Source organism: Cardiocondyla obscurior, linkage group LG22 (genome assembly GCF_019399895.1).
Source record: "Cardiocondyla obscurior isolate alpha-2009 linkage group LG22, Cobs3.1, whole genome shotgun sequence".
NCBI lineage: Eukaryota > Metazoa > Arthropoda > Insecta > Hymenoptera > Formicidae > Cardiocondyla > Cardiocondyla obscurior.
In genome coordinates this window covers 2,805,050-2,942,380 of record NC_091885.1, presented here as the reverse complement: position 1 = coordinate 2,942,380, position 137,331 = coordinate 2,805,050, and the positions used below count along the sequence as shown (strand labels likewise).

The window sequence follows — 137,331 nt, the reverse complement described above, 5'->3', positions numbered from 1 at the left end:
AGATTGCGGAACGTTCTCTCGAACGGTATAGTTACCGAAGAGTCCGTTGATTTACGTTCAATAGTATTCGGTCCTGGTCTCACTGTAAACGGGCGCAGATAAAAATTTCGCGAGATTTAGCACGAGCAATTCATTAAAGTATAGCAAAAAAAATTAAAGTACAGAGACGTTTAAAATGTAATTAAAGTTAATATAATTAAGTAGCTGGTTTTTTTTTTTTTTTTTTTTTTTTTTTCTTTACGACACTTACATAATACAGTAAACTTGTCCATTTCGATCATGAGTTCTTTCTGATCCCTGAACACGTAGGGCAGCCCACGCTCGTCTTGTCTGGGCCCGATGAATATGCGAACGGTACCTCGGCGCGGTGCGTTATTACGGTTATTAGCGACGATTCTATACGAGAAGTCGGAGTGATTCAGATGAGTGAATCTCGCGAGAACTGCCCCGCGTGGCGTGAAATCCAAACCGCGAGATAGATCGACGTCGCTCTTGGTCCAGAAGGTCGAAAGCTGATTCGGAGCTTGATTCGGAGTCTGCACTCCTATGTCCGTGATTACTACGCCGGGGAAATCCAACTTGAATTTAAAGAAAAGAGGCAATTAAATACCATTATTCTCTTTAACCCTTTCAGTTAAATTCCATGGTAAATTTTCATGTAAAATTTCTTTAAATAAATTTTAACCGGAGTTTAATTAAGAGATGCATTAAAAACAGAGGTAATTTAAAGCTACAAAAAAAGAAAGAAAGAAAAATTAAGAGCGCACCGAAATTATTATCTCCAGCTAATTCTCGAATTTCAGAAAAGTTTTTTCCTGTCATTTAAATACTCGAGTGGAAATTTATCTAGTTAATCTGATTTTGCAGCTAGGGGTTAGATCGCGCAGATTAAATATATTTCTTAACTAGTGATTATCTTCAAAAAGTAAAGTTGTCATTTACAAAAAAAAACAAAATCAGTCTGGTATCGGTCACTGATCTTGTCACTGTTCAGCGCGGACCATGTATCTAAATAGATATCTTTTTTTTGGCCTCGTACTTGTTTACTGTTTTGGTCTGACCTTACGCAACGCTCGCTCGACTGTCGAATTCGCCGGGCGAACTGGTCCTTGCTGTCCGCTGCCCGCGCGTCCTCCACCTTGCGAACTATGATTCTTGGAACGCGAAGGCTGCCGGCCAGATATAAACACACGCACGTACTCACACTACCGCGGCGGTCCGTAGGTCCGACGAACTCGGCCGTCGAACGCTGCGTAAGATCGGCACACAACAGTAGACTAGTACGCGACGAAAAACGTATAGATATCTAGCTTTTCTAGCTCGTTATTAACTAGTAATAATGTGTTACATTTCTGGCTCAGTGCTGGACAGTTTTGCTGGACAGCCACGAGACGATTCACAAATTGGCTAGCTAATTATTAGGTAACGGTGGGAATCAATTTCCACTCGGGTAGTCGTTTAATTATCAAGCTATTTTAATCTATTGTTGAAATTTACAAAATTATGTTAGCCAGATTTGAGATTAAAATCCGTTAATTATATTACGCCAATTAAATACATAGGAAGTGTCGAAATTCAAAGACTTTCTCCAAGAGATTGCCGTAGAAAGCCTCGAAAATATCCCGCGTATTATTTGCGGATACAGAGGAGAATTAAAGCCTCATTTGTCGAGTTTTAGCGTTTAACGAGATTGCTCGGTATGCAGGGAAAAAGATTGATAAATCCGGACATGTCCAGCGGTCCCGTTGGGTTAAACGATTTAACGGGCGTTTTTATCGTCGAGTGGCTTCGCGCATTTCTGAGCCACATGGTACGTGTACTTAGCGGCATTATATACTAGAGTGAACCGATGATATATCGCAGAAGCGAGACAGCTGTGTATACACCCACCTGCTGTAGGCTGTACTCGGGAAGTGTATTCTTGTGCTCCAGGAACACATCGTCGGTGAAAGCATGGAATCTGTAGAATATGGGATCTCTCATGGCGGTAGCCGGTTCCCCCATGATACTAAAAGTTTCCTGCGAAGGCAGAAGAAAATGCTTCCAATTTTTATTTCAATGTAGGCATGACTATTCGCGTCAATTTTTCTAACGTGAAAAATAAGGGGTTGTTTAAAAAGCGTATATTTCATTTTTTTCTTTTTTTTACACCGAAGAAGTTTTATGTTAAAAATATTATTTAAAAAAAAAAAAAAAAAAATTCGAGAGAATGGCAGATTTAACGCGCACAATTTCAGAAAGAAATTTTATTCAATATCGAAAAACTGTTAACGTTATAAAATCACGTGCCGATAAAAAAATTCTCCCAGCTCTCGTTCCATCGGCTCTCGCAATTATAATAGCAATTGAACGATTCGTTACCAAGTAGCGATGATCGGGATCGTGGCAATAAGAGATGGCGACGTGGCCGAGATTGTGAAGGTCCCCGTATACATTTTGGTTGGGCGAGAGTATGCTGGCCTCCAGGATGTTACCGAGCACGTCTATACCACCGAACTCGGTCAAAGGCACCCTTTCGCCGCGGGGGTTGATGTAAGCGCCGGTGTGAATAGCCTCGTAAACGCGATCGCGCCATCGCTCTAGATCCTGAAGGTCGAAGTTTAGCTGATCAACGGGACGATTAATATCTTTAAGAACGGCGCCGGCAGGGCGAGATGGCCAAGTGCGGCTGGCCACCAGCGAATCCAACTTAGGAAAGTATCCCTCCGGAATTGGCTCGCGCCAATTGTGAAAACGCTTCACTCGACCCAATCGGTTGCACAAACGTTCGCAGTTGTATCTGGAAAAAGAGAAATCAGGCGGAATCCGAATAATAACACGGGGACCGCGGAAATTCCCATCGACAGCGCCGCGGGCGATTCGATACCCGGAAAGATCGGCGTTCCGATATAAATCGCCGACGAAGACTTTTATACATTAGAAAATTGAGAAAGGTATTAAAACAAGTAGACAATCACGGGCGGGCAGCTTTTGAACAATAATAATAGTTTTGTTACCCGGAGTAAGAATGGAGCGCGGAGTTCACAATTATATAGCGAATTACAAAATTTTAAAGGTATCTCTTTGGAGCTTGAAAATAATTCCGCGTAATACCCTTTAATTCGCATCGCTTCTATTTTCCCGGTGTATTTTCATAAGTGTTTCAACAGGCATTTAAATTTACGTTTATTTCCAAAATTCATCGCGCAATAATTTTACCTCGCGTTATTTTACGCGTAAATGCATATTGCTTGTTAGCAAACATTGTTGGAATACTACGCAGAATTGAGACGAGTTCCTGGCGCGATAATAACGATCGAGATCAGAATGTGATCGCTTATAACACCCTCCCGCGTGATCCCGTGGCGCGGCAGAATAGGATATCCAATCTTATCGACTTACGAGCCCTCGCTTGCCTTCGCCTACCTGGCTTGGATCTGATGATGCATATAGTAGAATAGTTCGCCACGCCGATCCTTGTTAACAATCCTGATGTCGGTCTCAAATGGATAGACTAGATGCCAGTGCCAGTGATGAAGATTGACCCCGATATCTTCCCTCCAATAAGCCACGCGATGCTCCTCGTCAAGATCTGACGCAGTATAATCCCGCGGAATTTCGATGGGCACCTACGTATTACAAAGCGAGCGGGACAGTGCGGGGACAGAGACCCCTCGAGTTTGAAATTAATATATAATAAAATTTCCCTTTGTTAAATCGGCCGATCTCAAATTTATCGCGTTATAACGATTCGCGCTACGACTCTTTAGTTGAGAGAAGATTAATAGGAACGTGGAAAATTGTTGGAACGCTACGCGAATTTAACAGCGCGATCTAAAATATGATAAATTTTAGAAAATCACGGGACAAGCAAGCGACGCGCCGAACGCGTCTCTATGCACGTCCGCGGGATTGTATATCCGGGAGCTGATGATTAAAAAGCGCGATCGTTTTCGTTTTGCCGTCTCGCCCGTGACGCTCTTTAAAAGCTCGAAGCTGAAAATTGTCGCGGAGGCCAAAAGGCTCTTGACCACCGCGTTTACGTAATATACATCACCGTCATTCGGCTTGAGCTCAAAGAATGAGCTAGCTAATTAAGCTGCATAATTGAGTAACCAGCTTGTTGATAATTAATGCATCAGAGAACAAGTACCCTCGAGCCAGCCGGTACAACGTTCGCTTCCTCCCTCGCCCTGGCAAATATCCCGCTGTCGATGTACTTATCCGGGAAAATTTCCGACAGTGGTGGTATCGGTAGGTTCTTGGTGTCGGGACGATGCAGGATCGCCACCGAGAGCGCGTAAACGAACATCTCGGGATTGACGCGATCGCGACAGTAAACCGACACCGAAAGAAAGTCCTCGTACGTTCGCATACCTGTAACAGGCATTCGTAATTATATCAACCGATCGGCAGAGCACTTGCTTAAATCATATTCACGTAGCGGAGCGCCGCGTGATTTTAATATGCAATGAGTAGCGTTTATAATTAATTAAAAAAACATTTTAATTAGAATTGTATTATTAAAGGATTTAATGCTGAATATATATATTTATTTTTTAATTTGAGTCGCAAACAAAAGCACAATATTATAGAGCTCCGCGAATAAAATATATGAATAAAATATAATGTTGTGAAGGAAATTGAAAACAAACCCAAGAAAATGTCGATAAGTCGCGCGGCTAATTTGCGATGCTTCGGAATGAAAAGAGAGAAGGGTTCTCGTCGTCCAAGTTGAAGAGGGACACTCAAATCAGGCAGACTGATCTGTTTCACTTGAACTTTCGACTTAGTACCTTCGGCGAAACGATTCACAATAGAAGGAGCCATTTGTTGCCGTGATTCGGGCTGTAAATTTGTCGAAAAAGTTAGATGCACAAATTCGTATACGATAAAATTAGCATTAAGTAACAAAGAGAAACTCCTTTCTTGTACAAACTTTTCTTTCCATTCTCTCTTTATTCATAGACTCTCGCGCAACGTAAGGAAATAAATTTAATATCGTGGACTGCTTTTAAGAAAACTTACATTCGAGAAATATAGGAACAAAAGAAATGAAACTTGAGAAACTTTTTGTTTTACGCTGTAAAAAATTTTTTTTTTTCAATATTATGGCTGCCTTATAATAAATACATGCTAGACTGTCGCGCGTCACGATTCGAGGCTTAATTTTAATAGATAAAATCGAAAGATTTCAAGTTCGATGAACTTGCAGAGAGTAGCAGCGGACTGATGTCGCGCAATTCAATATTGATACTCAATAAGACCGTCAAGGATTGAGCTTACCAAGTAGTTAGGTGGTATATCGAAAGCGACTTTGTTCTCTCCCTTGGGCACGTACACCGGCTCCGCCGGTCGATCGAACAGGTACAGAATATCCGATTTCTTACTCCCCATGTTGACGGTCAACAAGTACTCGCACTAACTCGACAAGATCGACGATCCGCGCGATCGTACGGTTCGCCGTTGATACGAAAAAAGAAAACTGGAGTAAGGGCGCGGACGGTTGCTCTTCAGACAACGGTGCGTGGCAGGTCTTTATGTATCCAGGCGTCCTAATGCCGGTATTTATAGGAGAATCACGGAGGATACAGCGGTCCGTCGACGATAAACGGTCATCGTCGTCGAATAACCGCAGGATATCCGTTCGTGAAATACGGGACAGTTTATGTGTCCGAACGGAAAGCGACGAAACCATCGCGCGTAAACCGAGTCCGGTGTGTATATAGGTTTTCCTGTTTTTCGAGGTAATCGACAGAGATTAACGGACAGCCATCTCGCAAAATCCGCAAATAAGCCGGTATTATTTTGTCGACAGTATTCCCGATTTATGATACATAAACACACCTGCACTTATTATTATATTAAAAATTTATAATATTTTATCAAGAATTGTTTGTTGCGCCATATTGAAAAATGAAATATTTATTTAAACGCGTTCTAGGCCTGATACGCGCAGCATAGGGTTTCGAGCACGGCATCAATCGCAAACAGGCTAATTATTTACGTATTGATATGAAACATTATTACGTATGTATTATATAATGAGATAATCTGCGACACACGCGATTATGATGTTTATTGGCGTTCAGCCATTCGATGTAACGTAATTTAATCCGTTTAAATAATCAATGAGTTCCTAGCGTTAATTAAATCATTCCAATCGAACTCCTGTGAAGTTGACACCTCGTTATTAACGATCAAAAGATTGCGGTTTTTTTTTTTATTTATCTTTACGTTAATTCTTTTAACGTGGAATGTTAATTTTCATTAAAAAATAAATATATCCCCACGGTGGCGACAAGATTAATTATAAAAGCTAAAAGATTAAAAATAAAATCCTTTTTTTTTTTTTTGTAAAACATTTGCTATTAAAACCGTAAAATTAATAGGAAGGAAGAGGTATTTTGTATTTAATTAAATTACACCATAATCTAGATATGTGCAAGTGCTCTTTATTGACTGTGCTTTTACATTTTGTTCATTTCACTCGGAGAGGCTTTATTCTCTCGTCACGCCGATATGTTTCTCGTGAAGGGAAATGATTCCACGCACTTAGAGCCGCAAGTACTATAAAAATTAATATCGGGATTGATACGGAAATCGTTTGTGTATCATACGATATGTGTAACAGCTCGGGTAACGTGTAACACTTAATGACGTTAGAAATTATTCTCGAGACGTACAGGTATAGATAACGAATATTATGGCGAAGCTGCGAAATGCTGGAATCTAGACTGTGAAAAATATCGTTTCTTTCATCTCGTCGGATCGGTGCCGGACGAGTTTACAATAAGTGACAGCTTAAAGATATATCTCGTGCACATTTAATGCACCGAATATTTATAAGAAGCAGAAGAAACTATTAAAGAACGTTACGTACGAGGCGAAGTATCTCTGACCTTATAAATCCTCTGTCTTATGGAAGATATTTACGATAGTCACGTTATTAATAAAATACAATTATTTATGATTATAATAATGATAAAATTCTTTTTATCCGCTCGCTACGAATATATTTATGTATATTACTTTACGTCTATATCCGACAAACGTGTAGAATATATTAAATCGGATGGGAACTTAAGGGAGAAAAACAAGATAGAGGTAAAGTAATAAATTAATGCAACATGTATATTAGCAACGTCCATTTCTGCGGTCCCTTATCTACCGAGCGTCGCCACTCGGCAATTTATTAAACTCACAATCTGTGGATAAATCATAATTCCAACGTCGCCAATATCGATTATCTTGCGATTCCCTTCCAAAGGGAATAAGATATTCACTCTGCTCCCGACGGACGTTTCGCAAGCTCGCGCTAATGATAAAATCGATATGATAATTATCGGGATAATCTAGGCAATGGGTTCGTACGATTGCTACCCCCAGCCGGAGTAGGGAAAACAAAAGTAAAAAAGCGAAAGAAGTTAAAGTAGATTTTATACCACGTACTGCAACTTTAGCCGTCTCAGAAAATTTGACGCGGCACTGTAGCTAAACTGAATCAAGAGTAGCAATTAGGTAATTAAACAACGGAACAGATAATTAAATGTAAACTATTACGAATCTCTATTAAGTATCGGTATTAAACTAAATACGCAAGATATATCGTAACGCGTGAAATCTATATTCTATCTGAAAAAAAAAAAAAAAAATTGGTGTTACGCGTGGATTAGCGCTATTAGCGTTAATTAGAAAAAGTGAGCTTCTATGTTTACCATCTACCTGTAGCTTCGAAGCTTAATTTGCAAAGAGGTGCAAGGCTCAATTATAATTTTTAATCGATATTGAAATTGACCTCGATATTTCTGCTACGGAAAAATCAGATTTTCTAAAAAAAAAAAAAAAAAAAAGAAAAAAAAGAACATTAAAGAATTCGATCCTGAAGTATTTTCAACGTCTTACGATACATCTTGCATAATGATAGAGACAGGGGCGAGAGGAGGGAGGGAAAAGAACATCTTTTTCTAACGCCGACGACCCTCGTGGGGGCTGTGAGAGAGCTTCCAGAGAACGTTCACCGGTCCGCGACGTCGGTAGCCCGCCTTCTTCTTCTGCTTCTCTTCCGTCGTCTGCCTCTTCTTCGTCTTCTCGCGATTTTATCCGTATTGCTGGCGGCATTGCTGCCCGTGCCCCTGCGGCGTCGACCTCGGAAGAGTTGCGAAGTGTACGGTGACATTTGGCTCGATTGAACGCATCGCGGATCGTGACAGTCCACCAGCCGCGAGTCGCCGATCCATTTCCCGTGGCAGGCCGAATCGGTCGATCGGCTGCGCCGATTGCCGCTACCGGCAATATCGGTCGATAGCTTCCACCTGCTGATCCCCACGTATTTGTCCAGGCTCTCGTTACCGGGACGCTCCACGCAAATCCGCGAACCTGCGGTGATTTTAATCGCTCACCGTTTTTGCTTTCGGTCGACAGCATGTAAGTTTAATTATACCGCCGGATATGATTGCTTTCCCTCTTTCTCTAAACTCTAACGTGCGTTTTAAATTTAATCCCCCAGCTATAAAACTCGTTTTTTTTTTCTTTTTTTTCTTTTTTTTTTTAATGCCTGAGAAAATTCTAACGAAAATTAATGAAATATCAAATAAGCGTTATCTTGTTTTCTGCCGGAAATCAACGGGGAAGGGAGGTAAACAGATTAAATAAAGAGTCGCGAGGTGTGGAGAACCGGCTAAATTTAACAGCGGTCGCGGAGATAATAAGTAAGCCATCGTCAAAATAACTTGCCTTCGTCCGCAGATTTCCGCGCTTCGTGGCTTATCTGCGTTAGATACGTCCCCGGTAGGAAACAACCGTTATCTCGACTACCGCATCCACTTCATCCGGTCGATTCCTCCGCGATAACAGCCGCCGTGGAGCGGAGCCGCGGGAGCTACGCTCTAATTTACATGACGTTACGTCGCGCAGCCGTGGTACACGTTAATTGAGACTGGATCGAGTCGCTTCGTTTCCACGCTGCCGGTGCGATTCATCATTATGCGAATTTCGTATTCAGAATTTCAGGAGTTTAGATTCCGTTAAAACCGCCGTCTTATTATATCAACGCGAGAGATCCCTCGGTCCCCTTTGACGAAGGCCCGAGCGCAAAACCAAGAAGTGCATCGAGCGACGACTCTAACCGCGGTTACAAGACCGGCAGAACTTTTATCCGACTTTTTCGCTTGCTCAAGTTACGCCGGTTGTAATACTATCCCGCGCCCGTAAGCAGAGCGTAATTGCGTCATGCGTTTCAGTAAACGAAGTTATATCTTGATTGCGCGTGCGAAAGCTTGAATGGCGATTCTCTTGAAGGACACGGCCGCTTACTTTTCAGCAACGTATACGTTCATCAGCGTATAAACGAGCCTTTCGTGTTTCGCGCGATGTAAATGAGGATATCAGAAAGTTAAAATTAATATTGCAAGTTCGAAAGTTGCGCGGGCTAAGGAATTTCGCTTTTATCATAATGTCAGGCGGCTAAGAGAGAAGGCTCTCGCTCGCGCGCGCGCGGGGCGATAATTTTTCGCTCGAAGCGTAATCCCGAGTTTTACATACCGCCACGGAGACGCGAACCGTTTTTCGCAAGAAGACTAGTCTATTGTCTCTTCGAAGCATTATGGTTACAAAAAACTTGAACGCGCGGGGCAAGGACTTAACCGCGAAAAAGAATGGCTGGTATGCGGAGCATCCGCCGTTGTTTTTCCTCCTTCTCGTTGCAATATATATACTCTGTTTTTATTATAAGCTGCGCGGTGTTCCACGAAGGATCTGATATTCATTCTTAACGTGAAGACGTTCCCTCAAAGTTACGGATTTATTCCGACGTTCTAGGATACGAATTATTTACCATTTTTAATTTTGTAATATCAAGTACGTCTTAATTCAGAATTTAAAATAGAGACGCGATATAAAGGAAGTAAATGATCGATTGTTAATAAAAATCTGTATAATAGAAAAAAAAAATTGAAAATGTACGTCGAGTGATAAAATTCTGCAATTTTGACGAGAAGAGAAGTTAATTTTAATCATCGTAATAAATTTATAGATTATTGGGGAAAAAGGGGAAAAAGGAACTTGGAAGGATAAAAAAAGGGGAACCGAAAATATACGTCGAATGGTAAATTTTTCAATCTCGATTTAAAAAATCTAATTATAACCGGTATAAATTTGGAGCCAGGAAAAAGAGGGAAGGTCACGGTAGCTAAAAACGTGAAATATATTCTATTCGGATCTTCAGCCTAGATAAGAAAAATAGCTACTTGTTAAATAATACTCGAATCCCCGATTAAGATTAGGATCGGCTGTTGTTACATGTATGTCTAAGAGCTTCCCATTTACTGTCTTTGTACGTACCTTCCGAAAGTAAATCCGAAATCTTGCCGCAGCCCCGCGAGACCCGCACGATGGTGAAAGCAACGCAGCTGCCTCTGGAACGTGTAATATTGGTTTTTATATTAAATATCGCGAAAGCCTGCAACAAAACGTGCACGTTTCGCGGTATGTTTACTCGTTAGCCGCCGCGAATACACGTTACTGTATGACGGAGCCCAAAGGGTTCGGTTGCTCGCTGGCGGCAGTGCGGCTTGCTTTAGCTCTGCTCGACGTAACGTCACATGGGAGTCTCCGATATCGTGACGCGATGTTTGACTACGTGTTTTGTAACAAGTCGGAGCACGTGTCGAATTAGATCCCTGACACATCGGCGATTCTGTCCTGGTTGCGGCGTCCCGGGATTAAAAATATGTCCCCGGAGTGGTATCCCTCACTTGGGCGGCGGGAAAGCTTTTAATGAAATTGAATCGTGACGCTTGATCGCGCGAAGGGGTAGCGAACTTCGAAAATTAAGGACGTCAACTCGTCAGTTACGCGCGAACGCCTCGCGCCATTAATAACGCATACGAAATATGATTGAAGATTATTAATTGTGCCATTCGGTGCAATACGTCAGCGGCGGGGACAAGAGATAAATGCATTACATTAAACGCGTTATCGGGCATCGTGCTTCGCAGCAAATGACTCGGCAATTTATTTCATTTACTCAATTTGTCGAATACTTATCTAATAGTCATTTAATCGAATTGAAAGATTAAAAAACGGATTCCCCTCTATCAACGGAGGATTGAGTTTCGAAACATTCATTACGCGAGACAATTTTACGCTTTAATTTTCCTCCGGGTCCGCTCTTGTTTTATCTACTTTCGTGCCGCGCCAATCGAGAAAAACGGGAAAAGACGCTGTTCCGCAACGCGAATTGGGAACATGTGCGGCAAATCGCATTTCGCACCAAGACTAAGCGCGCGGGCTTGACCTACCTTTTATCGACGATCCTATCCTTGATCCTAACATCCGTACTGTTGCCGTCACCCGGAAAAAGCGCAAGAAGCGTCACACCTGCGGCAAATGAAAGGAAATCGTCTAAGATCGAGCAAGGTAGACAGGCGTCAAGAATTTCGCGTGACGGTACACTCGAAGATAATCCGGCTCCTTTTGCTCTTCAGAACGGAAAATGCTTGGGAAATGTTGCGCCATTATGTTTTCAAAGAAATCGCGTAGCGCAACGTAAAACAGACGTAAAAATAACATTTCTTTTTTTATCTCAGTTTTCGCCAAGATCGATTAATCATACACCTCGTCAATTAATCATACGATAATTACTGCGAGAAATAATTGTTAAACAAAAAAAAAAGATTTTTTTTTAATAACTCAACGCACTTATTCGATTAATTACAAGTCTAACGAGTCTAATTGATTAATTCTACGTTTGAAAATAATCCGCTCGAAATAAAATGCGACTTATATCTCGGTCCGGGGGAGATCAATCGGACGCTCACTTTTAGTGTGCGGCTGCGAGCGAATCCCGGCGTGGCATGTCTGGTAGCTGCGGCACGTTCTGACCTGATCCAAACGCGGACAGTGCTTTCCGCCGTTCTTTTCCGAGATCTCGATCACCCGGCTGCGCCTTTGAGTACCACTTCCGCATCCGTTATCACACAGGGTCCAAGGGCTCCATTCGCTCACCGCGCAGTCGACCACTATAAGGAGGGAATGAACGTGACGTTAAGATCTGGCCATCTGGTCGTTTCTCGCAGACGGTAAAATTGTCCCGAAAGTGCCGCGGTAGTAAAATGTAATCGACAAATCGACGGGACATTTCGATCTTCCATCACCCTTCGTCTCTTAGTTTCTATTCTCCATCGAATACCGATAATGCGACGAGAATATTACATGATATAATTTAAAAATGGTAACGTTAGACAATGTAATATTAACGTCGGAGACAGTCGTGTGCGCGGAAAAGGATCGAATGCGTTATTTTTCCAATATTTTACGCTGCCCGTAAAAGGCAGCTCGCAGAAACATGAGCGATTTACGAGCGTCCCTTCGAAACGCATTTCGCCTTGTTATTTCGCTATATCGCCGCGAAGACGAAAGGACATTTTGAGATGAGTAAAAATGCGATAAACGTGTCGGCAATCACCGATGCTTCTCTCCATTAAGGAGCGCGTAGAGCCCGAAGAGTGGAAATTCCTTTAACGTGTCGCCGTTCCATTTTGCCCGAGACGTATCGAGAACAAATGTGTCGCAACATTAAAAAAGAAAAATATAACGATCGACCATCGACGGCATTAATTAAAACGGGGATTTTTCTTTTTTTTTTTTTTTTAGCGAATAAAGCGTCTATCAGTAATTATATTACACGCTTGAAATTTTAATTTTAAGCGAAAGTCGAGGAACGATGAAGCGAAAGATATCTTGTTTTCTGTCGGACGATACAATTTGCTTCCACGTTCTTAAGATGTTGCCTCGCCATAATAGAACATCATTACGCAAGTTGGGAAAGCAATTAGAGAAAAGTATTTACATAAACGACACTTTGCGCTTTTATCTTTAAAACAGGGCGGAGGAGGGCTGCTTTGAAAAGACCTGACTGCGGAGTGAAATATATATATCGTAAATAGAACACGTAATGGGAAATATGGAAATGGCGCGCGTCGCGCGAATTAATAAAATTAAATTAAATACTTGATATACATTTTATATTCACATTTCATCGCAAATGGCATATAATTAAATGACGTTACCTTATTAATGTAATTATTGTAATCGCAACATTTGTACTTCTCGCACGCGCACATATTGATATATTAATGTAATTATTAGCATTTTCAATTTTCGCGGTGCGGCGAGCTCACTCCTCGCTTATGCAATCAGCGATAATTTAAAGATTTATTATACGATACCAAGCGGACAGTCGCGATTGCAAAGTTGGGGGGATATTTTGCGGGGGTAAGGGGGCGGGAACCCGGCCGCAGCCGCAGCCGCGAGGTTTCGAGCTGCATTTTGCATTAGGGTGCCGACGCAAGCGGTATAGATAACTTGTTTATTGTTTCTTTTATAGTTACATAGCATTTATAGTTTGCGGCCGCCGTCGAGCACGATCGCCGACCGGGACTCGGTCGTCGATCGATTGTATGCTTCGAACTGAATTATTTCGCGTGCCCGCCGGTCCGGTGGATGCGAATGGTCGAATGACATACGACGCTGGAGATTCACCCGGCGGTGTGGGAGGAAATAATGCACTGTCACCGGTCTATAACGATCAATATAAGATGTCGCGTGTAGGTACGGCTTGTCGGCCCTCTCGCCTAACAATAAACGAGGGATATTTCATTCCCCGGCTTCCTTCCCACGTTCTCTGGAAGATAAATTCGCGAAGTTACTGCCGAAGTATCATTAACCATGGTAAAACGCGTAAGGTGATCATTTTTCGTTACCCAAGGCCCCTCCGTCTATTACGTCGAAATATGTTTCGCGCTGCTTTCGCAGAACTAGCGCGGTGCCATCTTTTCCTGACGCGTTAAAAACGATAAGGAAAACTGCCGGCGTGAAGCTCACGTCGCGAACAGATCCGCGAACGTCCCGGATTATTCTTCTCTCGCGCGTGTAATCTTCACGTTTCATCGGGCGCGAATGGCGGAAGCGGAAGTCGACTGTAAATACGTCTCTCGGGATTCGTCACGATCCTGTTACAAAATATGTAAATTCACGTCGCGTTTCAAGCCTACGGCGAGAATGGGATTATCCTGCTTCTAGGCGGACAGACTTGGCGTCACACGGGAGACGGTTTCAGCCGCAACCACTCGCGTTACATCTTCAAGTCGGCGGGAGCGACGCTCCTCCTCGTCCGACAAGCGTGAATAATCGCGTCCCGGCGTAGCTCTTCAGCTTCGGCGAGTGCCAGGATCCATCGCAATTTCGCAAATCGCAGAAATTAGGACATTAAAGATGAACATTCCGACGAAATAAAAATGCAGTCAGACGCGGCAAATTTATTACCGTCTTCCGACGAGAGTTCCTCGCCTTGTATACCGTACGAGAAATATTTTGCCCTTTATAATTCACTTGTGGCAAACAACGGGCTCATAGACGTGGATTTTATTTGACATTGTTACCGTTGTTTAGCGAAACAATTTAATCGTATGACCGTCGATTATCTGCTAATTAAACCGGTAAAACAGGGCCATGTTAAACGAACGGAAATGTGAATTGAATAACATTAATCCCTTTGCTATTAACGGGCGCATCGTTCGGCGAGCCATAAAATTTCGAACAACTGTGCAGTAACGTAAAATAACACGACCATCCATTATGCACATACAGGCTATAAAAACTCAACGTAAAATATAAATCACCTCGTTGTTAACGGTGCTCTTTTTTTTTCTCTCTCTTAAAAATACAGCGGTTAAATAGTATAGTATAATTAAATATGCACAAAAAAAGGGGGGGCGAAAAGATTATTTTTCTTCAAGTATTTCAATATTATTTTAACTTTTAGTACATAAAAATTGGAGAATCCGCGCAGTTAAAAAAAAAAAAAAAAACGCCGGCGATTTTGGGTGTGAAAAGCTCGGTGATGTCATTATCTTCGCATTATGCCGTAAATCTGCGGAATATGAATAAGGAGATTCGGTCTAGAAATTGCGAGGCACATTTACGAAGATATTCTTTACTTTTCCGCTTTGGCGGAGCTGATCTCTCGGTCAGCGTTATATCGTCTTTACTTAGGCAATATAGCGGCAATAATTCTTCGGTTCCTTGCGGCAGGACGATTCCCTACAGACCATTTCTTCAAAACGCGAAATACACGTACACGCACCGAGAAAACCGTGTACGGTGGATATATATCTTTTTAATTACTTAAAAATTTTTTTATATTTGACTGCCATCTGATATTGAAAATTAATGTTTAAAACATTTAGAATAACTTTACGTAGCAAATAATTTCTGCAGCATAATTTAACTGTCTAAAAATATACATATATATATTATAAATACTGTGCTAGATTAATCAACGTTTAATGATACATTGAATACAACGTAATTATTTGAAGCGTTTTGATCATGGAACGCACGTGAACCTCCGTTAAATACATTGTATTAATGTTTCAGATTGATAATTGTTTTGATATTTTGTTTTGATTGATAATTGTTCGGTATTTGATTAAATTCTCGCGAAACACATGCAGCATTGTGTTGATGCTCGTAGAACGCAGCATCAGCATCTTTTTGAGCGGTCATGTGTGGTTGCTTTGATCGAAAATTGGAAGTGGATATTGATTTTGAAGGCATCGTAGAGAAAAGCGAATCGCATATCGCACGATGTTGATACGATATAAACAAAAAAAAAACAAAAAAAAATAGTAATGGCCTGGGCGCAAATAATAATTCTTCAATAAAATCCCGTCAGCAAAATTCTTCTCTCGCGATGCGATTTCTTGGGTCGAAAATTTTGAGATAATAAATCACTTAATAACCCAAGCAAACTCACAGCGTTTGCCCGCGTACTAAGATGCTGAAGTAAGTACGTTATTTATAGAATACGTCCTTAATCCAGTAATCCTACAAAATCTGAGACATGTTGAGTGTGTATGTGTTTAAGCGCATGCTTAGCGCGAATAAGTAGAGACTGTCCATCGCTTGCTAATTAATCAATGCTCTGTGCGATTTTCTTTTAAGATAGAATGGATTACGTTTTTCAACGTTCTTAAGTTTGATTAATGGATATATATCGGCTTCTTTTACTTTACACTTTAGTTTCATTAGATTTCACCTATAAATGATTATTTTCGCAATAATTAGTTCGCAACCGTGAAGACCTATTCGATTTTAAGTAAAAATTAATTACAAATGCACCTCTCTTATATTAGAAACAGCAATATCTATTATAAAGTTTGTTCGTTTGCATTTGAACGTTATTTAAAAAATTTATAGCACTCGCGATTTATTCTACTTTTTCGCGGTGGGGGAATAAAAGTGGCAATTTTTATTTCAAATGAATATAGGAAATTTAATCAAATCAAAAAATGAATTTCTCTGATCTATTACTCGCAACAACAGCAACAACAAAAAATTAGTTATTTAAAAATCGGTTAAAGGAGAAAGATATAAATGTCGGCTGGAGTAAAAATGGTCTCCTAGCGAATTATTATCCAATTTTATTCCCAATTTTTTTTTTTTTTTTAATAATCCTCCGTCATCGCGTAGAAGACTCTCCTTGAGCAAAATTAAAAATGCCGAGTACGTACCGCCGCAGGTTTCTTTGAAGTCGTCGCAACAATCGGCGAGCTTGAGACACGCGTGGTCGCAGTAGCACGGCTTGTCGCGCGGGCTCTCGATGATCGCGTTCGGTGATTCCTTCTGAATCACGCAGCCCGAGTCTCTGCCCTGGCAACAGAGCTTCGCGGAGCTGCAGCTGCCGGCGGCGGTCCCGTCAACGGTCAGGGAAATGAGCGTGGCGACGACGATCAGCCTGGCCAGCCTGGTCGCGTCCTGCCGCCACATCCTCCTCGCGATTCCGTGACCCTGACGACCCTGCTCTCACCGCCACCGGCCACCACGACGACCTTGGACCGTCGGCACCCCTCCGGGTAGTTAACGAAAAATGTCAGGGCACGTGCCGCGACGGTGATTCACGGCTCGTTAGCTTTACAGCGGCTCGTCACGCGCGCGATCGCTGGTCGGCATATCGATCAACCGGCCTTTGCGTTTCGGTGGAGTATATATCGGCACCTAATCTTTCCGAGAAAGTGACCGTTGAATTTCGACGGGACTCATGCTCGAAGTAGTTCGTTTATTCCAACGTTCCCGGTCGACATTCACCGGCCATTAAATCGCGCCGTTCTCTGCGAGAGCGCACTTTGATTATTCACATAGTCGGGAGAAAGTTTTTCTTAATTTTTCTCTCCTTTTATTTTTCTCTCCTTTCTACACAGTCTTGACAGAAATTGCAAGATAACCGCCGTCTCTCAATTGGGAAGTCTTAGAATTTCTTTTACGTACGTTTGCGCAGTTAATTAAAACGTTTTAATTAATAATAACGAACGTCACTGCGGACATTTTTATTCTCGCGAACGTTTAAGAGGCAAAAAAAAAGGAAGGGAAGGAAATTTACGAGCGCCACTTCGAGATGTATGCATTTGATAATTTCTTTCGCGTACCCGCAACCACGAGCGACTCCCTTTTTTTTTTTTCGCGCTCGACCCTTCGACGGAGGGTGTCGCAGTTCAACTGAGCTGAGTTTCAACCCCGCGAGAAGAGCGTAAACGAGGCGCGCGCTACGTTGCGCCTTCGCCGAGCCGTCGTCCTTGCTTTTCGTACTCTCGGCGCACCTCCCACGGGAAACGCAGCAGCCGGCACCTGGCTCGAGCGCATGCCCCGTCTGTTCTCACGGGACGTCACGATTTAGTACCTGCAGCTTTTAATGGAATTTAAAGGGCAACAATTCGTACCCCGTCCACCACGATAACGTGCACGGCGCACATCCCCCGGAACCGTTTCTCGTACATCTTACTTTCGCGTTCAATAGAAAACGACTTGTTCTCAGCAAAGGTGATAGATTTCACTGAAGAAACTCCCTATCTTTAGCATTCAAAAACATTCGAGTTCGCTAATTAGTTGCGACCTTTGACCGATTTAATAAAAGCATCTTAACGCGCACGAGCGATAATACATGAATGCATCTACTTTAGAGATATATATATATTTCTCTTATATAAATTATTTACAGAACTTTTATTTTACGCGAATAAATATTGCCCAAGTGTTGTAAAAAAAATTAAAAAATGTAAAAGAGTAGGAAAAATTATTTTAATACTAATAATAATGAAATAATAAAATAATAAAAATTCTGTGGTAAAAAATACAGATAAAGAGTAATAAAATAATAAAAATTCCGCGGTAAAGAATAAAAAAAAATTTTTACTAAAAACCAACGAACAACGGTGTGTCTCTTACATAAATCAAAAAGGACTTGATAATCCCCGTGTAATATTTTTTTTAAATAAAATAATTAAAAAAAAAATTTTTTTTTTTTTATTCTGGGTTAGATTATTCTGAAAATAGAATTATTTCTGTTTGAATTGTTTAATCACCGGGATAGCGCGAACGCAGTCCCGACTATCAAAAATTGTACGCCCGAGATATCCACATTAGGGATATTCGCAAGGGTCAGCTCAACCGAGGTGCAATGGGAGAGCCTCGCCCTGGAGGAACCGCCTTCATGATCACGGTAGCCTCTGCGCCAGGTAAGTATGCTTTGAGAACGAACGGTCTCCTATTTATATCCATCGACGTGTAATTTTAAACGCGAGCAAAAGTACCATGCCTGCGAAGTCTGGCGACGAGCTCACGAACTGTAGATACGCAGTCCACGCACGATACACACTCACACATGCATAGATAACGCATACACGTACATACAACAGCTACTGCGCGTGCTTGGCACGTACCGTTTCGATACGGCTCACCGTTGTTCGTTGAGAGAAATTAACTTCGTACTTTTAAAAAACATAAAAATTTTTTAATTAAATAATTTTGTGTTAATTAAATATTAAAAAAAAAATATATATTAATTAAATAATGAATTAAATTAATTTAAATATAAAATAAAATAAGAAATAAAATTAAATACATTTTTGACGCATCTTATTTTTATATTTATTTTTTTTTAGAATAATAATAGAAATATAAAATAATATAATAATATATATATACGTAGGATACACGATAAAAAAGTAAAAGAGTCAGAGGAGTGAATTATTACTGCTTATTATTAATGGCAAGTCATTGATTAAAATTACGCGAATCTCGTTGGTAGATGCATTTATGTAATGAAGGTCTGAAGAGGTGACATCCAAAATGACTAATATATATGCGAAAGCGGAGAGTAACGAGTAGACTAAGGTTAAAAAGCCACTCACGCCTTAGAATGCAGTCTGTATTAAGCAATGAAAGTTGGGTACAGATATTGCGAAAGTTTGCCGCGTGTTCTATAATTGCACGCCATTGCCGAGAGCATAATCTCCTCATCTCTTACTCCCTTCCCTCCACTTTCTTCGGCTTGTTTCTTGTTTCTCATTATCCGACCTTAGGCACGTGCTCGGTCCTTGGCTCTTCACGATGGGAAAAGTCCTGTTTGAGTTTTGTATGAATGCATAAAAACTTGCTGATGGTAATTTAATCGCGTATCACGATGCTAATGACTGTCGGTGCTAAAAAAAAAAAAAATATCCCTCAACGCGTTTCACACTATTTTCGTATCCACCATTACAATAAAATTCTTCGTCGACTAGGGCATAAAAGAAAAAAAAAAGAACAAGCGCTTCGTCGATTTTAAGTTTTGAGGCAAAACGGAAATGATTTCCCGTACGGTTCATCGTAGCAATATTCCGCTGGGAAGAGTCTTCAAGGGAGAGCCTTCTTGAAGCTTTTCGACAATAGAGTTTTCACGCTGGTCCTCAACAACTAACGAACGGGAAAGGCTCTTTTCTATTTTTTTCCCGTCTTTTTTTTTTCGGGAGGGCAGAGAGAGGTCCCAAGTGAGAGCGGAACGACCAAACGAATTGGATTCCCTCGGGGTCTGATATCGGAATGGCCGGGAACGTTGATTAATCGCGAGTGCAAACAACGTGTAACGCTGCTCGATATCGCGCGGTACCGGGGAAGAGATGGAACGCGCCTTTGGAAGACGACAATTAATTTTCCCCAATTCCGTCGGCCCGATGCTCGCCAGCTGTGCCGACATTAATAAGAGAAGGCACACGTGTATAGAGAAGATGTACCGTGAAAGCCGACGTACATCAAGGCTTCTTTCCGTTCCCTCGCCTTAATTTTGGTCGGTAGCGAGATGCCCTATTTAAGAAATCAAATTGCATCTTTAATTTAAAATGATACACGTCATTACGAACCGTATAAATTCTTCCGCGCATAATTTTTTTCCTTTTATTAAAAATGAATATTATTACTCGGTGCAGCTTGTGGTCTGATTTTTAATAACCGAATAAACTAAAACCGGCAGGCGACGCGGACAGTATTGGTATAAGCGTCATGTTAATTTTAATGCAACGATTATCAAATTTCCCCGGAAATTTTTCGTCTTTTTTTTTTATTTTATTTTTTCCCTCTCAAATTCTCGAGAGACAGTCGCGATTTTATTTTAAACACAATTTTACGCTGCGGGGAATTAAATCAGTTTTACGGTCAGCGATAGCAAAATCCTGTCGGGTTTCGCGGGCAAATTGACACGTGTGCCGGGATTACGGGCGCACTTTCGAAAGTCGGGCGCGAGGGTACACGCGAAACTCGATTCGTAGAGCAAAATAGGCGCTATGATAGCGCTAATATATACAAGTAACGAGAAAATTCAATTTACTCGCTGTCGGAGCTATCGGTCGACGAGGCAGAGTTTTCCGCGCGGACGTTAGCATCACCGGGCGAAACGGATAGGGACTCGCGCGGATGTCAACTCAACTCGCATCTCTCGTACAATTTCCCGACGAAATAATCGGATCCTCTCGTTTTCTCGCCCTGCTTGTTCTTGAAACGCACGCCTCTAAACTCCATTTTCCGACGCAAACTGCATTAAGCGCGTCTACACGTTATTGTATTGCGGAAACGCAACTCGGAGCGGATAATACTTGCCGCGTCTGATAAGTCGAAGACAACTATTTGTTTGATAAAACACAGCGATAGTTCGTATCACCGACGATTTTTTATCGCGAAGTCTCAAGGTGAATAGAGATAATTTTAATTTTTCTTTTAATTATTAAGTATTGGTGATTCATCAAAATTAATTGGAGAACATTGTCACGACCAATCGTCGATGGTTCAAACAATTCGAATATTAATTTTAATTTTAATAATCCTGAAATATTATTTTTTAATACAACACATTACGTGTTGAAAGGATATTTTTTTTGAGAAAATAATAAACGTTCAGCATTTACTCTCACGGCGCGATATGTGCCAGGTGAGAAAAGTTAATTAACATCGCGGTAAAGCGGCGGCGACGAAGTCGTGATAAGACCGCACGAATTTCGCGGGCGCGAGTAAATCCAGGTGACGTCACCGTTCGCACATATGGCATTATGGCCGTCGGCAATTGTTGACGACAGCCAACGATAGCCATTTCTCGGATCTGTCACACACACGCTGCCCGTTGGTCTAATTTCGTGGACGTTGCCAGTGAAATAGTTGCGTGTAATTTGCACATATAACAGTTTAGCAATGGGTTGCTGCGGATCCTGTTGCAAGGAAGCGTCGTCGTACGAGGATCTCACTCCCGATCGGGTACGTGTATAGGTTATGAGCGCATAATATAAATAAAGTTGTAAATCCTTGTGACACGCCTGACGATTAATATATTTTAATTGATATATTTTTCCTTCCATCGGATTCCGTCTGTCGTGTCTCGAAATTAATTTTCCTACTTAAATCATTTCTTCGTTACCGCGCAAATGTTATTGACACGGTGCTTCCTTGCCAACTCAGGAGACCGTACGCAAAAGACAGGCGGAAGCGGCTGAGAAAAGAATAGCTGAACAACAGCAGCGAGGTATAAAAGATATCGAATCGGTTAAGAGGCAACAGCAACGAGCGATGGAACTCGAAAAGCGAGAACAGGAAGCTGCAGTCAGCAACACTCAGCCTACTCTACGAGTAAAATTAAAGTTTTAATATTTAGTTAGTTATTTTAATGAGAATAGTTAAATTTTATATATTTATTTTAGTGGCAGGTACAATAAGGAATAAAGGAAGAGGAGAGAGAGAGAGGGAAAGAAAGGAGTAGGTAGCAACTCTCAAGCTGGAATTGAGCTTTATATTTTCTCGTTTAGAAGGTATTAAGTATAATATTTAATTAACGCTAACATTTGGCTGACCAAAATGCGAAAGACCTAACATCTCCAATGATGCTGTTATAGTCACATAAGTGCAATGTTGTTTTGTATAGTTTACATAGCATTAGAAAAAATAAACTTTAATATTTTAAATTTAATAAGCAACATCAGCTGAAATCAAGTGATTAATATGAAAATTTACTTTCAGCTGGCTGTACATTTTTTATCATATATTTTATATTATATATGTATATATACAGAATTGTGTGCACGCTCTTAAAAAAATGGGACACACTTCTAAATGTTGAAAATTTGCTTCTGCTTCAATTTACTGAATGACTGATTCTCTATTTTTTTACTAATTATAAATTATAAATGTGTTAATTTTAAATAGATTTTTAAAAGTTACCACTATATATACACGTAAATTTTAGGTAAAAAGTATACAGAAACAAAAATATTCTTTATGCATTGTTAATTTTTTTTAAATATATATTAACTTTTGTGATTGCAAATTTCAAATTTAGGATCTATATATGTGCCTACACTTAAAAAAATATATATATATCGAGAAATAAGACTAAAAGCATATTATTCATTGTAATATCTTATGCAAATTTGTATCTATTGAAATACAAATTTCATGTCTATACTGTTCAATAATCGTGTGATAAAAAAGCAATTGAATTAAATTCTGATAATATATTTATATCTATATATATATAGTATTGTATGTATAATATATTTGAGTAATACAAAATATACACTTATATTATTAGTATTATTATATTATTACATTTTATGTTATACATTGTATTATAAAATAGTAATATATGTAAATGTACAAACGTAGTATATCAGAAATTAAAAATGAACAAAAAGATGTTTGAATATATCTCATTAATATTTTTATATATTTCTTGTATTAAATTTTGCAAGTATTAAAACTCTATAATATACATAAATTAAGACTTAACATACATATAAATATATCTCTTTATATATATTTCTCTCTCTTTTTTTTTTTTTTTTTTTTTAATCTTGTACATTTTTGTCAAAAGTCACTCTTTGATTAATAAATTGTCGTAAATATAATCGTACAAAAAAAAAATTGAGATAAACATATGGAATGCTATTTAAATCTTGTACAAACGAGAATAATTATAAAAGATAATCAGCTTGCACATATATTCCTCGAATTAATTAATGAAAATTTTTATTAATTTCCAATGAATGAAACGCTGATGAAATTCACGTGTCGTTGAAGTTCAATTCTACTTCGAGAAAAAAGTTGAAAGATTTCATGAATTTATAAATGCACGTTAAATAGGTATACAACTGCAGTATTTCTTGAGGTCTCATATTTTTCCTATTCGATGAACCGACCAAGAACGAAACAACTTTTTCGACGACTTATTCTTTAGCTCTCTTCCGTGAGCGATTTGTACTTCCAGTGACGCGCCGTTATTCAATGCCAACCACGTGTGAATTTCGTCGGTGGCTGCAGATACGCCTGCGTATATAAAATAAATTATACAATATAATATCAAACAAATGAAAACTGTATCTCGTACTTAAAAATACTTAAAAAAAAAAAATCATACCTAGCAATTCGTGTAAAGTAATACGTCGACTGGCCAGCAGTTCTTTGCTGGCACTCCTGATTTCGAATATTAGCAACGCTTGTCTCGGTACTCCGTCGCCGTCTATATGGAAATCTATGCTGAACTGAGGATTAGGCATAGCTGGCAGGAGTCGCGATTTCGCGATGGTCTTACCGCTGTTAGGCGAGAGAATCTTATCCGGGCTAACGCACCTAAATTTTTTTTTTAATTTAATCATTTATGAACCACAAAACGTCGTCGATCAAAACTTACGTTTGAAGCTTTACTCGGCAGTACAATTGGGCGATGTGCGCTACGTGGAGACCTTGCGCTTGAAGAACCTTTCCTTCCACTCCAGAATACTTTTCTCTAGTGCCATTAACAATTTTTAAATCTGAAAATAAGACAATTCCGTTTTACGTCATGCCTCGGCATTTAATTCTAATACTCCAATCGTAATTTAATATATCGCGTATGACGTCGACGTTCAACTAACCATTTGGCCTCAATCTTAATCGCGGACTTGGCTGTCGTATTCTGCCCAGCATGTCTGGCTGCGACACCGCGTGAGCTAGACCGGATTCCGACAAGAGTTCCGTGGCGTCGGCCTCTCCGCCGCCTCTGGGCTCTAGGCTCAACGTGATACCCTTGTTATCGTTCTTATCTTCTATAGTCACTTCCGAACGGAATCTACGAAGTTTTAAACCCCTCTTCACCTACAATTACACGAAATACCTCAAGCTGATGTTTTTCGATCGTGGATAATTCACCGCGTTTACCTTCTGCTTCATCATGCGGAAGCTGTTGTATTGCGGTAACTTCTTGCCGAAGCTTTGTTCAGGGCTGGGAGTCAAGCTGTGATGGGAAGATCGCCTCTCCGCGATCACTTTCGCGGCGTCGGCCTCGTCGATAGAATTACCCGCGACTGATTCCGTGATTACTTTCGGAATCCAGAAACTTGACGTCCCGTTCACCTCGTTAGACTCTTTGCTGGTGATACTGATTTTGTCTGTTATATATAAAAAATACATGAAAAATTCTATGGCGATCCATATCGAGCACCACGCTGATTTATTATATTATATTATAATCTATAAAAATATTAAATAAATAATATATAAATTATTACCGGACTGATTAGACGTAGTTGGCTTTAAGAGGGTGACAGTGCGCGGCGGAGGTGGCGGTGGCACAACGGGATCTAAGTGTAGACGTATCTTAGATTTTTCCATCGAAGGTCTTCGTACGATACTCGACAATGAGTCAGGCTCGGTGTTTAGACGAAAAGAATTGTCGCTGACATTGCTGGTTGCGTACGTGCTTTGCGTCTAACAGAGATAATTTCAAACGAATACGTAGAGTAAGAATATATGAGAAAAATTAGAATGAAACTGCTGTTTCACGAATCTCACCTCGCATTCCTCCGACAGGATTTTAATTTTCAGCTCTATAGATCCCGTTTTGGTTTCCTTGAGCGAAAACCAATGGGACTGGTCGCTGTTCGACAGCTTTCTGATATCGTCGAGAGTCAGTGATACTTTTCCAAGGTAGTCCTTCATGCCGAAAGTATCATGATCCCATAATAACTAAAAAATTAAATTAAAAACAAAAATTTAAAAAAAATTAAAAAAAAAAACGTTACCTCTTTATTTCGAGATATGAAATTTTTTTTTAACAAGGTAAATGCGCGTAATTACGATATCTAAAGCTTCTCCAGTCTTCGGCAGGCCCATGATGGAACTCTCGTCCCAGCAAGGATTCAGCGTCTTCTTCTTTATACTGCTCTTGTATTTCGTCTCGTTGTTCAGTTTCAATTCGCAGAAAGGATCGCTGAAACCGTTCAGATCTTTTGCGACGAGATCCTTCGCGCGTAATAACGTCACCTCCATCAAGCCGCTTCCGGTAGACAGAAGACTGGATATGTCGGAGGCGGCGGGATCGGTATCCTTGTGCGTTAATAACAGCTTCTGCAAATATTTTAAGATTTGAGTGGGCAATCACACAGAATTTTTTTTTCTTTTTTTTTTTCCGATAAACATAGGGCTTTGTAACAGACCGCCTGTTGCATCCATGGCAAACTGTTTCGTTTGATTTTCGGTTCGTCGTCCAATGTAGATGGAACCAAACTACTTCTGCGACTATTTACCACTTGTTGCACACTTTTGATAGGATAAAACAGTACAGAGATCGTCATGTTAGAAGCGATATTAGAACCGCTGAGTGTGAGTTCCTTTCTGACGATCCACGTTGTGTCCTTGAAAAAAATAAAAAAAATTACTTTTTTGAGTATTTAATTTTTTTTACAGCATTGTAAAGAAATTAATTGATAAATCGAAAAATTTTTAATAGAAAATGTATTTCTTATTCTGCCTGATTTTCGTATCGAATTGTTCGGTTACGTCAGGAAACATTTGATTACCTGAGACAGAGATAGCATAGCTAATCCTAACATATCTGTATCCATCGATTTTACTATGTTCCACGAATAAATGACGAAGCTCAGCGACACTTGCGTGTAATCCTGTACCAAAAATTGTGCTCTGCAATCCCAAACCGGAGACGTGGTCGAGCGAACGTAGTGCGTTGTTTTTACCTAAAAATTCATAAAATATTAATCGATTTTATTCATATAATTAAAGCGAAGCAAATGTATTTGAAATAACATTACGAATTTTTTTTCTTACCTTTTTTCGATTATTAAACAGCATACAATAAGGATTACACTGAGCAGTGTCGCCGTGAAGATTCTCCGCGGAATGAATGTAAACCACCAATACCCCTGAAAATTACGATGTATTACAACGGGAATATATCTTTTATCTTCCGCACAAAAAAAATCTATTACAAAATCACGCAAGAAAAATTACAAGAGAATCATAGCTAGAGGCTTTCTACAATCTTCAGAAGAACAGACGATAAAGTTTGGCGTGCTATAACTGTACTGTCTGACGAGTCTTGAAATTAAAATCGTCAAGTACACGTTTTTACAATTAAACGTGACGTAAAATTAAATAACGTTGCACACAATCATGCTCTAATTTCACCACACGAAATTTCAATTAGAATTTTTACCTGCTTTGTGCGCTTTGTGGCAAGAGTCTCGCGGCACTGAAAATATTTCATACGATAATACTGATCGCGGCAAAAACGAAAAAAAAAGTTTGAACAATCTCAGAGCTACATTCGTCTCTGACTTAATATTAAAATTAATTAATTAAAAGTTGTCTTCTCTTATGCATATGTCTACGTTAGTATATTACGGCATTAATGTTTTCGTTAATGTACCTGCAAGATGCATATTATCGGCCGTAAATTCTGGCTGTGGCAAATCCGGGTCCAAGTGCGGTAAAGTGGTGTACTCTAATCGCGCATTGATGCTCGGAATGTTAGCGCTATTGCGGGTGGGTTTCTTCTGTTGTAACACGGTCTCAACGCTGTCGAATAGAAAACGAAATTAAAACTTAACGAGCAAGTAGCAGGCATTAAAAATCGAACGCGGTTAATCGCGTCCGAATAAATACTTTACAAAGTTTACTTAATAGTTGAACGTATAGTTAGAAATTTTACGCGAGGCAAAGTAAATGGCTTTATCGTAACGTGTATTAAATTGCTTACATTTGCGAGTTCTCCCAGTCGTAGACCCCTAATGCCAATTCAAATTGCGCCAGAGTGATCGTGCTAACGAGGCGTTTCGCTTTCAGCTTGATAGTAATTCTTTCGTTGTCTAACGGCCCGACTAAAAAAGACACGTCCTCGGTCCACGTTGAATTCAGGTTCGAGGTGATTCGTCTCTGATCGCCCACCGTCACTACGAGCCATCTCACCTCATCAGCGACGTTTGCTATTAAACGGAGAAACGGCAGTTATACTTTCTAACGAGTCTGTAATAATCCGTAATAAACGTTCATTATAAGATATAACAATTGCGTGTTTGATGGGAATTTTTGCAATAAGTAAAACCACACAATTTAACTACGCTGAATCACGCTAAAAGAAAATTTAACGGTCGATAGCGGTTTCTTTTCTTTTCTTTTTTTTTTTTTTCTTTTTTTTCTCTCTTTTTCTTTCTCCCCCCGAATCTTAGTTTAAGAGCACGGTCGCTCGTAGTTTTCACTCGAGGAACTTACCAGAACATCCATTCTGGCACAAAACAACGGTGAGCACTCCTTGCGGCATCGATATGGTCACGGAATCCAATCCAGGACCTGGTCTTTCTCGCGCCCTTAGATTAAGCTCCAAGTATCCCGGGTCGACCAGCCAGCTGGCCAGAGCGTCCGTAACCACCGCGTGAATCCAGGTCTTGATTAGCGGCATCTCCATCATTTGAACCGCTCGTAGTATTCTCACGCTGAACCAAACGTCTGGCTTTTCCAGAAAACTCAGGCTGAGTCCGGTCGCGTGAGGAAACGGCGCCGACGAGTTCAATGTTAAATTGACAATAATTGTACCGGACAGCGATAGTTTCTCCACCGCCAGGTCGATATCCATTCCCATACTATCGTTTAAAATCAAGATTTAAAGAGATTAAAAAAAAAGGCTAGTTCGGAATAAAAAAAAAAAAACAAAATCAGGAAAAAAATTATAAATGAATAATTTACAAGAAAGTAGAAAACATTAAAATATATTACGCAAAATTAATTTTTTTTTAATTAAATTTTAATCAATAAGCAAATTTAAATTAACGACATATGACATCGTGGAGGTAAATTTGAAAAAATGATATTCGCGTAAAGTGATGCCAATAGAATTTTAACTTTATTTAAAAAAAAAATTCTCGAAAGCTTCTTAATATTTAATATTTTCACGATGAATCTTTCGCTCCTTACCCTTTACCAAACAGCCGCGTGGTGATGAGCATGCGGAATTGCTCGCAATCCAACCGCAGGTCCGCTTCGATGGATAATTTAGTCTGACCGAAATAATCATTAGGAATATCGTCATCGCTGCAGCAATTGAGTGTTCTGACGCGCGTGATGCACGGCGTCTGCTCGCCGAGAGTGAGTTCGCGTAATTCTAACGGACCTGAAAAACAAGTATTCCTTAGAGTCACAATGGAGCTGCTAAATGACAAAGTATTTTAGAACCCTTCGGGTGGGTAATCGAGGGGGTCGATGATTAATTTCTTCAGCGAGGTTCTTTTTATACTTTTCTTCTTCTCTTCCCTCTCTTTCACTCGCAAGTTGCGAAACGTGTATTTATGAAGAGTGTCCTTACCTAATATACCAGGCTTGGCTTCATTAAGAAGAGGTTCCAATCGTTCCTTCGCCAAGGAAAATATACTGGCAGCGCTAAATCTCCACCTAGAAAGTAAATAACGTTTGACACTACCGGCGAAAGCTTTAAAACATTAATCTTCGCGTTCGGCACGCCAAAGATTTTAATTAAAAGTGTCTTATTGATTTTATTAAATTTATTACAACGCAGACGGTTTTTTTTTAATCAGCACGGAGATTTTTTTTTTTCTTTTTTTCTTTCTTTTATTAAATCTCCTTAATTCGAGAAGCAACGCGATGAAATGCCATTAATTAAATATTCGGTTTAATTAAACGAATGGCCAGATCTGATGCGCGATACGTCTTTCGAGCGCGAAAGACTTGTAGTGACGTTTTCGGCGGCGTAGCGGGCGAGGTATTTCCAGAGTTTATCGTTAACAACATCCCATTTTCGCTATCGATAAACGAGTTGATACGTATAATACTCGACAGCCCACACGGCTTTCGTGAATAGATTAAAGAACAGACAAGTAGATTAACAAGTACCTACGCGCGTGTCACTTTTTTTTCTTTTTTCGAACCTTTGGATAACATCTTACTTGCCATCTCATTTCAATCCAGTATTTCTAGGTTTTCCATTGTGAATTCCCTCGTTAAAGCTCTCTTGCATGATGTATCAAGTTTCTAAAATTACTCCCTGTTTTCTTATCAGCGAATTCTTTATTATTCGACTGCTTGATAACGTACGTCGCGTAATAAAAAAAAAAAAAGAGAGAAATTAAATTTAGCTTTTTTATTAATTAAATTAATTCTTAATTATTAAATTAATTAATCTTAATATAATTAATATAATTATTAAATTAAATAATCTTAATAATTAAATTAATTAAATTAATTCCAAAGTCATTGTACATATATTTCCTGCGCTCGCATATGATCAAACAAGCTCCGTGCGATCGTACCGTCGTTTTCTTTATCCGCGCGATGTGCGCAGCGCGTCGCGCTGAATTCATCGCTTTTTCCCCGCATGTAGATGTTCCGCCGGCCGGCGAGAAACCCGCAGCCGGGGCTGTTCAGGAATGCTCGAACAGGTCTATCAACTATCCAAATAAGTAGTACTCTTTCCACGCCTATAATATTACCGTTCGCCGTTTTCAAGCGCCAACAAACGAGAAAAGGATGGCGCGCGAAGAAAATCGCTTAGACGCGCACATGAGACCGTCGATGCATTCCTCTTTTTATATATAGATTCTTTTCAAATTCAATCGTGAATTTTTTTTTCATCGATTAGGAATCGATTCCAGAATTTCTAAAAAATTTTCCAGCGCTTTTATTTCCCAGCAAAGGGAAAAAGTCCATTTTTTTTAACAAGTCTCAGTTTGATTTTTAACAAAATTATATCTTGATTCTCGCGAACTCGTACGTATCGCGATTACTTGACCGACGCGATCTTGGGATCCTCTGATTTATTTAAATCACACGATCGGGTTCTACAGCGTCGGCAATTCCGTTTCGTTCGACGTGCGCCGGCGACGGTGACGGGCAAGGATTTTATCCGCAGCACGCGTACGGCAGAAACGTGAAAGGCCACATCTACACCACGTGCGTCAGGAATGTGGTATGTTTACAAATGCGTATATAGTACTCCGTTCCCGAACGAGAGGAGTTCGTTCACCCGCCCGATGCGAGGACAATCGCGCCGGTATACGTGTACCCACCGGCGTTACAATAGCGTTATTACCGCGAATCACAGGAATACGGAAGAGCGAGTCTCAGAGGAGGTCACGAGATATACAGTAATGAAAATAATATTGCTGTTACGTAAACCTGGTGCCATCGCCCTGCCTACACGCAGAGGCTCATCCTTCCGTCGGTATATTTCGAGTAATATTTAATACGATTACGTGAATCTTACGCGAGCCAATATCCGCGAAGAAAGACTTGCGCTCGTTAACAGGAGAATCAACTGTCGACGTAATACCGCGTTGCTTTATTAATAATCGTAATCTGCCTCTTGTAGGCGAGTCGCGATGAAAGGCCGCGATAAATGGAAATAGATTTTTCTTTAATCAATGAAAGAGATCTCTTGGAAATCTTGGGCTAAATTAATATAACCGACGCGTGCGTTGGCGTGTACCAGGTGGCACGCACACGGCGCATTCTCCTTTCTCCCGTGATCGGCTTCATCGATAACCGCTGAAAACGGTACTTGCCACTTGTTGAGGAGCAGACTCAGCCACTCGGCGGTCTCGTCTTTGTACAGGGCTCGTCTTCTGCGTAACCTCGCCAGCTCGTGCTGCAATTCCGTTTGTAGGAGCCGGGATGCTCTCGCTTTAACGAGGGTCGTTGCCAGTGCTAGGACCAGAATCAGCCATGCCAGGGACAGACCCGCCGCTCCTATTATCCAGGTGATCCCGAGTGCCACTCCGAGATACAGAGCGGTGCGGATTGCCTCTGCATCTCTCTGCGAAGGAGATATATTTTATCCAGTGCGTTTTATGCGCATGCATTTGCATGTATTTTAATATTAAATAAATACGAAACGGCTCGCGCGTTTTACACCTTTGCCGTTTGCGTGCGATTCTATTCGGTGGTAATGAAATCGCGTAACTATTGCGCCGACTATTGCATCGGCATCGATACTCCTCCGCACGGTCAATATCGACTAATTATATTTATCTGCGACTACGAGGTAATTAATTAATTCTTGACAGATTACGTGAGACGAAAAATATTTGATTGAAGCTTCGATCAAAGCGCTACGAAGGATATCCTTCACTCCCACTCGCTATCGCCGATATCTCGTGCTCGGTTGATTAAAAAATAATAATAATAATTAAAATTAAAAGGCTGAGATAAAATCGTCAAGCTTAAAAATATCAGCCTCGTCACGAGAGAAGGATTGTACTTCGAAAATAAATATCAGCTCGAATGAACCACTCAATCTTTCATCGTAATGAAATCTCACCGGCGTGCCTTCAAATATTAACGGGGCGCTTTTCTTGTTCAAGTGCCTCAGTTATTTTTACTTTATTACAGTTGCGCGGCGGATCCACGCGGCTTTAAAAATTGTTTAGAAATATACGCATGTAGCTCTTCTCAATTTTATCACGATGTACGCACGTGAAACTGAATAGTAGGCGTACCTGGTGCATTATGCGCAACCTTGCCTTGCCCGGCGTAAAGAAGCATAAAAGGAATATTAGCAATACAAAACAACCCCGGAATGACAGTCCCGCTCGTACGTCTACTCGGAGCGTATCATTAACAGCAATTTACCCCGCGAAGGAACGCCAAGACCGTGCGTATCGCAATCTCGGAATATTCTCGGAAAATCTTTTCGTCCGCGGACCCTTGCGAAGTGAAAGCGACGTCACGCGACACGTCGCCCGAGAAGTCATACCCTCGTACCTTGCTAGGATGTAGGACATGATCCCCACGTGCTTACACGCGACGTCGCGTGCTACGTCGAAGAAGACTCCCTGACGTCACCAATGAGCGTCATTAACCTCGGCGATTAAATAATAAATCTCGAATGCAAAAAAGTTTTACGATTTTCTAGCTCTTTCATAAATCTCCCTTCGAATAACATTGGCGAGGGAAAGTGCAAATAGCTGCTGAATATTCGAATAGGCGGACAAAAGATACACGAACGTGCCTAATAATAAAAAAAAAAATAATAAAAAAGATATTCTTATTAAAAATCAATTAATCCAAATAATAAAGTTTCCCGAATGTGCTTAAATAATTCTTGGCTGGTACGTTGAGCGATTGAAGCATTGTGAAACTTCTAGCTCGTGCAAATTGATTTTAAAGGAAGATTCAAAGGGGCGAGACTTCTCCCGCGCAACTTATAGCGCGAGATATAAAGCGCGCGTCGATCTTAAAATTAAATAGAGCGACATTAATGCGAGAGATGAGGTCTCGACGCACCTCCCGTTCTCGTCTCGAGGTCGCTCACGTTCTTGCTCGCAGACACGGGCCCTTGCGCAATAGTAATTCGACCTGTTCCATCAAGAACGTAACGTCTCATTAATTGGAAAGTTGTTCAACGCTAAGAGAAGCGTAGCGAGAACATAATATACACACTGGTCTCTCTGAACAAGCTTTAATAGAGCCGTGCGCTTCGTCGAGTGTTACATTTTCCGTATTTACAGAAATTACGGTAAAGCAAATATTATTTATGGGCGTTAATGGTTCAGTCAATGGCTCTTGCGTCATACCGTGTAGTATTTATGGAGAATGCCAATTTTAATTGGAGCCACTGTCGCGAAAAGAAAGGAAAAAAAAAAAAAGAAAAACGATTTCGAAACGCGATACGCATCGATTTCCTAGGAATTGTCAGAAGAAAAATACATTTTCTAAGAATTACTTTGGCGGCAATTAGATAATACAGCGAGATAATGGGTATGCGATATCCGGTGAAGATAAATTCAACAGATGTTGCGTTGAAATTTTGTAAAATGAAACTCGTCAGGATATTTACACTTGGAGGTTTTTCAAACGGCCGTTTCCTTTCCAATACAGCACGTGTGCGAAATTGATCTCGAAGGACTCTGCCTTTTAAGTAGAGTGTTAATTATTCTTGGCGGTGTAGAGCTAGAGAAGAGCGCGAGATAAAGATCGCTCGAGAAATCCCACGAGTTCCGTGCTGGAAAGCATTATTTCAGTGACTTCCCACGCAGATAATAATTTCAGTTCTGCATTCATAAATTTTAGACACCGAATAACAAGTTAGCATTCGTATACGGAGTGATTTGGTTTTAATTATTCATTTCTTGCGTTTAATGCGGAATCAATTTTTTTTTTTAATAACTTAATATCATAAGTGAAGTATTGAATTCTCGTCAATTCTTTCAAACTGCAAATTTTATGCCGCAATATTATTTTTGATTTTTAGACTGTACTTAAGTAAATGAAATTGTTTTGATTATTCCCTTAAATCAATTTTACTTTCTTGGAATTTTATTTCAAGATACGTGAACTTTTTGAATGATAAATGAACTCTTACATTCGGTAAAGATCTTATTAAATTAAAACCAATAATCTTAATGTACTCTGTATATACCGCACAATATTTATTATGCACCGTGCAAAGAATATTTAAACAGTTAGACCGTAAAAAAAATTTTTTTTTTCTTTTTTTAAATTTAAATTAATTGATACGAAATCCACAATCAATATCATAAAACTCAAAAACTGCTGCTTAATTTGATAGCCAGGCATATATATAAAATTCTATTATTACAACTTTAACATAAATTTCTCTTATTAATTCAATATTTTATTCATCAAAAGTACAAGACTTCATCGTTACGGTTAATTCTGCCTGTGAAATTTCACTCACGCTGCAGACGTTACCATCAAATTATAAATTACCTAGAATGCCCCACTAAATTAAAAATCCAAATTAGGCAGATCAGTGAATTCGATTCTAAATATACAAATCGGGATCAAAGCTGAATGCATATCTGAGTGTCGTTCGTTTTAAACGTTCCCACGTAACCAGTCAAGGGCTTTAAATGGGTCGACTTGGAGGCTTAAAACCGCAGAGGCGAACGTAAAAAAAATCGTTGAGTTCAACAACAATAGCCACAACGCGGCCAGCAACGTCAGTGAACGTTCAACGATGCGCACGAGGCATGCATCGCGAACGCCCGTCGCCGGGTCGTCACGGCTCTTCTCTTCTTCGTGGAGCATTGTGCCCGGTCGCTTTTACGGAATTGACGATTCAGCTCGCGTGGGCTCCTTTGAAAAGTACACACCGCGTACGGGAGGGGACACTAAGCATCGAAGCTATATGCACATGCACGCGCTCTCCGGAGGTGTTCCACGCGGGAAATAGATATTTGAGCTCTCGCACTTCGCACGATTGCCGCTTCGTAGTACGATAGAAACGCGTGCCCCAATTTTCATCGGCGAGCTCTATTATCGGATTTCAATATTTCACGTGGCATTTCATCCCTGCGCTCCACCGTACGTCGATCCAGCTCGATCCTTTAACGGTCAGTCTTCATTATGCAAAGCCGATCCTTCTCCGATTGCGCGCATGTCTCTCTTTTCCAATTAAAAGAAAAAAAAACAAAGTTATACGCAGCGTAACTTCCAATTAAACGATTCGAAGAACCGTGGAAGAATTAAATCTTCTTCTCGAATACCTCGTTTACACGCTAACGAATCGAAGCGACGAGTTTCTGGCAGAGGTTAATTGCGACGCGCGTACCAGAAAAAAAAAATAAATAAAAAGTGTTCACGAAAAGTTGGCCTATATCTCGATCGCTGCGTGTACAGTAAATATAATGGCTCGGCATATAGGAGTGCGGGACACGGGTTCTCCGGTTGTCGCGCTATCAAGAATTTATTATTCGGCACGAGCGAGCAAAAGGCCGATGATAAGCGTGAATCGTACCTGTGCCTTCTGCGTGACGGCGAGGGCGAATTCTTCGTCGGGCGCGGGATCGTCGGGTGTCATGTTGGTGCCCCCCGCAGCACCACCGCCGCCAATGTTACTGCCAAGGGGTCTTATCGGACCCCCCGTCGAATACGGCCAATTACCAGCAAGATTCCCGCCTCCGATGGACTCGCGCTTTCCTGGGGAAGAGAAAATCCACGTAACGTTATATAGAGACATACTATATGACGTGCAACATCTAACGGGGAGAATTCAAGCGCAGCTTCAAAAGATATTCAGCCGAGATAAAGCGTGAATTAAACGAGCTCATTTAGCGCGACGTACATGGTAGAATGCGGTCTTCATCTTCAATATCCACTATTTAACTATCCGGCGATTTCCGTATAAACGTGTAAAGGGACATTGATTAATTAAACGCGAGGATCTCGATTTTCCTCCGCTGGATTTTCCTTTGCTGGATTCGCTTCAAAGATAATTTATCTTTCGAAAGATTGAAATATGAAGGCTGCACTTGACGCGGTCTCGTCAAATTGTCGAGTATATAAATTCTCTCCCGCTTATTCTCGCTTAAATTCTCGTACGTGACTAATTATAATTTAAATAACTATCCACGTAGTACAAAAGGAAAAAAAAAATTGGAACGAGCCACCTTTATAACACTTGATCCACTTTTACTTATTTACTTTGCCCGTTTTATTTCCCTTCTTTTTCTGGATTTCGGGTATCGCCTGAGAATTAAACGAGTGCTATATTTGACCGAGGGAAAACGTGAATCTGTAGGTAGCAAATAAATGAATTTGCAATTCCGCGCGGCGCATATCAATCAGCACGCCGGTAAAAGAGCGAGGACAAATGTCACTGCGAGAATTATTGCTGCGGTGGAATGCATACGCGCCGATACATTTGCGTGACATATTCCACGGATATCTGCCAGCCATTTGTTAAGTTAACTGTCTTGGTTAATGATCGTTTCTTTCTTGACCCTCTGAATCGCGGGCGACTCCATAAGTATACCTTATGCTTTCGGAATGCATGGTAAAATTACGAACATATCCTTGAAATGAGTATATGCCGGATAGGAAAGTTCTGCTTAATACTTTTAAGTACAAAAAAAAAAAAAAAAAAATACAGCGTGCTCGCCGTTCAGCAGTTGGTTAAAAAAATATTGAACGTAGCTCGAAAATACGACTTTAATTAGACGATAATTAAAAGGACGTAGAAAATAACGTTGCGCAAATGTCAACGTTTGCGGGCTCTTGTTGATTTCAATCTGAATCTTGTCGTAAAACGAAATTTTATTCCGTGATTAGATCTCGCTTAGAGAGAAAAAAAAAGTAAAAAAGGAAAAAGATTTGACGTTTGTGAATATTTAAAAGCGACTCTTATCCAATCGATCTTATTCTAATCGACAATGCGACGCCAAAACTGACCGAGGCGGTATTAGAAGTATATGGATATGCAGCGACTGATTCCACAGCGAATCGGCCGCGAAGATAAGAGCGATAATTCAAGATGCGGCCTTGACATTATGGAGGCGGCATGTGGGGTGGAATTAGCGTGGCAACCTTTCACGCGGTTGACGTCGCGTACGTTTATGCCAGGAGTAATTACTTCCGCAGATTGAATTTGGCGAATCACGCTTCGTATTTCGAATGCGGCAGTGTAACATACGCCACGTGCGATCGTTGGCGTGCCCGCCTTTGGGGAAGCGACTACGGTAGGAAGAAAGGGGTTGCAACGCACGCTGGTTGACGAATAAAAATCGATAAACTAAACATATAAGTCCCGCGTGCCGCGTGTAAAACTTATATATTTAGAAATCGAAGAGTCGCACGGGCAGGAAAGAGAAAAAAAAAAAAAAAGGATAAAAAAAATGAAGGAAAAAAAAAAAGAAGAAGAAGAAAAGAGAATAACCTCGAGTTACGAGTTTCTTACGCGTTATAATCGGTGACCTAACCGATCCGCTGCATTCAGGCCGTGACGCCTGGGTTTCGATGGCACGGAAATCAGGTGCGCGCCGGTAACACGCGGCCTCTCCGGGGTCTTCGACGAAAAGCAATTTCGATGCTCCCGATGATCGCCGTACCGTACAAAATTGGTCACGAAGTATCCTACATCGCGTGAGCCACGCGCCGGCGGTATATGAAGGCATATTTTCCGTGGCTATCGATCAAATAAGTTATTAGATCATGCGCCCGCCCACTTCGCTTTAATATTCCATCGCTGCGTTCCACGTAGTCTCGCGTGTGGCTACACGTGAGGAACGCAACTATCCCGCTGACTTACAGGGCGACGCGTCGTTCACGTTCGCCACGGGGTTAACCATGATCGTGGGCGCTGTTCACCAACGCGCGGATCGTTAATAAAAGAAGCGGCCGTCGAAAGTTAAGCCGCAAGAATGGAAGCTGGCGCAGCTTCTTCCTGCAACGTAAAAACGTTCCCCGTAAGCGATAACGCGCCGCCACCGCGTACGACCCAGTACCATTATAGCGCATCTCGAGGTGTCCCACGATTCAGAAGTTGATCCCTTCGTGTTTACGAGAAGCGGAGGGTTAACGAGGCGTGAACGTGTGAGTTCATGCATGGGTGTTCTCTGTCCTTCCGCGCGTTTAGCAAACGTTTACCGACACGTTTACCTATCCGCTAAGGTGAAATTCGGAGCCGCTCATCTCCGGCACCGTGCCGGAGAAATTAGGGGAAACTTCTTATTAACGACCTCGGCCGCGACTCGTCTTTTCGCGCGTGAGATTCCCCGCGTGAAATTTTCCCCACGTGTTTTTCTCTCCCGAGGCTGATTAAAGCTAATTAACGTCACGTGGTGCCAGAGCGGGCGCGCTCATCCGCGAGGAGACGTACCTTTTTTAAAGGAGGCTCCTCGCTTCGTGTGTCGACCCATGAAGCTGGAAAGTAGCTGCATACTTTTTTTTTTTTTTTTTTCCTTCTCCAACACTTTCCACGCCCCTTAGACCGCGGTAATCCCGATAAAGGTATCGATCTCGTTCACCGGGTCCCGGAAATGCGCGCCGCTAATAGACGCGGTATCGCTACTTCGGAGACTCCAGTCTTTTTCCATATCATCGTCTCCCAAACATCGCGGGCTGTCACGAATGCTCGCGTTCAGCGGCTTTCCCGTTGCACGCCGACGAGCATCTCGTTCCACCGGTTTGCATACGCAAAAAACTCAGGCGAGGAAAATCTTCGCGTTCGCGATTAACGCACGAGCATCCTTCTTGAGATCGACTCGTGAAGAAAGATTCGCACGCAACGTTTTCTTATTTCTTTTTCCCCGTGCGAACATATTTTTGCGAACACTAAAGTACTTTTTTTTCTCTCGTTTATTTTATTTATTTTTCCCCTTCCCCTATAAACCGCAAAATCTTTTTTTTTTTTAATTAACGAAATAAACGCTTTCTTCCTCGCAAAACGCAAATCGTGTTAATATCGCTTTTTCTTTTTGAATTAACTACCGGCTTTTTAAATTATAAAACTCTCGAGGTGCGAAAATCCTCCCGAACAATTTACAAACCTCGTTCGATTGAAAATCGGGAAGTCACTCAACTATCAAAACTACGTCGTTGAAAAAAAAAAAAGAAAAATCCGTTCGCTATTTAAATAGCGGATCTAAAACGTGTGTCTACCCTCGGAACGAATATCGAACGCGCTCGATTAGTTTCATAATTCATCGTTGATTGATTCGTCAATTAATAGCCCAACAATATTACGGCAATTAATTCTCAGCTTCGTAAAAGTAAAGTCTCGTTAATCGAGCGTTATTATGATTAGCCGCGCTAATAAGCGGCCGTGCGATCTCGTGTCACGTTGCTCGAATATGTCGTTGTAATAACTTGTCGAAAGACGCGGCGAAGTTTTGCGAGGGCGCATTCTGCGGAGTCTCGCCCGCGACGACCACGAGTACTCGACGCGCGCGGAAGCACTGAGGAAACTTTGGTCTTTCCTCCCGGTAAATCGCCGCCGAACGACGGTTTCTCTCTCGCAGAGACTGCGAAAGTCCTCGCGCCTGCGCCACCCTCACGACCGCCATCGCGGAGCACCCTGAAATTTCATCCCCCGTGCATTTAAACACGGCGACCGCCGGTCGCGGATCGTAGTCTCTTCGCTTGACTCGAGAATTACATTTGCGATTTCTTTCTCGTCTTCTTTGTATCGATTGCGTGAAATATTCATTCGCTTTCGAATGGAATGTCATATTAATATGTCGAACAGTCGCATGTCGGATTACATTTGCATCGAAATTAAAGTGATAGGTACCAGATAAGAAAATAGAAACGAGCGTCGCTGAATGACATCTCGTCGCGCGCGGGATGAGTCCTTTCCCTCTAAACAGAGAATTATAAAATCGATCGGTGGAGATCGAGTTCATGGTCCAATCAACGGAAATACGCTTCTCAATTAATCGGGAAGCTGAGCGCGTGCATCGCGCCCCTGGTGCCGCGGCACGGTGCAACCTCCTCTCGTGCGATTAATAGCGACGGCGAGTAATTTGAGTAATGGGCCAGCGATTACGGCAACATTAAAGATCACGGCGGTTAACATCCGCGTACGACCGTTATCGTACCGTTAACTTGGCATACAGAATCGCGCCGCTTTGCAGCTGTAAGCGAGCGCGTATTGTGCGTGTCACTCTCTTAATCCCGTCGATAAATTCCTCTCGAGGTGCCGCGAGGAGGTGGAGAGAAGGCGAGATATGACCGATCGCCTTTACGGGGCCTCGGATAAAGCGTCTCTGATAAATCGATCGGCGATCCATCGACCGGGTAATAAGATCTATTCCCGGGGACGGCGAGGCGAAATGAATGCGATTATTTCTACGATCGCGCCGGATTATCTTCGATAACGCCGAGCCGGGGCCCTCTTAATCGGCGTTCACTTCGCGAGTTCGCGGAGAAACGAAAGCGGCCGGCGACCGCTGGGAAAGGTGCAGTGACTTCGGAATGCAAGCCCGGCATCGACCGGGTTAGGTTCGGAATCACGTGCGTGAAAACGCGAGCGCGCGATCTCGGTTGCGCGTTACGCTTCCGTCGCTAAGGAAATTGTTCCGTCGCTGTTAAATCGATGCAGCCCGCCGCGCTCGGACGACGATTATTTGCGATCACGTCGCGGGACAATTTCGCCGGGTACGGGAGGCGCGATGCACCGTTGGCTTAACGGCACCGTGAGTGCCCCGGCCGCCGCGAAATTTTCAATCCCCGCGAAAGGCGAGATACGCTGATCCTCCTCGGTTTTCGATCGTTTCTTCTTCTTCCGCGCGGTACAAAGTATATCTCGCGGGCACGCAAGAAAGTTCATCGGACGTAAGAAACTGTCGATAGAAAATTGACGGCGAAGGCAAAGTAAACTCAAAGCCCGCGTTCCCTCGGTTTCTTTCTTTTCCTTTTTTCCTTCTCTTTCTTTTTAATAGAAAGGAATGCGGGGGATCAGGTATGCTCCTCCACATTTAAATTGTTTCCTTAATTGCGCGCACGAAGTACGCCGCGTTCCCTTGGCCGGGTTTCTCGCTTTTACTCGAGCGATGCAAAAGGTAAATGGATGTGGAACGGCCACAGGCGGTAGCTTCGCTCGTCGTCGTTGTCGCCGCCGTCCCGCGTCATCGTCATCGTCTCGCTTCCTTTTCCCTCGGTTTTATTTGTTCCTTGGGACAACATCTGTCTTATGCCTTGGCGTGCACCGCCACGTTACGCCGCTACAAGCCGTACATATTGCCGGCGACGCGACGCCGACGAGTCCGGAGTTTATGGTGCAAGGTGCATCGCGAGAGAAAAAGATACTTAGATAGAGAGAAAGGGAGGGAACGAGAAAGAGAGAGAGAAAGAGAGAACGAAACAGAAATCAAGAGAGGAAGGAAAAGAAAAAGAGAGATGCAGAACTTCGGAGAATCATCTGGAGAAAAAGGACTTGGATGAAGACGAGCGGGGAATGCCGGGTGTCCGACGAGGCCGCGCCGTCTTATTATCCGAAGTACAAAGGCACTTCAGATTTCAATTTACGGGAATCGCAGAAACCGAAAGGGCCACATACTCGCCTCGCGCTTGGATATTATGCAACTCACGGACGATCAAGATAAACGCCGCGAATAGCGGCGATCTTAGATACGTACGCGCGCGAATCTAAGAATGCGAGATTCCTCCGACATACCACATCCCTCGGACTTGTAAATAACCCTTCTCGAAAAAATCATCGCTTGACGGGACCGCCTTCGGGTCTTTTTTCAAAACGCGACGCATTAATCTGAAACCTGCGTTGTCGTAATATTTAAGGCTTTAATAATCGCGTACATTAAAGCGAGGAGAAACGTATGAGATAATATGTGAAGGAGGTTCGTAAAAAGAGAAAAGGAAAAAATAAAAAGAAGGAGTCTTAATTAATTCTCAATCTTTTAACGGCTTCCTCGTAATTATCGCGCGGTTAATTCCTAAATTAACTACCTGCGGACAGCTAAGATCCGTCTGAAGACGATATATTCCGGAGGTTTTAGAAAAGCCGCCGGGAACCCGTTCTCGTTTTGCCGAAAGGAGCAAAGAGGGTCTCCCCGGCTGTTTCCATGTCACGCTTTACGTATTTACATATTTACATAGAAGCGTCTGGTCCCGCGCGTGGTATTCTTGCACCGAAACCAGAACTGTCTGCCGTAAGAAACACGCCGCGCGGTATGCGTGGGACTCTCGTAATTATCTCGGATATTACTCGAGGAGAAAATGAAAAGAATCGACAACGGAGACACTCAATTAAATTCTATCTAATTGCGAGCACGGCTAACTTTCACGCTGCGACTCCCGAGTTTCTGCGTGAGGAGAGAGAGAGAGAGTGAAAGACGACTTCCACGGTACGAAGTGTTCCCACGAACTCTAAAGTTACAGTAAATGTCACAAGGTCGAATCCCGAAGAGCTGGTAACGGAGATTTTCAGTGTGTTTAAGAATTATCGGCTCGCCGGAGGTAATTGGAGCCGGATCAGTTGAGAATTATCGACTCGGTCACTTCTTTCTTTCGCTACTTCGAAGGGGGGGGAAAAAAAAAATTGATGTACTTTGTGTTCGCCGTGTCTTAAAAGTCTCTATTACGCGAAGAAGTTCAAGATCAATGTTAACCAGACGCAGTAAGTATCAGAGCGAGAAGCGAAGCGCGATTCACGCGGCGTGACGCCACGGCCGCGACCTGTTGAAGAAAGGAAGAAGATATCGCGAGGTAGAGATGGGACCCGTGATCCTTTCCATCTTGTTACGACGAAGCGGCTTGACGTCGTGACGCTCCAAAAATCAAGCCGCGTAACAATCGACGGAAATTTGCATTTCCTCCGAGTATCGGGGCACGCAGTTACTCGAATAACGATAACTTCCGAGATAACGAAACCTGAATGCTTTCAGCATGCTAATGCGGATGGCATATCTTAGATTGTAATTCCGAATTTTTATGGAACATTATAATATTTTGAATACAAATTGGATTGTTTAATTTTTTTTTTTTTTTTCTTTTTTTGTCAATGCTACGCGCGGTTGTAAAATGTTCTCAGGTGGCAAGCTGATATTTCGCTTCGGCTTTGAGAAGTTAGTTATACGGCAATTGTATCTAACTATAGCGTTGGCGTGCATTCAAGAGAAGCGTCCGCGATAATTACATGAACACGTGTAATCCTTTTCTGAAAATGTTTTGTCTTCAAGTTTCGTTTAATTTGCGATTATATATTTCGATATGAGAGAGATTAATATTAAAAACTATATTTCAATTAATTTAAATCGAAATTTAATTTTCAAAATTAATAAAAAAAAATTAATTAATAAATAATAAATAAAAAAGGAAGACGCATAGACGAAGTTAATTCGCGCGTGTAAAATATTATCGAGTTACGTATTAAGCCTTTCGTTCCGTGGGACAAAACGAGTCTTTGAAAACCGGCGTGGGTCCAGCGGAGTCCGAGATAGCAGGCGCGTTCAACTAGACGGAGGCAAACTTAAGGTTCCATCGCGGCGGAAGGGTTTTGCCTCTCGGCGCGAGATAATCCCATCGCGTCTCGACGAAGAAACGGAACGGAAGAGGTACTCGGACCCTCTTCCAGCACCTGGTACGTAACGCATACCTGGTCGCAGTGGCGTCGCTTCTCGGCGGCGGTGGCGATGTTACTTCCCGGGGTCGCGTCGCGCATCGTCCGGGTCGTATGCCGCCGCCGGCGGGCACGCACTCTTCTTTCTGCTCGCAGAGGGCACGCGACGCCCTGCGGTTGCTCGGTCCGCGCGCACGATAGAGGCGATTGAGAGAGAAACGTTCCCTGGAGACGGTCCCTGACGGCCGTCCTCGGCCGCGAACGCGGCAACACTGACCTGCCACCACCGCGAGAGGGAGGAGAGAGGACCGCGACCGGATAACAGAACCTCTCTCCTCCAGGTTCCTCCGGCTGTATTGCTCCCTACTCTCCGCTCGCGCTTCTCTTCCTCTTCGCCGTTTTTCGCTTCTCTCCTTTCTCTCCTACCTCGTTCCTCCGGGCGGCTCCGGTGAGCGAGATCGAGAGGCCAGACCTCGTCGGCTCTCGTCTCTCAGAAGAGACCTTAGTCTTAGAAGAGAAATGCGGGAGTCTAGAAAGAGGGACGCGTGTATTTCTCATTTTTAGGGGAGAAGGGGGGGTCTCTTCGCGTTCCCCGCGAACGGGAAGGAACTACTCGTCGGCCCCCCTCGACTTCTAATTAATAATGGATTCTCGGGTTTCTTCACTATTAATCCCGTGAAAGGTGGACTTTCTCGCCTCGAGTACTTGCGGGAAGGCCGGAAATCCGGAAGTAAATTAGAAAGAGGGATATCTTTAGGTGATTTCGCCGGGGGGAGAGACGTGACATCGACAGAAAGAGGGCACCTCTCTCTTATGCTTGATATATCACTCTTACTCTTAAAAAAAATTTTTTCTTTTTTTTTTCTTGTTTTTTTTTCTTTTTTTTTTCCTTCTTTTATTTATTCATGAAGAGAAGCGGAAAGTAGATCCCGAAGGAGGGAGAAAATTGAGCAGCATCGACAGAAGGAGGACATGATTCTTTTTGCTTTTAATCGCAGCATTTAAATTTCTTCCTCACTTCGAGCCCATAAAGAGTATCAGAAGTGAAGGCTCCTCGAGTCGCGTCTCACGGAAAGACGGGATACCGACAGAAAGAGGGCACGTTCCTTCTTACTTTTAATTGTACCCTCTGAAAGTTTCTTCTTCATTTTAAGTCCATAAACAGGAGCCGAAGAGAGAAACTTCGTCGGCACGAGATCGCCAATTTAGGGAAAGACCGAAGTCGCCGAAAGATCACGCGCTTCCTTTTCCGAATGATCGATTTCTTAAAAAATTTCACTCCTTCGATTCAGAATTCTTTATTAATTCTTTATCCGGAATCGAAGGGAAAGAAAAGAGTGTCCACAAAAAAAAAATAAAGTAGTTTATTGATCGTTGTTCGGCTCGTTTTTAATATACGCGTGTATGTACCGCGCCGGCCGGTTTGCCGATGACTGATTTTTTCCCCGTTCTTTCATTCCCTGCCTCTGCCGCCTAGGATTACGCACTACGCTAGCCGCTGTCACCGCAGAAAACGTCATATCTGCATGCCCTTCGGTGTACCGTTTTGAAAGCCGTGTTGACGGAAACGTGCTCGATCTAACGTAGGAACGTAAGTGACTAGAAAACAGATGACCGATGAGGAAGTGTCCGATGAGACACCTCGCTCGTTGCCGGTAAAGCCTGAGAAGAGAGCAATGCCTGCGTGCGGATCATTGACTCGCGATAAAACCTCTTTTCTGCCTTTTTCGCAGTGACGTGTCACGATACACATACACACACACACATACATAGGAACAGATCTTTATAAAACCCGACAAGTCTTACAATTAGCTTCAGCATCAGCTCCGAGTTAATTAGCTTAGTTTAGCTGTCTAGATACTGTTATACGCGTGTAATAAACCTGAAATACTTTTTAACTTTACGGTTTTAATAAAGCACATATAAGATAAAAAAAAAAAAAAAAAAATCTGCTCATAACGGGCATCCTTAATCATTAAACTGACTGCGCTAATTTCGAGCGTCTTTCTTCATTCTCTCGTCAGAAAGAGAGATAAACCTTGAACTAGTTTAACTACGTACAAACTTGATGAGTTGAATTTCAAATCGATTTGCTGTGCGAGCTTCCACAAAATCGTTCATTAAGTCATATTAAATTATATACAACTCCGGAACGTATATTACGTCGACGATACGTACGCGTATCCAGCGTCGCTTATAAATATTCTACGTTCACCTAAAACTTAAATTCACCTGAACGCCGAAAATTCGCGTTGTTCCCGGTACACGTGAATACTTTTTAATAACACGCTCGCCACGGGATATCCCACGTGATTTCCGCGCCGGGCAATTTGTATAATTGCCGCCGCGTAGTGATCGCGTTAAAATCAAAAGCGTAACACGCGCGATGATCAAAGGCGATAGTACAACTGCTCCACGTGCGCCGGTTTATTTTCACGTTACCTGACGCTGTCTAACGAATCGCTAAATATCTGCTGGCAATGCTCGACCCGTACCCTACATGCGTGAGCTCGCTAGGTGATCTGGACCGGACGTTTCTCGCGCGATTAGCTCGCGCGTTAGCGTCGTGCATCGCTTGCAACCAGGATCGATCAATAACGCGCCGTGTGTTCCAAGTCCCGAAGCCGGAGTTATACTTGTTATGCGGCGCCATGTAAATGCCGGTGCCCCCACGTCCCGTGCATATTTCATTGTATATCGCGCATTTATTGCGCAACTGGAAACAGTAGCCTTACGGAAAGCCGCGCGGCGAGAAACCGACTGTAATCTATATGGAAATACAACTCCTCTCGCGGATGCGTTTCGCTAAGCGGGCGCGTTAAATCGGCGGATGCAGTTTGCTCATTCCTGACACACAATACTCGACCCTCTCCTCACTTCCCTCCCCCGCTTTGAGCACGTAATTAATTATTCCGCGAGGATCGCTTTATTCGATAAACCGCGTTCACCAGAAGAACGCTCGCGCGCCAGATCGCTAAACATCCCTCTCCCTCCCCCCTTCGGCGCGCAAGTCAATGATTCCTCGCCCACGGTATTGTCTCGCCCCCTCGCTTTGTATGACGTCTGACCTATTAATTTTTTCACCACACTTTTATTTTTATAACACTCGTAAAACGATATTTAATTGATCCCTCCGCAGCGTCCCGAGAATGAAACCGCGACGACGAAGTGACACGACGTAAGATTATTGACGAGCATCCCTCCCTCGTTCTCCGCGAGATTTAACATTCTTCTCTCAATATTTTTTATTTATTAATTTTTTTTCCCCCTCTTTTTTTTTTTCTTCTCTTCCGATTCAGTTGTAACTGTCGATTGAAGCAAAAACTTGTTTGTTTCACTTCGCACGCGATTTCGCGCGCAAGTGCCGCCCGTTCGTTCGGCGCCTTCCCGAAGAAGGAACCTACTGATCGCGTCCCACGCGTGAATTCTCACTCTTCGGCTGCTCGCGGGCTCCGGCAGGTTAAAGGATTATCAGAAGTAACTCACTCGATCGAATTTCACTCTTACCTGATGCACTGCGTGTCGGAGGGGGTTTCACATCGCGTTCCCGCGCAGCTGTTGGCTGGGAAACGCCAAACCCTTTATATCGGCGACGCCGTTTTATCGCGGCGGTTTTCTCCAGCCCGTGCGGGACATAGCGCTACCGTGCCACCGGGAACAACGCATTGTTACGTCCGTCAGCTGCTGCTTTGCTCCACTCCGCTTCGAGCCGGCACGCTCACCGGGGGAGCAAGAGGGGCGCGAAGCCGGCTTTATCCGGAGTGGAGAAGGGTACGAGGGAAACGATGAAGGCAAACCGTCTCGGCGAGAAGGACAAACCCGAGGGAAAGCCGCGATCGAGAAAGAGAAAGAATAGGGAGGGGTCGGTCGATGACGCATATACGAAGCTGGACCCTATCTCTCGCCCAATTAGCCGATTTCGAACGACGCGCGGGATAATTAATCGTTAGAACGCGAATGCCGTTTATTTTTATTTTTTTTATTTTTTTTTCACGTAACAACCGGGAAGAGAATTTAAAAGAAAAAGAAATAACGCCATCTCGTTCGGATTGGGTTTCGCCGCGGCGGGTCCATCGGGAGATAAGATAACGGACATGTGACGAATCGGCTAGAACTTTCGTCGGTAGAAAGTAAGGGTTTCAAGCGTACGAGTTAGATACCTTCTCGCAATTTCTGCATGCTTGTTTTGACGTCTCGCCGGCGCCCTGCTCCTGATGGTAGCCAGCGGCTTAATTAACACAGCTCAAATTGCGCGATACGCAACGTACAAACGACGCGGCACTCATAGCGCGATGTCACGCAGCGCGTGCGTATCCATGCAGCGTCCTAGTTCTCGATCTCGGCGTGGATTAGCCGATTAACGATAGAATACTGTACGTCTAATAATGAGAGAAGGAATTAAAAAGAAAAATCGTAGCAAAAACTCGTATTAACAGTATATCAACTTTTTTTTCTTTTTTTTTTTGCTGAAGAGAAGTATTATTACGATGTTTCTCGATCGACGAAGACGCAAGGATGTGTATGTGAGAGAAGGCGAACCTGTCGATGAGCACTTTTGCCCGGAAAGAAAAGAAAATCTTTCCGTTACGTCAAAATTAAAATTTAATAATATAAATAAATAATTCGAAAGAATATTAAAATTATAATATTGTAATATATGGGATTGCCGACGTCGACGTTATTGACAAAGGCGTAGTTATCGATAGGTTTCACTGCCTAGTTGTTAGCTGATGTAACGTAGAGATGGCCTCAGCTCTCTACGAGTTTGGGTACATGCGTAATGTCTGCGGACGTCAGGCATCGATCCATTTGTTTACCGAGGTCGTCTGCTAGCTTCTAACGTTCTCTGACGTTTTTCGCGAACGTTTGCGAATTATGCTGTGAAAAACGCATAGGTTTATGTGACTAGGCTAGGAAGCCAGGAGAGAAACGGATCCGCAATGCCGGGGACCGAAGTTAGTATAACTCCGCACAAGCTTTGACATTTCTGATATCAAGTCGACAAGTAACCGGAATAAAACTTCCATGACTCAGCCTATTTATTATTGATTATTTAATATGTACACGCAGTAATATTTTATGTGACATATTAATAACTGAGATTTATACAGCAGGCTAATGTCTAAATACGCTTTGTTTTTTTTTGTTTTTTTTTGTTTTTTTACAGCTAATTTTTACTTCTGTTTTCATTGAAAATTTTTAGCACCGCTGCAATAAGTGTTTGTTCTCAAAAGGTTCACATTTAGAATTAAGTAATGCTCTGTGAATCTAAAAATTTATCATATTCATATAATTTAGGACAGCACAACAGAGCTGGGAGAGATAGAAAATGTCAGGGTGGTGGTGCGAGTTCGGCCACTGAGCACCAAAGAAGTTGATGCTCACTGCAAGAACATAATTGAAGTGGATGCTTTGAACGCTGATATTACTATAGAGAATTCAAATGCTGCTCATGGAGAGCCCCCAAAAGTCTTCTCCTTTGACGCGGTATTCGATACCGATTCAACTCAAGTGGATATCTATAATGAAACTGCTAGGCCTATAGTGGACAAGGTTTTGCAAGGCTACAATGGAACAATCTTTGCATATGGGCAAACTGGCACTGGCAAAACTTATACCATGTCTGGTGCTAAAACCTCCCCACAAGCCAGAGGAATTATTCCAAACACTTTTGCTCATATCTTCGGTCATATTGCCAAGGCCGATGAAAATCAAAAGTATTGCATTATATACATACTCGATCAAAAACAAAATAATTAATTTAGTTACATTTTTTTTTTTTTTTTAATAGGAGCTATTCCTTGGACATTAATATATTAATGATTATTGTTAATAGATTCCTCGTTCGTGCAACATATCTAGAAATTTATAATGAGGAGGTTCGAGATTTGCTCGGTAAGGACCAGAATACACGATTAGAAGTAAAGGAAAGGCCGGACATCGGAGTATTCGTGAAGGATCTAAGTGGATATGTAGTGAACAATGCCGACGATTTGGATCGCATTATGTCTCTCGGCAATAAAAATCGTAAGTGATTAGTACGTTAGACATGTAATAATTTTAATAATTTATATATACAAACGACGAACAGTAATTCTGAACTCTCGTAGGTGTTGTCGGAGCTACTGCCATGAATGTGTCTAGTTCCCGATCTCACGCGATATTTACAATTACGGTCGAATCTAGTCAAATAGGTGAAGACGGAGAGCAGCATGTGAAAATGGGAAAGCTTCATTTAGTGGATTTAGCCGTATGTGCCATTTATATAACTTGTAAAATATATTTTTCATATATTCAAAATTTTTGCGGTACTCCTGAGTTTTTTCATCTGCATGCTGTTCTGTTTTCCTTGACTTTTAGGGATCAGAAAGGCAGAGTAAGACGAAGGCGACAGGACAACGGCTTCGCGAAGCCACTAAAATTAATTTATCACTATCCACTTTGGGAAATGTAATATCCGCGCTGGTAGATGGACAAAGCTCTCACGTGCCTTACAGAAATTCCAAACTGACTAGATTGCTTCAGGATTCGTTAGGTGGAAACTCAAAAACGTTAATGGTAAATGATACAGTATAAATATTACTTTACTTATTCTAGATTAAAATATTTACTTTTACAAATAATTAAATTATTTTATTTTTATGTACAATTATGACAAATATCATTAATCGCGGTTGCATTGCAGTGTGCAAACATTAGTCCAGCAGACTTAAATTACGACGAGACTATAAGCACTTTACGTTACGCAAACCGTGCGAAAAATATCAAAAATCGTGCGAGAATTAATGAGGATCCGAAAGATGCTTTGCTCCGCCAGTTCCAAGTCGAGATCGAACAATTACGTAAACAGTTAGAGGAAAATGGTGCGGAGCTGTCAGAATCTGAAGATGAATCAGAAGATTCGGAAGAATCAAGGGAAACCAAGCGAGATAAAAAAGCTCGACGTAGGAGAAGTTTAATGTTGTCGGTGGAAGAACTGGAAGATAGAGACACGGATTCAACAGAGAAAATTGATAAGGCCGAAAGAGACGATAAGAGTCCAGTGGATATAGACGTCATTGAACTGAAAAAAACTCAGTAAGTTTTTATTAAAGTCTAATTAATTATAAATATATCTACGTATATGTTAAACAAAATAATTTATATTATTTTGTTTAACAATTTTGTTTAACTACAAAGTGCATCGCTCTATATTTTACCGCGGAGTTTCTCGGCTCCGACAGTGATGCGAACTCCGAGCAACATCGGTGTGCCGACGTGTATGCGTTGTCCCCCACTTCGGCTCCGAGCAACATCGATGTTGCTCGGAGCTAAAATTCTCATCACTGGGCTCCAAAGTCTCCGAAAACGCTCGAGATGCATTAGGAGGCTAGAAGGAGTAAGTTGGTAGCACGGCCGTAGCGCCGTTTCCGCCAATTCTGAAGTCACACCTTTTTTATAATGGTTGCCGTTCGCGCCAACACTTTGACCACGCCTTTTTTGTAATGGGTGCCGTTCCCGCCAAGTCCGTGGCCATGCCTCTTTTATAATGGTTGACACAGAATTGGCGGGAACGGCACTCCGATCGTGTCACGAACTTACACTCCTTAACCTCTTAATACGCCTCGAGCATTTTTGGAAACTGCGCCGAGAAACCGCAGGATTGACAGATTTCTCAACTTGTTTATTTTTAAGTTTTTAATAAAATTATTAAAAAATTTATGAACAATTTTAAGATTAAATGTTCTAATTTCAGGACTGAAAAGGAGGCTCTGCGAGAAAAAATGCAGAATTTACAGAATAAAATATTAGTAGGTGGTGAAAATTTATTAGAAAAAGCAGAGGCTCAAGAACAATTGTTAGCTGCCGCAGCGGTTGAACTTGAACAGCGAAAGAGTCGAGAAGAACAGTTAAAAAAAGCCATTAAGGCGAAAGAGGCGGAACGCATTGACATCGAAGAAAAGTATTCCTCTCTTCAGGAAGAAGCGGCTGGGAAAACGAAAAAGTTAGCGCGCGTATACACAATGTTGATGTCTGTTAAAGCAGAACTATCCGATCTTCAGCAAGAACATCAAAGAGAGATGGAGGGTCTTCTAGAGGGTGTACGAGGAATTGGCAGAGAATTGCAGCTACAAAGTCTCATTATACATCAATATATTCCTGTTCAATACCAGGTATATGTGAAAAGAAAGATAAAAATTTAAATTAAAGTTTATAGATTACTTAAAATAATGAACGACAATTGAAAAATCTAAAAAGTATTAGTAATATTAATTAAAATTTTACATATTTTTTTTAATTATGTGTTGAAATACATTTTTGTATTATTTTACAGTTAATGATCGAAAGATACGTACACTGGAACGAAGATATAGGTGAATGGCAGTTAAAGTGTGTGGCATATACTGGGAATAATATGCGCAAAGCACAGACCGCATCGCCGACAGGAAATAATAAAGACGTGAGATTATTCACCATTTTGTTTTATTAATATGAAAAGTGAGAGTACAATTTTATATATCTAAAATACATGTGTAAAATTATCTTTTTACAGATAATACCGCCAGATATGTCGAACATATATCTCTCTTATAACATTGGGATAGACAATACATTTGTGCAACCAAAGAAAGTGCGAAGTCGTTCTGGTGTTCCCAGACCAACTACCGCGCATCGACGTACACCGCATTAAATGCAAAGATCTTCAATCATAGAATTAACACAGGTTTATCTTTTCTCACATTTTTTTAGATCTATTTTTTCAGAGATGCACACGTCCACATTTGCTCACGATTGCAAACATACAGGATATCTGCAATATACTCTTATCGGTGACTTGATGTGATTAAGTAAGTAATACATTCATTCCCGGTTTCGCGATATCTTGTATTACTTTTAAAATCTTGAGATGTATTTAAACGCTTTCTTTTTTTTTTTTTTTTTTTTTTTAATTATTTTAAAACAAATCATAGAAGATATTTTATTCAAAAGTATTTAATTTTTTATTTATAATATATATAACGTAGTTAAAGTATCGCAACACATTTATAGTGTATTGAAATATTATTGTAAGTACATTTTCGTGTTAACAATATGCAAGAGAGATCATTTTAATAACGTAGAAAAATACGAGTCCATAAAAAAAAATTGAAAAATAATGCTGTACCTGTTGAACGAGGAAAACTTGAAAATTTCAAAAAAAAAAATTACATCTATACAGTATAGGTAACAAATCATGAAGTCACATTTAAAAAATATTTATAGGTTTAATTTAATATTCAATATTCTTTCCAAAGGAATTTTATTCTACAGTTAGAAATTTGTGTATTTTTAACAGTCTTTTTCGCTTATACTCCCTACATGATTCCTTCGGACAAACTTGGCATATAAAATTACATAAAATGATAAAAGAATAAACTAGAAATAATACAGTGCATATATTTAAAATTAATGTCGAATATTAATGTCAAATAATCGCGATAACGTTAGCTTTTATTTATAATTTATATTTATAGAAAAGTAGCCATTTTTATGTGCTATAGTGATATTAGATTTGTGACAAAAGATTTTAGGTAATGCAAACGTCCTGAAAATTCGAATACTCTTACAACGTATTTCGAGGATCTTCGCGTTATCTAAAAATGTTTTATACTCTTATAGATCTTTTAGACTGGCCCATTTAGATATGTGCATTTATTATTTACTGTGATACCAAAATGGCTTTTACTTGGTATGTTTTTGATTGAGTTTTCGCCAACACTTTATTTAACGTTATAAGTAGAAGGCGACTCACGCCAGTGCAGAGTATTTATTGTTAACGCGGCGTATGTGTTCTGTTTTTGTACTTTTAATTTGAGAAATAAACAAAATAAATTTCAGTTAGATAATTAATTTTCGATAATTACTGCAGGCTTTTTTCATCTCGCGCGAAATTGTAAAGTTTTCTATTTTAATGAATATTCATTGATCCATTTCTTAATCGAATATCGATGGAATTTACGCGTTACTATAACACTGTATGGATCTTTATCGTTAGTCTTTCTTAAATCAAGATGATGTGCCGCTTCTGGCATCACAATCGAAATTACTGAGTCGGATAAATTACGCAGGACACCTCCACTCGTCCATGGATCGAGGAGTCCATTACTGCAACGTAAAGAATATTATTAAAAATAAAGTTAAGATCAGACTGATATAAAAATATGAGCTACGCAAAGATTTAAATATTTAATTCATAAATATTGTTTTTCTATACCTGAAAATAATGTTACTTGCGCCGGGAAATTTTTTACAACCATATTGCTCGCAAATCGAATAAGGCTGCGACGACACGGAATATTTTTTAAAACAGGTATTATTGTAGCTCGTAATGTCCCATTTCGCCGGCTCGAACATATCGTTGATACCGTTGGAGCACATTGGCATCACCATTTCCGTGCACGCCTGATAATCCCACCCTTGAATGTCCAACAATCCCGGTTCTGCATTCGTTGTGGAAATACAGTTCGTTTTACCAGTATAATTTGTGTACACACTAACAGCTTGATAAAGTGCCGATAACAGCGGTTTTCCCGTCAATGATGCATCTGTCAGATGTCGACAGAAAACCTAAGTGATAATAAGTATTCAAATAATTTACAATGTTCAGCAAAAAAAGAAAAAAATTATTTTATACATTAGAAGTGAACGAAAGTTTTCAATTGTAAAATGCTTACGTTAACTGGCTTGCCGGGTAGCGGTGCTAAGAAATTAGCCTCGTACGGATAGTTAACCATGGCCAGATTAACGTAGACATCTTGCAAAAAATCTTTTAGCGTCTTAACATGCTCCGCGGTTTTTAACGGTTCGCACAATTTCCAATTGTCTGACAGCCACTTTTTACCCTGATCTAAAACATAGAAATGACAAAGATCAGAAAATTGGTCGACAGACTGTTGAAAAGAATTGTTTCGTTACCATTTGAAGTTACGTTAGTTATCGTACTCCACGTCCTCTTAATAAGTTCCGGACACGTTGGATTAGCGGCACGATAATCCGAAGTTGTTATTCGGGTAAATGTGTCGCATTCTACACAGCTCATAAACTGCAGAAGCGGTGCAGATGATGCAATTGCGCTGCAACACATAAAAAATATTACATGTAGTGCGAGTCGCTATTTAGACGAACTTGCGTTATTATTTCAAAATAAGATAATTTTCTATTTTATATTAAGTATTTTTAGCATTTCTTTCTGAATTGAATTTATACATACAACAGATATATATCGTATAAACTAAATATGTGTCAAGATATATCGTTATTGGACTTAACTAACAAACAAGATATCATTATCATTTAGCGATAAAACGTACCCCTGAACTATGTGAGGATACTTCATGCGTATCCAAGCGCTGAGCATACCACCGTACGAACCACCGAAAGCAATAACTGGGCTATTGTTATATTGTGGTCGCGATTTCAAATGTTGAATAAGTTCCACGTAATCGGCTAGAGCTTGGTGGGACGTTAGGTAGCCTAGATGCCGCGGGTCCGCGAATGATTGGTTTCCATAAGGCAGCGATTCGCCGTAGTAACGATGCTCGGCGAATATCACCAACGCGTGGAATTGCGGCGCGATTTCCCATACGAAGCCCTGCAAAATATATTTAGCTTATTAAAAAGTGTCGTTAAACGCACATTTTTGGCATCGGTATTTTCCAACTAATTAAGTAAATAATACAATATCAAGTATCGCGCTCGTAAATCGCGAACCGTTCTTACCGTGTTCTCTGCGAAAGCTTCGATGTTCCCTTCGTTTCCAGTGTAGAAAAATATAGGAGCATCCTTCGTCTTTTGCCACGTATCGTTTACGAGGTATCTCAATTTGAAAGTGTCCTGTATGGCGAAGCTAAAATGATCCACCTTGAAAGAAATTACGAAATTACTGACAATGATTGAACAGGCAATGATTGAACAATTTATCCACATATGTTCCAGGCCGCTTTGTTTTTAATCATCTAGGCCGGTACCACGAGGTCGTAACTATTCTACGATTAATTAGTTTTATATAATAAATCAAATTAATAATTTTATAAAATACCTTGCAACGATATTAATTTAAAATCAAAGCATTAAACACCCGTGAATCGAAAAATTTCGTATATGTCTTCATATACAATTAATTAGTATTTCATAATTGATAGAAATTAGCGATAACCTTCGATTGGCTATTTCATAAGAAGTAAAAGTACATCCTCGCGATGAATGAACGTGAACAAATTTTTATGGCCAGTTAGAGCCAAACAATGACTGCGATAATTAACAGTCAACGCGGTCAATTCTAATCTAATATACGTGCGGCAACTCACGCGCACGTCGAATGTTTTGATCTCGTATTTATATTGACCGCTTTGCGACGATGTTAGCTGGACCGTCGACCGGCACAACAAGGCCGCGGTGCACAGCAACAGCTGCATCCGCAGGTACATGATGGCAGCCACGTGAAAATCCGTAATCTCACTGGCGTACTGAGCGCACGTCCTCTCTCTCCGCGTTGTTAGATCACACTCGCGTTTTACATGCTCTGTAGAATCTCTCTGTTTCGACTTCGCTGTTCCTGCGCAGCTCGAAATCAGTACATAAGGGGTGTCGTGGAACAAACGGATCAAGTCCTTAATGCAATATTCTGCTTGCTTATTTTTGCTCGTTGAACCATATATATATTTCATATAACGGATTTCACATTGAAACAGAAAAATGAGATTATTATATATAACACATGTTATGTATAAAATCTGTTGTACATATACAAATATATGTATATATACATATATATATATATAAATATACAAGGTGAATCTTAATAGGAGAGCCAGCCTTGTAAGCAGACTATTAAAATTGAAATTAATTAACTGGTCTGTTATGACAAAGTACTGAAACATTGGAAGGCGTATATATTAAGATTCATTTTGTATATAAAATTGTATAAAATAATGATAGACCTTATATATTTATCTATAAAAATATACACGTAAATAATATTTAATTATTATTTTATTATTAATTATTATTAATGGTTATTTATATAAATTAAGTTTTAACGTTAACGCCGTGAACTTTTTACATATAAAATTAAGATTGTTGAAATGAATGCAATACATTTCGACAGCGACATAAATTCTTTATTACAAAAAATAAATTAATTCACTCTACATACAAAAATACAATAACTAATTAATATTAATAATACTTCTCTATAACCAGTGACGCTGGTGAACTAATGTTTACCTATTTAATAAACGTACGACACGCAATGTATCGAATGTTGGAATAATCTTATCAAGATCGTCATATAAGAGAGATATACACAAAAATTTGATTTATATTATACTCCGCGATTCTTAAAAGCCGATACGTAATTGGCCATTCATTGAGATTGCACACAATTGCGTAATAAAATATGTAAATTGACAAATAGAGAGAAAGAAAGAGAAAAGTGTAAGATAAATCATCGGTTAATAGAGAGATAATTCATCGAGTTTCAGCGCTTTGTTCGTTCCAAGACGACAAAACGTTTCGTCAAAGTTTTATTTTAAAAAAAGTACGAACGTACGTTTCAGATCTAATTGTTACTTTGTTAATCATTTAAGACTTAAGATCTTCATGATTCAGTCCTGCTGCCTAAAATAATTTTTTTTTTTTTTTAATTTTTATGCATACAATCTGGATTTCGTTTAATTACAAAACATGTCATATGTAAAATAAATTTAATTATACTTTGTACAATCTCGATAATACTCCAGCTTCTTTTAACGCGCTCTTTTTAGTGTGCGTAAAATAAAAACAGAAGCCTGATTCTCGAGAATAAACACTGACAGAGCAGTGAAATAATTTTCAACTCGCTAAGCGAGAAAGAAAGGGGAAAAGATAAAAAAGACAGGGTGTGGAAGGGAAGAAAGATAAGAAAAAAGAGAGAGAAAGAGATAGAGCGAGAGAAAGAGAGAAATAGAAGAGAAAGAGGAAAGGCGAAAATTAAACATGTTTCTTATTCTATATTTTGATTTTCTCTCTTTATCGCGCTTACTTTCGTAAGTGGCAAAAAGAGAGAAAGATCCACCAGAGAGATCCAGTCTTGCATATTATGTCATAATAATGCTCAGCAGAAACCTGTGACTAAAGCTTTCTCTTTTGTTCGCGAGCTTGTGTACTATTTCGTCTTGCAGATTTGTAAAACTGATACAATAGAACATCTCTATTCCGTTCCCTCTTACTGCGAATGTTTTTCTATTCTAAAATAACCCTGCTTTTCCTGCATATATTTTTTCGTGTTAGATCCAGATAATTTTTTTTCAGAATAGAGATTCTATTGTACGATACTGATTAATATAAAATGGTTTCTTCCTACCGACTAATAATATGCATATTATTATATTACGATTAATTATTATAGATAATTGTACTTCAAATGTTCATAGCTTTAGAGCTACTTTAGAACTAGAGTCCGCCGCTTTGTCGGGACTCCAGATTGGCAAGCAAACGCGGTAATAATTTTACCGGTATTGTATGATTTACTTACATATATTGGTCCCTAACATAAAAACTTTGCTAATAAACTGTTGTACAATAATGTGCTTTAAATTAAAGACAAAAAAAAGGTATCTAGCCTCTGTAACTACCATTTTATCTTAACCGGAGGAAAGCTATATTGCATATATTTAAAGAATACTTATTACGTACTTCAACATTTATCTTTGTACTTCAGTCGCATTTGTTCCGTTTTTTCTGTATGCTGATGGTTAGGTTTCTTAGTTTTCGTATCGTACTGCTCGTCGTGCACCAGTAAATTTTGTTGTATTTCTTCGATGGCCTTTTTGTATTCTTCCTCAAGACGTTTACGTTCCCGTAATACAAATTTTTTATTTTTTGCCGCATAATTCTGAAAATTAAACATATCACACAATCACATCGAAAAATAATTAATAAACGTTGATTCTCGTATACGCACCTTGTAATTGTCTGCAGTCTCTTTCGCTTTTCGATACTTGCTTTTCACATGCCTCTGATTATCTATCAGGGTTTCGATTTTGCTGTTCAATTTTCTTTCAACAGATTTCAGCTTTTGTATCTCCTCATCTTTCTCCTTCTCCTTAGCTTTACTCTCTGTTAATTCAGCAAGCCATTTAGCTATTATTTCTGCCATGAACTCTCTATCTTCTTCGACTTCGTTCTCTTTTATTTTTAAATCCTCATTCAATTTCTCGATGTGCAATCTTCGCTTTTGCAACTCTTTATTGTAAATCTGTAGTTTAGCTCCTATAATCTTATTGATTTCCATTTTCTCAACCACTATCTGCTTCCGTAAAGTTTCCAACTCTTTGTCTTTCTCACTGCACTGTTTTTGCAGTTCTAATATAATAACTTTATGCTTTCCTTCTAATTCTTCTAATTCTTTTCTATTCTTTTCCCCGATTCCTCTTAGCTCCTTCGCTACTCTCTGCTCCATTGCTTCTCGCACTTCTTTTGCCATAACCTCCTTCATTTTTTGGAAGTCTGTATTATCGCCTCTACTGTGAAGAGATAGATTTAATTCTGCTGACACTTTATTCTGACTTTTAACATATTGTTCGAATTGTTTAGCTTGATTTTGCAATTTTAATACCAATTGGTCTCTTTCGTCTTTTATTTTCTCGAAATCCTTTAATACTCTGCTCAGTTTTTCATCTTTACTTCGCACATCATGCTCGACCTGTTGTATCTTCTCCTCCGTTGGTTCATTCGGGCATCCTTCTTTCGTGTTATTTAGTCTGGATAATTGTGCGACTAAATCTTTATAACGAGAAAGTTCTTTTTGTAATTCACTCTTTGCATTTTCACCATTTTTCCGTAACTTTTCTTCGAAACTACTAACTTTCTTTCTCATGTCGAAGAGTTCTGTTTCTAGTTCAGAGATCTTTTCTTTACAAATGTTTCTTTCATTGAGCAGACTGTCATACTGACTTTTCAATGCTTCATTCTCCGTTTGAAACCGAGCAATTTTTAATTTTACATCATCTGAATCTTCCAGCTTAGCATTTCGTTTCAAGTTTAATAATTCCGAATCTAATTTAGAAACTTTTGTGAGAAGATCCTTTTTCTCGGCGACAGTTTTCTCGTATTTTTTCTTCCACGATTCCTGCGTGATTTCCATTTGGGCTATTTTCAATTTTGCGTCGTCCACTTCGGTTTGATAATCAGACAATTTTTTCTGTTCTTGCATAGCGACTTGAAGCTTTTCTTCCAAACGTTTACAATCTTCTTCCAGCTATAATAGAACGAAATAATTTTATCTACAGTGCACCAAATTTTTTTTTTAAATAAATTAATTATAATAAAATCTTTGACATAATTCTTCATATAATTTTGTAGTTATATAAAATTTATAAAAATGCATACCTGATTAATTTTTTCTAGATGTTCAGAACAATGATCCGGTAAAAGAAAACTAATTTCTTGATTCGGGTGAGCGTTTCTCAGTTCGTGCAACGCTTCTTCTTTTGCTTGAAATAGAATATTAATAATCAAATTAAAACAAACATTGTGACATTTATTCAGTTTTTCTGTACACGGTACTTTGCCTCTAGTCTTATATTATTAAATTCTTACCTTTCTCTATTTCTAAATGTATTTTTTTCACTTGATCTTCCTTTTTTCTTCTTTCATTTACTAAATCTTTTTCCAATTCAATTATTTTGCTTTTAAAGTCTTCACATTCTTTAGTTAATTTATTACACAATTTAACCTGTATTTGTAATTCATTTTCCAATTTTTCAATGTCTTTCTGATGTGATTCCATTGTAGCATATTTATTTTTAAGTGTTTTAATTTCATTTTTATGCTCGTTTATTAATTGTTCTTTTGTTCCGCATACATCTATGTATAATTCTTTTACACGATCTAATTCTTTTTGCGTTTGCTCTAATTGTACACTATAAATAAAAATTTTATTTATACATTTGCGCTAATTCATCAATCATACTTATAACAAAAAATTTTATTAAATTATAGATAGAATAATTTAAAAAAGCTACCATAAAAGTACTTATACTTACGATAGTTGTACTATTTCCATTTGCGCTTCTTGTTTCACTCTTTCTACGGCTTTAGCGTGTATCTCCAGGTACTCTTTATTGTACTCATCGATAGTTTCTTTTTCTTGCTGTTCCAAATGTATTAAAAGATCAGTAGTCTTCTGATCTTTTTTAAGTTTTTCTTGATTAACCGCTAGAGCTTCTTCTAATTTCTGCTCCAAATTTACTTTTTCATCACGTAATAACTCGTATTGCTTCTTTATATCATTCAAACGATCTGAGAGTTTCTGTATTTTAGCATTTGCTTTTACAGCCTCATCTGTTAATACAGATCTTAATTCTTGCTCCAATTCGTTAGTTCGTTTAGCATATTGTGCTGCTTCTTGGCGGTACGTGTCAGTTAATGTCAAAGCTTTGTTTAACTCTTTTTCTTTCTGTGATAAAGTATTCTCCAAACGATTTATTTCTTTCCTCTTTACAGCTTGACCAGCTAGACATCTAAACAAAAGTAATATTGTGTAGAAAAGATAACACAATATTTAATAAGTATATTTAAATTAATTTAAAAGGTATTTACCTATGTAATTCATCTCTCAATTTGTTCGTGATATCATCAACGGGTTTCAATTTTGATTTATTATAAAGCTCGCCTAATTTCATTTGCTTTATCGAATCAGATTCTTCCTCCATAGTAGTAGCCAATAACGAATCATATTGTGCTACATCGTTTTTAGCTAGCTCCAGTTTATTCTACAAATAATTAATGCAATAAGTATCTCGTAAAAAAAAATATTTTTTTATAATTAACGTAAGCTTTTTCTTAGAGAAATTGGCATAAATCCTTTTTTTTTTTTTTAATTACCTGCAAATCTTGTGCATTTTTATGCAGTTCTTCTTTTTCTTCGATCAACATTTTTACTTGCGCTTGCAATTGCATCACTTGCTGAGCGTTATTAGTGGACATAAGATTGCGACATTGAGTTTGACTGTCTTGTAATGCTTGTGCCAATCGATTCATGGTGTCACCCTTCTCTACCATGAGAGCTTCGTGTGCTCTTCGTGCATCATCTAATTTATGTTCAAGAGCAACGCATGATGTCTCCTATTAATATAAATAATATAAATTATAATTAAACTTATAAATATTATACTTATATAAATGCAAAGCAGTTTTTTAATAAAAATAATAGTTTCTTATACTCAAAAATATATTTTAAATATTTGAGTAGTATTCAAAAATAAATGTTAAGTCTGTGCACATAACAATGTTAAAACATAAGTTATAAAATAAAACATTATTAAAATACAGATTTCTTATAATCTCGTGCATTTTACAAAAGTAACAAACAAAGACTTGCCCAAACATTATTGTTGTCGGTGTCCTTATTGAACAGCTAATTATAGAAGCAAATGTAATTATAGGGAAAATACATATTATGTACATATATAATTTAAACAAAAAATTTAATAATACCTTGAGATTTAATTTGTCTGTAAGAACATCTATTTGCGTCTGCATATTTTTCATCTCTACCGCATGTTTTTCTTGCGCTTGTTTCAAAAACTTTTCATGTATCTTGTCATTCGTTTGCAACACTTGTGCTCTTTCCAGTACAGCAATTTTTTGTTGCAAATCCATGACAGAGCCTCTTGCAATATTTAGTTCTTCCGTTACCTATAAAAATAATTGTGTTAACATCGATGAACTTATTATAAAAAAAAAAAAAAAATTAAAATGCAAATGCATCTTACATTTTGATTTGTCTTTTCTAAAACTGCATTTCTCTCTTTCAGAGATTTTATTTGATTTTGTAGATCAGCTATTTCGGCCTTGGCATCAACTAAATAATTTTTTGTTTATTAAATTTTTATGTCGATTATTTGATAATATAATTAACAATATTAATTTACGTCATTATTTATTTGAAAGTTCTGAATATGTTAACGTGTATATTTTCTCACCTAATGCCTCTTGCGCCTCATTCTTCGATATGTTAGTCGCATTGACGTCCGCTTGTAACAGCATCAATTGTCTACTCATTTGACTCTTCTCATTTTCTTTTTCCAACTGTAATTGTTCCAGCTCTTCCCTCAATCGACTAATTTCCTTCATTCTAACCATATAAAGAACTTCCAATTGCTCCTTGCTATTATATTCCGCAGCTTTGTATGCTGTATCGTCTATTGGCCTGCCATTAGGACTAGTCTTACAGCAATGATTCATGTGATCCGAGGTAGCGTTATCGCCTCCGCCAAACTCATGAATTTGCTTACTTTGTACATTATTTTCATACGTGTCGTTAATACCGTTCTTGGAGTATTTCTTGGGTATGTGAGTATTGTAATAATGATTGGATGGCGTTTCATAATTATAAAGATAACCCTCGCCGAATGGAGGGTGCTCTTCAGTCGGCTGCGAATGCATTTCACGGGAAAATCCAGATGGTTTCGCTAATTCATACGACGTCTCTAATATAGCGCTATCACTATCATTGGATCTGTTGTTACCCAAATATGGCGTCTCCGTTTGTCTGTATAAATCGAATTCGACTTGCGTGTTTCTACCATCGACCTCAGAATCAGATCTATGATTCGTTATCACATTGCAATCGTAATTATTCAGATTGTCCCCGCGATCGTAATTCTTCAAATTCTCCTCTCGATTGTAAACGTCAAATCCTTTTTGCAAATGTGCTACCTGATCTTTGAGCATAATCGAATCCAAACTAGAATTAACCATCGTGTCGGTATGATCAATATCATTTCTAGTATTGTCATTTTGGTAATGACTACTAACGACAGAACTGGCATCATCATTTTCCAAATCATCAAATTCCTTGTCCAAGCGATCCTGGATCTGTAAAAATAACAAAGAGTTATTTTTTTTATTACAATTATAATTTTATTTTTTACAATTACAATTACATTACAATTTTATTCTTTTTCTCTTTCTATAAAATTTTTCCGAGATTACTGTAATTGTGTATATAATTTATATAATATTATTCCATGTCAAGTAGGATTTTTCCAACAAGTAAACTAAATAAATCATCAAAGGTAAACCCATTTATGTAACAAAAAAACAGTGAAAGAAGGAAAGAAAAACAATTCTGATTGATATTTGTCACATGTCAACATGTCATAATACAGCAGTTTGACAAGCAAATCACATGCTTGTCATTATAAACTTTTATCCGCTCTTTCCCATCTGTTACAGTAATAAGATTGCTCAACAGATGAAGAACTTCTACATACTAAGTCCCATATAATTATCCTAGCGTAGAAGAGAAGACAGCGGTATTTAAAAAGAAAAGAAAAAAAAAAAGTTCTTGCGACGGAATGCTACGTCGGTGGGCCTTGTTTATCCATATCCACCTCATTTTTTTTTTTTTTTTCGTTTTTCTTTTGCGAAGCGCGATATGAAACTTTTCGCTCCACAGCGAAATATTCTACGCAGGCGGGGGCACAACTTCCGCGCGAGCGATATTTTTCCCGCCGAGGGGTTTCGCCTTCGTTTCAATCGTTCCCGAAAGTGCGAGCGTTACCTCTTCGTCGAGTCGTCTCTTGTCCTCTTGCTCCTCGTCCTCCTCGAGTCCCTGCGCGGTCACATGAATGCTCTCGCAGCCCTGGAACAGGCTCAGCCCCGGGCCCGCCTCCATGCCCCGGGCTAGCTGCTCTCTCGCCCGTGGCTCGAGCTCACGACGGACTTACGGACGCGTCTATTGTGCCCAGCATACTTTTGTTTATAACGCCATAACCTAGACGCAACAAGTGGGTCACGGTGCGATGCACACAGTATATATTACGCCGCAGCGGCGGCGGCGGGCCCCGCAATCGCGTCGCGACGACGGGGGTCACTGGCGGGTACGCGTCGCGACGCGCACATCCCTCGCGGAAATCCACGGGCGGCTGCGACCGACGCTGTCGACGCTGCGTAACGACGCCGAGCTTGCGGGCTGCTATTATCTGACACACGCCGTCGTATTTACCGCGCACAGGCATACGCGGGAGAACTCCGGAGCGCGCGCGCTTGTAAACAATCCGCGGAGTGCCTCTGGCCGTGCAACATACACCGTAATACGTACGGGAGACCCCGTACGCGGAAATGGGCTCCCGCGACCGTTCGCTCGTCCCCGATTGGTCACCGTCGACGGTTATCACCAGCTATCACTAGAGCGCGACCGCCCATTTAGCGCCTCCGCTAGGCGCGTTTAGCGCTAGGAGCGCTCGACGAAGTTCCCGGCTTGTGAAGTGGCTAAGGACCCTAAAAAAAAATTTTTTGGAGTTTTAGGAAAAACTCCAAAAACTGTCTTCGGTATTCATTTTTTTTATCTAATAATTTCGGCTATGATTCAAGTCACGCCAAATTATTCAAAGCCAGCGCAGCTTCGCTACATGAAAACGTAGCAGGCGTTAGCTTTAGTTTTTTAACGCTGGCTTTGCGTTGCGGTAGAGTGGGGGTACAACGCCAGCTTTGCTTAGATCCGTGAAATCGCACCTTAAGGCGACGTAGGGGGGTTTCGCGCACAAATTGGCACCAATTGGCATAAGCTCGACGAGCCGCGTTCGCTTCTTCTGCCGTATACCGACTTTTAAACGGCAATCCTTACAGCACTCGTAAATAAAAAATTCATTCATGGCACGTCGGACAGGCCGCAAGTTTCCAGCGTGCTGACCACTGACAGTGAACATCGGAATGCGGGCCAATCGACGAATTACTCGAAACGCACGGAAGATGGCACGGTCCCCATTGTTGATCGAGAGGAGCAAAATGGTCATAATGATCAGCGATTAGTGATACCAAGTGATACGGAGTACGAGAAGTGAGATTAACGTTGTGTGCGACGAGCATGAGTGTCGGATGCGCGGTTTGTTCCCCGTAGTCAGGCAGGAAACGATGTCACAGGTGCGTTCGACTACCGCCGTGGCCTCGACGTGCGCCAAGCGGTACTCGTAATGCGCGCTTCTCGCCACGGTCGCTACGTACACTCGAATCATGTGAGCACGGCTCGTCACCCAGTGGTGCTGTCGCTGACCGTCGCCGCTGGTACCGCTCGCGCGTCGCGCGTTTTTCGCTCGCAGAAGACTCCTACGTATTCCCGCACACGCCGAGGACAAGGGGACGTCGCCGTCGTCGTGCCCAGTGACCCCGGCAGGCATAGTGTTACCTCGCGACGCTCGGTGCTCGCCGTATGGTCGCGCACCCGCCGACAGGACAGCGTGGCCGTCGCCGTTGCGCCGCCGAGTATGCGGCGGTTGTTTCCCGCCGTCCCGTCGTCGGACCCGGACGTGCATGGCCCGCGTCCATTGCCACCGATCTTAGTTAAGCGTCACGCGTGTCACAAGCGCGACGCGCCGAGGAACGCCTCGAGTACCCCCGCGTGCACTCGCACCCGGCAGCAGCCCGCACTCTTCCATTGTGCCTCATCCCGGATCTCGTGTAAAATGTGAGTCAAGATGTTATTTTTATTTTCATGTTTTTATTTCTCTCGTCCTCCGGCCGTTTGTTGCGATCGATTTTTTTTTTTTCTTTTTTTTCTTTTTTTTCTCTTTTATCGCACAACACCCGTGTATCACGCTTGATATCGGTTGATCGTGGGAGTGCTGTGCGATCCCTTTGTGCAAATCGACATTGATAAGAGTCGAGAGAAGGAGTTGTCATAGTTTTTACGACGTGAATTTACATAGTCTTTTTTTTATTTACTTTTTTTTTACATTTGTTATGTCACTTGTTTTGTATTAGTTTTTTTTTCTTTTTTTTTCCTCTTTATTTTGAGTGACAGCGTGTGTTGCTTAAACGACATTTTTGTCTTATTGCATTAAAGTAAGGAACACGATTTGGAACCGTTAAAACTGTTGATTTTTGATATTGGTAATTATATATTTAGTTTATACATAATATAGTCAAACTCTGCCTCTATACCAATGTAGCTTTATTTTTGTTTTCTTTTCTTTTCAGAAAGAATAGAGGGAACCTTCGCTATGCTGCTAATCTTGATGTTTGAGTGAATTTCTTGTGTGGCTGTATATTTACTTGAAATATGTTTTCCAATATGCAAATTAGGATCAAGTAAATATAATAATTATAGAGCAGTTTTAGTAAAAGTTATGTTATGAAAGAGAATATTTTAGAGTACATTGTGAACATTGCTAAGCAGAAGAATTTGTTGATAATATACCAAGCAAGGCACTGTAGTGCCAAGCTTGGGTAATGGATCCCGTTGGTCCATGGTACACATCGTATAATCGTTTAACTACAGGCAGCTCTACTGCTGGAACACTTCAAACAACGCCGACGACAAGTAGTGAATTTGTATCTCATCATTTAGCAACAGCTGCCACACAAGCTGTGCCATCAACAACAACGTCCCAGTTACTTCTACAAGCGGCCCATACAACAGCAACTCTGGCAGGTCAACCGTCCCCCTTTAACCCAGGAGGGTTTTTATCTCCACCCTCCGTGGGCTACGAAGTTTTTTCACCTCTGTTTCATCCAAATACTAAGCAAGCACATTATGTTACTCAACATAGACAAGTACTTGCACAGGCACAAGCGGCGTCAGTGACGAAACAAAATATGACAGAATCCGATATTTCCACGCTGAGAGAAAATTATAGTTCAGCTCATCATCAAGCTACATTTTTCGAGCAGGGAGCGTCGACATCACCCACGACGTCGACATTAGCCTGGACATCTCAAAACAATACGCAGCTTCCTAGCCCGTTCGGTATTTTACCGCACGAGAGCATTGTATCGTCGTCTCCAGGTCCACCGTCTACTAAATCCGGTGGTACCGGCTACGAAAATACGTTTAATACTCATTTTAGTACAACGCAGTCCATAAATAATATTAATGCATCGCAAATAACTACTCCATCTGTGTGCAATGCAGATTTCAAAGCATCTGCTTGCCCAGCCGACACAAAAAAGTCAATCAGCGTGAGATCTCAATCGCCTACTGTTAACGTAAAGTCTACTATTCCAACGTCGCAAGTCAGTAGTAGTCAAACATTTTTTCATCAAGTTCCAACTTTTAGTTCCGATACTTTAACCGATAGTTACCCAGGCACTGGTAATGGAGGTCAGTCTGCTACTGAAAATGAAAAGGTGCAATCTTCGTTGCATCATCAGCAATCGTGCATCGTATCGACACCAAGCAATTCTTCCGGCAAAGAGTACAGAATATCGCAACCGTCCTCGAGATCGACCACGATTTTTTTGAATGCACCGATGCGATCAGGATCCGCGCAGATAATTCAGGATAAACAAGGAACGCGCAATGGCAATTTTACATCGCCGTCTAACAAAACTGCGTCTGTTACCTCAATTCAACAAAATATTCAGACGAAAGCGCAGTCGAAGATTTATCCAGATTTGGCAAGCCATGGAATTGAACATAGACGAAACGAGCAACAGGCACAAGATAATAATCAGTCGTCTCCGATCAGTTTCTCCATCATGGAAAATCGTAACTTGAATTATACTGCAAACAATACCACTAATTGCAATAACACCAACGGCAAGCTTACAAGCAATCAGAGAACATCGTCTAACAGCAACTTGCAGTCGCATCCTCAGCAGCAGCAAACATTTCACGTTTTGAATCAACAGCAGCCGCAACAGCAGCAGCAGAATCCGTCGTATAGACATTATTTAACGGGATCAACAAGCGATACGGAATATCATCATCCGGGCAGATCCAAGTCCGCAACCTCGACAGATTCTGCTTACTCGTCTAATACCTCGACGCAAAACGGACCCGACTGCAGTGTCGTTGTTCCACGACGTCCAAGTCCTCTGCAGACTCATTCGCAGGCTAGTCCCTTAGGCCATGTACCAAGTCCAGCATATCCTATGTATAACAGTCCGATGGCAACCATGTCGTCACCATCACCGTTGCAACAACACGAGGCCAATGGTAATCAGTGCAGTACTAACGGTGGTGCGCCATATAAAAGCGGAGTCACTCAACAAGTTGCTCCACCATCGCCTTTAGATGTCACCGTTCCTAGACCGGCATCTCAAGGACAAGTAGTTTATTCGTCAGTAATTACACGAGCGCTGGGTACTACGGAAATTAACAAGACAGCTTATAACGAAGAGAGTAAAACGTACGATAGGCAGCAACAGCAAGAATTCTCGCAAACGCAGAAGCATCAGGTCTCTTGGGAAAATGACCGTCAAGCGGCAAGCGGTAATAGAAAATTTTCTATCTATACTGGTACGAATACGACGGCTAGTGACATAAATGCACAGAGCTTGCCGGTACAACAGCAAGTACAAAGACTTATGAACGTATCGGTGGATAGGCAACAACCGTATTTCGAGTCTAATCAAGTGGCTTTGCAAGATTTAAGTAGCTGTAGAGGCGATCCGATGAGCATTGTAAAGAATTTACAAACGTTGCAGCAAGGCCCTTGCTTGCAACAGCATACTGTCGCCGCTTCGGTTGGCACGGCAGAACAACAAAAGCAAGTTGAAGAACGGCGAAAAGCGGATAGCGTCAATAAAAAACGGAAAACTTTGGAAAAGAGTGGACACGGCGCGCCGTTGTCTAACGAACTTGCGAGCAGTACAACGATGACGGAATACCTCGGTAGAATACCTCCGCCTGCGCATCATAACGCAGCGAATCAACAGCAGCAAAATGGCTATTTCGAATTTGAACGGTGGAATTTACCGCCGCCGACCGCCAAGATATTTCCCACCGCATCCAGCGCTTTCGGTTCTCAATCGTCGCTACATCATTCGAATAACTTTGTAGGCACTCCGGCTCATCAGCACCAATCGTTAATGGTGTCGCATCATCACGCACCGCCACCCATTCCATATTTCCCGGCATTTCATATTCCCGCAGGACATCATCCGCATCACTCGCACGAATTTCAATCGTCGATTGAGATAACACCAATAGGATTCAGTGAGAATACCGCGAACCAAAACACCAATTATAATCAAGAGATCAGAGACGATCAGCCTAAAGTAATCGTTCCTAATATTGAAGAAGAATTAGGCTTCCTGCAACAGGATCAGCAACTGATGCAAAATATGACTCAGATAAATAAAGATTTTAAACGGCCCAACAAAGATCCTAATACAGGATTTATGACAAGTTATTTAAAGTTTTTGCAAGGCGAAAGAGATCCTTCTCCGCCGCCTGCCATACGTGGTGGCAGAAAGGCCACATGGAATAGGTCAAAACCATATATACCTCTCGAGCCTAATAAACCTGTGGAAGCTTCACTTAATAATGAAAGTGTTAAATCACAAGAAAAACCGATGTTAATAAAGGAGAAATCGGTTAAAGAAACACCTGCTATAGATTATGCTAATGATCCAAGATATTTTCCGTTGCCGAAGGAAAGAAAAAAATTAAATTTTGATTCGAGCGACGATGGATCTAGTGACGATGATTTTCCATTTCCTCCGAAAAAAACGGAAAAGAAACAAAATGTAAATAACGTAAGTAATGTTGAAGTTGTTACTATTAAGCCAGAAGGAAAAGGTAGGAAAGGCCGTCCTATTAAGCCCGGTGGACCTACGGATAGGAAGAGAAAAGCTGCTGCGGCAGCCGCAGCTGCAGAGACCGAAAAAAAGTCTTCGAAGAAAATTGAAGAAGGTAATTTAAATATATTTACTGTAAATTTTATTTAATTTTTTAATTTTTTTATTATTATTACAAAATCTTTTTTTTTTTAAGTTAATAAATTATTTCTTAAAAAAAAAATTATGTTTTGCACAGTGGATCCCTTACGTCTTCCTCCCAGACGTGAAACTTCAAGAAGAAAGGCAAAAGAGAAAACGTCAGTGAAACAATTTTTAGATCGACAACAGGGTATAGATTATTTCGACAACGATGAAGAACAAGTAGATTCCGATTCTGATCCAGCATGGACACCTGCTGTAAAATTAGTTGGAGACGAAGAAGAGAAAAGAAAGAAACGCTCAAGGCCCGTCATTACGAAAAAAATTAGAAAGATGTTAGAAGAGGATGGTTATTCATCTGGAGAACCTGTAGTTTCAAAAAAATTAACGAGGAAAAAACATGAAACACCTTTAAAAAATTCCAGTTCCAGCAAACTTTCTTGCAAAATTGATGAAAAATTAGTAGCAGCGGCCAGCGACGAAGATATTGATATATCGCCATTTAAGGTATACAACGTATTCCATAAAAATCTTTAAACATATATCGGTCATGTCTTATGAATAATATAAAAAATAATTTATTACATTTTACATGCAGCATTCGATAAGCAATTCGGATGACGTGGTAATTTTTAATATTTTAATTTTAAAATTTGCTACACAAGAAGCTTATAATAACATCATTGCGTAATTAAAACATTATAATATTGAATTCAACAGAAAATAATATTTTTCTTTGTTACAGTCTGGAGAATTTGTCGTAATCAAAACGGACTTGGATGAAGAAGAAGATCCTCCTCTTTGGAGGATAGATGGAAAAACATTACTTCAAAAATATCAGCCGTTTAAATCTAATGGAAAAACTTTATACAGAAACATACCTACGGTAAAATTTATTTAAACGCTTTAGAATACACGAAGTGCATAAAATCTAATTTTGTAATTTTTATTTTTTTGCAGTATTCTGCATGGGTTTCACAAAATCGTCACATCTATCAACAAGTGCCGGTGAAATTCTGGCAGCATGGTAAAACGGAAACTATTGTGGAATTTTTGAGGGACGAGATGGTCCTTGATGACAGGTGAGCATTTATATAAAAATTCGTCGAACAATTTCGACAGATTTTTGTACACGTTTTTACAACATTTATTTTTATTTAACTATAGTGAGAATATCGATAAATCTATGAAAGAAACCGAAAAATATCAAGATAATTTTGAAGTATATATACAAACATTAATTTCACAAGCTTTGGATTCCAACTTTTTAACTGAAATATTTCAAGAACAAGGTAATGTAAAACTGATTATGTAATTATTACTATTTATTATTATTGTCTTTAAAATTACATTATGATAAAATAATTATATACGTTTTTTTTATTATTGCTTAGATGATTATTTTTTATCAAATGTTAAGACTGTCGATGAAATAACGGAAGAAAGAAAACGTCGCCTTTTATTTACGACTAAGTGGAAACCAAGTGTTGTGACGGCAATATCGACATGGCCATGTGTTAACGTTCTTAAAGATCTGCCACCATCGGAGTATAAGGGAAAATTGTGTGCTGGCTGTCAGCAAACAAAAATTTATGCAAGAGTTTTGCTTTATGGACAACCATATAATGGTACTACATTGGAAGGCTCATCGCCCGATTTAAGAATACCTCACGAAAAAGTATGATATATGAATAAAACTTAATATGATTTAGATTTAATTTTTACTAAACTTTACTTATTTTCTTTTTTTCGTAGGATTTTTTATTTTGCCGTGTTTGTCAAAAGAAAGTGGCCTTGTACAATAAAGTCGCTCATCAAAAGTATCTTATGTTTTTGGAATGTGCGAGAAGAGTAGCAGATAAAAAGATGGCTGATCCACATAAGGACACCACAATAATATTAAATGAATTATTAGCAGATGAAACATGGTTGAATCAAGTAAGTTCATTTATTTTGTGATAATTATTAATTAATTGGAACTTTTTTTATTATACTAGAGATTGCAGAGCGCATGTTTCGCGTGCGTTATTATATTCGGACATATTAATTCCGAAATAAAATGATGTACGTAAATAATAATTAATAATTTTCGGACTATTCTCTTTTTTTAGCTTTTCAAAGAAGTGAGAAGTATTTGGGCTGAAATCGATAGTATGGAGCAGCAAGCTAAAACTAAAGCAAAAGTAAAATTAAAAACAGCACTATCGTCATCAGCGAAGCAGCATCAACGAGCAGAGACAACAATAGCAAGTGCTCCTGTCGTACTTATGTCTAAAAGGACTGCTGATAACGTTTCCGATTCACAGGTGCCTATACAGAATACCGAAAATAATCATCAAACAATGTCTAATGACACGCAGGTGAACAGTGAACCATCTTAGTAAGATTATGTTAATTGCTTACATTTAATACGAAATCAATTAATGGGGGAATTTGAATTAAAAGACGGAAAACAAAATTTTTTAAGAATTTTTTTCTGATAAATTTACCATAATATTACGCCCACAGTGAACGGCCTTTAATTTTTTTTTTTTATATATTAACGCATGTTTAAAAAAAAAAAATTTAATATCTTTTAATGGAGGTTCCTCCTTTAAGTTCGGTGATATATTTAATAACGCAATTGGTGTAACATTTGTTACACTAATATCAATACCAATCAAATGGACGTTTGTCCTAGTAATAATGAAAAACCTTGTACAGATATGTACTGATATTGAACAATGTAATCGAGAGACTTCGGTTGTAAAAAAAAAAATATGCATGCGTGTTAGATAAATATGAAGGAATTTACAAAACACGTATGTAAGTATGCCAAGCATGTGTAACATATTCATATTGGGTACAGAAATTTAACTCTATCAAAAATTTTGCCATTATAGCATAATAATAGCATAATAATAATTATAGGAACTGATATCTATGTAAATATAGACAAGTAATTTAATCTTTATATCATGATCTTATATATAAGTTATACATATGATGAGATCTGAAACATGTTAAAATACTACAATTATATAATGCATCAAACATCACAATTTTCTGTAGTATATTGGCATTATGTTTTATTAAATCGAAATTACAATCTATCAATGGCGCTATGTTATTGTTCTAGTTATCTTACGTATAAAAATTATATAATTGAATCAAAATGTACACATTTCTTTTTATACTGTATATTTTACAGTAGTCATACATTTATAATACATTCGTCAAAATAATCGTGAAAAATTTTTGTTACTTTGTGACTTATCACGAAATCTTTTCTTTTTAGTTTGGTTATACATTGTTATGCAAATTATTTTATTTTATTATTATTATGTTTTGTAATCGAAATATAAAGGTATTATATTGTAAGAAAACTAGTAAAAAAATGATAGAATAAAAAATTATATTGAAATTTATCATAAAAATGGTACTTGTATTTGTAAATTTTTTTACTAGTTATATGTAATAAAAAGAAATCAATGAATTATTATTAAAAATACTTTTTATTCACTCTTTGTTAACGTTAAATCTTTTTCTTTTCTCAGTATACTACTACTGCTGATGGATATTATGCTGGCTGGTTGGTTATTGCGGTAACTCGTGGCAAGCATCTTGACGCCCGTGTGAATGAGGCGTTAGGATGTTTAGAGTAGTACAGTGCGACAAATTTTTCGAGAGCGTTGATTGGCTGTAGGCTAGAAAATTTTTGAAGACTCAAGAATCTTACTATTTTGCAGCCAATCAGCAGGCTCGAAAAATCAGTCGTATGACACGTAATTTCAACTAAAGAATGTAGTGCAAACTCTCCAAGCAGAACTAGTGTAGTTAGTTCAGATGAAAGGAATAGATCTACATGCTTTCGTACATCTATTTATCAGTCTCGCACAGTCTTGTCTAGTGTCAAGTGGATGGTAATCTTGTGTGTACATCTTATCAGAGTTTTTTTGCGAGTAAAAGAAGCGAAGAAAAACGAGTTCCACAAGTACCGCACGGCTAGCAAAGACGATCGAGTGTTGTGTCGGCGATATGAGACTATGACGTTTACAAAATTCACCCGAGCGAAATACATCGCTGTCATGTATTACGATGACGTATAGATGTCAAAATCATACGGAGTACTTATTTTTTTTCAGCTGTTATCATGGGATCCAGATTAAGGTAAGCTTACTTCTCTTTTTCGCACGGAATCGTAGTGCTTTTTTACGCGTGACACGACAAAGAATATAATTTTATTTTTGTGTCACAGTCAAATGGTTTCTATTATAAAATGTGGCCACTTTATTTAGCAGAATGTATTCTACATTTTTCTTTATTTTTTTTTTTGTTGTTTTAATAATTTAATCTTACAAACATTGCTCTCTAATTATGGTCTCATCAAGTATATTATTTTTAAAATTATGTTCTAATACTTTTAAGCTTGACATATTGACATGAATAATTTAATATTTTCAGGGAAAATGTCAAGCAACTTTTCGAATGTTTCTGTGAAGTAGCTGCACCAGTGGGAGAGAAACCAGCTTGGATACTTCAGAAATATCCAAATTCCTTTTCAGATGAAGAGATACTTAAATCTGTTCCTAAATTTGCATATCCATGTGAATTTGAAAAGTATGTTAACATTGTTCACTGTTGTGACTAAACTTTTATTTTGCTCTTGTCTGTGTGTCTTCTATTTATTACATCTTTTTATTACATCTGTTTCAGTTTATTGGTACAGCACTTTTCATTTGTGCTTACTAGTATAGATTCAAAATGGACTTTTGGATTCTGCCGCCATGATCCCAAGACAGAAACAGCTTTAGTAATCCTGAGTGCTCTTCCATGGCATGAAACATTTTATAAGTTAGTCAAATTATATTTGTCAAACGTTTTTGTAAAGTTCATCAAAATATTAAAACATATTTTTTTCATAGATTATTAAATCACATTGCATCTTTGACAAGCAATGCTAATGGAGATGACCTATGGAAGTTTCTTGAAAATGTACATACATGTGGAGTTCCAGTACCTGGAAATTCTATATCTATCCCTCTACCAAACACCACAGTGGTAAATTAATTATAAAAATTTATTGCAATATTATAATTGGCCAAACTGTTAAGTATATTTAGAATATTAAATTACTTTTATTACATATATTTTTTTTCCAGAATTTTATTTGTCAAAGCCCAAAACAATTTCAATTGCCTAGTATTCCCGAAAATGTAAGTAATATTAATAGTGTGTGTGTATGCATGTGTGAAAAAAAGAACAATATTATATAAATAATTGTTTTACTGTTTCAGAGAAATTTGACTGAATATTATAGCGCCATAGATTCGCATAATATGATGATGATATTCGCATCTATGTTATATGAACGTCGTATTATTTTCATTTCGAAACGTCTATCAAGATTGAGTGCATGCGTGCAAGCATGCAATGCTTTAATTTATCCAATGATTTGGCAACATATATACATTCCCGTTTTGCCGTTATCATTAATAGATTATTTATTAGCGCCTATGCCATTTCTGATTGGAGTGCCTACCCTAACGCTTCAGGTATTCAGAAATTTTGCTCTTAAAAAATTACGTAAAGTAATACATGTATCGTCTATATGCATATTAGTTATATACATATGTAATACTTATATAATATTTTTTGCAGAAAGTACCCAAGAGTGATTTAGGAGAAGTTGTTATTTTAGATGCTGATAATAATACAATTGAATCACCGTTTCAAGATCTAGAGTCTTTACCTCAAGATGTAGTACGTAACGCAAAACCGCTATAGCGCAATAAGATAGTATACTTGAGATTAATATATGTTTTAAGTAATAAAAATAAAAAGATTCTGTGTTACAGGTAATAAATTTGAAGAAAGCGTTACGCAACAGGCCAGCTCTTCTCGGAGATGGTGTATCAAGGGCATTTCTGCGTGCGTTAGTACAGTTAACCGCGGGTTATAGAGAAGCATTAACTTTACAGCAGGGTGAACGCATTACGTTTAATCAGAATGCGTTTGTCGAAAGTAGGCCATCTTCTATGCAACCCTTTTTACGAAAAATGTTGGAATTGCAAATTTTCCAACAAGTAAGATCGCATAATAGATATAGCAAAATTATAACTGTTCGATACGATATGATAATTATTTTGAATATTTCCAGTTTATAGAAGAAAGGTTGAACATGCTTAATTCGGGACTTGGTTTTTCGGATGAGTTCGAAATGGAAGCTTGTAGTTATTCGGCTAAATCAAGTAGTAAATTTATGCAGCAGTACAGGGAATGGACTTATACTATGCGAAAAGAGAGCTCTGCATTTTTTCGAAGTGTTAAAGATAAGGCACGTTACATTAACATTTTAATTAAATTCAATGTCGATCGATTTATTTTTAATATTGAATATTTGCTTTTAATATAAGATAACGTTTAAATAACATTTTGTTTCGATTGCAGGCCAATCCAGCAGTAAAGTATGCTGTTAAATCGGTAAGTTTAAAGCATATTCTTTATCTAATAATAGTAGTAGCGAAAGAAATATATTATAAAAAAAAATTTATGTTTACAGGTAAAAGATAAAGGCAAAGATATGAAAACAGCTTATAAAGGATTAAAGTGGAAAGGTGTGTCTTCGTTATACTAGTAATTATTATTATATTATATTAAATATCCGTTTATAAATATTTATTTGGAAGACAGGACGGTCTAATAGAAGTGAAACTAGTATGAGGTTTCACCAGCCACGATCAGCTCCCAGCTCGCCTACTTTAGATAAAAAGTCTATTGACTTTACATCTCCCCCAAAATCTCCAAATGGTGTGGCAGCGACAAGTAATTATCGAAAGGATTTGCGTTTGCGAAATAGTAATTTCACTGACACAAGGTATATATAATTATATATTGATCACCTCTTTATATCAGTTTGTAACACTTAAAATGCGTTATCTTGTATAATATAATACGTACTTAATGCATGTTTTTATATTACAGTAGAAAGCAATACTCACCATTAAGTCCTAGCTCTCCTGAAGAAACGGACCCTCCATTGGAGCGTATAAATATAGATCTCATGCACGAACTTCGAGATGTGATATTTCCAAATACACCGCCTGTGGATAGGACGGTAAGTTTTTTTTTTTTTTTTACACTTTACACACTTTTATACATTTTTATCGTGATCGTTATATTCTACTTCACTTCATAGTCAATGTAAAATATTTTTATTGTATGTAACATTGTGTCATAAATTGTATCGAATAAAATATTAAATTTGTGCTTATATATGTTCAATTTGTAGGAAAATGCATGTCCGTACTTAAATCATTCTCATTTGTTCAGTCTTTCATTGATATTGTTTTATTAAATGTTGCATTTCATTGATACGTATTATTTCCATATCGTAAAATATAGAATGACACATATACTTCACGTATAAGTATTTAAAAAATGCACAAGGACAAAAACAATAGTTTAAAAAAATTTTTTTAATGTACGTACAAACAACATTTGAAAATTATTATTCTTGTTCTTGTGTTAAGAACAAATAATTCTATCTTGAATAATATAAAATAGTTCGAAGTAAATATATTTATGTCATTATGTGCATGCGTTACATATTGAGAGTCGGTAGATAGTTTTTGATATTTAATTTTTCGATTAATAAAATTTCGTTAATTGTATGAGTTAATTTTTTATAAAAAAAAGTAAAAATTTGTCATGCATCACTTTCAGTTGAAACCAGTACGCAGCTTAGACAGCTTGAGATCTGCATGGAATGGGCACTTACGGCACGGCTCTCCTAGTATTGCCATTACAAATCCACGCAAAGTTTCCACGACAAAAGAAATCTTATTTTCCTCCTGTTCGACTCATCCTTTTCCTTTAAACAATTCGGTTGCTCAAGCAAAACTGTTTACTTCTAATTCAATGACCACAAAGTCAAACAGTGCCGCGGAGATTAAAACATCATTTTCACCTGTGTCACACATTCAGGATGTGCAATCAAATCAATTTTTACCTGATGTGCATGTACACAATGATTTTTTTACAAAACTTCCTGTCAATTCATCATCTTGCACTCATGAAATAAAAAATGCGAATACCGAAGAGAGAATTTCTTCGGAAGATAGAAGATTCAATCTTCCACAGGACATTTTTACGTCCGCCGAAGCAGTTTCAAATACGTGGAACGGCGAACCTTTTGATAGACCTATCCAAACGTCAAATTTTCTTCATGAAGTAAACGAAGACGATCCTTTTGATACGAGTAGAGTATTCACGCCTACTTATTTACAACAAGCTGCGCCACTCTTTAAACCTACGATATCCTCGACGCCCGTTCAGTTTCATCCATTATCACATCCATTCGATACTACATCTTGCCCTGCACAGGCTAAGGTAAACATCATCGTTCGCTGCTTTTTACAATTATAAAACATTTTAATCATTTTTCGTAATTGTTGGGTCTATAGTAAAGTGCGTCAAAATATAGCTATTTACTTTATTTCAGATTTATCGAGATTTATCGCTATCATTAATATACAATACAGTAAAAATGTCAAAAATTAATTTTAAAAATTAACTATTTTTTATAGCGCTAATTATTATCGTTAATTATTATACAAATTAAATACTTTTTCTAAATTTTTTTACAGACTAAATATTTTTTAGCTAAACTTCTCAGACACATATCGTATACATGCATGCACACACACACCATTTGTCGAAAGATAATATTTTAAAACTGCAAACTGAAGTTTGCGTTATTATCTCACAAATGCTTTCTTGTTGATAAAAACTAAATAATATGGTTCTTTTTTTTAATTTTTTACAGGATTCTCCTGACGTTCCAGATTTGATACGGCTAGATTCAACAAATAGCAACGACGATTTTGATCCACTTCTATCTAAATCTTCCGAATTATCAAGCACAAAACAAATGAGTCAATCTTTACATTTACCTGAAATGGGTCTCAGCAACCCTTTATACTCTTATTTTCAACAGCCGTCACACAAAAGCAATGATAAATCGAAAAACTCCGATAACATAGGTGATATGGATTTATTACAGGCGTATGGTATAGATTTTAATAAATTTAGCTTATCCGATGATAACTCGTCCACGGTGAATACCACCGCGTATAATCGAAGTGACAACAGTATTAACGATACAATGGATGCATTTAGTTTAACGCTGAATGCACCTGCCATTAAATCACAAAATAATTGGATGAAATTTGAGTAAAGATTAGTACTATAAATAATGAAATATATAACATATGTATATATGTGTGTATCTACATACGCACACGCACACACATTACATATATATATAAATACTGTAGAATTCCCGTATTCGCAAATTTTAATTCCCAAGACCTATTCCTGTTTACAATTTTCTTTAATTCCTTTTCATTAATTTTCTCACATTGCTTACAATTACATAATTATGCAATAATATACATTAAAAGAGCAAACCATTCAGAATAAAAAAGAATAACCAAAAAAATTTAATTTCTAAGGAAGTTTTCTATTAATTTAATAAATAAGTTACTTACTATTAAATAATTGAATAAATAAGTAACCTTATTGTAATTTCAGTGTCTATAGAGTTTTTTTTTTATGGATTAACTATCTATATTGTTTGTAGGACCATCATTGCATCAATTATTCGTTGCAATTCGCCCTCATTATTAATTAATTTTTCCTTGTTACTTTTTTGAACGTCATGAGGCACCTTCACATCGTAATCAGGTACAGCTATATCCTGTTTTAATTTCTGTATAATTTCGATCAATTGTCCCTCCTTTTTTTGTAACTTTTCTAACTCTTTTTTTGGATCAATCAAACCCTATAAAATACATTTATGTATATAACATATATAATATATATTTATAAAGCAATAATTAAATATAAATGTATTAATTACCTTTAGCAATAGATGTACTTGAATTTTATCGGTTACAGTGATAATAGCACAGCCTAGCGGTGGTTTTTCCGTGCTAAGAGTAGAATATGCAAGAGTTTCTATAAGTAATTTATATCGGACGATCTTCTCTTTTAAAGCTGGATCGCTACACACGATATGTGCTTCAGTTTTTGTTTTATTTGGCAAATTATAAGTTGCGCGAGCAGATCGAATATTCTTAATTACTTTTTGCACAAAGTCAATGTCCTTTTCGATTTCTCGATTTCTCCAATGACACTGAAAAATATGTCGAATGTATCATGTACGACATTAATACTTTAATTGTGCAGTATTATTATTGTAGTTATAAATATATATAATTACCTCAGCAGCGTCTGGATAGGGGCTTACACATATACTTGGATATATTAATTTTTTACGAGGTAAACGTTGATAAAGCTCTTCTGTTATAAACGGCATAAACGGACTCAATAAACGTAATCCGACGTCCAACGTTATAAATAATACTTTTTGAGCCACTAATTTTGCCGCATTATTTTCGCTTTGGAATATCGGCTTGAGGTATTCCTGGACGCGCAAATAATTGTATAAAAAATTTTTTCTTCCTCTTATATCGTAATATAATATGAAAAAATCAATTTACTTACCAGATAAATATCACACAAGTCATATAGCCATAAATTGTAACAGGTAGAAGTAGCTAGTGTAAAGTCATACTGTTTTATTGCTTCGTCGCAAGTCGCAGCGGCGTAACTAACACGCGATAACATCCACAAATCTACATTTGTCTCATTCCCAGTCAGCTGTAACAAGCAAGTTAGGGTTATTTTTAATAGCCGAAATTTGTTAATAGTAAATCAAGTTTGCACCCTTTTAAATTATTTATTATAAAAACGACTGAGAGAATAATAATCAGGTTTACCTCAAATACATCATCATTATTACGTTGATGTTTGTTAACATATGCAAGTTTCGGTATAATTGTATTTTGTTCTACACGAAACACGGCCTTTTCTTCATCCGTAAATGTGGCAACATGATTATACCAACGTTTAATGTGGATATATCTTGTAAGATCAATGTTTAATTTTGTTAATGATCGGTGAACTGACGAGTCGAGTTGCGAAGGCGTATAACCATCGAGATACGGATAATCCGCCAAGTAATTGTTTAGCGCTTCCTGTACGCACGATTCATTCAAAGTCTGCTGATACCATTCATTATCTCCAACCATATCAATGCAATTTACGTTATTGTATTTCTAATATAAAAAAAAGTTCACAATTATATATTTAATTTAAAATAACCGAAACGTAAATAACTTCCATAGAATGTTAAAACTTACCACATCGTTTGAATTGTTACAATTAAATTGAGATCCAAGATAAGTGAGGGCAAATTTTGTAGCGTTCCATATCTTGTTACAAAAGAATCGGTATCCCTGTACGCGAAGAATATCGAGATTTATATCTCGCCCTTGAGTGGTGTAGGCACAAAGCGCGAATCGCAGAGCATCTGTCCCGCATTCGGGAATGCCTTGTGGATAATCACGCTTTTGACCATCTCGAGCTCGTTCAAGTTCTTTTGGATCGAGGTTCGAATCTAATAACTGTTTCTGAAGATCCTAAAAAAGCAAAACAGTTTTTTTAATTAAAAATTATTGCGAATTACGTCACAAATAGCATTCTTTCTACATACTTCTAAAGATATTCCCTTAATCACATCCATAGGATCTATTACATTTCCTAAGGATTTACTCATTTTTCTTCCGTGTGCGTCTCTCACCATTGCATGTAGATATACTTCTCTATAAAAAACGTAGATTTTAACTTTTGTTCTTTTTATACAAAAAATACAGATACTGATTGCATTGATAAACATACTTGAAAGGTAATTGTCCTAACAATTTTTGTCCCATAAATACCATTCTAGCAACCCAAAAAAAAAGTATATCATGCCCAGTTTCTAGCAGTGTACCCGGATAGAATGCCTTAAGCTCAGGAGTCTAAAAAATACATTTTAATATAGAAATTATATTCTATACTTTATATTTTTTTAATTTAATTGTTTTTTTTTTTCTTTTTTATATAAATCACCGAATTATACGTACCTCGTCTGGCCAACCAAAAACAGAAAATGGAAAAAGGGCGGATGAGAACCAAGTATCTAATACATCAGGATCTTGCTCTGCAATAATGTCGTTTACGTTAACGCCCAATTTTTTTGCCGCTTTCTTTTTAGCCTCGATTTCAGAATGCGCACTCACCCAATATTCATCTATCTATGTGAAACAATTATTTAATTTATTATGTGTAAATTAATTTGTTTAAAAATTATTTAACACAAAGAAAATTAAAATTTATAAAATTACTTCGTAAAAATCACCTTTTTAGTGTTCAAGGAAGAATTAATAAATTTAATTGCATAGGCAGGAATACGATGGCCCCACCAAAGTTGACGCGAAATGCACCAATCTCGGATACCGTCCATCCAGCTGTACCATGTTTTTTTAAATTGTTCTGGAATTATTTTTAGAGCATCTGTAGTTACTGCTTCTCTAGCTTGAGCAGCCATTTCGTCACATTTGACATACCTAAATATTAAAAAAAAAAATTATATTAATTTTTTAATTTGATGCAATGCACAATGTACGCTGAAAGGCAGATATAGCGACGGCAGCTAGCGAACGTGACTTTAGCATCGTGTGCGTCGAGTTTCACATGTAGTACCGCATGTATATACCGCGCCGGCCGGATTGCCGATGACTGATTTCACCGTTCTCTTCTCTCATCTGCTGCCTCTGCCGTCTAAGATTACGTACGCTAGCCGCTGTCGCCGCAGAAAATGCTATATCTGCCGTTCGGTGTACAGTGCAGCAAAATATATATTTACCATTGCGGCTTTACGAGAGGTTCAACAACATCTTTCGATCGACTACATATAGGTATTACCATTGGATTATCTTTTATATCAATTAATAAATTTCTTTTTGTCATCTCTTTAATGATAGCCACTCTGGCTTCAAATCTTTTCATTCCCTGTAGTCAAAGGGTATTTAATTCAGTATTATTCGGTAATTAATTTAGTATAAAATTAAATTTTTGAAAAGTTATTTATAACATATCAATATGTAAAAAAAAGATACAATACCGTAAACTTTCCACAGTTTCCAATAACATTTCCGTCATCATCAAAAATATTAATGAATGGTAGATTGTGCCTTTTTCCAACCTCATAATCATTTGGATCATGAGCTGGCGTAATCTTTACAGCACCTGAGACATAGTTCGAATTATCCTTGGCCTACTTTCACTATAGTAGTACTTTCACAATTACTTTCAGTACAGTAGTTTGCGGAAAGATAAATCTTCCTCGAATTTTTAGTGTTCAAAATATGATAGATATCGAGATAATAGGCAATATAAGTAAAGAGCGCTATAAAAGTAAAAATTTTATACACTATCGCGTAAACTCCTAAAATCCATTATCTCAATTTTCATCATAGTTTAAACAAATTTTTGCAGAGTAAATTATTTACATACCAGTGCCAAATTCCATATCGACAAATTCATCAGCTACAATGGGTATATGCCTATCGCAAAACGGATGTTGCACATATTTTCCGATATATCGGACGTATCTACTATCTTTAGGATGTACGGCAACAGCAGTATCTCCTAACATAGTTTCAATGCGAGTCGTTGCCACAATTATTTTATCTTCTGAATCAAGAAGCTGATAAGCAAAAGATACCAAAACACCAAATTCCACTTTCTTTTCGTAACCAGGTATAGAAAGCAGAGTCCGTCCATTTAATTCCACCTTATCGACCTTTTTAAAATAAACACATTTTTAATAAAAAGAATTTTTATATTGCATTTTTTACGATGTATATTTTTATACTTTTTTAAAGAAATATTTCTATAATACTCACTTCGATATCTGATATCGCACTTTTTAAAGCGCATGACCAATTAACTAAACGATTGCTGCGATAAATAATGCCTTCATCATGCAAACGCACAAATGCCTCTGTTACAGCTTTACATAGCTTAGGATCCATTGTAAAACAAGCACGGCTCCAATCAAAGGAACCGCCTATTTTCCTCAATTGGGAATAAATTCTATCGCCTTTTCTAAAAAAATATTTTAAATAATTTATATATAAATTGTGAAATTTATTTAATATATTTTTCACAATTTTATTTTACTCACTCATATTTCCATTGCCATATTTTCTTGATAAATTCTTCCCTACCAATATCATGACGAGATTTTTTTTCCTCCTTCCACAATTTTTTTTCTACAACCACCTGAGTGGCAATACCTGCATGATCACAGCCTGGATTCCAAAGTGTAGTACGGCCTTTCATACGATTCCTAAAATTAATTACAATTGAATAATTAATATTAAAAAAAAAATAAAAAATAATATTTTTAATATATAATATTAATTTATACCATCTAGTAATAGCATCTTCTACAGCATTAGTCAAAGCATGTCCAAGATGTAAAAATCCTGTTACATTAGGTGGTGGTATCACCATTACAAATTTCCCTTTTGGATTTTCCTCTAATATATCTTTCCTCTAAAATTTTAATGTATAAATAAATATTTTTATTTCAGTAATATCATACATGTCTTAATATTTTCAGTTTTTAGTTTACTCACTCCATATTCTGGTTTAAAAAATCCTTCCTTTTCCCACCAAGCATACCATGCAGCTTCTACATATTGTGGACTGTATGTATCTGGCATTGGACATGTGACATTTTTCTTATCTCCAGCTGGTGTATCAATGGTATACAAGGTTGTTGGAGGCTCTTTCTTCTTTTCATTTTTCTACATTATATTAGATTAATAAATAAATGTATAATCGTAAATTTATTTTAAATACAGGCCCATATGGATAATAAAGACACTAATATTCTCTGAATCTCTTTTAATTTTTGCAGCAGAGCAATTTGAGACAAACGTCAACTCACCTCTGGTTTCTCTTTTGTATTCGCCGGCTTGTCGCTGCCCTTTTTATCCTGCTTCTGTTTAAACTTCTCCAACTTAGCCAGCTTCTTGGCCTCCTTTTGCAGCTGCTTGGCTGTTTTCTGCGTGCCGTTTTCCACGATCACGGTCTCGTCATCCTTCGCGTTAACCATTTTCTCCGGTTGCTCCTTTTCCTTTTCTTTCAGAGCAAAATTCGCACGACACACCTCACGTTCGATGATCAACAACGAACCGGCTTATGAAACAAATTTGACGATTGCAAAGCTAACCGCACTGTGCTCATGCTGCTGCGCCGCGCCATTCAACGCATGATGTAATGGCTTCTGCATAAAGTCCTTGCATGGGACGTGGAATGAAATTCGTGGAAACCGCTAGCTCGTCCCCAACCAGTCACGTCATCTCGTTTGAACATCAGTTTCCGCCGATATTTAAATGAAACGACGTGATTGGTAGGCGCGAGTCAAGCCACATGTGAAGCGTCCCTAAATACCAACGAGCATCGTTTCTTTCAGCTGCTTACTTTTCTCTATCTAACCTAATTCAAAAGCCGCGAAATGAAACGTGAAACAACGTGAAACCGGTGAAACGAATGTTGCATTGCACGTTGGAGGTTTACGTGTTTAGTAAGGTGATGCTGTTCCATCGCATTCGGGAGGAATAAGACACGTATTTCTTTGAAAATATCGGTTATTGCAACAGTATCGATACGAATTAAAAAAAATGGATCGCTCACACATAGCGAGTCCGTTGGGAAGGACGGTAGCCTCGCCTAGGAAACGAATGTCTATAATTCAGTCGTTGAAGAAAAGTAACTCGTAAGTTCTTTGACACGTAACGTTATTATAATTGCACGAAAAAAAAATTTTTTTACGTTAGAAAACGATACTATGCGAATTGATTTTAGAGTTGTATTATTTTTTATTAATTTTATTTCGATTTTAGCACGAGCGTGTCTGGACGGACAAATCAATCCGCGCAACTAATATGCAGGACACAAAGCCATACAGTGGAATGCTTTGGTTCTCCATTGCCAGTCTTAGTTACTGAAGCATTGACATTTATAGATCGAAATACAGTTGTCAGTGTTAATATATCTGTAGATGGATGGGCCTGGCTTGTTTATGGCCGTAAATTACTTGTTTGGCAATGTAAAACTAATATTCATGATCCAAAGCAAAGGAGAACGTTCAAAACTCAATGTCGGGAATTGTTATTGCCTCAGAGTGATCTGGCTCATAAAGCAGATTGCATAGCAGTTTGGGTGCCACCTGGTCAGCAGGTATAAAAAAAATTTTAATTGCTATTTATTATAAGCCATAGATTTAGTTATAATAAATATGTGTAAATGTTAATTAACAAAGTAGATATTGCAATATATTAATTGATTATTTTGGTTCTTAAATTTTTTTTTTTTTAATTAAGTCATTTACAGAATATATATATATAAATAAATTTTGCATTATATAGGTTCCTAGCTGTATGGCAGTCTCACCAGAAGGGGTAGTACGTTTTTGGGCTAGTGTAGCACATGAAGGATCTTCTGTGGAAACTAGTGCTGAACTTGCAGGACAGGAAGTAGATTGTCTTATACATGTGCCAAATCACGGATGCGTTTTGGCTACAACCACGTGTACAGTGGCACTGTTACAGCCACAATTTAATAATGGAAAAAACAACATAACATGTCAGGTGCTCCGAACGAGTCAGGGATGGCTTGGCGGAATAGGACGCAGAATGACGTCCCTCATTTTCGGAGCGATACCTCAATCACCCGTTACGGAAACGAAACTCGTAAAAGTTACGTGCACACCACTGGACGAGAGAGGCTCGAGAGTTCTCATTCTCGCCGGATCTTCCTTACAGTATTGGTTTTTTTCTCACACCGAACAGGAGAAAATGGAATTCGACCAAGATATTACTCACATTGTTCAGCAAGCGTTCCAAAGAAAAGTTTGGGAGGCAAGTCTTCAAAGCATAAATACGTGGTTTGTCGATATGCAGACTTGTGAAGAAGGAATAGTTCTTTTAATGGCAGCCCACTGTACCGATGTATCTATACAAATTCACTTAGCACTTGGATTGTTACCCTTGGTCGGCACGACATTGTCGAGCTCCTTCAAATGGTTTATACCGGTAAAAACTGATCCAATATTTTATCATAACGATATAGAATTGAGCCTAGTTTCTTATCGCTTTATATTATGCGGTTGGGAGGCAGTTATATACAATCGGCACAATGTTCTTGTGGTCAATACCGCGTCCGAGATCGAACAAGATAAAATCGATCTAGTAAGAGGTAGCGAGGATGGTATACTCGGCGGTGCTATATGCTCGTCGACTCCCGTATTATTTACAAAGAACATCGGTCTTGTATCCATTACACCGATGGACTTTGCGATGCAAGATTTTCATCCAGGATACACGGATTCCATGAGTATGGATTACACCTACAAAGTGAATCAAACGGCACAGAACTTTTCCACTCTTATAAGTAACGACGAATTACAAGATATGTATTGTAGTTCTGATGCGGTTACGCAATTACGTGCCGCTTTTCTATTGAGCTTACGACAGAATAAAGCGCAATGTGACGAAATTCTTTCGCAGCTATTTCCTTTGCAAGAGGAACCAATAATGGACATCGACGCTACCCTCGACATTCTCGTTTTAAAAATCGCCAAGGATTTGATCGACGATTATCCGGCAAATGATCCGAGATGGGCTCATCACAGAGATCTATCGATGACCGTAAATGCAGTTACCTCTATGCAAATACCGCACCAACTGGAAGGCAAACAAAAGGCGCTGGATCTCTTTATAATATTTTTGAAGGAGCACAACTTGTGGAATAGATTCTGTGCGGTCACATGTAGAGGGACTATCATGTCTACGTCCCACGTGTTCGGGGAATATGCGGAGAAAATAGTTGCAGCGTTGACTCTGTACGGCCTGCAAAACAGATATACCGAGATCGTGGATCCGGTCATAGAGCAAACGTTAACTCAGAAGGAAGCATTTATATCTGATGACCTCACGGCACGTGATATATTTTATCGCGAAGTAAGTACGGTACATCTCTTCCTACCGAATCTGGTGGAGAAAGCGTACGAGGTCTCGCAATCCGAGACCCCTCTGCAACAAGTCGGACGGTATATCGTGCAAGTCAATGCTATTCTACTGGCTGTGTTGTGTGAGGTAGTAAAGTATCGTCAGTACAATGCCGAGCGTTTTGATCCTGCCAAGTTTTCGAATGAAATAACCGAGTATCTACCTTGGACGGCCGTGCCGGGTAAGCACGGTTTAAGAAACTGCCTCAACACAATGCACAGCATCACAGTCAAGCACGGTGTAACCACGACCGGCGACTCTTCCATAAGAAACGAGTTGTATGAGCAATTAGTCAGCCTGATCGATTTAATATTAGACGGAAGAAAGTGCCATTTGGAGAGTATTCGCGGGACAGAGAAATTCGAGGTCCTCTTGAAGCAGTACGAGACCGAGCGCGCCAATTTGATACAGCCGTTGATAAAAGAAGAACAATACGATAACGCTGCTATGCTTGCCGAGAAATACTGTGACTTTCCCTCGCTCATACAAATCTGCGAGTTGACCGATAATAAGAATCGGCTCGACGGATACGTCGAGAAGTTTGCGGCGCAGGATTTCGCCGGTTTCTTATTCTCTTGGTACGTGAAGGATGGACGTCAAGGACAGCTAGTTGAGAGATGCAGACGCGGCGGTACTATGGAGCTAACAGAAAAGCTGTCGGAGCATCCTACTCTCTCCTGGGTACAAGCTGTACTTACCGATGACTTACGATTCGCCGCGAATACGCTTCATACCTTGGCGATTCAAGAATCGGAGCTGGTCACCCGTAAAAAGTCAATGCTTTCATTAGCCAAACTGGCTTTGCTGGCGTCGGACGAGCCGGAGGATAAAATGATGGACTGCGTGAAAATGATTGACAATGAATTGACGCTTATAGCTTACCAGGAAGACGTGCCGGAGCAAGTGCTCACGACTTACGGTTACGATATTAAAAAGTTGCGAGTGCTCACACCGAGGGAATTAATTATGCTGTACACTTCGAACGACAATGTCATCGCTAACGAATACGATTTCAAGAAGGCACTCGATTTGCTCGATTACATAGAGCACGAAGAAGACAAGTCGTCCTTAAAGTTGCAAATTTGGGCTCGCGCAGCACGGCGAAATCAGTGGGACACCGTGGAAAAGAATCCCGAACAACAAGTTCAAGAGACTCTATTTTTCAAGTTGATGGATCTCGCATATTTCATGGGTAAGTGACATTTGATGTAAAAATATTAAAAACGCTTGAACAAAATTAGAAAATCGTTTTCAACAGCCTTTCCGGCGCAGAATATGATTATATTTACTTAGTAAAATATTTTAATACACGGAAAAGTATTTAAATAATTATTCAATAAGTATTCAACGGGATTTGTAAATTAATATTTGCTTCTTTTTTTTTTCTTTTTGCCATTTAGGTGGAAAAGCAGATGAATTTTTACCACATATCGATATGCTTCTTAAAGAACCCGAGCTCGGGGAATTTGCCACTTCCAGTAATTTCCAGTTTCTTATAAAGTTAATTTACGAATATGCTTATCGAAGTTATTAATGGGTAAAATAATTACGAACATAATTACAATTATATTTTTGTATATAATAAAAGAACTAAACATTATTATACGCATAAATATCAAATTTAACGTTAAATGTTTAACTTTTCCGTGTCTTTGGAACGTAGTTGCAGTTCTCAATACTGATAAGATAACTGTGGATGCGTAATCTGCGCTTAGATGATTTTATATATTATATATTACGAGCAGAAACGTTTTTATACTTATTGCGAGAGCAGTGTTGAATTATCAAAATTGCAAAATTAATTTTATGTATTTAAATATTATTAATACGTGCGTGTTAGTGTTCGTAAACAAAATTTTAATTTGATTCCGCGATTTAATAATAATATGCGCTCGAATGTAAGTGAAAGTAAATGATAATTTATGTAATTTTACGTGCAGTCTTACGTAAGATTATTAACAGTGAATTTAGTATCGATCTTATGATATATTAGTGAAATAGATTTCTTCTCTGGTCTCTAATAAGGGTCACGTCTATGAGTGGGGACAGATTACTCATAACGTATCGTATCTTATCTCTTGATAGTGATGGTAGGTGTTTCTATGTCTCTAAAAAGGTGTGGTGTAGTACCTCGTTAAGTGAAACCGAAGGGATAGCTTTCCTTTCTTTAACAAAAGCAGCAATTACGAGAAGAAATCGGGTAAGATTACTGAATTATTTAACGCGCTTACTTTCTTTAATATTAATTTTAATAGAAATATTTGATTCGCAAGAGAAACCCGATAATTCTATATCTTTCATTTTTTTTACAGTCATACGATGATCAAATTATATTTCTGGATTATTTTATTTAGCCTTGGTAAGAAATTTATTTTCCGTGATATGAATACGAATATATATATGTATATATAATTAAAATATAATATTTTAATTACTCATATTTTTCAGGTGTTTTTGCACAAATAAAAGAAGATGCGCTGTACCGCAGCATTTCATCGCCTCTTAAAGAATGTTACGAAAATAAGTATCTTTTGGAAAAAGACAATAGGTTGCCTCACACTTTGAACACATTTATCGCTCTTCTTCGAAAAATTGAAGATGTGTCGAATATGACGTTGGATTTACGAACTCTAACCGTTGGGATTTTGCACAGGTAAAAAAAGAAAGTTTTGTAAAAGCAGTGTTGCGAAAATATTTATGTAGGAAAATTTCAACAATTAAGTTTGAAGCTGTTTAAATACATTATGGTATTTTTTTTTTTTTTGTTAATTACAGATTTCGCCAAGATGGAATAGAGAAAAATCCAGCTGTTGTAGAGCAGGATGGTGTACTGCCGTACAGAAAAAGTGGTCAATCTCAGAAGAACGTAGTAATAAATCGCTTCATTCCTGACAGACTAATTCCAAATCACGATTCTTACAACATGTTAACGGATGTTGAAAGGGTAAGTTTGACAAGAAACGATTAAGTATTTGCCTCCACGTATTTCTATAAAAAAAAAAAATTATTGTATAAATATCTACGCAGTTTTTTTTATTACAAATATTTTTTATAGTGTACCCTTCATTTTATGCTGTCCAGCAGTATTGAAATCTTCGAAAGAATGGACGAAAACACGGTATGTAGGTATACCGACAACGCCTATAGAAGCGCAAGAAGTGTGACTAAGATTCATCCCAAAACAAATTTTGATGTGCATGATGATGTGGAAACCTTGACACCTGAACAGATGTAAGTGATACAACGTAATATGATACACTGTGAATACTTTTTATTTCTTAAATATTTTATATATCGAACTATATATTAATTTATGAAAATTTTTATTGTGAACGCAGGGACATTATTACGAGTAACAAAAACGGGGATACTGAAAATGAGTTTTATCCAAACGCCTTGTATCCAGAGTTACCGCCAAATCATCCGAAGATTGCTCGATTTACCCTGCCGAAAAAAAGCAATTGCCCTGTCGAGAATGGCGTTATAAAAACTACGTATGTCTATTATATTTAAATTGTACAATTTTTGCCTTATGTGTATAAACGTGCATGCGTATACATTTTTATTCCGAGTAATTTTACTGCACATTTTTTACAGGTGGGGTCCTGTGTCTGCCGGACCATTAATTGCTGGTTTAGCTGCTGGACTGCAACCTGAAGTTGTAAAGCTCTCAGATGTATTTACCGAAGAAACTGATATGGAGAGAATGGCAAATCTATCCAAGTTATCAGTAGATAATAGATGGATAGCAACCATAGCTGGTAATAATTTTTTTTTTGTTTATGTTTTATACTATTTTATGTATAAAGAAAAATGGTTAAAAAACTTAAATTTTTGAATCTGTTGAATATATATGTATTGCAGCAGAGAAAGATTATGCGACGATAAATTTTTATGTTTTGGCAGGTGATTTAGCTGAAGTTACCTTATGGCAAGGCCCTGCAAGTAACAAGATTAGTATAGGTGCAAACGGCAACTGGAATTCATCATCTATGCCTCGTTGGTATTTCTTGAAATCTAACGAAAATTTACAGTTTACCACGGCGGAAGTTAGGGGTGACATCGATGGATTTGTTCTTGCTAATGAAATTGAAAAATTATATTCAAAAGTATCTCGTTTGAAACTCTCGCAGGTTTTGGATTTGTATTACAGTTCCCGCGGGCTGTTTAGTCCTTCGCTTAGAGCATGCAATCGAAAGGCATTATTCCAAGAACTTAAACCATCGATAATGTCCGAACAGGTAAACATTGCGTAATTATTTTATACAATTAGTTTATTTTAATAAAAAAGAAAAAATCATAAATGAGATTGTTGTACAGATGCATTTAAACTTTAGAATATTCTGAAGATATTGGATTACTTATATTTTTATAATCATAAATTAATGAACTTATGTTTTTTTTTTTTATTAGGCTTACACTGCTTCATTGGTCTTAGCAGAATATTTACGTAGAGCAACAATAAATGATAACAAGATGAAAGAATTTGCGTTAGAATCAACAGATGAATTGGCGCATTACGTTGGTATGTAATAAAATTTCGTATTTTACAAAATAGCATGTTTCGGTGCAAAATGAACGTCAAACTTTAAAGCAAATAAATTATTTTTAGATTCAATGAAGGATTTAACGTGCCAACAGGCAGAAGCGGAAATTTTAAATGATATCACTCAAGCTGTTATCGATCTAACAATTATTCTTGATACGACGTGGCCTTTTGACACGATACAACCAATTATTGCGTAAATATAATTTATATATAAACACAAATTATTTAAGATATAATTACGATGGATAAAAATTTTTTTACTTTTTTTTATAGCACTATATTGGATAAAATCAGCATAAATCGATATAACAGTCAATATACAATTATTAACGGCTACAATGGCAATCTTATGATTAATACTACAAACAGTATTTTAAACTTTGGTCATTATAATGCATCTCACTATGCAAATGGTATATTCACGTATTACTTATTAATGTATAGTCAAATAATTATATCCTATTACGAACAATGTGTATTAAAAATAACGATGTAAAAAAATTTTTTCAGTTAATAACAGCGGCTTTGATCTTCCTAAAGCACTTGAAAAATTATCTAGCATGCAAAAAAAAAAATTAAACGATGAACGTTATGATCTTGGAAACGCAAAATCTGACGTGGTTTTAATTATTCCATATACATCAACTCTTTCAGGCGTTGATAAGGAACTCTGTATAAACAAGATCAAATACATGCAAGAGCAAGTACCAGGTAAATTGTTTTTTTTTTTTTTTTAAACGACAATTTTCACATCCGTACGTTTTTCAAGAATGTTCAAAATTATTTGTCGGTATTTTATAACAGCTTGTTTAATACTATAAAAGTAAGAGAAATCTGCGAACGGTTTTACATAAAAAAAAATAATATAAATTTAATTTTTAATTATACGAATGTAACCGAGAGATAATTATCGATATTGCAGATGCCAGAGTACTTATATTGACGCATGGGTCAGTAGAGAGATGGACAGAGCTTGTATTGAATCCGTTAACCGATTTATATTCTACAACCACAGGTGATATAGGAGGTTCAACGACAATCGCAAAACTAATTTCGAGGATAAAACAAGGTAGATGGAGAGATAAAACAAATTATTTATATCGTATTTATCTTATGTTACTCTGTAATATAATCTTATTTGTTTTTATTACAGTTCCACAACGCTTAATTAATACACAGTGTGGAGCCAATTATGAAGCTACTCAATCTACCAATTCATTTAATGGTTATATTGAACCGGGTACAATTGCTCATTATAGAATGCATCCTAATTATTTCTTTTCTCATGACTCCGATCATGTTTCTAAAATCAAGGTAAAATTTTATATATGTAAAAAAATTACAATCGTGTATTTTCTTTTTAAATTTGTGTCATAAATATTTTTTTAGATTCAAGGACACGGTTGGGGTAATTTAAAAGTATGTACATCACGACAATTTAATGTGACAAGTAATTGCGAAGAGATATCTGATAAAGATCACTCCGTTACATTTAACTGCGAGGAAGCTAGTTTTATACATTTGTGCGATTCATTACATTTAACAATAATCGCTATTAACAATAATTCTTCAGTTACAAACTTTAGGTGCACAGGTAAGTACAAAGTTATTTAGGTCTGGTTTCACGAACGCGAGTTAAATTGTCATTGCTTAATTGAGATATTGACGATCTTTACGTATTTAAATATCTGTTTTAATATATTAATTTTTTTAGAACCACAAGACACATGCAGATTCCCACATATGATAAAATATACCGTTTCTTATGAGAACTTATTATGTGGAAGTAGCGCAAACATAAATGTAATGAATATTTTCTTTTTAATCGTAACTATGATATACACATTTTTATAATAAACGATACTAAAAATGTGCTATATAAGTTAGCTTTTTTCTACAAACAAAATGATATAAATGATATAAATATGTTTCAATTAATTAAATTAGAAATGTAAATATTCTTTAATACTGCCGTTTGCGATAGTCACGCAAGATATTTTGTAGTTACTGCATTTATATAAGTATGATACTAAAATCTTCTAAAAAAATATTATAAAATTTGCTTGCATAAATAAATCGACGGTATATAAGAATTTTTATTATTTTATTAAAATTTTTAAACAAAAGGTTTACAGAGAGTCACTGTATGGTCTACTCCACAAGCAACCTTTCTTACTTGAGCTCCTACTGCAACCTGTTGCAAAGAAACAAATTTTAATAACTTTTTAATTTAGAATAATTCGATTTTTAATAACGAATATTACGGATTTTTATTCTAAGTGATGATAAATTTACCTTTAAAGGAAAAAATTGATCCTTTGCATGTCCTAGTCCCAAACATCCAAATTTATTACAACCCCACATGTATAAATCTCCTGAATTAGTTAACGCTGCTAGGTGACTAATTCCGCAATATATATTTGTTACCTAGCAAAGTATAAAAAATATTTTATGACATATTCTGAATAACATGTATACAATTTTTTAATTAAATCTTTTTAATTTAAATTATTTTAGTTACCTTGACGTTACGATTATATATATTATTTCCAAACAATGTAGGAGGAATCATGGTTGGTTTTAATACATTTTGCACTTGAGGTCCCAAACCAAGTATACCATATCCCCATACATAGACGTTACCATTATCTGTAAGGTAAGTGCATTATCTAATAATTTAAATATAAATATAATGGAAAAGTTCACAAATAGATTACTTTTAAATAGAAATTAAAATAAAATAACATTGTTATAATTTTTATTTATTACTGTTTAAAATCATGCAAAAAGTTCCTCCTGCTGCAATGTCTGTAACATATCCTAAATCTTGGGTATCTAATTCTGTGGCAATGTTTATTTGAGAACTATTTTCTTTAATAGGTAATTGACCATACTCTGAATTACCCCAACCATATACTTTTCCTTTATCTGAAAACATATATATATACATATATTAGTTATTATTTTAATTAATTACATATACTTGTTACATACCACTAAGAGCTAATACACAATCAGCAGCACAAGAAACCTTGATTATCCTCTGTCCTGCCAAGTCACCCTTGACTAGACTTGGTCGATATTCATTTTGATAATGTGCAAGGCCTGTTTGTCCATCAGCTCCCCATCCAAATGTGTATACTTCACCTGTCTCTGTCAAGAGTATGCTACATAATATTAATCAAAAATATATATAAAGCAAAATTGGAAAAAGATAACTGATATCAAATTAATATTTTATACCTATGGTCTTGACCAGCTGTCACTGCAACAATTTTGTTTCCTTTAATGTCAGGTATACTGTGCACAACCATATTTTTCTCATAATTTTCACTCAATATAATTGGCCTGCCACATTGACCATATGCATTATTGCCCAATGTAAACAGGCCTTCTGTTGTTAATATTAATAAATGAGCTCTTCCTCCAGCAACACCTATAACTTTGGTTGAACTATTTTGTAATGGTAAAGTTATTGGCCTTGGAATAAATATCACAGGATTTTTGTCCTTAAAATTGTAACCTGTTCCAAAAAAAAAATTATAATACTGTCAATACTTGTTTGTAACAGGTAAAAAAAAATAAGTTATTGAATATTAATGACAGTATTAATTACCAAGTTGTGAATCTGTGTTTATACCAGTCCCATAAACAATATTTTTATCTGAAGAATGTACAGCATATGCAGTAAAGCCATATCCACAAGCAATGTCTATTATTTTATGTTGTTCAGCAAAAGACAATCTTTGTGGCTTTGAAAGATAGAAAATTTTGCTCTTTTTCAATACTTTCGAGTCACCAAGAGCACCATGTTCTGTAAAACCCCATACATACACCCTACGGTCAGATTCTTTACTCACTGGATACTGAAAAACTGTAAACAATGCAATTTTTTAAGATATATAATTTTTCACACATTTAACGTTAATATATACATGTATATAAATATATATACATAATATGCAGCTAATGTCCATAAATATTTTATTTATTAAATTATATACGTGTTAGTATACATATATTTTTACCTGGCAAAGTTTTGAGTTTAGATTTCGAAGCCATTTGACGATTTATATATACATTTCTAGTATTCTTCACGAGTTGCACGAGACAGTTTTTTCTTATGTTAAACATTTTTCATAATTTCTTTTTCCAAGACATATACAGGTTATTTAACAATCGAAAACGTCTGCCGCCTTCAACGGCGAAGACTATCGAATTTTCCATAACCTCGCAAGTTTTTTTTAGTGCCGCGCGGGGAGTTGAAATTTAATTTTAATTCCCAAGAAATTCTAAAACGCGGCGTTATAATCGTCGACGCAAACTCGAGGATGGGAGTCGACTATCATGATAAATCAAGTCACTCCAAGCTACAAATATATAGCTAGTAAACAATCAATTAATGTAATATGCAAATTAATTTAAAAAAAATGTTGCTGGAATATAATGAATAATTCTTATCGCATTAAGATCAGGAATTTTAAGAAGGTTTTTATTTGATTTAAAATAATCTTCCTCATAATGTGTAAAGGTATCTTGTCTTTATTTACATCTCGCATAAATTAATCGGGCCCGATGTTAAAATATCGTACCGTAAAAAGTTTTATGGCACTATAATACGACCATAATACGGCATATCACCCTTATATTTCTCTTTTCTCTGCATGCATCAAGTCGATTGTTAGCGACCTAGATCAGCGGCATCATCCTTTCACCAGTTTTAGGTGGGGAAGTGTTTCCACCTTCAATTTACCTACATTTTCTCCAATGAGGAAAGATTTCAAAACGCTTTCTGTTGCGATGCACTATAATAATTTGACGCTCAGAAATGCGAAAAACTTAACTGTCCTTTCATTTTTATCTAAAATTACAAAAATAAATCTTACAGATTATTTGAATATTCTATCATTAATTAAATTTAACATTTCAGGTAGACTAAAGGTCAACTTTAAAGAAATATCCAGTTCTAAACGTATAATATTTTTCGTCGAAAATATGTGAAAGATTTGATCAGTCTAATTTATACAATTTAGAATCTAAATTTTAGATTGTGCTACTTATATCTGCATTATTTTTTTCAAACTACAGTTACTACTTTTAAATATACATGCTTCTAGATTCATACTTTCTGCATTTTAATTAAATAAATAAAAGAAAAAAAAAAAGAAATTTTCAACAAATATTATTTTTAATAATTAAATATCAAATATGTCTATGTTCAATATTGTATTAGACTGTAATTTGAAGAAGTCCATTATTATTTGATGGCAATAAGCAATGTTTGCCAATCTGTGCAAAGATTTAAGCAATCAAACAACTTTCTATGTACAAAATATTACTCACACAATTTGCTAGGCATTTACAAAGTTTATTTTTACACACTTAGTATGTTATTTAATAAATGTTTCTAATGTATTATTATCCCTTTTTAAAAATATAAAAATTTCCGTAAATATAATACAAATATATTCACACGCATGACTATATTGAAGGACTACATTTTCGTGATTAATGTTTCGTAACTAGATTTTTTACGTCTAATTCTAAAGATAAAAATCAAGGTGCAGTTGAGAGAACTTGTCGCAAAGTAAATTTTGCAATGTATACACACATTTGCCATTATCGTATAACATGTGATTACAGTTACGTACCGGAACGAGGTTTCACCGTATTCGTTTTAGCCACTTTTCTGCAGTATCTGCATTTAAAATAAAGTATGTTGTAAATAAAAAAAAAAATAAAAGGCGAGAGAGTGTAACTATTAAAAGTAAAGAAAAAAAATTTTTTTTCTCTCTCGCTTCTCTTTCGCTTCCCTCTCTCGTTTTTTTAATCAAAAGATCAGAAAAGATTTTATTTAAAGAATTAAATACTGTAATGTTTAGGTTCGACAAACTATTATTGTTTCTTGTATTATGTGCTGCTTATAAAAAAATTGGACAACATAAATTAATATTTTTTTTTTTTTTTAGCTCCCATAATCATGACGGACTGCTTGTACTATAGTGGAGACTTCACGATCTGTCGTTTCCACAGTGAGCTCGGTAATTCGGGCGCACCGGAGGCTACAGTCAACATTTGCCGGTCACCTAGTGAACATTGCCAAGTATGAATTGCACACTCGCTTTAACTTGATAGTGCAAAAAATTGGTGAAGTAATTTCAGTGAACGTTTAACACAAAGTTTATATCCTCCGCATTTGCTTTTGTACAAAATTAGTTGTATAATTATTGGAAACCTGCGTGACTCGCTGAAAGGACATTGAATCTTTATACCACTCCGTCAAATAAAAGGTAAACAGTTGTGAGCTTAATAAACTGCACTTATATAATTTATAGAATATTTAAAATATATATTTTTTTATTTTTGTATCGTTAACGTTTGTAGTAAAAAATATACATTAACTGTATTAATAGTATTTTCTCTAAAAAAAAAAAGTTTAAAAGAGAACAAAATAAGAACTCAATCTAGGAATGTAAAAATTGATATAATATATTGATTAGTTTATATGTTGCGCGCAATTTATAGTGACTTATAGAATTATTTAATTAATTTATAATATAAAAAATTTTTTTTATTTCGCACTTTAATAGATTACTAGAAAATTTGGATGAAAGGTACAACTTTCCATCGTGTTAAGCTGGCTTTCACCAGTCCGATGACCAGCAGTCATCGTTGAACTCATCTAAGACGCTATAGTCTGATCCTTAAATGGATTTTCTTAAGGCATAAATATGAATTGAACGAATGAATAATATTTTTACTTATAACAGTTAATATGTAATTTAATTATTTGATACGGTACATAAAACTACAAATGGAAAATTACTCATATATTTTTACTTTAAATGATAATATCGAAAATATAAAAAATTGTTCTCGCAGCTGGCTGCCTATTAATATTAATGATATTCTTCCAGTCAGCTTATGCTAATAATATACTTATATATACAATATATAGTTTCAATATCAAATGGAATTAGAGCAGAAAACGGATGCGAATTAATATTTTTATTTATCTATGATACGCTGAGAAATAATTATGTACTTAATTTTTTTTCAGTTTTCTTTTTTTTTTTTTACAAATATTTTGTAACAATTGAATATCTTTTGTGGTAAAGTTGTGGTACACGCGCTTACGTTACGATGATGAAATAGAAATTAATTAATGATTAAAGTAATTATTATAATAACTTGACATTGTTTTTTTAACAATTTTAGATCGTAAGATGTTGAATCCGAAGGAAGGCATGTACGTGATATACGAGTTATTGATGTTTATCGGCATGGCGATAGTTTATTCCATCGAGACTGTGGTACTGACGTTAATTCCACGTCGATATCGAGCAAAATCAATTAAGGGCGAGGTTGCTCTCATTACGGGAGGTGCCAGTGGAATTGGTAGATTAATTGCAATTAAATTCGCCAAGCTCGGTGCGCACGTAGTCATTTGGGACATCAACAAAAATGGTGAGAAAGTATTTAAAGTAAACTTTATCTCGATTATTATTCCAAATATCGTAAAATAGTCGTAGAACTTTTACGTCCTTGCCCAGTTTCTCTTCTCACGAACGTGCGCGTATGTAAATTACATGAAGTATATTTGTAAATGGTGACCACAGGTCTTGCGGAAGTCGCAGAAGAAATAAGAAATGTTGGTGGAAAATGTTCGACGTATTATTGCGACATAGGTGACAAACAGGCAGTGTATCATGCGGCAAAAGCGGTACAGATTGACGTCGGAAATGTAAGTAATATATTGATTGCACTTGGGCAAATTTCGTTCTAAGAAACAGTTACAGTATACTAATATAAGGAAATGTATAACGTAATTTTTATTTTTTTTTTTTTTTTTTTAAGTAAAAGTCCCATTGGGCATAATTAAAATTTATCGACAGTTATTTCCATAGGTGAGTCTACTAGTGAATAATGCTGGATATGTATATGGGAAAACTTTCATGGAATTGCCCGACAGCGAAATCGAAAAAACTTTTAAAGTAAATGTTCTGTCACATTATTGGGTACGTATTAATATTGCGGCATAGGTCACATTAAACTTTCGATTTGTATATCTTATGTAGTACTTTTCCACAGATCACAAAGTCATTTTTAAAAGATATGATGAAAAATAATCACGGGCACATTGTAACGATAGCAAGCGTCGCCGGTCTTTTAGGAATTTACAATTGCACGGATTATTCTGCAACAAAATTTGCCGCTATTGGATGCCACGAGAGTCTCTTCACCGAACTCAAAGTATGTACATAAAGATATGCAATTATTAAGCAAAACAAAATATGCGATAGGTTTATTTCTATTACTTAATTGCTTTAAATGTATTTCAAGGTGCATGGATATGAAGGAATTCACATGACTTTAATTTGTCCCTATCTTATCAATACGGGAATGTTTAATGGAGTAAAGCCTAGGTTCGTCAAAATTTAATGTAACTGCCAAAAAAAAACACTTTATAATTATTTGCATAGTTAACTTTAAAATAAAATAATATTTCAAACAGATTGATGCCGATGCTTACGCCGGAATATGTTGCCGAAGAAGTAGTCGCAAGTACATTAGCAAATGAGACATTGGTAGTGTTACCTCATGTTCTAAGATACGTACTGCCGTTTAAAAGGTGAGTTTAATAACAAAAATATACATTATTATAAAATATGTAAATACAGTATAATTATTGATATCACATTTTCAGCTTACTACCGATGAAAGTAAATTGGGCATTAATGTATCACATTTTGAAAGGACCACAAATTATGATGACGTTTAAAGGCCGAGATTCGACCGAATTAGATAAAAATGATAATACTACAACAAATTATGAAGATATACGCACTCATTAAAATTACATAGAACAAAATATAAGTATTTTTACCAATAATATACATAATCTTAATATACAATTATTCATATATATTTATGATTATTTTTTGTGTATATACATTATACACAAATATCAAATTTTGTTCATCACCTAAAAAGTTATGTAATATTTTACAATAAGTCGTAAAAATAATTCAATCCTTGACCTAATTCCCAAATTGATATTCCTGTACCTAATTCGTTAGCAAGTTCTAATCGAGCTTGAATTGAATATAATGTAGGATAGAAAACGTAGCCATTACCCGTAGTTAATCTGAAACAATGAGTTAATTTATAAATATCTTTATAGAATAAATTCTTTTTGCAATTTTTATATCAATTATAAGATAAAAAAAATTAATTATATAAAAATATTACTTTGGTTCGAAGTAGTGCTCTTTGCTGCTATCATCCCAATGAATTTTTCCTTTAAATGACTTTAATATATCCAAATATTCAGAGGCAACAATCGCCTTGCCACCTTCTGGTGTATAATTGTAACCATAAAAGTTAACGCCTAATAAAATTTGAGATCGTCTAGGATCGTTTTTTTTTGGAGTTAATAATTCTACACATTGCCTAGCCCAATCAAGAGGGCTATTTGGGCCTGGCCTTTGAATACTTGAATAATCATAAGTCATAAGTGAAAAAGCTTTCACATGTGATGCTAGTTCATCAAATTGCTGCTTTGAAAACAATTCAATTTGAGCGCTGAAAAGATACTTAAATAAGTAAAAAATTTAAATTCTTATTTTTTCTTATATGTACATTTCAAGAAGTATGAAGTACATACCCTCTAGATGGTGGTATTGTTAATATAATATCTAAATCATGTTTTTTCAATTTCTGTGCAATAGTTTTGACTATAGATGTAACAATTTGTAGGTTTGCACCCGCAAATATGAACTGGTTCCATATTTCTAAGACATATCCATCAAAATGAAAAATCTGTGAACATAAGATTTTACTGTCAACATAAGAACACACAGGTATATCATGTAAAATATATATTAATATACATACCTTGGCGGTATCCAAGAGAGATACTATTAATTGAGTTTGTCTCTCTGTATTGCTATATATCCTAACAATATCATCAGCTGACCAGTGTTCAAATAATATTCTAGGCAGAACTAAAAATAACAATCACTAGTAAAATTATAATTACAGTCTGGCTGTTTTCAACTTACTCTTTACAATGTGATTAACATCATTATTGGCTTTCATTTCTTTTATCCACTTAGCTTGAACAGAATGAGTAGATAATTGATAGGTTGATGTGTTGCCAAAAGGAAAGCTCAACCATACTGGAGATATCATTGTAAATTTGCCGTGAAATATTTTGGAAGTCTCAAAACCATTTTCATTCCACTGTAAAATTAAATTATATTTAATGTAGTTATATTCAGAGATTCTTATAATTTTACACAATTTAGTAGAAATGTAATACTATATAATTACTTACAGGTGTGCAGTATCCCAAGACATCTCCTTTAAATTTTCTGTTCTTAGTATTTTGAAAATATTGACCGGATTCATGAAATATGTCCTGCTGTTTAGGATTTTCAGTTACCAAGTTTCTTTGGAAAATATCTTGATCTACTGGGCCATTATACGACTTCGAAAATTCGTAAAATAAAGAAGGTTAGTATATAAATTAATATAAATATACGTATATATATAAATTTATTAATTATTGCTTCGTATATAAAGCCACATCACAAATCTGATGCTTACTTTAGTAGCATGTTTTTCTTTATTTTTTTTATTTTTTGCTGTCGGTGGTGATAAAGTACCGTAGCATAATTCAGCGAGGAATAACACTGCAATAAAAATAATCGCATTCATAATTATATTGAGCAACAATCATATATTAACATATAAAATTGCATCCGCGAAATTTTAGGTTATTCTCTAAAATTACGCGGCCGTTATACCGACATATTGCAAAAATTCTTCAAGCGCGCTGATTGGCTGCGGGGTAGAAATTTTCTAGGGTGCTGAGAACTTCTTTAGCTTTCAGCCAATCAACGCTTTCGAAGGCTGCAAGATGGCAGATGTAATATGCTCGCGGCTAGAGGATCCTAGGGTCAGTCTACGGATAGCATCGGCGTAGGAAGGATGGATTCCGCGTCGTCTCGTCGGAAAAGTAAAGCTGGTGAAGGCGCCAATGTGAAGGTAGGCACGGTTCGGTACGACTTGAAGAGAGTTGGTAACCACAAGTTAGCATAACCACTGATCGTCCTCAGGACGACGTCCTGGCGTCGCTCGAGTCGTGATCTTCCTTGTGTCGCTTGTGTTGCTTCGCGTTCGCTGCTAGTGTTTCTAACCTCAAACCATGGGCGATTCCGAGCAGGATTCGGGCGACCGGATCGACGGCGACAACCAGAAAAACGATAAGATGTTCACCTTGAAGAAGTGGAACGCCGTGGCGATGTGGAGCTGGGACGTGGAATGCGACACTTGTGCCATTTGCCGTGTGCAGGTTATGGGTGAGTCGTATTTTGGTTATCTATATATTCTTCCGTCAATACTTGCAAAAATTATTATTTTGAATAAAATATTGATTTATCGCTCCACTTAAAGGAGTGTTTGAACCGACATATCGCGAAATAATTGAGAAAAAAAACAAGCAGCTGCATTTGCGCGCTTGATTTAATTATTTGACAAAGTAGCTAAATAGGCAACGATCGTAGACATTTTCGTTCTAATTCAATTTCGTTAGAGAAAAAGAATGATAATAAATTGGTCCAGAATTGAATTCTAATGATAAAAAAGTGTTTAAAGAAGTAAAAACCGGGTTGCATAAATATTAGTTTGTTTTAATTTACCTCGAATGATAATTCTCATTCGCAACGTCATTCTGCCTTTTTAAAAAAATCATTTATTAAGTGACAACAGTAAGATGACGTCACGAATGAGAATTATCTGAGTTTTGGGGTAAATGGAAAGCAAGTTGATAGATTTCACATTGTTCTTACGTCGTGTTAATCAGAATTATTACGACACTTGTGCAATAAGAATCAGTTTATTTCTATGTGCCTTCTAAAAAGAAAGTAGTCGGCTAACTGTAACAGCGATTACAATAATTGATCGTAACTTACTTAGATTTTTATTGAGAATATTTTATCATATCAAAGACCATAATTATTGAACATCTTACAAATGTTATTAGTTGCCTTTGAAGCAAAGATTAAAAATGATTGAATGTAAGATATATTTGAAGCGATACTCTATGTTCTACATCAAAGAAGCTGGTACTTCTTTTTAATTGTTAACGCTCGTGCGAAATAATTTACGGGTGGGGTTGAATATTAAAACAACAATTTAACATAAATGTATGCCATTTATTTAAGATAATCTTAAAATTATACCATGTAATAACTTACATATTACTCGTAAACTTAACGTGAGTATTAAATTATCAAAAATATTCCGCCATCTTCATTGTGCTTTGGCAAATAGCTTATGAATAAGCGGCAGGTATTACGTATAACAGCAACAAATATAAACAGTAAATTGCGAGAAATGAAGAAATGCCATGATTGATCGTTGTACTACAAAAGAGAGTAATAACGTACTTTTTTTTTTTTTAATCTTTTTTTTCTTTCTTTTTTTTTTCTTTTTTTTCTTTTTCATCCTCGTATAAAACAAGGTATTGTGCACTTATTGCTTTATATATTAGAGTGAAATCGTACATTGGACCTTGCGCGATCGCGAAAGAATCTCCTCGGAACGGTCTTTTCACTCGCGGCGCACGGCTTTAATTCGGATTCGTTCGGTGAACGTTAAAAACTATGTGCGCCGCAAACAACGCTATTCAACATGCGAAACGGGGAAAAAGACACTAAGAAAAATATTCCGCGTGACATTTTATCATTCTTACATCTCTATCTTTAATCGGGATCGCTAATGGAATCCTACGGTTCGGACGCACGCAACTACAAGCACACTCTGATAAACTTATAAAAACGTATACTCGTGATTTTTAACGCTCTAACGTATTCGTCAGTTGTTCGTTCTGATATGCATTTAGTTTTCACCGCGCCTGAGCAGGCTGTGGAGCGCGTCCGGTCGACAAAAATGTAATATACATTAAATATTGGATACAATTTATGGAACGCTAACATTTTGTACCGATAGCGCACGTTGTCGCTATTCTTTTAATTGTCTAAAGTCTTTTTTTTTTTTTTCTTTTTCTTTTTTCTTCTTTCTTTTTTTCGTCAAATGTACGTGGAATTATACACAGTATAATTCTCTTTATGATCTTCCATGATTAAGTGTTTGATAAAAAGCATTTTATATACACACACGCACACACATTATATATACTATATATATATCTCTCTATTAATAACATTTAAGTAAAATAGTTCTTTTATAATATCTTTCGTGTAATAATGTGCCAGCAAATTAGTTCCCTATTACATTACTCGACCGGAAGCACTCGTTAGATGCCTGGCGCAGTTTTTATCCTAACTTTCGAACATAGGCGACTTGACTGCTACTCTACATTTGTCCTGAGGCTTCCCTCCAATGCTTCGCTTTCGTAATTTCTTAAGGGATTCATCCCGACTTTATAACTAACTCGACTACGCTCTCAGTTTTCCTCAATCTCTCACTTTGGAGAATAAAAATATATATATATATATATATATGTAAATCTGCCATATATCGCAACGCTTAAAATATCGTCTGACTCGTACAATACATTTAAAATCACATCCCATATTGACGCAGCCCGTCTGACACAGAGCGTTGTTTGTTTAACACGAAGATTACGATAATACGCGATTGATTAATCGGGCTGCTGGAATCGTACCGTCTCACTTGCGGTCAATTTTTTATTATTTTTTAAAAAATTCCTTTTTTCTTTTTTTCAACGTTAATTAATCGCAATCGTGGTTCAATCGTCCTCTCCTCTATAAAATTCCCGTTCACCGTTCCGCTTCGAAAGAAGAAAAAGGCAATAGAAAAATAATTATTTAATCGATCACGATTGAAGTTAACGAGGACGAACCTCGAACGTGGACAGTCGCCGCACAAATCTCCGACTATTTACACTTTACAACTAGACGAGAACATGATCTTAACAGTTATTGTCGCATGAGATATTCGCCCCTGTTCGAAAGACCGGCTTTTTGGTCGGCGTATAACATATATATTTATAAGTACATACATATTACGCGTGCACTGAACTATGCGACACCACAGCCCCACGCAAATTGCGTCGTTACACGTGCGCTATAAAATAAAATAATAAAAAAAAAAAAAAAAAAAAAGGATAACGAAAAAGGAAAGAGCAAACGCGCGCGACGCGCGCTGATCTACGCGTACGTATCTAACGACAGTATTATCCGTTACATTCTAATAGAGCAGTATCAATTTGAGGTAGGCTCTGCAGGACTGTCGGAAGTAATAAAAACAATTGCAACTACACACCTAGTCAACAGCTGATAGTCACATATCGCGCCATTTCCGCGGTGGGAAAGCGTAACACCTTCGTATCCTACGAAGCTAATTAATCGGCCTCGCAGTTTAGATACTCGTTGGCACCAACTCGCCAGCTCCGATTCTCGCGTTGGACGTGAATCAGATCGAAGTCAAAAATCCGTCAGTCACGGCACACGAAGCTAATTATTGAAGAAGCGAAGACAACGTTCCCCTCCTATTTTTTTTTCTTTTTTTTTCTTATGTTATAAAACTATTTGCTTGAAAGTACAATCGAGGTATTAGCTTGCCTTAACTTTTTTTTTTTTTTTTTTTTTTTAAATCCGATTTTCTCAAGCTTTGAAAAGAGATTGTTTAGTCTTTCGATCGACAGAACTCTTCTTCGTTTAAAGAGATATGAATCTTACGAGAAGCGCCTTTGCCCGTGTTTTTTACTACTCAGATCTAGAAATTCCATTATTCGTTCTTCACCAGTTTGTCTCCAAACCGCTCTTGCTCCATTAAACCACGTTGCAATGCGCAGATTTCGCAAGAGCGAGTCGAAGAACGCGAAAGTTAAGAGCAGAGAACAGTCAGGGAGGAAGAACGGCTACGTTTCCCTTTACACATAGAGAGATATAACTTCGAGCTCGACTTCCCTTTTTAAGGAAAAGCACCTGCGGGGAGGGGAATCTTTCCCTTAGGACACTATAAAGAAATCTACTTCTTACTCAAATTAACTTTTTCGTCGACGCGAGGCGCGATCGGGTGTCTCGCGGCTAGCACGACATCGGCGTCGGCTTCATGTTGGCGACCGCGCTCATTCGCCTGGTAGGGCCGGTGAACTTCTTTTCGATCTCTTCGAGCGACCTACCGCGTGTCTCCGGTACGCTGACGAGCACGAATACAAAGCCCACCACGACGATGACGCCGAACATCCAGAAGGTGCCGTGCGCGCCGATCACCCCGATGACGTCCTCGAAAGTCTTGGTCACGATGAAGGTGCACATCCAGTTGAAGCTGGTCGCGATGCTCGCGGCGGAGCCGCGGATCTTGGCGGGCAGAATCTCGCCCATCATCAGCCAGGGAATGGGCCCGAAGCCCAGGGAGAAGCCTATGACGTACACGATGAGACTGACCAAGGGCAGCCAGCCGAAGGCCGTCACGTCTGCGCCCAACGATTTAACGTAGAAGAATCCACCGAGAGCGAAGAGAGTCACGGCCATTAACACGGCGCTTATGTACAGCAGCATCTTCCTGCCCAGCTTGTCGATCACGGACGCGGCGATGAAGGTGGATATAAAGTTCACGATGCCGATTATTATGGTCGACAGATTTTCATCGATCGTGCTACCAGCGTCCTGAAAGAAATAAGCGCGACGTCGGCCGGTTATTACGTGCTGATCTATGCCGCGAAACTTGGGGGATATTAATTTTATTGCGTTTTTATTTTCGCGACTCGTTTAGGAATTAAATAAATGGAGTTGCGTGCGTACCTGGAAGATTTGTACCGTGTAGAATATCACCGCGTTGATGCCGGACATTTGCTGGAACAGCATCAGTCCCAAAGAAATGAGGAGAGGCACGAGATGCTTGCTCTTCGATAATTCCGACAGCGTGTTTTGAGAAGTGTTTCGCTCGCTCTCGATATATTCCTGATTCATTTTCTCGATCAGAGTCAGCTCGTCCGTTATATCGGTGTCCTTGCCGCGTAGCCATTGAAGGGACTTGCGGGACATCTTTGTCTTCCCTTTAGAGACGTACCATCTAGGTGTCTCCGGAATTACGAACATTAGAATCAAAAATGGTATTGGCAGAGTCGCTCCCAGCAGCGCCAGATTTCTCCAGTCCAGATACATGCCCGCCGTAAAGCACAGTAATATTCCTGCGTGTCGAAACGAAGCTTCATAAGTCGGCGGAACATAATTAACGAAGAATAAAATATAACGCTTAAATTTCATATTAATTAGGAAAAAAAAAAAAAAAGAGCAAAAAAAAATTAATATTTAATATTTATTTATATTCATTTTTATTGATAATATTTTGGACAATCTCCCGTCTTACTTACCGGTGTTACCAAAAGCGGTGGGCATTAAGCCAAGAGTACCGCGCACTTCTGCCTGTATCGTTTCGCCTAAGTACACGGGCAACGCCAGGGAGGCAACACCCACGGCGAAGCCGCACAACGCGCGTCCAGTTAATATCATCGGGATATTTCCGGCCATCGCAATTAAAAGCCACGCTGTAACAAACGGATATTACGTCATTTGCGTAATACGAACCCGCTGCTTACGCGCAGCGCAAGAATTCAGAGTAATAAGTAATGAAAATTAAAAGAAAAAGGGTGCACTTGCTTAATTAAATTCCGCTGAATAATATAAAATGGCTTGATGGAAGATGTGCCGGAATTTGCACAATGCTTATTTAATTGGCTCGCTTACTATATCTCGGACATATATGTGTGTCATTGCAAAAGGTTTTCTCGCGTCCGTGCACGCTTCGATAATCTCACCTGCGATAAATGGAAATGCCGTGGCGAGTATGGTCTTTTTTCTTCCTATATATTCGATGAGCGGGCCTCCAGCGATACCGCCGACGAGTGCGCTCAATGGCATAAGCGACCCAACCCACATACCCTGCAATATAACATTAAAAATACGGTCATATAATTCATAAAATTGCAGTGGTTTTCCGGAAAAACTTTGAGGCAACGTTATCGTTTAATTTTTAACTGACAATTAATTTATTGATCGCATGTCAGACCAGCGAGTAGGCTCGAGGGTGTAATATATAATATTATTTTAACATAAATTATTTTGCGTACCCTAGACATCGCTCTGAAAATTACTACCGGTTGTAGAACATGAAACGATTCGGGATAAGATTAGAAACAATTTAGGTCGATATATCATGATGATAGTCGCGGAACGACAGCTCTCGATTGTTTTAAATTCGTCGTTCGAATAACAATTCTGTATATGCAATCCGTACTGCTGGCCGCTGATAGCTTTATTCATCGCGGGTCCTTCGAATACAAATAAGGTCGGAAAGCCGCAAAATGCCAAGGAAAAGAATTGCGAAGGGCGTACGTTGATCATTTTGGTCGTCCGTTCGTGGTCGTGAGCTTCAAGTTAATTAAGTTACCGCGGCGTAGAAACGCGAGGGATTACGAAATCTTTATTACGACCGGCGGAATCGTGCGTGCAAAATATATTGCGAGAACGTACGAACGTTTTCTTGAACGGTTCCCTTTTTGTTCTCAAACGTGTTCTCGAAAAGGCTCCCCGAAATACAATACGTACGATACGTACGTGTCGCGGCTGAATCTCGCCCGGAATTCAATCGCGGAAGCGTTTTATTTATGCTTGTCTACATATCTGGACTTAATTTCCGACATCGTCACAATGTTGAGGCCTTACAGAACGGTGGCGTGTCCGGCAAAACGGCCAATCGCGTTCGCGACCACTGGGGCACAACGGCTCCTTCGCCAATACGATCGCAATCAGGTCATCGTGCCCCTGACCAGGCACCAATGACGCACTTGAGGTTAAATTTTTAATTATCCATTGACCCTTCGAGCAACGAAGGCCGTACCTTCCTTTCCATACGCACGCGTGCCTCGCAATAAATTTACTAGTGACGCATTACGTCGCTTGTCATCGGCGCCTCAGCTTCGACTTCCACTTCTATCGATCCACGGCTTGGCCGCGCTACCCGTAAACAATTCCGCCGGACTTTTCCTTGACATCGTGAATTTAATTAAAAATCTTTTCAAGTCGGGACGCTGAAACGCGCCAGCGCGCGCCACCCTTCGATATCTGCCCGCGAGCTGGACCAAGACCACCCGATTGACATTCACCGGGGCATCGATCGGGGACGGTTTTTAACAACTAATAAAACATTCACGTAGATATGAAACACATTCACTGACCGGAATACAAATCAGCCTGCCGGGACGATTATTGAAAAGAGTTACGTCTGCCGAGGTACGAGTCGTGAATACATAGTTCCGGCTAAACGAATAACGCGCGTAATTGTCAGTGGATGTTCAAGGAACCGTGTCCGATTCTCACAATTTTCCACGTACGATTAAAATCGAATCCTCCGTATCGCTTTACAGTCGAGTGTAAAAATCGCGATTGCTCGCGTGCTTTGAATTTATTTTTCGAAAATATTGATCGCAAATCGACCTTTTTTTCTGGCTTCCACAAATTTAATAAATCGAGGTTTAGCAATAGATGTAAGAATGCAAAGAGTGATGCCCGATCTCTTGTGCAATGAGTCCTCAACGCGAGGCCGAGTCCTCGGTAGGACCTCGGAGGAGTGAGCGAGCTAGTCCATATAAAAGATATTAATTACTAGACTCACCATCTGCTTGGTGACTTCAAAATTTGTCGAGTTGCTCCGCATAGATACCAACGCTGGCGACGTGTAGGAAGACGAATAGCCGACCTGCATCGAGCCCAGTGATACTGTTAACGCAGCCAATATCTGCAAAAAAAAAAATTTTAACGTAAAAAATACACGAAAATTGAAATGTGAGCTTTAACTTCTAGATACATTAAATTAGAAAAAAAAAGACTCTAAGAAAATTAATAATGATCGCAGTACATATATCAGAGCACGTTTAATCGGCGAGGCAAATTATCGAACAAATACAGGAATAAATATAAAAATTTTTCACGTAGAGAGATAGCTTTTCTTAAATGTTCACCGCGTTCTTTCGTAAATTTTAATATAAATTATACATACGTCGTGGTTATGCGTTCTTTACCCACGCGCCTTTTGTTTACACAGCATCTAAACCTAATCTAATTACACATAATCAAAATAGATTGAGATATTGAAGAAAAACGAGATTCCTAATAATTTGATTGGTACTCGGTCAATTGTCACAACCATGTCGTTTGCGTCATAGAAATTGCATCGAAAAACATTGCAATGCTCGTATGGAAAATGCCTCTGTTACCTTCGTAATTTTTATACATCGACGTACGGGTCTCCGGGAGATTTTCCGCGAATAGGAAAACGCGCGAGGGAAAAGAATACGTGAAAAGTCTCGCTTTGAAACTTTTTTTTTACCTGAGTGATCGTGCATTTCGCAGCCGGCGCGTTCACCGGCAGCTCGATATCTACATAAGTATCCGCTCGCAGGAGGATCTTCATGATCGCGGATAGGTGAGAGTGCTCGGGATGAGAGATAAGTTCACTCGAACGCGGGCACTGTTTATTAGAGATCGATCGGGTATTGATTTGACTTGATCAACGAGCCAGGCACCGACCCAGCCGATCGCGCACTGACACGAATGGAAGTTTTTCGATGTCACGGTATAATATACAAGCAAGCTATTGACACTTGTGGACCGTGGTGATCTTATATAGAGAGCGCAATGCTGGGGGCCGGACATCCCCCTCTCTCTCTCCCGTTCGAGCCACGTCGTTGTGAACTTCGTAGATTTACTTCTCCCTGGCGCATATTGGATAATCGCAGATATACGTCGATTTGAAAAGACGCCTTCGTTTCGCGCTTTTGAAGCGACTCGGGATTTTAATTCCGCGGCCGAGGGGGATGAAGGGGGGGACACGGTGTCCCCACAACGCGCCTTTGCGTCACGATTCTCCGGGGCACTTTAAACCGCAATGTGTAATAACAACCGCGGCTTGTGCGCGCTTAACTTGAAAACCGTGAGTGGGCTGATCTGCAATCTCGCTTCGAGAAAATATTGCGAGTCCTAATCTGTGAGTCGTGTCGAGTAAATCTTAAAAAACGATAAGTCAGGATATAAAACGCGAGGCGCAAAACATAAACGTAAAGAGGATACGTAAAATGCACGATGGTAATTTTCCATTAACTCCTCGTCGTATTTCAGACGTCTGCTTCACTTTCTAGATTTTATAATTTATTACTATTATTTCTATTTTTTTTTTTTTTTTTTGTTATGCAATATCGGGTTTTCCTTCGCCAAAGCGATGATAATTTTATTATTAATTGTTTCTTCCTCCGTCTACGACGTCACTGAACAGTTACAATTTAAAGCTCTCCTGAAAGCGAGATTGTAGATTTGCATTGACGTCTTCTGAAGAGCAGCCCCCTTGTTTTGCCGTTATCAGACGCACAATGAGGCATTAGAAAGAGCACTTTGAACAACAAACAGCTATGCACGAGCGATGAATGACTTATTGCATCGTGGACACCTAGCGATGTAATAAAGTGAACTTGAACTGCCTCGTCGTGCCTCTTCGTAAAATTGTCCGGGCACACGCTCAATTTTTTTTTTTTTTTTAATTTCTCATTAATTATTACGAAATTTGCAGAAATTACAATTAAAAAAAATATTTAATTTAATCCATTCAGTTTAATTCGCTCGTGATTTTGTAATTTTTTTTTCCTAATTTTACTTAAATATCGATCCGTAATCGTTTTCATTTCTATATCTATGCGAGAAACTTTTTCGACGGATCATATCGTGTGGTCGTACTACTGTAAATCGGTCACGCGTTCCTTAATTCCAATAGTTTATTCTCAAGAGTACGGCTCCCAGCAATAAAAAGAGAGAGAAAAAAAATTCTTATTTAGTAAACCCGACTAATCTATGATAATTGAATGTATTGTATTCCAACCGTAACTTAACCGCACGTAGTTTGCGAAATAAACATCCTTGTATCATATTCTCGCCTGCACATAGGCAACGCTGATATTTCGTCCCGACGATACGAGCGAAACCAACTTCGCGCATTATCTTTCTTCAAAAGGAATTATTTTACACAAATATAATGCAGTCAAATATTTTTTTTTTAATTCGATAAAAATTGTCCCGGCGATATTTTCCTTGATGAACGAAGGTTTTCGCATTTGATAAGAAAATTAAAAAGTTTTTGTAGAAACTTACCTGAGCGGTGAATCGAAGCCAGGATGGCTTGGATTCCTTTTGGAATTGCGAGGGCGGTAGTCGGATGGGTTCTTGCGAGTCTTTCGGTGATTTTTGGGGTTCCATGATGACGATCTGTTCGCTCGAATCTAGCAGGGGATCTAGCTGCTTGTAATCGACTTCTTGGTCCTTGTTGAGCGGATCGTAGATCCGCGACCTGTTTAGGGTCTTTTGGTGGTTGTTCCTCAAATTTTCGGCATAGTAGTGATTGGACTTGGCCTTGCCAGCGTCGCCGGAATAGTACCTCTTCTCGGTAATGAGAGCGGTCTGGCTGTTGAAGGGACTGGTGTTCGTCACGAGGGTAGCGTTCGACGAACAGTCTAGGGTGGACCCAGAACTCGTCGGCGAGGAACTGATCGGAGATACCCTCGGGTATTTCGGCAAAACGCTGCGCTCCTGAAATTCAATATTTTAATTCGTCTCAACATTGTATCAAAATCTAGATTTTTTTTTTTTAATTGCGACGAGACATACAGACACCGTGGTAAATTAAACAGAAATTATTGACGAGTAGGATGCTTCTGAGAAAATAGAATGTATCGAGCAGGAAGTCTTGATTATTAGTTTCGTTCGAAGGCAATATTTTTTTATTTATTAAAAAAATATTAAATTAAAAATATTTTAGAAATCTTATTTAAGAATGTATGAAAATGAGCAAGTTGAAACCGGAGATATCTGCACAAAATGAATCGAACTGGACATTACCAGACTTCGACTGTGTTCCTCTTCGCGATAAAGTTTTACGCGCAGTAAACAGATTACATTAATAATGAACATCATTTTAGAGCAAACACTTTGCGTAATATTAAAAATAATAAGAAAATAAAGAAAGTTGCCCATTTCAGACGAATGCGAAAGTCTCGCCTTAAAATTTACTCTTTTTTTTTTAACTATTTTTTTATTTGTTCTTCCTGTTTGCCATTTTTCGAAAAAAAGTTGATTAAAGAAATAAAAAAATATATAATTAAAAAAAAAGTACAGTAATTATGTTATGTGAAAGAATAATTGATACAACAATTTTATCTAAGTGATATAATTCAAGTGCAAAAATACATTCGTGCTTTAGAGAAGTTTTTTTTTTTCTTTCACGACACATTTACCTACTTGCTTAGCACAGAAGTCACTTATAAGAATTCAGAAAATCACCGATTACTTTTGCAAGAAAAAAAAAAAAAAAAAAAAAAATTAAAATAAAAAAAAAATGTGTCCACTAATAAATAAACTGTACACTAAAAAAACACCGGATGCAATGAGATAAGAAGATATGAAAGTTGTAAGATGTGACGAGTAAATAGAATGAATAAAACCGTGTTACCGATCGCGGAGGAACGGACGTCCGTTTGTTCGCTCGGCTACTCAGTCGAAGGGATGAAACATTCAAGTTGGACTATTTATACTGCTTTGAAGAATTACTTTATCAGAAATTGCGGTGAAAATACGCCAGTGGAGAGGGAGCCGAATCGTACAAAGGGAGAAAAATCGAGTGCGAACAACGTCTGCATTGGCAGAGCGAGCAAGAACAAAATGTATAAAAAAAAGTGTCATTATCGAACCAATGACGAAAAGCCCGCGGCAAAGAACCAAGCAGCGGTGATCCCCAGTCGGAGATTAGACGTGACATTTTTACCCCGTACGATAACCCACCGTGAACTCCATCGTTGACGACGAGTAACGCGGCTTTCGCGAATGTTTCTTTACTTCATCTTGACGCAAAGTGATACGTGCGATAAAACACGATTGCGCGATTCAATCTTAAAACCAAGATCTCGCAGCCACCACCTTCGATCACCAGAAAAAATCAAATAGATTTTTTTTTTTTTCTCTTTTTTCTTCTTTTTCTTGTTCTTCCTCCTTTTCGTACGTTCTGCTTGTAGTCTCATTTAACGAGTTGCGTTCGTAGGAACATCAAATTTCTGCCGCAGGTATTATACATGTCAAATAGAGAAGCATCACCTTTATTCACGAACGATCACAATTGCAGGTCCTTCTTGTCATTCCCCTCGAAATTTCGATATGTAGTTAATTTAATCACATCTTTTACCGTGTCCCGTCGGTCGTTTGACTAACAATAGGTCGTTGGGATCAAATTATTATGTAGACACTTGATTTTCGTGCTCCGTATATTGAAGGCGAGGTGTTGTTATATTTTAAGCCGCTCTACTTGAAGGTTGAACGGTGATGTGGATTATTACACCGTACAACGATCGAACGAATACAAAAATCGACCTAGGGGACAATTCGAGGTTCTGTCCGAGAAAGCGTAAGCCATTGCCTGTGGTGTGGGTGTGTGATACGATGTTTCGTATCACATCGGCGTAACAATTGTGTCGAAAAATCGTCTGTTTATCCCGCGGCCATCACGTGCCTCTTACATGCGAAGTAAAGTTCATACACATGTACGATATGAACTCTGACGTCTTGGTGGAAAGCCGAGCGCCGACGTAGCGTCAGCTTGTTCTTTGAAATTCGAGTCTGTGTGGGTTACTCGCACATTAAAATGCTTTAATATGTAACACCGGCTTGTAAAAAAAAAAAAATTATATATATATATATATATGCGTAGGTCATGTAATTACGCCAATTACGTAGGCTTGATAATTACCGCCGTTCTTCGGCATGTCTTTCAGAAATCAGCACAATCTTGTAATAAACGATTGACCCCTACTGTCCTCAAGGCAAACCGTCGCGATTTTAAAAAAATGTTATATCTGTTTGTTGAAAAATGTCTTCGACGATTAAACTTTAACCTGAAATGTGATTGAATTACAATAGCGACTGTCGATCAGACAACATAAGTTACTTTCCTAGCCGCGCAACAATTTTTTTTTTTTTTTTTTCTTTGACGAAAGATGAGTATTACCTTCAACTTTCGGCTCGAGATTACCGTATTTGAATCGAGGCGTCGACAGTTGTTCGTATTTTATATTTTTATTACTGTCGCAAAAGTAAAATAAGTGTAATATACTGAAACTTTTATTCCCACTTGGAAGTCTCGTTTTCCTGATCGTTTCATGGGTAGTATCGCAACGGTAATAATAAATTATATGAACAATTAAATCCGCGAAGAAAAACGTTAGATAACCGAGAGTCATTAAATCTATTAAATCAACGATAATTCTTAGATACGAATCAATCGCCGTTATCTAATAAATATGTCACCGAAGAATTAATTACGTTAAGATCGCGTATGAAGAAATTCGCTGGTTATATTTGAAAAAACCCCACGCGATCGCAAGTAATTTCCGTCACGATCGATTGAATCAACTGCGGCACGATTTGATTGACTTTTACGACTGTTGATTGAGGGAAGCTCTGCCGCGAACCGCTTCCGTGTAAAATATTAAATAAAATTCCTTCCAAATCGTGTAATCTTGCCAAGCGTAGTGCAGGCCTTGTAATTAATAACTGATTAAAAATATATATATATAAATGTTGAAATAAAATAAAAGACGCGCGAGAGATACGAAAATGAAGATAAGAGAAAAATTAAGATAAGAAAAATTTACGCGGCTAACAAATAATGCCATTCTTTTGTTTTTGTTTTTTTTTTCTTTTTTTATATTGTACACAGTATTTTTACGGACGCCTATAAAAAATTAGTACTCGCGGTTTATGTAACACATGTCCAAGTTCGATTCTTACAAGTCCCACTCTTCTGTCAACCAATCGGAAGAGAATACATTTCGCTCTCGACAATGTAACTACGCCATGTAATTTTCGTCACGCGATCAAACGCTAATCAGCCTTACAAGTCTAGAGGGCACGTTTCGTAACATGAAATATGTTGTTACGTCGAAGTCATGCACAGTGTATAATTCATCGTTGACCGTCTGCGCGAGTAAAAATCAATTACTCCGTTATATTCCATTCCGATCTGAAGCATCGAAAGTGAATGCATGACTAAGCTTCGCTTCTGCATCCGATCGATTGCAGCGTCTTGTAATTTCGCGTGAATTTCACGGAAGCTACGTGGAACGTTCGACTGATTCAATAATTCGGTCCCGCCTTCGACTGGCCATTCCGCGAAAATTTATTTCCCGATCTATAAATATCATCCCTTTGTAATTTTTGTGCGCTTTGGAAAAGGGCGATTCGATCCGAAAGGCGATTCTCCGCGGATATCTCTCGAACGGTGCGTTGATAATTTTTTCGCGGCGGTTTCGGATCGACGATTTCCGGATGAACGGTGGCGGGAAATTTTCCGGGTAACCTTGGACGCGAGTCTTCAACCACGTTGCGTAAGTCTCGGCCGACAAGTATCTCGGCATGAGATTGCTAATTTCTTTCTAAATCAGCCCACGCGAAATATTTTTAGTGCTTCCCAACGTAGGTCTTTCGTATAAACGACGCTATTTCTGTATCTCGTGGACGTGTGCCAGAGTGGTACATTTTCGTTCGATTAGTGGACTGATGATTCGTCATCAAGTTCGGGGCGCAACAACGTGCATTTCTCTCCGGCCTTTTAATCTCGGTAATGCTTCTCAAATAAACCTGATAATGAAAATTACTCTGCTATCTACGTTCGCATTACAAGATCGTTAAAAGCTAATAATTTTGTCAATCTACATTGTCACCGTTAATCAAATAATTATACTAATTGCATAATATTTTATAGATAACGTCTACGATTTTGTAGATAAAGATATCTTATCTCTGATCGTGAAGGCGAAAAAATTTCAAAGTTATTAAACAATTGTGAATCGGTAATAAAAATCGAGCAGCAAACATTTTTCGAGGGAACGAAGTAGCGTGTTTGAAAATGACAAGATCGTGGCTTAAGTCGATTGGAGGCATTGGCGCATTCATTTAATAAACGTCAACATTAAATAATAAAAAAAAAAAAAAAAAAAAAGTTTAATAGCAGGGCAAATGATTCACGCGGTTTCCAAGATCGCGACGCGTCGCGATAACGTCTCGTATATCTTTAAGAGCTCATAGTTGTTTGCTGGAATCTGTGGTTTTGTATTCTATTCTTTAATACGCGTACGACGGCTGCGGTGCGACCACGTGTCGCGTGAATAAAAGCGTGACAGTGAGGAGCGCGGCACGTGCTCAGAAGTCATTTTTTAATTACACACATTGTTGAAAAAAGAAAAAAAAAATATATATATATATATATTTTGCTCTACTGTTATTCTCGTACAATGTGCACATCTTTTCGCGACGCACGTATTTCGCCCGTTAATGCGTTCTGGATGAATAACATTGACAAGTGCAAAGATGCTTCGACTTGGCAGAGTGCTCTTCTAAAATAGTTCGTAGAAGAAAGTAAAAAGAAAGATAATGAATGTGACGAGCGATAAAAATTGGAGTTTCAACGCGCTGCGCGAACGAGATCTTTTATTTTTGTTTCGCAAATTCTTTCAACGTCTGGGTTTACTTATAAGATTTGAGGCGCGGTTCGATCGATCCCTGACATTGAAGGGGTGATAATTATCGAGCGCAATTCTCCCTTTCTCTCGCGTTCGATTAGACTCGCTCGTTCGCGCGACGCACTGGCCACGGAGTGACCAGCATCCCTTGCTTTCTCGCAACGGGCGGATGAGATTCGTCGCTGTTTTGTGGGGTGATTTGAGTGGAAAAAAGAAAAAGAAGATAGAATTGCTTTTGGACACTTTAAAGCAATGGTGGACGTACCGGCGACGTGGGCACTTGCGTCGTTCGTTGCTGATGCATTTCAGCGCTGCGTCCGTGAGACAATTAACGTGAAAATAAGTAATCGACTGCATTTCTCACGTCGGCTTGGCCGGAATATATTATTTCGCGTCAGGCGGCATGGTGGAGGGGTGGCAAGAATTAGTTGAGAATGATAGTGACGATAGTGCATCTCCCGCGCGGTATCTCCGACAGCGACGATTTTCGCTCGCGATTTACGGCGTGTTATCTGTGCGTTATCGGGAGGCGTGCAAAAATCCCATTGCTATTTCCCCATTTCGGAATGCTCGGAAAGGTACGGCGGAATTAGTTGCGGCGCACATGAAGTCATAGTGCGATCCACCTGTTCCGGGTGGAAAGAGGGGGATGGGGGGAAAGGTTGCAGCCGCGTGTAGTTTGAATGCGCGCGAGTTATCTGCGAGCATCGGGAAAGATAAGGCGGAAGATGCTGGCGTTGGAGGTTTCTGCATAATGAAAATGATCATTCGTGGTTTGGATGCTCGAAACGTCGACAGGCGTGACACGGTAATCGGGGTCGTTTCACGTGCAACATTTCCTGCATCGTAGAATGAAGGTGCAGAGAACGCAGATCGATAGGTGTGACAGTATGAGGTATTGTTTCAGGGATTATTTCTCTCTCTCTTTCTCTCTCTCTTTCTTTCTCGTTTAATACGCATTTTTAAACATAATTAATTAAAAATAATTTTTTTTTTCGACTTAGATGTTCGTTATTCAATTTAATTATAATTTTCTTTAACCCGTGTGATTGTTGCAAACGCGGCGTCGATTTTATCTCGAAAATGCAAATATTTTATCGAATTTTATCGCGTCTCTGTTTATTATTATTTTCTTATTAATTAAATCTTATCAACGTTGGCCCCTATTGCGCGAGGAGCAGCAACCCGGTTTGCATTCGAGTATGAGTCTCGACGCGCTTAGTTTGTACCGATCAAGCCAGCAGGAAAGTGTGGATACGAATATATGGAATTATTCTTTTAACGTCAACCAAGTCGGCAACACGCCAGCGGCCGTGGGAATTTTATCGACTGGTTTATCGATTGCTGTTTTAGACAATATTTAATTAAATCCAACATTATCTCATTCGCGCTTCGAATCGTGAATAATTTTTCGGCGATTAAAAATCTAAACGAACGTGCAGCTCAACACACTCATTATGTGAATATCATACTTCCTGCATTCGCTCGATCCTTCAGTCCAGCTGACCTGCAAAGAGTTCATTGGACTTTTCGCAGCTCGGTTCGAATAATTCTATTTCTTTTTATTATTATTATTATTTTTTTTTTTAAATATACTTTTCTTTCTTTCGGTTTCATTGAAGCGAACGAAACTCTGTGTGCGACAGCACGCACGTCTGTTATTCACGACAAAGTATCCGCCAGGTTTTTCCGGTCGTCCTTGATATTTCAGAGACATTGATTGCGAGACGCCGCGCGGTATAAAAATCGCCAAGCGAATTTAATTTTGCCTGCGCCTCGGCACCGTCGATTTTCGCCTACCTCCGACCGATCGGTAATGTACAAACGGTAATTAGATAAATCGCAATCGAAAGACGATAACGCTTTAACGATAGCTCTGTCTGTCAACTCGCACATCGCGCCACGTGAAACGCGGGAGCGGGATCCGAGCAGTTTCGAGAGTTAATGATAAAGTCGGATTTTTATCGTCAAATGGTTTTATTGATGCTTTCTATCAATATTACAAATGTGTATGAGATGAAAGAAAAGAAAAGGACGGAAAGAGTATCGATACTTTCGTTAATATTGTCTTTGCAGCACTTTCAATACGCTGCTAGCAAAAAGAAAAAAGAAAAATATCGCTACACGAAGTCACATCTAATTTAAATTGATTTAATTAAATTAATCAAGATCAAACAAGTGAGCGATGAATACGAATAGTAAAATAGTTTCGAATATTTATGAAAAATCTTTGCTTTGTAGAGACATTTGCGAATAAAGAAATTAAGCTTCTCGATAATTTATAATTAATCACTGAGCTCTAATTGTTCTCACTTGTTAAACGAAACGTAAAAAATTTTAATATCAATGGTGTTTCGTTTTTATTCGTTATCACTGGAAAAGTTACAGCGAGTATTACATAAGCAGTGGAAAACTTTTATAATAGATTTCTGGAAGTGATTCTTGATAAGTTTTTTTTTTTTTTTCCATTTAATGTTATCGATACTTCTTTTCCGATATAAACCCACAATGAATATGTTTTCTTCCGATAAGTCAGGTATCGATATTTTTCGTTCGATATCCTGATCCTGAGGTAGATAAGCACTGAGCCATCCAGAAGGTGATCTATGAACATAACGATCGATTATTCAATCCCAACACAGAGCGCACGATAGATCTTTCTGATGAGTGATGATTCTGCGGAATATCAATGTTGGTGCCGCTACAACAAGAACAGATCTGGGCAATTATTATTTACAGCACGAAATAAAAGAATTAAAAAAAAAAGTAAAAAAAAGAAAAAAAAAGAAAAGAAAAAGAACAATGTTGCAAATTTTTAACATTTTAATTATGAAAAGTAACTATGGAAGTAAAATCATATATATATATAAATTAAAGAAGTAAATTATACATACACATGTACATATGTACATTTATGTATATATATTTACATAAATTATTACTTTACATTAATTAAAATAATATTACTGGTAAGTTTCTTCAAAAGCAGTTATTACTACAATTGTTATTATGCTATTGTTACGGCATTAATAATCAAATTTTAATTTAGTTGCCAATTAATCGATTCGCCACTGACTTCTTTACTCAATTTAAATGGAAATTAATTAGGAAATTATTTGCAAAGTTATTTGACAACAGATCGATTAAAGTGCAAAAGGATTTTATTAAAAATCAAATGGCAAACGGTATCAATTTGAACACACATAATCACGCTCATCAAATAAGATTAATTCCGTCTAAATAGAACGGCCGGTAGAATTTAACATAAAGCCCAGGACCGATCGGCAGACTTGATTTCAGATTCGATTTAATTTAGCCATTCCACTTTACGCAAATTAGCCGGAATTTAGTTTTTGGCAGGCCCGCGTTTATCTCTACCCGGCGTAAATGCGACGCAAAATGATTTTATCTCTCGTCTATTTTTAAACCGCCCATTCAGGATGTCCGCGAACTCGAATGTTGGCTCCAGATAACATATGCCCGATGTAATAAAAAAAAAAAAAACAAAAAAGAAAGAAAGAAAGAAAAAAAAGCTCGCTAATTAAGGAATAAAGTTCCTTTTTTTCGGAAGTATCAAAAAAAGCAGCGCTTTCGCACTCTTTCGTTATCGCCGATAAAACCGAGTGCTCGACGATCTGACGCTTTCGAAAATTTTCTCGGTCATTCCCTCGATCCGTTACGTAACTGCTCGCACCACCACACCCTGTACATACGCCCTGAAAAAAAATTCACGATAATCGATGCGATTTCATCTACAGATTGCGGATCCCTATCTTCCGCGATGAACGCGGTGGTGCTCGATGAATAGACGCGGCGATCGGTAGGCACGCGTATGGTCGGTCGCCGCGTACCCAGTAGATTATTTAACATATCGAGTCGCGCGGCTCGTCTTTTTCCTTCCGGCATTGTAATAATTCGGCAGAAATGCGGCGCACGCCGTATCACTCGGATGAGCGACTTATTATAGTATCAGCCGGCCTTAGTGCGCGCGCATGGCGATCGATATTTTCGCGAGGTGACCAACGATGCACGGGGCTGCACGCGACCATCAGCTATGTGCGGACCAGTGAAAACCGTCGTGGATCACGAAATAACTGTGGACCCGAAACGACGGGTCTCTCTCTCTCTCTCTTTCTCTTTCGAGCCGGATTTCGCGCGACTTGGCCGTGCTACGCCTTTCCCTCCGGGGCCCGAAACCGGTAATGGTCTCTCTTTGGCGAGGCGAGGATCTCAAGGCGCCACAAAGATGAACGAGGCAACATTCGCGGCTTTTGAAATCAAAACGAACGGGAACCTCCGGTTTCTGGGCTACGCACTTGTCCGCGACATATTTTTTTCTTTTCTTTTTTTTTTTTCTTTTTTTTTCAACGAGACGAAATTCGACAGGTAACGCAAAGGCTTTCTTCGCGCAGCGGAGTCCGTAATGTTTTCAGATCGCTTCGACTGATACCTTAGATTTCGGCGTTTTCTTCATTGCGAGAGCACGTAACGTGACGTAACCCGGCGCGCTCGAGATCTCGATCGAGAGAGGATCTAAGGCCGTGACTTTCCGAGCCGTCGTCGCGATTCCCGGGCGTTAAATATAGACCCTTTCGATGTCGCGGACCTCGCGGGAATTGCAGACGCGAGGGCAGTTAGGGAGAGATCGAGCGGGGATCGAGAATGCGCGCACGGGACGAGCCGAAGGCGGTAAAAGCTCTCGACGCGCCGACATATAAAACGGCCGAGATCTCGCGGGGGACCTTTCCACCTTGCGGAAAACGAAGATGAGCCAAGGAAGTCACCTTGCGATCGTACGGAAGGGTACAAAGGGAGAGATTCGCAGTCCGCAACTTAGCTTCGAACGGGAACGAGTTTCGGTCGCACGCGCAATACTTTTTCCCTTGTTTGCAATTCGCGTTTCTGAATCGAGAAAAATGTCCATGCCGCGATTACCGTCTCGGTAATCTCGGGCTGCGTAAGAAGTACGAGAACTTGAGCCGACTTCGTTAGACAAACACCCGAACTTGAGAGGGAGAAAAGGGAGCAGAGCGAAAGAAAGAAAAAAAGAGAAAGAGGGAGGGAGGGAGGTGCAGGTGACACGGAGGAACGGAAAGAGAGAAAAAAAGAGAGAAAGAGTGAGAGAATGGGCTGGGAAAAGAGAGCCGTGCAGTTGGAAAGCCGTGAAAAAACTTCACCGTGAAGGCGACTGGCGTCTGCCGCCGGTGCAATGGAAATTTCCACCGGCTAGGGGTGGGGAAGCGGTGGGCGCTGGAGGAGACAGCGTACGGCAAGAGATAGAGAGAGAAAGAGAACGAGCGAGTGAGTGAGTGAGTGAGTGAGTGATTGAGTGAACGAGGGTGACCGTCGGGTGCACCGAAGAGGAGGACGGACGGCGGCCGGCTTTTTGCCGTGGAAACCGGCCGCGGTGAGAAAACCTAGATGAAACGGAGAGACGGCGCAGCCTCCGCCAGCTGGTAGCGGCCGCTTAAGGGGTCTTACCTTCGTTTTCGCGAAGGGCGGCAGACATAGGGGCCATGGCTGCATCATCTGCCTCCTTTGGAAGCCGGGCATCCTGTCGTCGTTTACAGAAGGGAAGGGGAGAGAAATTGACTCTGTGGCTTTTCACACTCTCTCGCGCCGCTCGCAAGCAAGTGCTGGTAACTCCGCGGTGGCTCGTGCGCTTCTCGGTACGATCAGCTGCTGAACGTCGTCCTTGTCGTCGAGGCGCCGTCGCCGGTGTGCGATGGTCGTCGTCGTTAGCTGCCGCTGCAGCCGGGTATTGACGCGCGAGTCTCGGTGGTTTTTTTTTTTTTTTTGGGGGTGGACTTAGCCGTGGGTTATCGTCCGCTTATCTCGCCAAAATACAAGTGTCTCCAACTGCTGCAAAGTCCCTCGCGGGCGACGCCGATGAGGCCGTGGTTGGCCGTCAGCTGTCAGCTGTCAGCTAGGTCGCGCGCGGCGCGTGCAGTTCCTTCTTGCAGTGCGTCTTGGTCGGCCGACGGACGCGTGCGTGGGCGATTCTCTACGCACGCGAACGTTTGCGTCGTGGCTGTTCCACCACACGTGGCTCTGTTGTGACAGTTAGCGCAGGCCCGAATTTACGAAACGTCGTCGTCGTCGTCGTCGTCGTCGCGGTCACGTCCTCAGTTGCTGCGATTGATCTCTCGGACGTGCGCCTCTTCCTCCCCTACGCGCCTTCGATCGATCGCGGTATTCGATACCGTGCCACCGTTTGATGCAGTCCTCGGCCTTCTCCGCGTGCGTGCGTGGGTGGAGGTTTTACGACTCGATGCGTGCCGTGCCGGGCGTACGTGGGACCGGGCGTGTTGCAGGTCGTGGCGTTATCGCCGTCGGGCTTGGTGAACGGTGGACGCGCGCAATTCCTCGGTGCCGCCGTGTGTGTTAACGCACCCTCGTGAAACGTTGCGACGCAGGGAACGATTCGTGCCTAAATGAGACCGCCTCGCGGGCCTCGCCACCCGCCGTCTCGGATCCGCCACCACCACCGCGCACTACGCCGGCTCCGTGCGGTTCCGTGAGTGCAGTATGCACTATATACTGGTCCCGCGGTTGGCTCCTGTTGCTTCTCGGTCGAACTCGTTAAGCTGACAACGGGCGCACGAAGATTTTTCACCACGTGACAAAATTCCTATTCCTTTTCACTGTCTCACACGTATGTAACGCTCTCGGGGCTCTTCCCGCCGGTCGTGGGCGATCTGTTCTATCAGGGACCCCCTTTCGCTTTTGTTTACTTCTCGTCTGCGAGGAAGATTTATCTCCAGAACGATCTCCGGGGTCGCTGACGTGTTCCGCGATTCTCGCTAGGCTTCTACGTCTCCGGCTGGCATGGAAAAGTCTTACGTGTGTTTTGGGGAACTTTGCTAATCGGTTCGGGAGGTTTGTCTCTTATACACACCGCGGTCGGCATAAACCACGCCTCTTCTGCGCGTCCGTAGGGGGAATGCGTTTTCACGCGGGTACGCGGCGTCGCGTCGCCGCGCGGACGCGGACGCGGAGCGGCGCGGCGCGGTGGCGGCGCGGCATGACGCGATATGGCGCGACGCGAATTTATCAGACGGCTCCTCTGCGAGGAGACCTCGTCAATTTCGGTGAACGCGATACGAAAAGCATGACGCTTCTTGCGCCAGGCGGCCGAACGCGCCGCATCGAGTTGCATCAGATTTTGTCATCTACGATCGTTCTCTCCGACGCGAATCAATTTTAATCTCGGGTCAACTCACCCGTCCGTCCCTTTTTCATTTGAAGAATTTAAGCGAGATAAGCATCGGGTTAAGCCGGGGTTGTTAGAGTAGCTTCTTATCGGTTATTTCTCAAATGGAACCACAGGGTTGCGGTGGTCTATCACGATCTTCGGGATTAAATTTCTTTCTTGTACTTTTGACGATATGCGGATTGATTTTTTAATTCTTTTTTATCGTCTACTAATAAATTTTCCACGTTTCGAAATTACCAATTTATCGCCATCGATATTTCAATGATGGGTAATGGCACAAATTAAATAAAAGAAAAAAAAAAAAAAGTATTCTTTAGTACTGCCTGAAAGAGAACACCTGTGTTTATATTAATCGCCTGGAACACATTTTAAAATATTACGTTAATTACGTTACATTTTTCTCGTAGATACAAAGTGCGAAACGTTTTCACGCGCGTAGAAAAAATAAAAAATAAAAAAATGTTAACATAGAATTTGCAGTCTCGAAATTTAGTAAGCTGAAAGGGAAATGTAAGAGTAAAAAAAAAACTGTACTTTCTAAAATTATCGTCGCTTTATTACTCCAGAAAGAGATATGCCTGGTGCTGTAAATAATGAAAATTGATAAAAATGTCATACGGTAAATTCATTTTTAATGGCTTGCATTTATAACGTGATAATGCCTTCGCTATCCAACTATCAAGATCTCTTCGTAGTGTATCGTAACATCAGTAAACGTGTCGTATTTTTCACGCGATAATTTACGTAGATCGAGTCGCGTTGATTCTCTTTCACGTTTATCCCATCTTCATAAATTATACATCGTTAGATACCGATTTTCTTCAAAGCGGTGCCATTCACGTTTACATACTGCGCGATTCCGCCAAACCGCGTGTGAAAAAAAAGAAAAAAAGAAAAAAATTTTTTTTTTTTTTCAATGGCACATAATTAACTCTCAGCCGCGAACGTAGATAATCCGAAACAATGAACAATGTCCACCACAATAAGTCGATTATATGCAAGAACGCTGTGAAATAGAAGGATCGGTTGTCGTAAGTGGAAATCGATGAGATGTGGATCAAATGGTATTCGTCGTATCCCATCGCGATTACGCTCGTCGAGGCAGGTCCAAGCGGCGCAGTCTGCGCGATCGTCCGTGGAAGGTTCGAGACGTTCGACCTCGTTCTACCATATACGTTGCGAGTAGTAGCCGGTCCTGTCTCCGTACACGCTCGCCGGCACGTACGCTTCCACATCCCTGCCGTAGAAGTCTCATGCCCATCTCTTCCTCTCGCCTCTCTAACCGCAGATCCTTTTACATGCCCGCGTATGCAGCGTCCGGCCGACGCCGGACGATCAACGATCTAAACTCTGCTATTGCGGATTTCTTTTCGTCCACTTCTTCCGTTTGACCCTCGAACGGTACCCTATCCCTGGTCCCCTCTATTTCTTTTTTCCGTAGATACACCCGAGGGTCCAGACTCGAGTATTAACTTTGTTTGGTTAACGCGCCGGACATCGAAGACGACAGAGGGAATACTTGAAGTGTTCTTAAAAAATTCTAATTGCTCGAAAATCGCGCTAGATCACCGTCACCCAGTGTTCCATTTGAAAGTCCCCTTATCGCGTTACATCGACTTTCCACGGTTCTTATCGCTCGTGCGCATATCTGTTACATGCACTAGTATTCATTTTTTTTTTATGCGGGTGTATTAATGAATCGAAGACAATTGAAAATTTTTATGCAGAGTAATTGATTCGCGGGTTGTCGAAAAAAAAATTGTTTGCTTTGCTATGCGTTTTATTGTATATTTAAAAATCACTTGTTAATGACGTCTTTTTGTTGTAGTATTTAAAACGTTTTTCTTTTTCTTTCTTTTTTTTTTCTTTTTTTTTGGGCTACATAGATTACGTTAATACGTCATTAGCGGAGAGTGACGTATTGTATTAACAAAAACGAGCGTAAGAGTGTCGGTCAAAGTTCGTTAAACGACACCCGCCCCCACTTTTGTAATGATCCCATTCAAAGAATACATCTCCCGCTCTAATCAGTTCCGTTTGTGGTTCATATCATGTATCGTACTGCGACATGTCACGTTTCGAATATTATGAGTTAAATGCACGTACAGCGTAGGAGAGAAAGAGAGAGATTTGCCCTATTAATTACACCTCAAAACATTTTCTGCGACATATTAATATTAGTATCAATGTGAAAGTTCTTCACAGTCGGATGTTTACCGCGTACGGAACGAAAACGTATCGGAGCGATAAATCGATTTACTGCTAGGCAATTAAAAAAAAAAAAAAAAGACTTAAAGTACAGTGTTATTGACAATGCTTAGCTACATTTTTTTTTTTTCTTTTTTTGTACAAAGCAGACATGTTGCAATACTGGAGAACGTATCGAGTAGATAAATCTTATTCATGAGCCGGTGTACTCGTGCTAATATTTTCACGAAAAATATTGCATGAAGATACCAACGGGAATAGTTACGTGTGATAATGAAAACGATGCTGATGTAAGAAATAGTCAGGCCAGCACACACGTGCTCTCGTAAGGTTTATTGCCACTTACAAAAAAAAAAAAAAAAAAAAAAAAAACAAAATAATTAAAAAAAGAATTATGTTTAAGAACTTGAATACATTGCGGATAAATTATCGCGCGTTAATACGACATATCGAACGCTTAACGAAATGTTCGGATAGAAAAGCTCTTACCATCTTTTTCCCCTCGAAGCAAGGTGATCTCGGTTAAATTAGGCACAGTGCCGGTGATTTGACGTTGCGGAATTAAATGTTTCGTGACGCCGGGAGAACGTTTCTCGTTATTAGCGGAAAAGGAACGAGCTCGGTCTATCTCGTCGTCGTTACTACTGCGTACTATGCAAAGCACACTACGCAAAGCACACTTCTAAAGTAACCACACAACGCATCCCGATAAGGTATTCATATTCATTCGTTTTGCATTTCCCACTTTTAAGCGCGTTTACGTCAGCGCGATCTACGCAACGTTGATCCGAAAAATTTCTAATGCTTTGGCGGCGAGATTGCGTCGTGCTTGTCACTTAAACGCGACACCGAGGAGCTTTTATTTGCCAGCTCTCACGAGCTCTTTGCTTTGAAATCAAATTTTAGCCTGCCTGCCGAGGAAACGAATTCTCCCTTTGAATTTTTTTTCATATCTGTTAACACTCGGATTCGGAAATTGAGTTATACCCCGTCGGAAGCAGCCGGGAGATACGCGAGGGGGTATTTTAAGTTGACTTTGATAAAATCCAGCAGTCTTTTTCGGTTAATGCGTTTGTAACTGCCTGTCTCTCGGATGAAGTTAAATAAATTGATTGGCGTAAGTGGTATTACGCTGTTTAAAACGCTTTATCGAAATATTTTACGTTCAATAATCTGTGCTGTTTAACTTATACGTCGAGCGAAGTTTGCATATGCGCGAAGCTCAACGGGATCCATATTCTTGTTTAAACATTGAGCGCGGAAGCGACGTCGAGTACGAATCCGCAGCTGCGAGACGATATATTGTCAACTGCGAGATAGTATTGCCGTGATAAAATTGAAAACTGCGTAAAAAAAAATAATTTTACCCTAAAATTCAATATATAATAAATGTACAAAGAGCGATAATTTCGTTTTGCCTCATTTTACTGTCTAATTTACGATCTTTCTTTTTAACGCGATGGACTTTTTATTCGTCGCGACGCGCGAAGGGTCTCGATAAAAATTAAACGAGTCCGTAGCGTTTTCATTCTGAATATCTGAAATTTCTTGCCGCGGGAACGCTAGAACGACAGCGAGATAAATGTACAATAGCACACGATCTTCACAAACGAACGTCACATGTGGATATTCGCCTGTTTGCCGCCGCGAGCTGCAAGGTGTTTTAGTATCTCGTCTGCATATGTTGACCAGAGTTATTGAAAGTTGCAAAACACTTTATTGAATATGCGCGGTCTGCACTGTCCTGAGTTAGTTGAATATCAATTCGCTGCATCGCAAATTGTCATCCTTTACCTTTTTTTTTTTTTTTTTTTTTTTTTTCCTTATTCCGTTTGCTCCTCGGCGCATCAGCAAACCTATCCGCGAGAACGATTGCCATGTGATTGTAATTAATTGCTCAAGATGTCACGTGCAAGGCGTGGCGCGCGATCGACAGAAAATATTTTTCACATTATGCGCGAATTCGAGTCTTTCAAGTTCACGGATCGCGGAAACGGTTCACGCGGAAGAACTGCGCGATTTTTTTCCAAGTTCTTTGAACAACAAAAAATCTCGGTGGACACGTGCCTCGGGCCGCGCGACGATTTTCATCATTTCGACAATGAGGCAAGCATCCGTTCAGCCTCGCGGAAGCGTGAAATATAATGGTCTTTTCTTTCTTTTTCTTTTTTTTTTTTCTTTTCTTTTCCCCGAAGCTCGTTTCTGACGTTCTGCATCTTCAGAACGTAATACGACGACGGGTGGCTTCTAGGATAACCGTTCAGATAAATTTGCATTTGCGTGGCATCGCGTCTGCAATTCGCGCGTTATCCGGCGTTTATTTGTTTCAAGGCGCGACGCTGTCTCTTTCTCTCGTCTTTATCTACGAGGTGGATACATTCGAACAATGTCGATGTCACGTCGTTATCAAGGCGATAGTCATGAACTTGACCCTCGCTGTTTTGTTCGCGCGTCTCCCCGGCGCGGCGCCGCGCGGCCGTGAGCTTTCTGACTCTTACGATCGCACGTGCATTGTCCGTACCGCGCGTGACGGCGTAAATGGTATTCCGCGACGGCCATACACGTATAGCGTGCACGTGCGAGGATCGCTAATCGAATTCTTCTCCATCTTCCTTCGTTAACTCTAATCTTAACTTGCTCGTTTCGAATATATTTTTAGAAATTTTCTTTTTTCAATTAAAAAAAGAAATAAAGAAGCAAGTTGAAACGTGAACCGAGCGACGGGGAACTCTTTCTGCGAGCGTACGAGGGGTCTGGAACTCTTGCCAGGGGGCAACCAGAATCGTGATTAATCTTTATCCCTCGTCGCTCGCACATCACGGCCACGTCGATATTGATCGGGGTTAACTGACCAGACGGTTGACATTGTTAACGTCGGAAGTATTATCTGCCCATCTCGCCCGGGATCGCGCGCCGTCGTCCCGATACTATTACTGCGTTATTGTAACCGTACAGGTCGCGAGAGGATGCACTTGCGCGACAAGTATTCTTTTTCTCTTTAAAGTAAACGGAAAAAATATTACCAGCGTTTTCCTCTCCGAGGTGCGAGAGATCCATTAAAATAAATTGAAATAGGATTCTGTGGTGATTCATTGGATATTCTTGCGCGGACAGGAGTTACCGGTTGAAGTGTCTATGATCTTTGTAATTTAAATGATAGTTTTTCCCGCAGCAATTAGCGGGGAATAAAAAGTCACCGGTGTTTTTCCAGAAGGTGTTTCCTTTGTGCGACGGATTCGCACAGTCGAAAGACGTTTTTTCCCTTCTTTTCACTTGTGTGTGAATAACGATAAAGACTTTTCCGCGAAAATTAGGACAATTTGTTAGTTCGCGTTCTCTCGAAATTGCGACGAGTCGGAGAAACAAAGACGATAATTTTTAGGATGACGCAGATTAGATTATTAGCACGGCGAAATCCGGAGCCTTCGGTCAAGAATTAAGATTTCTAAAATTTACGAAAGCAGCGGCTAAAAAAAAAGAGAGAGAGAGAGACCCAATATCAGTTTTTATTAAATAATAAATACTTTCAATTTGCGGTGGCTTCTTTTTCATTAGAAGTTCTATACGGCTTCTCTCGCGAGGAATAACATTCTTAACGAACTGCGACTTTGAGCCGGGGCATAAAAATAATACGGGGGTGCTTCTCGCAGAAACATTCTTCAATAAAGCCGTATCGCAAATCGTCTAAAAATAAAGTTTTTCCACGCTTCCCGTTGATCGATCGGTCCGTATATAGTTAGACCAAATGCGATTCCATCGCCTCAAAGGCCAATCCGGGTAGATGAGCTCGATAATGAAGCGCGAGGCAATTAAGTTAAAGGGGGAAACCAGGAGCAAGGGACACCCCCGGCTTGCCGCTTTTCTCGAACACTCGTATGATTAATATACGCCGTTAATACGTAAGGATCATTATACAATCGTGCCGATAACTATCGGCCATTCTGCATTGCGCACTTTCGCGCGTAGTTACGGACTGCAGCGCGTAAACGAGTAAGCGTGCACGGGTTCCGTCGTGCACGTCGTACGATAGCTTATCCCGGGGAGGCGGCACTCGATTTATTTCAGCCTCGCGAATCTATTTCCACGTCGAATCGATGCAGCCGCTCACGGCGAAACATCGGTCATCGTCGTGTAAGCGTGATCGCGTTTCCTTTTCGCGCTCACCGATAGCGTAAAGACGAAGTCCCGTCGATACGAACGTGAAATTACGTTATCAGGCCGAACGTGTTTCCTAATGAACTTGGGAAAGGGTATCTTCGCGACGATCTCGCGGCACATTCACGGAGGCATTTTCTTTTTTTTTTTTTTTTTTTTTCGCAATACGGAAATGGGGTGACCGCGCTGAACTTATCGCGGCAATTTTTCCGCGACGCAGCTTTATAAACCCCCGACGCATCGCGAATCAGCGACGACCGTCATTTCGTCGATAATGATATCGTGCGGATTAAAGAATCACGCGGTGCTCGTAACGAGCGCTTAACAGGCGGAAGCGCACAACGACGTTGTTGTTACATTACGAGTCACCGTTAATTAATACAATTAATGTATGAACAAACTACGCTGAGTTTTATTCATCCCGAGCTGATGAACCTCGCGGCATTTTTTTCCTCCGCACAGAGTTAATTTTTTTTTTTTTAATTATTACTATTAAAAAAAAGAATAATAAATATCGATGTGCTCTCTGGGGAAAGTGTAAAATAAACTTTCAATTCCGACTGCGATATCGCGTTCTGTTTAACGGCTGAAATTTGCCACGCGTGATGATTCGATTACAATTGTTTATTGCCGACGTAACGTCCGTGAATATTTTAATGAAAAATGAGTGCGCACGAAACGATTTTTCGTTTCCCTCTCGCGACCTGTGCAGCTTGAATTTTTCTCCGCGGACACGCATTGACGCAGCTACGCATAGGACGCATCGACGAAACTGACCGCGCAGAAGAAAGCGCGTGCACGCGCTAACAAGTCATACGGCGGCTTTGTCCGTAGATTTATCACGTATGCAAATTAGAAAGTGTCACGCGCACGGGGAGTTAAAGGGCCAAAGTGGTCGTTGATGAAATGTAAATGCTCCGCGTATGCAACCTGATTTAATCAAAATATATTGGCGTCCGTTACGTCAGCCGTAATGTAATTGAAGTGAATTTATCATGACGCAACACGCTACTTAGACATCGACGACAATGTAAGATTTAATAATGCCGATAAGCCTGGAAAATTCCAAGAGATCCGCGAATTATCCGCAATAGGATGGGGAACATGCGGGATGTATATAACTATTGTCGTGCAAGTAGTACATTATTGCGAAATTCCAGGAACGCGTACTCGCCTGTTTCCACTGCAAAAATCCACTCGGACATAATAACTGCGTGATCACTTTGTACTCCCAGGATCGATATTAAGTTTCAAGAGTCACTTCCTTGGACGCGGCCATAAATTAATAACGATACTTAAAAAAAGAAAAAAAAAAACAGCGCAATACTTATTGATCGTGATAAACTTGCAGATACTCAAACGAAATTTATAACAAATTGGAGCCCGCTGCTGCTTTGCCACTTGTGTCATTTAAAATATCCGTCGTTCAGATAACGTTAATCCCTTAAATTTTTTAAGACAATTTCGGCGATCGCCGGCTAGTATTGTGCGTGCGGCCCTGAATCAAATCGAATCGAACAATTGCATATGTGCGTGGTACCAAGTCAATCGTCCTCGTCGCCGGCGCCTTCGTCGCCGCGATTAATTGGCCCAATAGCTTGCCGGAGTCTGGGGGGCGCGTCCAGCATGTTGCCCCGATCCCCCGGCGGGGGTCAACGAGTAACTTGGCACCCATCGCGACTTCTTGCATCCCCCTTTCCCTCCCGCACCCTCTCTGGAACGATCGTCGTGAATTAATCGACGAAGCGCCGGCAGACCTCGAGATAACGATGGAAAGTTCTTTCCCGTCAATCGAGACCTTGAAATCAAGCAACAATAAAATCTGTAAATCATTTTTTTTTCTTTTTTTCTTTTCTTTATTCTTTTCTTTTTTAATAGGGCTTTATCAATCGTTACAAATGCAGAGATACATTTGCTTGCGCGACACTCGCTCGGCTGCGATATAACATTGCTTATTAATCGGCGAATTTGATTGTATCGGTCGTGGAATTATTTAACATTTATATTTTTTTTTTGTCTGTTCGCCGTGGAAAATATGCGAAACGCGCCCAGTATTTTGTTACGCGCTTGAATGCACGTTTGCATACTCCGCGCTTTATCGGCGCTGTTTTGTTTGCGTATTACACTTATCGTCGGATACTTAGCGTAGATAAAAGTAGAAATTAATTCTGCGTAACTCGGCTTGCCGGTGTGCCCTGAATTTACATATTTCTATAACGACGTGAACTTTCGCGCAACGTTTTTCGCGAACGTCGAGCCACGTTTGGCAGTTTAAGACACCGCGGGGAATCGCGAATCGCATCTATCGTCCCGATCGTCTCGTGATAACAGCATCCTTTCGATTCTCGGGATTTTTGTGCATCGGGGGCAAGAGGGATCGTGCGTCTCGTGCGGCCAGATTCAGTATTCTTCCGTCCATCACGGAATGCCTGCGCGATTACGCCGCGTTTTTGCTGAACCAGCACGTTTACGTCTCACGGAAACGATAAGGGATGAACGTGACACCACGCGAAAATCGCACGTAGACGACTTAGCGAGAAATCATGAAGATCAGCACGTAATTATCCGTCGAGCGCGCAAAAATTACTATTCTCCTTTGGCTTTATTCTCTCGCAGTTCGACAGAACTTCGGGGATCAAGAGATAACGAGAGGAATTCAAAAAGAAAAATATATGCGCAATAAGAAATCTTTTCTTCTTTAAATGTCAAAGACCTTTAATTTTTATAACTTTTCTTTTTTTTTCTTTTTTTTCTTTAACAAAAACCGAAGTTTGCAAAGTGTCGCTTGTTTATTAACTCACTACTTTTTATATACATTTTTTACAATTGCAAATTAAGTACGCATTTTTTTTTTAATATGACGCAATTGATAACGCAATTAAGTGGCCTTGTCGTTATCAGTGCAGTGGCGACCAGAGTGCATTTATCACATTTGGCAGCTGAGTCTTTAATCGCTGTTAATAACAAGCGTCTGGCCCTTTTATTATCTTTTTATCTTTATAAAAAAATTTGTACAAAGTGTCTACTGAACGTTTCCTAAAGCGATCCATTTTTCATGCTTATCTGTTTTATTCTGTCAATTTGGCAAATTATCAATTAGTCAATTTTTGCCTCGGCACGCGAGGTTGCAACGTATCACTTACACGTACGACTTGATTTTACCAAACATTTTATCGCTCCTTGTGCCACAAACTACTATGTATTTTAATTTTTAACCACGTTCGATTTTGCTTCATTATAATCATCATTTTCGAAACATTTTACGATATCTCTTTCCTTCTCTTCCTAAAAATACAATTTGAAATACAAAGACCGATTTCAGTACACGTGGATCAAGATACGGACCAAAGAAAAAAAAAAAAAATTATTATTATTAGAGAATCAGAAGCCGCTGTTTCTCCGCTAAATGCTTTTATTAACCATGTATTTTTATTTTCTATTTTCAGATGCCTGCTTGCGGTGCCAAGCTGAAAGCAAGAAGGAAGTTTACGGCCGGCAAGACTGCGTGGTCGTTTGGGGCGAATGCAACCACTCGTTTCATTACTGCTGCATGTCGCTTTGGGTGAAACAAAATAATCGCTGCCCATTGTGCCAACAAGAGTGGTCCATCCAACGAATGGGGAAGTAATCTTTGCGTTCACCAACCACTAATTTACGCTCGCAGCCTCTAATTTTTCCTAATTTTTTTTTTTTTTTTTTTTCTTTATTTTTCGCAACTCTTGGTTTTTCACAACTAGGTGCTCAATCGCAATAATACACTCTAATAACGTACTAAAAAAAATTTCTGTTAATTTTTGTAAGTGATAATTAAAGTTACCCGAAATCTTAGGCAAGAGTTTTTTTTTTTTATTGTCAGGTATAACGACTAATAAATATTTATAAATAAAATACGCGATTGCCGTTCGAAATTTGCAAATTACAAAAATTAATGCTTCTCTTTTTTTTATGTAAAATATTTTTTTTTTTTTTTAATTATTATAATGTATATACTTGAATGTGGCTGTTATTTTAGAACCAATTTTTTACTATTTAGAAATTTATTCTCTAGTTCATGTAATTATAGTGAGTTAATAAGCTCTCCGTGAATCGTTTCTGTATAATAAAATATGAAGTTTCAAATTTAGTAAGTGTTAATTTTCAGACGTCTCGGTTTAAATTAATAACAATAATTTTTCATAGAGCAAACTTTTCAGATTCGATAGCGTTCGTATATTTCTTCTTAACGAGTTTGTCATTTAATTTCCGAACATTTTGTACTTGGTATAATTAAAAAAAAAAAAAAAAGATTAATAGTCACAATTATTTTTATATGTCTGATTGATGTAAGATGTATCACGCTTATCGAAATGTTCGAAAGTTAAATTATGATAAAATCAGAGATCGCTTGAGGATAATGTTTTTAGATTATATTCATTTAAAACACGGCGATACTTTGTGCAAAGTACAAAGTGTCGTTGTCGTATGAACTTGTTTTAACGTCCGAAACAAATA

At 38.8% G+C, this 137,331-nt stretch overlaps 17 protein-coding genes and 1 non-coding gene across 33 annotated transcripts in view; 8 read left to right on the top strand and 10 right to left on the bottom strand.

Annotated features, from left to right (window-relative positions):
• Window positions 1-5,537, bottom strand: part of Ppo (phenoloxidase subunit A3) — a 6,914-nt gene extending 1,377 nt beyond the window's left edge. The window contains exons 1-8 of the mRNA XM_070671264.1: window positions 5,266-5,537; window positions 4,635-4,827; window positions 4,133-4,356; window positions 3,406-3,608; window positions 2,362-2,779; window positions 1,891-2,019; window positions 251-578; window positions 1-82 (exon numbers count right to left, since the gene is read on the bottom strand). The exon at window positions 1-82 is cut by the window's left edge and continues 151 nt beyond it. Of these exons, the coding sequence (XP_070527365.1) occupies window positions 1-82; window positions 251-578; window positions 1,891-2,019; window positions 2,362-2,779; window positions 3,406-3,608; window positions 4,133-4,356; window positions 4,635-4,827; window positions 5,266-5,376 (1,688 nt within the window). The 5' untranslated portion in view covers window positions 5,377-5,537. The remainder of the gene's footprint in view (window positions 83-250; window positions 579-1,890; window positions 2,020-2,361; window positions 2,780-3,405; window positions 3,609-4,132; window positions 4,357-4,634; window positions 4,828-5,265) is intronic.
• An 875-nt stretch (window positions 5,538-6,412) lies between these two features.
• LOC139111142 (somatomedin-B and thrombospondin type-1 domain-containing protein-like) lies at window positions 6,413-18,117 on the bottom strand. Its single transcript, XM_070671265.1, has 5 exons — window positions 16,554-18,117; window positions 11,799-11,999; window positions 11,280-11,358; window positions 10,321-10,394; window positions 6,413-8,358 (listed from the first exon to the last, which is right to left on the bottom strand). Exons 1-5 carry the CDS (start codon window positions 16,807-16,809, stop codon window positions 7,997-7,999), a joined length of 972 nt encoding a protein of 323 aa, XP_070527366.1. The 5' UTR covers window positions 16,810-18,117; the 3' UTR covers window positions 6,413-7,996.
• A 279-nt stretch (window positions 18,118-18,396) lies between these two features.
• On the bottom strand, window positions 18,397-18,559 carry LOC139111167 (U1 spliceosomal RNA). The gene has a single exon (XR_011547157.1). It is a non-coding gene; the product is annotated as a U1 spliceosomal RNA (small nuclear RNA).
• Window positions 18,560-21,379: 2,820 nt separating this feature from the next.
• On the top strand, window positions 21,380-23,025 carry Svip (small VCP interacting protein). The gene is made up of 3 exons (XM_070670906.1): window positions 21,380-21,594; window positions 21,796-21,963; window positions 22,035-23,025. Exons 1-3 carry the CDS (start codon window positions 21,532-21,534, stop codon window positions 22,047-22,049), a joined length of 246 nt encoding a protein of 81 aa, XP_070527007.1. The 5' UTR covers window positions 21,380-21,531; the 3' UTR covers window positions 22,050-23,025.
• Window positions 23,026-23,156: 131 nt separating this feature from the next.
• LOC139110929 (uncharacterized) lies at window positions 23,157-39,740 on the bottom strand. Of its 4 annotated transcripts, none has more exons than XM_070670904.1 (20): window positions 38,228-39,740; window positions 35,369-35,550; window positions 31,173-31,423; window positions 28,961-29,046; window positions 28,573-28,768; window positions 27,874-28,241; window positions 27,362-27,587; window positions 27,032-27,180; window positions 26,819-26,854; window positions 26,431-26,525; window positions 26,166-26,339; window positions 25,803-26,000; window positions 25,444-25,713; window positions 25,159-25,332; window positions 24,876-25,074; window positions 24,526-24,755; window positions 24,243-24,462; window positions 24,020-24,140; window positions 23,747-23,958; window positions 23,157-23,655 (listed from the first exon to the last, which is right to left on the bottom strand). In XM_070670904.1, exons 1-20 carry the CDS (start codon window positions 38,286-38,288, stop codon window positions 23,501-23,503), a joined length of 3,603 nt encoding a protein of 1,200 aa, XP_070527005.1. In that variant the 5' UTR covers window positions 38,289-39,740; the 3' UTR covers window positions 23,157-23,500. The 4 variants fall into 4 exon arrangements, with proteins under 4 accessions (XP_070527005.1, XP_070527003.1, XP_070527004.1 ...); XM_070670902.1 differs by lacking the exon at window positions 38,228-39,740 and adding an exon at window positions 37,307-37,727; XM_070670903.1 differs by lacking the exons at window positions 26,819-26,854; window positions 38,228-39,740 and adding an exon at window positions 37,307-37,725.
• Window positions 39,741-48,192: 8,452 nt separating this feature from the next.
• On the top strand, window positions 48,193-53,292 carry Klp64d (kinesin-like protein 64D). Its single transcript, XM_070671245.1, has 9 exons — window positions 48,193-48,381; window positions 48,725-49,143; window positions 49,263-49,453; window positions 49,537-49,676; window positions 49,787-49,984; window positions 50,112-50,503; window positions 51,162-51,579; window positions 51,741-51,866; window positions 51,960-53,292. The coding sequence occupies exons 1-9, from the start codon at window positions 48,367-48,369 to the stop codon at window positions 52,095-52,097; spliced, it is 2,037 nt and encodes a 678-aa protein (XP_070527346.1). The 5' UTR covers window positions 48,193-48,366; the 3' UTR covers window positions 52,098-53,292.
• On the bottom strand, window positions 52,690-55,974 carry LOC139111126 (lysosomal Pro-X carboxypeptidase). The gene is made up of 7 exons (XM_070671246.1): window positions 55,753-55,974; window positions 55,166-55,306; window positions 54,757-55,037; window positions 54,362-54,519; window positions 54,121-54,293; window positions 53,661-54,013; window positions 52,690-53,551 (listed from the first exon to the last, which is right to left on the bottom strand). Exons 1-7 carry the CDS (start codon window positions 55,870-55,872, stop codon window positions 53,350-53,352), a joined length of 1,428 nt encoding a protein of 475 aa, XP_070527347.1. The 5' UTR covers window positions 55,873-55,974; the 3' UTR covers window positions 52,690-53,349.
• A 569-nt stretch (window positions 55,975-56,543) lies between these two features.
• LOC139111124 (centrosomal protein of 152 kDa) lies at window positions 56,544-64,520 on the bottom strand. 2 transcript variants are annotated; one of them, XM_070671243.1, is made up of 12 exons: window positions 63,996-64,520; window positions 62,413-63,307; window positions 62,203-62,291; window positions 61,925-62,125; window positions 61,809-61,844; window positions 61,313-61,552; window positions 61,028-61,200; window positions 60,472-60,948; window positions 60,026-60,348; window positions 59,816-59,919; window positions 58,389-59,684; window positions 56,544-58,319 (listed from the first exon to the last, which is right to left on the bottom strand). In XM_070671243.1, the coding sequence occupies exons 1-12, from the start codon at window positions 64,107-64,109 to the stop codon at window positions 58,122-58,124; spliced, it is 4,146 nt and encodes a 1,381-aa protein (XP_070527344.1). In that variant the 5' UTR covers window positions 64,110-64,520; the 3' UTR covers window positions 56,544-58,121. The 2 variants fall into 2 exon arrangements, with proteins under 2 accessions (XP_070527344.1, XP_070527345.1); XM_070671244.1 differs by lacking the exon at window positions 61,809-61,844.
• Window positions 64,521-65,182: 662 nt separating this feature from the next.
• Window positions 65,183-73,188, top strand: LOC139110987 (glutamine and serine-rich protein 1). 3 transcript variants are annotated; one of them, XM_070670985.1, is made up of 10 exons: window positions 65,183-65,897; window positions 66,410-70,070; window positions 70,194-70,603; window positions 70,695-70,721; window positions 70,842-70,982; window positions 71,057-71,178; window positions 71,264-71,388; window positions 71,491-71,774; window positions 71,852-72,034; window positions 72,208-73,188. In XM_070670985.1, the coding sequence occupies exons 2-10, from the start codon at window positions 66,662-66,664 to the stop codon at window positions 72,475-72,477; spliced, it is 4,971 nt and encodes a 1,656-aa protein (XP_070527086.1). In that variant the 5' UTR covers window positions 65,183-65,897; window positions 66,410-66,661; the 3' UTR covers window positions 72,478-73,188. The 3 variants fall into 3 exon arrangements, with proteins under 3 accessions (XP_070527086.1, XP_070527089.1, XP_070527087.1); XM_070670986.1 differs by lacking the exon at window positions 65,183-65,897 and adding an exon at window positions 66,011-66,322; XM_070670988.1 differs by lacking the exon at window positions 70,695-70,721 and having other exon boundaries at window positions 65,184-65,897.
• Window positions 73,189-73,885: 697 nt separating this feature from the next.
• On the top strand, window positions 73,886-79,423 carry LOC139110992 (DENN domain-containing protein 1A). Of its 2 annotated transcripts, XM_070670992.1 has the most exons (15): window positions 73,886-74,245; window positions 74,540-74,695; window positions 74,792-74,929; window positions 75,001-75,136; window positions 75,238-75,291; window positions 75,373-75,630; window positions 75,737-75,838; window positions 75,934-76,161; window positions 76,236-76,412; window positions 76,526-76,558; window positions 76,638-76,692; window positions 76,769-76,952; window positions 77,060-77,192; window positions 77,801-78,466; window positions 78,903-79,423. In XM_070670992.1, exons 1-15 carry the CDS (start codon window positions 74,229-74,231, stop codon window positions 79,311-79,313), a joined length of 2,748 nt encoding a protein of 915 aa, XP_070527093.1. In that variant the 5' UTR covers window positions 73,886-74,228; the 3' UTR covers window positions 79,314-79,423. The 2 variants fall into 2 exon arrangements, with proteins under 2 accessions (XP_070527093.1, XP_070527094.1); XM_070670993.1 differs by lacking the exon at window positions 77,801-78,466 and having other exon boundaries at window positions 73,899-74,245.
• On the bottom strand, window positions 78,556-85,300 carry Valrs (Valyl-tRNA synthetase). Its single transcript, XM_070670989.1, has 18 exons — window positions 84,984-85,300; window positions 84,670-84,840; window positions 84,459-84,586; window positions 84,213-84,377; window positions 83,932-84,133; window positions 83,540-83,828; window positions 83,148-83,272; window positions 82,890-83,035; window positions 82,383-82,590; window positions 82,108-82,278; window positions 81,881-82,002; window positions 81,696-81,804; window positions 81,343-81,621; window positions 80,920-81,258; window positions 80,645-80,800; window positions 80,361-80,564; window positions 79,998-80,273; window positions 78,556-79,919 (listed from the first exon to the last, which is right to left on the bottom strand). Exons 1-18 carry the CDS (start codon window positions 85,149-85,151, stop codon window positions 79,704-79,706), a joined length of 3,474 nt encoding a protein of 1,157 aa, XP_070527090.1. The 5' UTR covers window positions 85,152-85,300; the 3' UTR covers window positions 78,556-79,703.
• A 127-nt stretch (window positions 85,301-85,427) lies between these two features.
• Nup133 (nuclear pore complex protein Nup133) lies at window positions 85,428-89,707 on the top strand. Its single transcript, XM_070670991.1, has 4 exons — window positions 85,428-85,814; window positions 85,942-86,278; window positions 86,467-89,299; window positions 89,508-89,707. Exons 1-4 carry the CDS (start codon window positions 85,720-85,722, stop codon window positions 89,639-89,641), a joined length of 3,399 nt encoding a protein of 1,132 aa, XP_070527092.1. The 5' UTR covers window positions 85,428-85,719; the 3' UTR covers window positions 89,642-89,707.
• A 106-nt stretch (window positions 89,708-89,813) lies between these two features.
• Window positions 89,814-94,749, top strand: LOC139110993 (uncharacterized). Its single transcript, XM_070670994.1, has 16 exons — window positions 89,814-90,307; window positions 90,420-90,466; window positions 90,556-90,760; window positions 90,883-91,051; window positions 91,163-91,338; window positions 91,446-91,601; window positions 91,705-91,868; window positions 92,014-92,348; window positions 92,521-92,632; window positions 92,720-92,849; window positions 92,930-93,069; window positions 93,167-93,367; window positions 93,579-93,725; window positions 93,810-93,970; window positions 94,046-94,250; window positions 94,371-94,749. Exons 2-16 carry the CDS (start codon window positions 90,427-90,429, stop codon window positions 94,508-94,510), a joined length of 2,481 nt encoding a protein of 826 aa, XP_070527095.1. The 5' UTR covers window positions 89,814-90,307; window positions 90,420-90,426; the 3' UTR covers window positions 94,511-94,749.
• On the bottom strand, window positions 94,744-96,918 carry LOC139110997 (RCC1-like G exchanging factor-like protein). The gene is made up of 8 exons (XM_070671008.1): window positions 96,685-96,918; window positions 96,273-96,530; window positions 95,900-96,179; window positions 95,651-95,823; window positions 95,426-95,584; window positions 95,178-95,305; window positions 94,952-95,083; window positions 94,744-94,850 (listed from the first exon to the last, which is right to left on the bottom strand). The coding sequence occupies exons 1-8, from the start codon at window positions 96,788-96,790 to the stop codon at window positions 94,773-94,775; spliced, it is 1,314 nt and encodes a 437-aa protein (XP_070527109.1). The 5' UTR covers window positions 96,791-96,918; the 3' UTR covers window positions 94,744-94,772.
• An 89-nt stretch (window positions 96,919-97,007) lies between these two features.
• LOC139110999 (estradiol 17-beta-dehydrogenase 11) lies at window positions 97,008-101,511 on the top strand. 4 transcript variants are annotated; one of them, XM_070671012.1, is made up of 9 exons: window positions 97,008-97,144; window positions 98,626-98,946; window positions 99,875-100,123; window positions 100,276-100,400; window positions 100,564-100,674; window positions 100,748-100,909; window positions 101,000-101,082; window positions 101,172-101,288; window positions 101,364-101,511. In XM_070671012.1, the coding sequence occupies exons 3-9, from the start codon at window positions 99,883-99,885 to the stop codon at window positions 101,509-101,511; spliced, it is 987 nt and encodes a 328-aa protein (XP_070527113.1). In that variant the 5' UTR covers window positions 97,008-97,144; window positions 98,626-98,946; window positions 99,875-99,882. The 4 variants fall into 4 exon arrangements, with proteins under 4 accessions (XP_070527113.1, XP_070527114.1, XP_070527111.1 ...); XM_070671013.1 differs by having other exon boundaries at window positions 97,024-97,187; window positions 98,626-98,759; XM_070671010.1 differs by having other exon boundaries at window positions 97,025-97,187.
• Window positions 101,276-103,462, bottom strand: LOC139110998 (chitinase domain-containing protein 1). Its single transcript, XM_070671009.1, has 7 exons — window positions 103,268-103,462; window positions 102,996-103,148; window positions 102,721-102,901; window positions 102,554-102,663; window positions 102,324-102,478; window positions 101,909-102,241; window positions 101,276-101,804 (listed from the first exon to the last, which is right to left on the bottom strand). The coding sequence occupies exons 1-7, from the start codon at window positions 103,376-103,378 to the stop codon at window positions 101,663-101,665; spliced, it is 1,185 nt and encodes a 394-aa protein (XP_070527110.1). The 5' UTR covers window positions 103,379-103,462; the 3' UTR covers window positions 101,276-101,662.
• Window positions 103,463-103,591: 129 nt separating this feature from the next.
• On the top strand, window positions 103,592-136,963 carry LOC139111004 (RING-box protein 2-like). Of its 2 annotated transcripts, none has more exons than XM_070671021.1 (3): window positions 103,592-103,708; window positions 103,780-104,022; window positions 136,287-136,963. In XM_070671021.1, exons 2-3 carry the CDS (start codon window positions 103,869-103,871, stop codon window positions 136,466-136,468), a joined length of 336 nt encoding a protein of 111 aa, XP_070527122.1. In that variant the 5' UTR covers window positions 103,592-103,708; window positions 103,780-103,868; the 3' UTR covers window positions 136,469-136,963. The 2 variants fall into 2 exon arrangements, with proteins under 2 accessions (XP_070527122.1, XP_070527121.1); XM_070671020.1 differs by having other exon boundaries at window positions 103,606-103,708; window positions 103,887-104,022.
• LOC139110995 (facilitated trehalose transporter Tret1) lies at window positions 104,857-129,524 on the bottom strand. Of its 5 annotated transcripts, XM_070670999.1 has the most exons (8): window positions 124,743-126,144; window positions 119,527-119,572; window positions 113,851-114,285; window positions 111,329-111,451; window positions 109,473-109,596; window positions 109,029-109,202; window positions 108,457-108,845; window positions 104,857-108,321 (listed from the first exon to the last, which is right to left on the bottom strand). In XM_070670999.1, the coding sequence occupies exons 2-8, from the start codon at window positions 119,563-119,565 to the stop codon at window positions 107,740-107,742; spliced, it is 1,866 nt and encodes a 621-aa protein (XP_070527100.1). In that variant the 5' UTR covers window positions 119,566-119,572; window positions 124,743-126,144; the 3' UTR covers window positions 104,857-107,739. The 5 variants fall into 5 exon arrangements, with proteins under 5 accessions (XP_070527100.1, XP_070527102.1, XP_070527099.1 ...); XM_070671001.1 differs by lacking the exons at window positions 119,527-119,572; window positions 124,743-126,144 and adding an exon at window positions 129,175-129,524; XM_070670998.1 differs by lacking the exon at window positions 119,527-119,572.
• Window positions 136,964-137,331: the final 368 nt, after the last annotated feature.

Excerpts from the sequence above, each read along its gene's own strand:
- LOC139111142 (XM_070671265.1), bottom strand. The coding sequence starts at position 16,809 with ATGTGGCGGCAGGACGCGACCAGGCTGGCCAGGCTGATCGTCGTCGCC. Across the intron at positions 11,359-11,798 it reads CTCGCAGCCGCACACTAAAA|GTGTGACGCTTCTTGCGCTT; the intron begins GTGAGCGTCCGA and ends CATTTGCCGCAG. Across the intron at positions 10,395-11,279 it reads GATAGGATCGTCGATAAAAG|AGGCAGCTGCGTTGCTTTCA; the intron begins GTAGGTCAAGCC and ends TACACGTTCCAG.
- Svip (XM_070670906.1), top strand. The coding sequence starts at position 21,532 with ATGGGTTGCTGCGGATCCTGTTGCAAGGAAGCGTCGTCGTACGAGGAT. Across the intron at positions 21,595-21,795 it reads AGGATCTCACTCCCGATCGG|GAGACCGTACGCAAAAGACA; the intron begins GTACGTGTATAG and ends TTGCCAACTCAG.
- LOC139110929 (XM_070670902.1), bottom strand. The coding sequence starts at position 37,523 with ATGCCTTCATATACCGCCGGCGCGTGGCTCACGCGATGTAGGATACTT. Across the intron at positions 28,242-28,572 it reads ACGCGGCTGTTTGGTAAAGG|TATGGGAATGGATATCGACC; the intron begins GTAAGGAGCGAA and ends TTTAAACGATAG. Across the intron at positions 24,756-24,875 it reads AACTACGTCTAATCAGTCCG|ACAAAATCAGTATCACCAGC; the intron begins GTAATAATTTAT and ends TATATATAACAG.
- Klp64d (XM_070671245.1), top strand. Across the intron at positions 50,504-51,161 it reads ATTGAACTGAAAAAAACTCA|GACTGAAAAGGAGGCTCTGC; the intron begins GTAAGTTTTTAT and ends TTCTAATTTCAG. Across the intron at positions 51,867-51,959 it reads CGACAGGAAATAATAAAGAC|ATAATACCGCCAGATATGTC; the intron begins GTGAGATTATTC and ends ATCTTTTTACAG.
- LOC139111126 (XM_070671246.1), bottom strand. The coding sequence starts at position 55,872 with ATGTACCTGCGGATGCAGCTGTTGCTGTGCACCGCGGCCTTGTTGTGC. Across the intron at positions 54,294-54,361 it reads AACTAACGTAACTTCAAATG|ATCAGGGTAAAAAGTGGCTG; the intron begins GTAACGAAACAA and ends TCTATGTTTTAG. Across the intron at positions 53,552-53,660 it reads GCAAGTAACATTATTTTCAG|TAATGGACTCCTCGATCCAT; the intron begins GTATAGAAAAAC and ends TTTACGTTGCAG.
- LOC139111124 (XM_070671243.1), bottom strand. The coding sequence starts at position 64,109 with ATGGAGGCGGGCCCGGGGCTGAGCCTGTTCCAGGGCTGCGAGAGCATT. Across the intron at positions 61,845-61,924 it reads CAGACAAATTAAATCTCAAG|CTGTTCAATAAGGACACCGA; the intron begins GTATTATTAAAT and ends TTCTATAATTAG. Across the intron at positions 60,949-61,027 it reads TTGAGAGATGAATTACATAG|ATGTCTAGCTGGTCAAGCTG; the intron begins GTAAATACCTTT and ends ACTTTTGTTTAG.
- LOC139110987 (XM_070670985.1), top strand. The coding sequence starts at position 66,662 with ATGGATCCCGTTGGTCCATGGTACACATCGTATAATCGTTTAACTACA. Across the intron at positions 71,179-71,263 it reads GAGATGGTCCTTGATGACAG|TGAGAATATCGATAAATCTA; the intron begins GTGAGCATTTAT and ends ATTTAACTATAG. Across the intron at positions 72,035-72,207 it reads ATGAAACATGGTTGAATCAA|CTTTTCAAAGAAGTGAGAAG; the intron begins GTAAGTTCATTT and ends CTCTTTTTTTAG.
- LOC139110992 (XM_070670992.1), top strand. Across the intron at positions 74,930-75,000 it reads TGGCATGAAACATTTTATAA|ATTATTAAATCACATTGCAT; the intron begins GTTAGTCAAATT and ends TTTTTTTCATAG. Across the intron at positions 75,631-75,736 it reads TGCCTACCCTAACGCTTCAG|AAAGTACCCAAGAGTGATTT; the intron begins GTATTCAGAAAT and ends TATTTTTTGCAG.
- Valrs (XM_070670989.1), bottom strand. The coding sequence starts at position 85,151 with ATGGTTAACGCGAAGGATGACGAGACCGTGATCGTGGAAAACGGCACG. Across the intron at positions 81,805-81,880 it reads TTAGGACAATTACCTTTCAA|AGAAGTATATCTACATGCAA; the intron begins GTATGTTTATCA and ends CGTTTTTTATAG. Across the intron at positions 79,920-79,997 it reads AAGTACATCTATTGCTAAAG|GGTTTGATTGATCCAAAAAA; the intron begins GTAATTAATACA and ends TGTATTTTATAG.
- Nup133 (XM_070670991.1), top strand. The coding sequence starts at position 85,720 with ATGGATCGCTCACACATAGCGAGTCCGTTGGGAAGGACGGTAGCCTCG. Across the intron at positions 85,815-85,941 it reads TCGTTGAAGAAAAGTAACTC|CACGAGCGTGTCTGGACGGA; the intron begins GTAAGTTCTTTG and ends TTTCGATTTTAG. Across the intron at positions 89,300-89,507 it reads GGATCTCGCATATTTCATGG|GTGGAAAAGCAGATGAATTT; the intron begins GTAAGTGACATT and ends TTTGCCATTTAG.
- LOC139110993 (XM_070670994.1), top strand. The coding sequence starts at position 90,427 with ATGATCAAATTATATTTCTGGATTATTTTATTTAGCCTTG. Across the intron at positions 90,467-90,555 it reads GATTATTTTATTTAGCCTTG|GTGTTTTTGCACAAATAAAA; the intron begins GTAAGAAATTTA and ends CATATTTTTCAG. Across the intron at positions 94,251-94,370 it reads TACAAACTTTAGGTGCACAG|AACCACAAGACACATGCAGA; the intron begins GTAAGTACAAAG and ends TAATTTTTTTAG.
- LOC139110997 (XM_070671008.1), bottom strand. The coding sequence starts at position 96,790 with ATGTTTAACATAAGAAAAAACTGTCTCGTGCAACTCGTGAAGAATACT. Across the intron at positions 95,824-95,899 it reads ACAGCTGGTCAAGACCATAG|CATACTCTTGACAGAGACAG; the intron begins GTATAAAATATT and ends AATATTATGTAG. Across the intron at positions 94,851-94,951 it reads ATCAATTTTTTCCTTTAAAG|GTTGCAGTAGGAGCTCAAGT; the intron begins GTAAATTTATCA and ends TCTTTGCAACAG.
- LOC139110999 (XM_070671012.1), top strand. The coding sequence starts at position 99,883 with ATGTTGAATCCGAAGGAAGGCATGTACGTGATATACGAGTTATTGATG. Across the intron at positions 100,675-100,747 it reads ATGTTCTGTCACATTATTGG|ATCACAAAGTCATTTTTAAA; the intron begins GTACGTATTAAT and ends ACTTTTCCACAG. Across the intron at positions 101,083-101,171 it reads TTTAATGGAGTAAAGCCTAG|ATTGATGCCGATGCTTACGC; the intron begins GTTCGTCAAAAT and ends TATTTCAAACAG.
- LOC139110998 (XM_070671009.1), bottom strand. The coding sequence starts at position 103,378 with ATGAATGCGATTATTTTTATTGCAGTGTTATTCCTCGCTGAATTATGC. Across the intron at positions 102,902-102,995 it reads TCTTGGGATACTGCACACCT|TGGAATGAAAATGGTTTTGA; the intron begins GTAAGTAATTAT and ends TTAATTTTACAG. Across the intron at positions 102,479-102,553 it reads CTCTCTTGGATACCGCCAAG|ATTTTTCATTTTGATGGATA; the intron begins GTATGTATATTA and ends TTATGTTCACAG.
- LOC139111004 (XM_070671020.1), top strand. The coding sequence starts at position 103,652 with ATGGATTCCGCGTCGTCTCGTCGGAAAAGTAAAGCTGGTGAAGGCGCC. Across the intron at positions 103,709-103,886 it reads GTGAAGGCGCCAATGTGAAG|GATTCGGGCGACCGGATCGA; the intron begins GTAGGCACGGTT and ends GATTCCGAGCAG. Across the intron at positions 104,023-136,286 it reads TTGCCGTGTGCAGGTTATGG|ATGCCTGCTTGCGGTGCCAA; the intron begins GTGAGTCGTATT and ends TTCTATTTTCAG.
- LOC139110995 (XM_070670998.1), bottom strand. The coding sequence starts at position 124,814 with ATGCCCGGCTTCCAAAGGAGGCAGATGATGCAGCCATGGCCCCTATGT. Across the intron at positions 108,846-109,028 it reads CACCGCTTTTGGTAACACCG|GAATATTACTGTGCTTTACG; the intron begins GTAAGTAAGACG and ends TTCGACACGCAG. Across the intron at positions 108,322-108,456 it reads ACACGGTACAAATCTTCCAG|GACGCTGGTAGCACGATCGA; the intron begins GTACGCACGCAA and ends TATTTCTTTCAG.